Source organism: Lepisma saccharinum, chromosome 4 (genome assembly GCF_977018435.1).
Source record: "Lepisma saccharinum chromosome 4, izLepSacc3.1, whole genome shotgun sequence".
Lineage (NCBI taxonomy): Eukaryota > Metazoa > Arthropoda > Insecta > Zygentoma > Lepismatidae > Lepisma > Lepisma saccharinum.
In genome coordinates, this window is record NC_139232.1 from 102,746,200 (window position 1) to 102,890,378 (window position 144,179).

Consider the following 144,179-nt stretch of genomic DNA (forward strand, 5'->3'; position numbering starts at 1 on the left):
TTAAGTGCCCTTTTAGCGTGCCTTGTTACCAAAGCTACGCGAAATTTCCTAAAAACATGCCAAAAACGAGTGGATGCACGAGGCCGTTACAGTTAACGTGCTTATTTTTAATGTAATTGTGACTATGATTCTGAGAACTTGAAGTCATTTCGAAGTTAGCGGCTTCCATAGCATGCACGCGATGAGAGTTGGTGTCCGGGCAGCTGCCAAGTGTGCCCCCATCAGGCGCAAAGGGGGAAAGAAAGAACCTGTACAAGATGATGGTGATAACATCCCAAATATGTACGCTGACAATAATGTTAATGTTTTTATTTTGTTATTGACAAAAGTATAATAATATTTACATTTAGATATCATGCAACAGACTTTGACGACACTATATCTGCCTTTGGTTCCATGTTTGACTCATGACACACAATATTGCTATTCGATGAGAGTATCAAATTTGAGTCGTACAACATAGTTAGATCCTGTTCATGTTTAAGGTCATGATTAATAAAAAGAGGTAGTGTTGACAATAACTGGTCATAATGCAATGCAGTTCAATAAATATCTTCACGTAGTCATGTTGGCAACACTCATTAACAACATATCTTACATACTGAGATCGCAATTATGCTGAGTGCTTGCGGAGAATTTTCTTTTAGTTATTTTTATCACATTTGATCTAATGGCATATCTTAGAAGCATGACTAATGTTAGCAGTGCAGTAGCCATTGACAGAAGTGCCATCAGGGGTGACAAATAGGCAGCCAAGAAGACCAGGCACGCAAACTGAAGTGGAAGTTGATGTACAGTCTGTAATGAAAATAGAGAAATGATTGGTTACTTACTGTTCTTCTGTGTACAATAATAATTTTTCTATCTCATATCCTTACAGGAGGAGGTTAGGCAAGTGTGATTTGGTGGACTTGGCAGCAATACAATGAAGCTCCTGCATGCTAAGAATGATTATTTATACATTCAGAGAGGTTAGGATTGTTTATTGCCTTGGTAGAGTAGGAAGCACATGTATGTATTACCAAACAAATTGCTCATCGCCATATTATTTTCTATTTGTTTTGTTTTATGGAATACGATCATTCGGAATTGAAAAAAAAAACACCAAACAATGTGCTGGAAACTTCTACGCAAGCATATCAATCCATTCCTTAAAACCATGTAGAATTCAAGAGTAAATTGAATGAAAATAGTTGTGAACATTTTGCCAAGAATACTTGTGCATCCCATTGTACCAGTATTTGCACACTTTTTTCCATGCTTAGAAAATGCTTTGGATAGTAGCGCCTTACAAATGTAGTCACTTGCACTTACAGCATCATTTATCATAAGAGAGTCTCCCTGGCAGCAAAGTGGTAACGCAGTAGCCTTGTAATCAAACGGTACCAGGTTTGATACCCAATAAAGGCACATAGTGGTTCAGATTCCACTTTAAACTGTAGGTCCACTCCCAATTAGCCTTTCTGTGGATAAGGTAAGCTTAAAACCAAACTCAGCAACAGCATTGGTGATAAAATAATATCTGTGACTAAAACACGTAAAATTAGTTTCTCCAAACTTCAAATTTATTTCTACTCTAAAGCCATTCCTCATCCTCCTGTACAACTTGTAAAAATCATTACACAATTGGATCTTTGATCCAAAAACAAATGTTATTCAATCCTAATTATCGTAACTCTTTTGCAGATTGTTCCTGTATTCACATTCAAGATAGACTTAGTGCTGAACAAACAGACTTGATAACCCTTGACAAAGGCACTTAGTCATTACAAGTGCCTCTGTCTCTCTAATAAAACTGTACTTGTAGTCACGTTTGCTCCTGGTCACCTCCTACGGTAGTGTCAAATACCATTATTGTACATGTTCCATGATGCACTTAAGGTAAAGTTCCTCATGCTTATAGCACCGTGCCATCAAGGCACATTTAGGGGATGTGGGGGTAGGGCCCCACACATTTCGATCTCAATCATTTTGGGTGTGATGTGATCTGCACCATGCTCCAGCCACATTTATCCCCCAGGCAACCATTGATTTGAGGTTGGGTGAGCCCCAGAGCCACTTTATTTGTGGAGAAGACTGGAAAAATTACGACCTTAGATCACCCACCGTGGGAATTAACCCTGGGTTTTCCACGTGGCAGTCAGATGCCCTATCAACTAGACCACTGCGGCTCTGTACTTAATGACTTATGTAAAGTTTTATTGTGTTCTCTGTTTTGAAGTGAGACTTTAAAATGTAGCTTAGCAGAGGCAAATGTCACCTATCTCAAAAGTGTTCTAACCAAATTCACCAAGTTATGTGAAAACAGTGTATGGTATGGCTTATTTCTAATACTGACTAGAGATGGACGATATCGAAAATTTGATATGATATATCATCAAGAAAATATCGTCACAGACGATACGATATTATTTCTGTATTGTGATATTGGCGATATATCGTCTCCACGATATATATTGCTAAAATGTCATGATGATATGTGCCAAATATTGTGATGCTATATTACCTACATGATATATATCGCCAAAATATTGTGATGAAATATCGCCAAATATCATGATGATAGATCCCCTACACAAATATACATTGCCAAAAAATCATAACATTATTTCGCCGAACACTAATACTGACCTCCTCTGCCCAGGCAACAGGCAAAACAGTATCCTCTTTAAATATTTTCATGTGCCTTATTCCTTTTGATTTTTTCACATCGATATTTATTTGAAGTCTTGCTGCTCCACTCAGAGGTAAACCAAATTTCTGAAGAAAAAAGAGAACATAGGAAAAAAAATATCAGTTAATCAACTTCACACATAACCTGCTGTTTGCTGCGATAAAACAATTGAAGAATTCGAAGTGCATGTAGATCAAGTGCTACAGCGCACAAAGGTTTCATTGTGAAACCAATAAGCATAAGGTACATGGTTTGAGCTGTGTAAAATGAAATATTTCTTGCAACAAAATGCACTTGGTTACATGAAAAAGTACATTGCTGAATTTTTGTTATTATTTTGCAGAAATCATTGTTGTAACTTTCACATTATTTTTTCTCCAAATCAAGCTGTACTCAGCAATACAATTATTGATTGATTGATTGAGTTGGTGTTTTAAGTCCACTTTATGCACAGTATGGCTAATCGGGACTGGACCTACAGTTTAAAGTGGATCCGAACCACTATGTGCCTCCTCCGGGTATCAAACCCTTGATTAGAAGGCAACGATGCTGCCACGGCCCCACTGGGGAGGCCAGCAATAAAATGATAAAGAAAGATAATTCACTATGATGTCAAGGGTCCCAGGTTCGAATCCCCGGCTGCACATGGCATGTCACTGCTTCGTATCATCACTCATATTCACGATTATCCAAAAGTGGTAGAGGAACGAACTAAACCAAATCAATCAGTCAAACTGAATGGTTATCACGCTTGACTTTGTTATTTTTGGTTCGATTCCACACAAGTTCCAGAAGTTTGGTGGTTTCACAGCATCATGAGGATAATTGGCTAGCTATTTTGAAGTCTTGGAGAACTGGGAAGGAGTAGCAATTTTCACTGTAATTTTTACTGTATACGAATATATATATATATTGGGGAAATTGACAGAATACACTGGAAATCATGTAAGAAACCAAATTGCAACTTACTATGCACAAAACAACATACAATGGATCTGTTATTTTACATTCCCCGATTTAACATTTTCTCACATTATTCAATCCTGACGGTCCCAACATTGCAAAAATTTTTAAAAATTTCCTCGATATTATATTTTCCTGCATTTTTAGTTTTTCCAGCTTCATCCCATGGAAAATGTAAAATCGAGGATACACTTTATTTAGCATGTAATTTTATCCGGTCATAATTTCTTTCTTTCTTCTTTTCTTCTTTCATGTTTTTTGTGTTATCATGAATGTGAATGCCTGTTGTATCTTGTTTATGTATAATATATTTGTCATAGGGTCATTCGATGTCAAATTAACCGATAAAAAATATTTTTGAACCTTTAGGATTCAGATTTTTAAAATTTTTTATTTATACATTGTAGCTATGAAGAGGACAAAAACTGCCAAATTTCAGATCGGCTCTTAGTTTTTGAGTTAACTTTCAAAAAATAACTTTTAAAAAAGCAAAAATTCCAAAATTTGACGACATTTTGAAATCTTTAAACAGCTGTAGATCAAAAGCTATTTGTCCTAGAGAGCTTAAATTGGTGTCATTCTCATCTGCTTTTAATGAGCTTTAATTTGAGTGTCTCAGAAACAATTTTTATTTTTTTTGGAAAAAAATATGTGTTTTGAAGACATGAATTGACTTAGTGTGCAAAATTTCATAATGGGACGTCAATGGGTTCTTATTGAAATTATTTTTTTGCTATTGTAAAATGTATGACATTTGCTAAATTTGTTGACTTCCATGTTAAAACCATAACTATAAGCTGAGTGCTTGATATTGGAGTCTTCATACTAGTTCATTTTATAATTTTTGGACAACAAATTACATGAATATACCTAAAATTTATCACTTTTAATATCAAGTAAGCAAATTGAAAAATGTGCATGGGAAGCCATTAAATAACAGGAATTTTATTCTAAACTTCATGGAGATTTATGCACAATGAAAATTTGTGTTTCAGCACTCAAAAAGGTTCCTTAGCAACATGCCATAAAGGTGTTGTGACTAGGGATGGCCAAACGGATCCGGATCCAAAAGTTACGGATCTGGATCCGGATCCGAAAATTCCGGATCCGGATCCGGATCTGAAAGTTTCGGATCTGGATCCGGATCCGAGAGTTCCGGATCCGAAAGTTCCGGATCTGGATCCGGATCCGAAAGTTCCGGATCTGGATCCGGATCCGAAAGTTCCGGATCTGGATCCGGATCCGAGAGTTCCGGATCCGCGGATCCGGATCCGGGTCTGAAAGTTTCGGATCCGGATCCAAAAATTTCGGATCCGGGTCCGAAAGTTTCGGATCTGGATCCGGATCCGAAAATCCGGATCCGGATCCTAGAGTTTCGTATCTCAATCCCATTATAATATTACCACACCTTAGTCCTACAAGAATTTTTTTCAAGTGTTGTTCCTAAAATACTTTGCTACGCATCGGCTAACACACTCGTGCACAAATGTCCGAAGTGATTTTGTAAATGCCATTGAAACGAATATGTATTCATTCGAATGTATTGGAAATGAAAACACACATAAATGTGAGACATTCCATTCCAGGATGAAACCTTTAACACATATAACAAGATAGAAATGTTATACAAAAATTATACAATTGTTCTACAGTTACAGTTCTACAAATTAAAATTAAACATTATAATATATGCAGTGTTAAATAATTACAAAATGTAAGACTAACAAGGGAGGTTATCTAAGTATCCCCCTCCGATTTCCATGAAACTTGGCAGGTGTATAGTGGGGCCCAAAGGAAGAATTACGTGTTTTTTTGTTTCAGCTAAGAAACGGTTTTAGGGGGCAAAAGCCTTTCAAATGTCAAGATGAGGACAAATTGAAGTGAGGATCTGACCCCTGTGTCCCTCCCATTTCCATAAAACTTGGCAGGTGTATAGTGGGGCCCAATGAAAGAAATAAGTGGTTTTTTTTTGTTTCAGCTAAAAAACGGTTTTAGGGGGCAAAACCCCCTCAAATGTCAAGATGAGGACAAATTGAAGTGAGGATCTGACCCCTGTGTCCCTCCCATTTCCATAAAACTTGGCAGGTGTATAGTGGGGCCCAATGAAAGAAATAAGTGTTTTTTTTTGTTTCAGCTAAAAAACGGTTTTAGGGGGCAAAACCCCCTCAAATGTCAAGATGAGGACAAATTGAAGTGAGGATCTGACCCCTGTGTCCCTCCCATTTCCATAAAACTTGGCAGGTGTATAGTGGGGCCCAATGAAAGAAATAAGTGTTTTTTTTTGTTTCAGCTAAAAAACGGTTTTAGGGGGCAAAACCCCCTCAAATGTCAAGATGAGGACAAATTGAAGTGAGGATCGGACCCCTGTGTCCCCCTCCGATTTCCATGATACTTGGTAGGTGTGTGTATAAACGGGCCCAAATGAAGAAATAAGTGTTCTTTTTTGTTTCGGCTAAAAAACGATTTTAGGGGGCAACCCCCCCTCAAATGTCAATATGAGGACACATTTAAGTGGGCATTTGATTTGTGTGTCCCCCTCCGATTTCCATGAAACTTGGCAGGTGTATAGTGGGGCCCAAAGGAAGAAATACATGTTTTTTTTTGTTTCAGCTAAAAAACGGTTTTACAGTGCGAAACCCACTGAATTGTCAAGATGAGGACAAATTGAAGTGGGGATCTGACCCCTATGTCCTCCTCAGATTTCCATGAAACTTGGCAGGTGTGTGTATAAACGGGCCCAAATGAAGAAATACGTGTTTTTTTGTTTCGGAAAAAAATTTGTTCTAGGGGGCAACCTCCTCTCAAATGTCAAGATGAGGACAAATTGAAGTAAGGATCTGACCGCTGTGTTCCCCTCCGATTTCCATGAAACGTGGCAGGTGTATAGAGGGGCCCGAAGGAAGAATTACGTGTTTTTTTGTTTGAGCTAAAAACTGTTTCAGGGGGCAAAATCCCCTCAAATGTCAAGATGAGGACAAATTGAAGTAAGGATCTGACCCCTGTGTTCCCCTCCGATTTTCATGAAACTTCGCAGGTGTATAGAGGGGCCCAAAGGAAGAAATACGTGTTTTTTTGTTTCGGATAAAATACTGTTTTAGGGGGCAAAACCCGCCTCAAATGTCAAGATTAGGACAAATTGCCGTGGGAATCATCTGACCCCTGTGTCCCCCTCCGATTCCCATGAAATTTGACAGGTGTATAGAGAGGCCGTATGCCCCCTGTTTCTTCCTATGCCATATTTACGTGGTTTCGGGGACAGATCTCTACTTCAATTTCTCCTCATCTTGACATTTGAGGGGGGGGGGCCTCTATACACCTGCCAAGTTTCATGGAAATCGGAGGGGGAGACTTAGACCTCCCTAGTAAGTAAGTGTATTAATTAACTACAAATCGCGCACGCGAGCACACACACTATATATATATATTTGTATGTATATTATATATATATGTATATTAGCAGGTAACAATATGTTATAAGCACGTTCTTACTTTCCAAAGAAGCGCATGTGGGATGGCAAAACGGATCCGGATCCGAAAATTCCGGATCCGAATCCGAAAGTACCTGATCCGGATCTGAAAGTACCGGATCCGAAAATTTTGGATCCGGATCCGAAAATTCTGGATCCGGATCCGAAAGTTCTGAATCCGGATCCGAAAGTTCTGGATCCGGATCCGAATCTGAAAATTCCGGATCCGCGGATCCGGATCCGAAAGTTCTGGATCCGGATCCGGATCTGAAAATTCCGGATCTGAAAATTCCGGATCCGCAAGTTCTGGATCCGGATCTGAAAATTCCGGATCCGCAGATCCGGATCTGAAAAATTTTAGGATCCGGATCCCGGAACCAACCGGATCCGGATTTCGGATCCGCCAGGATCCGGATCTGGCCACCCCTAGTTGTGACGATCGAGCAGTACGTGCCTGCCAGTAGCACGTACAACATTGCCGCTACACTGTTGACTTGCACCGTAGAAGAGCAATGAAGTATTAGTTTTTTGAGGGCAGAGGGAGTGAAACCTTCTGAAATCTACAGCAGAATGGAGGTTCAGTACGGAGCAATTTGTTTAAGTAAGAGGAAAGCATACTAAATTAATAGATTTGCTGATCGATCTTCTGTTTCAGTGACTCAGTTGGCACGCAAACTGGCATCCCACTCTGATGTTCATCACTGACATTTCGTGTTCTGTCTAAATCTTAAACAGTTGTCTCCGTACTGAACCTCCATTCTGCTGTAGATATCAGAAGGTTTCACTCCCCCTGACCTCAAAAAAACGAATAACACTTTGATGCTCTTCTACGGTGCAAGTTAACAGTGTAGCAGCCATGTTGTACGAGCTACTGCACAGGCATATATTAAGAATGTGAAAAAGAAGGCAAAATAAATAGCCTATGGAAACAGCTGGAAAAGAATGGCTATGAGAAGCAGGATAGACTGGACATAAACAGAAGGAGGAAGAAAACGGGCAGGGAAGAATTGGAAGAGAAAGAAAAAGAAGAAGAGAAAGAAAAAGAGAGAAGGTTTGGAATAAGGAGTATGGGGAAGATAACAGAAAAGATATGCAAAGTGCTTAGGAAAGCGGGAATTAAAACTTACAGGAAGGGAGGGAGAAGCATCTTAGGAATAGCGAGGAATGCTAACAAGAAAAAGGAAAACAGAGAAGAGGAAGAGGAAGGGATTATCTACGAAGTGAAATGTAAAGAATGTCAGAGTGTGTACATAGGAGAAACGAAAAAAAAGGCTGAAAGACAGGTTGAAACAACATAGGGATGATGTACGACTTAAGAGAGAGAGAAATGCAATATTTAAACACACGAGAGAAACAGGACATGACATAGAGTGGGATGAGGCTAAGCAGATAGGAAGGGAGAAGAGAATGCTAGTGAGAAAATGGAAGGAAGCCAAGGAAATAGAGAAGAAAGGTGAAGAAGACACAATGAACTGGAATGGGGGACTGAAGTTAAACAAAGAATGGAAGAAGATGTTAGAAAGAGTGGAAAGGACAAGAGAGAAAGAGGAGAGGAGAAGGAAGAAAAATGAAGGGAAAAGAGCGTGAGATTAAAAGTCCAACCACATTCTATATGGAAGTAATTATGTTTAGCCTTTTAGGTGAAAGTAAAGTTGGCAAGTGAAAGTCACCTGCTAGAAAGTTCCAAACAACTTTCTAAATAGTCTGGAGAGAGTAATGTTTGTGTGTATATATAATGCCCTGTTTTTATATCTTGTTACTTTTGTACTTGATACAGAGTCTGAAGAAGACCTTGCTAGAAGGTTGAAACGTTACGTTTAGTTTATGTTTTTAATAAAATAAATTACTGCCTTGGTCAGCATATTTAGTTTTTCATAATCATGGAAACAAGGCTTAATGGTGTTATAAAGGCATATATTGCTCGATCGTCATGACACCTTTATGGCATGTTGCTAAGAAACATTTTTGAGTGCTGAAACACAAATTTTCATTGTGCATAAATCTCCATGTTGTTCAATGACTTCCCCTCGTACATTTTTCAATTTGCTTACTTGATATTAAAAGTGATAAAATTTTAGGTATTTCCATGTTATTTGTTGTCCAAAAATTATAAAATGAACTAATATGAAGACTCCAATATCAAGCACTCAGCTTATGGTTATGGTTTTAAGATGGAAGTCAACAAATTTCATACACATTACAATAGAAAAATAATAAGTTCCATAGGAACCCATTGCCGTCCCATTATGAAATTTTGCACACTAAGTCAATTGATGTCTTCAAAACATATATTTTTTTCCAAAAAATTAAAAATTGTTTTTTTGAGATTTTCAAAAAGAACTTTTTTTTTAAAGTGTTTTGAAAATTACAAAATTCACAGTCACCTTGCATTTAAAATTAAAGCTCATTAAAAGCAGAAGAGAATGACACAAATTTCAGCTCTCTAGGTCAAATAATTTTTGATCTACAGCTGTTTAAAGATTTCAAAATGTCGTCAAATTTTGGGATTTTTGCTTTTTTGAAAGTCAATAACTCAGAAGCTGAGCCGCAAAAATCTGAAATTCGGTAGGTTTTGTCAACATTACTGGTACTACCACTGCACCAGAAATTATTTATTTCTGAGATGTCGAGGTTCAGACCCCGGTTGATTTGACATGGAGTGATCCCATATAATAAACTTTTTTTTTACATACATTTTAATTTGTTTCTATCATGCTTTAGTGTTTATTCCCAAATCTTTTTGTGCAGTGATAGGTTAAACTAGCATCAAATGCCTAATAAATAGTATTCAAAGTAGTATGTAGTAAACACCAGCCTCTGTGGTGATGTGGTAAGCACAGTGCTCTACAATGCCTGGGGTTCTGGGTTTGGATTCTGGCCTGGACATGGGTGTTCTTTGTGTTGTTTCATCATATTGTCACTCATTCTTATCTTCGAGATTAGCCAAAAGTAGCAGAAATGCAAAGGAAACCAAAAATCAATCAGTATGTAGTAATTGAACCCAGCTTGTCAGACCATTGTGGTCTCAGGTTCAGTGTACCATTGAGTGATGCAAAGAACATATTTTTTGTATTTCATACTGCGAGTATGTTCAGAACATGCACTTGCGTCTCTCATAAACATTAATCATTTGCCTTCGATATAAACTAAAATAATGGTGCACAAATAACATGTAAATTTGTTCAAATATTATATTACAAGCTAGAATTTTGATATTTTTGTGCTTGACCGTTCCTGGCTCGGTGACCAAACGTGTTGAGTGGCCAACTTTCAATGTTGAGACTGAAGTTTCTAGGTAAAAGTCCTGATCTGGGCATGGATATTTTCCATGAATTTCCCTTCATCAATTTCATCTGAGTATCGCTCATCCTCATTGTCATTATTAGCCAAAATTGGCATAAAAACGACACAAATACCAAAGTTAAGATATAATACACGTACTTGACTGAATAGGTAGAATGTTTTCTGTTCTACAAACAGCCCAGATTTTTAGAAAAACATTAAAATTTGTATTTTTTCATAGTGGAGACTTTGATACTCCAAAATACCTATTTTTTTTCCTTCTGGTGCTCTGTGGTTTCTACTACATAATCGCTTTTTTAATCAAATTGTATCATCTTATCTTAAAAGATATCTATGGTGTAATTCCACTTACTGGCAGAATATCAACATATGATCCATGCTCTTCTTTTACAGCTGGTGAAATTCCATCCACCATGTTGAGTAGTTGTGGATCTCCAAGGTAGAAGTGAGGATATGAAATGAGGAAGGGTCCTCCTGGTTTGAAGAAGAAGAGAAAATCCTTTCAAGGTATTGTAGATAATGCTAATAATGCTAGACTTACGGGATTTTCATTTTCTGTTAAGGAAACTTATCAAGTTTCAGTAGATCTCCACATGTAAGCCTTTAGTGGCCCGACAAATATCAAGATGGTACACTATCGATGGCCAAGTGTTTTGCAAGTGTGGCTTAACAGTTTAACAAGCATCTATTATTTTCTGTTGTAGTTTTTTGTGTCACTTTTTTTTTACATGTATGTTGGATACCCTACAAGAGATGCTATCGGAGATTGAAATCCGTCAAACGAAAAACAGCATTAAATTTTCTGTCACACTGTGAAAGGTGCAAGTTTGGCCCATATGTTTAATCACATGCTGCATGCTCACCGTATGTTTCTTTATGAGTAATGGCAAAGTTGGAGATACCTTGAATTAATCTAGTTCAGCATATATTTTCAGTTCTTATTTCTAGTATTGTAGTATTTGTTTCCGACATAGATTGGAGGCTTTTGGTAATTGGTATAACAGTTTTGGAGGGATGCTTTGAATAGTGATTCTCAAGATTATAATTGAAAGTAATTAATGCATTTGTGGAAAATTTTATGCACCAGTTTATTAAGATAAGCATACGGTTACTTCTTGTCAGAATCAGAAATGCAATGAATAGCAATTACTTACAATACATTGTAAATGTATCAAATATACATAATACGTACAAGTAGAATACTTAGGTAATTTGGGGAAAACTGCTCAAAACCTGAAGTGTTCTTGTTGGAAATGGACACTGAGAACATATTCTACTTATTGTCTAAATTGGTGATATTTGATTTTTGATATTCCATACAAATACTTATTTTCCTGTAGTTTACGGTTATTACAAACATAAGAAAACAGTTTTTCGTTGTGACGTTTCAGGAGAACACACGCTCCCTTCATCAGACATTTATTTTCATTTTGACTAAAGATACAGTTATAACAACGGTTAGCAATTTTTTAAACAAAATAATCCGTTATATAATGGATGTTGTCAATGTTACATTGTTGTAATATAGCAACTTAACTGTGAAAAGAAGCAGTCTGTTTTATTTTTATTTCAGATAAAAGAAATTTTGATCACATTATTTTTTATTTAAAATTATGAATCCTAAATAGCATCAGGTAATTCAAAGTCATCATTGTTTTCACAAAGTCTCTTGATGTTTTCTGTTACATTAAATTTTAAAGATAGTGGCTTACTCCATTTGTGAAAAATAAAACTCCATACTGGATCTATGTTACCATTTTCATTATTTAATTTATTCCAGTGTTGTTCTGCAATGAATGAAGCTTCCCAGACATTCAACTCTATGTTTCCCGTCAATCTTTTTAAAACCCTTCTGTTTTTAATCAAATGCTTTTCTTTGATGATGTGAGCTGAAAAACCCGTTCTTGGGTTTACATTTATAATGTCCAAATTGTGTTCATGCCATCTTATTGCCATTTTCCTTGCTGTTTGTCCTACATAATCCTTTGAACATGAACAACTTTTTTTATATATTCCTGTGGTTTCCACATCTGGTAGAGAGTTTCTCATTTTGAATTCATTTAATGAATTCAAAATTTTAATTCAATTAATTTAATTTTCAGCATCGAAGAAAAGCATTTGATTAAAAAGAGAAGGGTTTTAAAAAGATTGACGGAAAACATAGAGTTCAATGTCTGGGAAGCTTCGTTAATTGCAGAACAACACTGGAATAAATTAAATAATGAAAATGGTAACATAGATCCAGTATGGAGTTTTCTATTTCACAAATGGAGTAAGCCACCATCTTTAAAAATTTAATGTAACAGAAAACATCAAGAGACTTTGTGAAAACAATGATAACTTTGAATTACCTGATGATATTTAGGATTCATAATTTTAAATAAAAAATAATGTGATCAATTTTTTTTATCTGAAATAGAAATAAGACAGACTGCTTCTTTTCACAGTTAAGTTGCTATGTTACAACAATGTAACAATGACAACATCCATTATATAACGGATTATTTTTGTTTAAAAAATTGCTAACTGTATCTTTAGTCAAAATGAAAATAAATGTCTGATGAAAGGAGCGTGTGTTCTCCTGAATGGTCACAAGGAAAAACTGTTTTCTTATGCTTGTTATAACCGTAAACTACAGGAAAATAATTCTACAATGCAAGCAATGCGTACATCCAAGAAAAACTATTAATACAAATACTTGTTTCTATATTTAATTTATTCATTTATTTTACAAGAGAGTGCAATAAATTCGTCATTTGAACAGTATTTAAGATTTAACACTAATTTATTAAATAGAGCATTAAAAGTGGTCAGTGAAATTTGTTTTAAAATGCCTGGAAACTTGAAAAATCTTCGGTAATGTGTTTTGGTATAATGTTAGGAGCCTCATTTTTTTAAAATTATTTTTTTCTTTTTATGTTCAAATTGTGAAATGATAATTTAAACTGCCTTTCTCATGTTTATCGTCATTGATATACTGCTTCTTCTTTTGTCATTTTTATATCTAATTTCTATTTTTACCCCTCAAAAACCAACATACTTCCACTGGCCGTTTGTTATTCATTGTTGTTCCACCTTAATGCATTTCACTTAAGAGGTTCAATTATTGTAACTGTTGGATACCAGATCAACAATTTTTAATACAATATATAAATCCCTAATTTTATAATCTGATCATATTAGCAAAGGTACATTCTTTTCATATCCTAATGCTTCAGAGAATAGAATGATTTTCAGAATTGTCAGTTTTGGATACTTACCGTAAACACATTCACTTATGTCCAATACGCCGTAAAGCGGACAAGAATCAGGAGTCTCACATGCATGATCTTCAGGTGACGTCACTAAATTTTTGAAAACATATCGATATGCAGGAATTCCGTGCGAATAAACATCCTCAGAGTATTGAAGCCTGACCATCCTACATACTTCTGTCCTGAAGATGTCAAACTCTGTGTCTCTTGTCAAATATATAGGGTAAAGGCCAATGTCGTAACCATAAACTTCCTTTGTGTCACTTTCGAAGGTCTTGTTGTTTATTCTGATTATTCTACCTCGTTCACCTTTAGTCCCTGTGCCTGTGAATATTGTCATCGTGTCTGGATATGTAATGTTCACCTGAAAAAAAAAGATAAACACAGGACGTTTACAAATTTTACGACTTTGAAAAAAGCATGGGTAGAAATGTTTTTGTTACCTAAATGCTGCTTGCATATTTAGCTTTTTAAGGAATATTTTATAACAATAATCTCCAAGAAATAATAAAAATAATGATTGTGCTGGAGGACATAGTGGTTTGGATCCCACTTTAAACTGTAGGTCCAGTCCTGAGTAGCCTTACTGTGCATAAAGTGGGCTTTATTTAAAACAACAACTCAATCAGTCAGTCAGTGATAGTTGTGCTGTTGTCATCTTATTAGATTTGCATCAGACAAACGCTTTGTGCTATTCTTCACATCAGCTAATTTAGTTGAAACTTGATGATCTTAGAGTGCTAACAATGTTTTAAACTAAATTGATTAAATTTCTTAGATGAAATGAACAGAAGTGTATTTTCCTATGCTGAGAAATGCAGTCTAGCTCTCTATTGTGCCACTCTTGGCTAATTGTGACAATGAGGATGAGTGATGATTACATGAAGTTTATATGAATGGGACACTAACAAAGAACTTCCTTATCTGGGAAGATACTGAAACCTGGCAACTTCAGGGGTAAAATAATTTGTTTATTGATGTGACAATTAATGGTACAAAATATTAATTTCCTGTACAAGAATCAATATCCAGATACCATTACATGTTTCATGTATGTTTTGTGATAGCTCTCTACAGATAAGAAAATGTTTTAGTGGAAATGTTTTGTAATTTTCTCATATATATACTTACCCGTGAAACTAGACCAAAGTTTTCCATTGGAACTTTTACTTCTCGTGGCATTATTCTCTTAAATATATTAAACAGTGTGTTGTCATGTGCAGAGAGAAGATCTTTTGCCGATATGCCTTCAAATGGCTTCCATTTAAATGTGGTCATCAGTGTCGAAAATCCCATCTTAACCATAAAAGAAGAATGCTCCAAGAATGAGGCTGCTGTCTGCAAAGAAATAAATGGGATATGTTCTGTCCATGAATGTGAAACTACCCCAAATGGCCATCACCACCCCAAACTTATACAATCACACTGACCCTCCCACCCCTGCCCTCATGCAGACCTGGTGCGAAACTACCACTCTTCGCCTTAAAACAGACTGACTTTGACCTACCTTACTAGTGAATGCCATTTACCTTCTATGAAGTTCATGTGACTATATTACCTATGTAGTATCTACGTTCTGGGACTTCTATCTATTTTTATGGTTACTGCAAACAACTTTGTATTGTTGCATTTCAAGAGGATACATGATCTTTTGTTCAGATATTTAGTTGTCTGAAAAAGGAAGCATTCAGTCGTCTGAAATATAATGATATAAACTGCCCGTATGTTTGCAGTAACAGGAACTTAGTAGAAAGAAGAATGGCTTTCTTACACTCCAAAACTTTTGTTGTTGAAATACTTAAAAGTCTACATTTGGTTTCAACCTTACATAAAAGTCTATTCATACTATGGGAATGAGAGACGTGGTAATAGATAATTAAGGTACTCATGTTTTCCGCGGCTGTTTTACATTATTTTCTATTAATTTCGGTAGCCACTGCCACCATCCTCATTGGAATTTGTTGTGTTGTTGCTTGCCGCGTTTCTGTTGTTTTTTCCTAAATTGCCGCTAGGTGTGCTGCTGTCGCCTGTATGTCTGTGTATATGTCGTCTGCTGTTCACCAGTGTTAATTGCTGCAGTAACGGAAGCCAGGCGTGGTGTGCCTGACCAGTATCCATGTTCAGTTCATGGTTGTAGTGCATGGTGGCGTGTGTTTCTTTAATTTTTGTGTCTATCAGAGTGTGTGCTTTGTATTTGACATGTACTTTCTCAATTTTATGGTTATGGAATTTGATATGTTTGGCAAGTCCGGTGGTGGGTTGGGTAGTTTTTGAATTTGATAGGTGCTGTTGAATTATCTCACTGATAAGCCTGATGGATCTGCCGATGTAATGAGCGTTGCACTCGCATTCAGCATCATAGACGCCTGGATTGTTGAGGGAGGAGAGGAAGTACCGTTTATGTTTGTTTAGTTGGTCAGCTATTTTGGAGGTTGGTTTGTGTGCTATTTAGATGTAGGGGCGGAGGACTTTGATAAGGCCTTTGGATGTGGTAGGATGGTAGGAAAAGGCAAACCACTTGGTTTTGTTCCTGGGATCTGGTTGCGATGGCAGAGCAGGTTGTGTTGATGGTGCAGGTTGTCTGGCTTGGATTTCAGCATTGCTGCACCATGTGGAGAGTTGACATTCAGTATATCCATGATTTACTGCCAGTTCCGTGATGGTTGCTATCTCGTCCCTCAGGTATTCTTCTTTGAAACAGTAGGAGAAGGCTCTTCGGAAGAAGTTTAGCCATACGTTGTCCTTTTGCTTGGGTGGATGGTTGGATAGTGCATGGATATAATGGTTGCCTGCATCTGATTTTCTGAAAACTGTGGTTGTGAATTTGTTTCCCCCGCGGCTGATGGTGAAGTCCATGAAATTGATTTGCCCTGCTTTTCATGTTCTATGGTGAATTTTAGTCTGGGGTGGATGATATCTAGTTTTTCCAACAACAGGTTGATCTCTTCTGGTTTTTTGGATATGACTATGGTGTCATCATCGTGTAAGCAAGCAGGGTGGATACTCACCGGGAATTCTGCGTGAATTATTGGCTCCAGGAATTCTGCTTGATTTTTTTTCTGTAGATGTGAAAAATTGAAACTTTTACTAATCCAAATCCCATTGAATTTACATTTATTAATGCCCTGAGTCAAGTTTTTACAGTTTTGCTTTTATTTTTATCGAAGAAGGAAAAGAAAAGAAAGTTGCGAGAAAACAGATTTCTCTCAATCCGTTTGCTTTGTTAGTGTTTTGCAGAACAATCTATCTGACATTGCTAGATACGATATCTTGAAGTTGATTAGTTAACTTTGAAATTCTTATACAATTAACAATTTCATGTTAACATTTTGTAACATTTGTGATTAGTGTTTGCAGATGTGTTCCTAGTCTGAATATGCGAAATGGCAAATGTAAACTGCACACCTTAAATTAAATACATATATACTGTTCAATTGAATTGAATTATAATTTTTGGATGGATTTGAATTGCACAGACCTTTTGTATTGTTAATATATTTACGTGGGGGTGGGGGGGGGGTAAGAGGCGGTAATTCTTAAGGTTGAAATAGAGAGAACATCTGCTTGTATACTCTTGAATTTTTGGAAAGTTGACCTTGAAAACCAGGAATTATACTTGAATATTATGATGGTCTTAGAGTGGCCACCATGGTAGGGCATTTTGGTGAGCTCGGACTGTTCAATGGTGGGCTGGTGCCCACTTGTGTTCCCTGGTGAAGACACTGCTAATATTAACTGGGAACTTACCAGCAGAGCAAGATTAGGAACTGTCAGTGTGTCATTCAGTTTCCCCACAGACAAATCAGGGATGAATTTGTAGATCCTTTTTTCTCTGAACGTGACAGCGTCATCATCTTGGCCATAATGGAGATCAACCTTCTTCAAAGTGCCACTGAAATAGCATGGAATAAAGTTGATTCATCAACTATGATTTATATATATATATATATATATATATATATATATATATATATATATATATATATATATATATATATATATATATATATATATATATATATAGAGAGAGAGAGAGAGAGAGAGAGAGAGAGAGAGACAGACAGACAGACAGACAGACAGACAGACAGACAGACAGACAGACAGACAGACAGACAGACAGACAGACAGACAGACAGACAGACAGACAGACAGACAGACAGACAGACAGACAGACAGACAGACAGACAGACAGACAGACAGACAGACAGACAGACAGACAGACAGACAGACAGACAGACAGACAGACAGACAGACAGACAGACAGACAGACAGACAGACAGACAGACAGACAGACAGACAGACAGACAGACAGACAGACAGACAGACAGACAGACAGACAGACAGACAGACAGACAGACAGACAGACAGACAGACAGACAGACAGACAGACAGACAGACAGACAGACAGACAGACAGACAGACAGACAGACAGACAGACAGACAGACAGACAGACAGACAGACAGACAGACAGACAGACAGACAGACAGACAGACAGACAGACAGACAGACAGACAGACAGACAGACAGACAGACAGACAGACAGACAGACAGACAGACAGACAGACAGACAGACAGACAGACAGACAGACAGACAGACAGACAGACAGACAGACAGACAGACAGACAGACAGACAGACAGACAGACAGACAGACAGACAGACAGACAGACAGACAGACAGACAGACAGACAGACAGACAGACAGACAGACAGACAGACAGACAGACAGACAGACAGACAGACAGACAGACAGACAGACAGACAGACAGACAGACAGACAGACAGACAGACAGACAGACAGACAGACAGACAGACAGACAGACAGACAGACAGACAGACAGACAGACAGACAGACAGACAGACAGACAGACAGACAGACAGACAGACAGACAGACAGACAGACAGACAGACAGACAGACAGACAGACAGACAGACAGACAGACAGACAGACAGACAGACAGACAGACAGACAGACAGACAGACAGACAGACAGACAGACAGACAGACAGACAGACAGACAGACAGACAGACAGACAGACAGACAGACAGACAGACAGACAGACAGACAGACAGACAGACAGACAGACAGACAGATAGATAGATAGATAGATAGATAGATAGATAGATAGATAGATGCAGAAGGAGACAGTAAACACTTACCACATTAAATGAAAAAGTTTGATATTTCGTGACCTAGGCCACATTTTCAACGGAGAAGAAAGAAGTTCTCAGAATGATGAAGAATAGGAGCACAGAATACTAACTGTAGCGTTGGTACAATGTTGCCAGAGAAAGACGATAGGAAACAAATATAAGGTACTTTCATCAGTGTTTACTCCATAGGGTGGGTGGTTTCGGGGAAGAAAGGAAAAGGTTATTGGTTGGCTAGGTTAAGTCCGGAGGGGTAGGGGGTATAGTGGCGTGCATGCCTGATATATAGGCCCTTTCCCATCTCTCATGTGTCTAAAGTGGTGGTGGGGGGGATAAAAGATGGATTATGGCAAGACGAAACAGATGTTGAAGGTGATATTATGGCTGTTGGTGTGGATGGCAACTGTGAAATCAGGGTTTTGGATGGAGGAAGGGTGATTATTGATCCTTTGATTCAAGGGGGTGGAGGTTTCGCCTAGGTAGAAGTTGCCTCAGATTTGCAGATGAGGGTGTAAATCAGGTTGGATGAGTGGCAGTTTCCCTTGGGGTGAAGGGTGAACTCACCTGCAGCTGTGGGGATCAGGAGGGTGGGGGAGGTGATGAGTAAGGGGCAGGTCTTTCTCCTGGGTTCTTTGCACCTGTGAGCTGGGGGGGAGTGGTGTGGAAGGGGTGGAAGTATGGAAGAGGACCCTAGGTTTATCTTAGGGATGTGCCGAAGCCGATTACAGATGTATGAAAATCAGCCGAAATTGATGCATTGGTATCGGAATCGGCAAAAATCCAGTATTTAAACCAGTACAGATTATACTAGAGTTTTTACCTTCTAATAAGTTTTATATTTTAGTTTTGTAAGATTTATTGAAAATTTGGTTATGATTCATCATTATTGTAGAGTTTTTGTAATAAAATTATTGCAAACTCATTCAGAGGATCAACCTAACCTGATCCAGGATCTGCTGTTGTATTGTTAATTCAAAAATGAGTATTCAAACCTGAAGCAAGTGCTGAGAAAGTACTTGGGCATACCTGCTGCATCAGTATTCAGTGATTGAGTGTTCAGTGTTGCTGAACAGATTTGCGATAAGAGAAGAAGTAGGTTACTTCCTGAAGCGCTTCCAAATCTCGTGTTTCTAAAGTTGAATCTGGCAGAACAGGAATTCATTTAGTAGGTTACTTCCTGAAGCACTTCCAAATCTCGTGTTTCTGAAGTTGAATCTGGCAGAACAGTAATTCATTTTGCATTTCAAAGAACTGCTTGTGTACTAATGTTTAATCTCTTGAGAATCCATGTTCTTCTTAAAGGTTCACATAACATTTTGTAGATGCAAATGTATATTCGCATCTCTTGAGAATATATATGTATATACATATGATATGCAATAGAAATGTACATAGCAAATTTATTTTTGTCATGCTGAAAACAACATCCCATTTCTGTTTAATAATCTTATGTGTCGGAATTGGTTAAATATCGGCATCTGTATCGGTTCCAAAAATTATCGGTGAGTACATCGACATCGGTAAATTTTCAACTTCGTCACATCCCTAGTTTATCCCAAAAGATGTCCCTGGTGTCACTGTGCAGGATGGGGAGGAGGTAATGGAGGGTATGTCTGATTTTCGTGATGTGGGGGTGGTATTGGGTGATCAGAGCAGGGTGATTGGTTTTGGGTTGTTTGGTTGGGTTGTGGGAGGTGGCTCTTGTGATCTATTTGTTGATGAGGGTGGAGGGGTAGCCACTGTTAATTAGGGCTTGGTGCAGGCCTAGGTTGTAGTTTTGGCGGGATTTGGGGGATGAGTTGAGGCGTTGGCCTCTGAGAGCTAGGGAAAAAGGGATGGCTTTTTTGGTGTGGTAGGGGTGTGAGTTGGAGTAGTGGAGATACTGGAGGTGGTTGGTTGGTTTGATGTGTATGGAAGATTCCAAGTGGTCTCCCGCAATGTGGATGTCCACATCTAAGAAGGTCACGTGGTCTTTGGAGTGGAAACAGGTGAATTTGAGGATAGTGAAGTTGTTCAATTGGTTTAGGAATGTAGTGAGGGAGTGTTCGCCATGTGTCCAGACGAGGAAAATGTCATCTATAAATCTTAGCCAGAGGAGTGGTTTCAGTTGTTGGGAGTCGAGGAATTCCTGTTCCAGCCTGCCCATGAACAGGTTGGCATAAGAGGGGGCCATGCGGGTACCCATAGCTGTGCCGCATATCTGCAGGCAATGTTGGTCAACATAGCAGAAATTGTTGCAGGTAAGTACAAGGTTGGCTAGTTGTATCAGAAAGTGGGTGCTGAGATTGTGGGGTTTGGGTCAGCTGTTAAGGAAGAATTCCTTGGCACGGAGACCATGGGCATGGGGAATATTGGTGTAGAGGGAGGTGACATCAACTGTAGTGACGATGGTGTTTGGTGTTAGAGGTGGTAAGTTGTGGATGATGTCAAGGAAGTGGGTGGTGTCACGGAGGTAGGAGGGCAGGGCTTAGACGAGGGGTTGGAGGCGAGAGTCTAGAAAGGCTGATATGCGTTCAGTGGGTGAATTGTAGCTGGACACAATGGGTCTCCTGGGGTTCCACTCCAAAGACCACGTGACCTTCCTAGATGTGGACATCCACATTGGGGGAGACCACTTGGAAACTTCCATACACATCAAACCAACAAACCACCTCCAGTATCTCCACTACTCCAACTCACACCCCTACCACACCAAAAAAGCCATCCCCTTTTCCCTTGCTCTCAGAGGCCACAAAGCCATCCCCTTTTCCCTTGCTCTCAGAGGCCACTGCCTCAACTCACACCCCTCATCCTGTCAAAACTAGAACCTAGGCCTGCACCAAGCCCTAACTAACAGTGGCTACCCCTCCACCATCATCAATAAACAGATCACAAGAGCCACCTCCCACAACCCAAAACCAATCCTCCTGCTCGGATCACCCAATACCACCCCCACATCACGAAAATCAGACATACCTTCACTCCTTCCTCCCCATCCTGCACAGTGACCTTGACACCAGGGACATCTTTTGGGATAAACCTATGGTCCTCTTCCATCGCCCCCCCCCAACCTCAAGAACATCTTGGTCCAAAACACTTCCACCCCTTTCACACCACTCCCCCCCCCCAGCTCACAGGTGCAACAAACCCAGGTGCAAGACCTGCCCCATACTCATCACCTCCCCCACCCTCCTGATCCCCACAGCTGCAGGTGAGTTCACCCCTCACCCCAAGGGCAACTGCCACTCATCCAACCTGATTTACACCCTCATCTGCCAAATCTGGGGCAACTTCTACCTGGGCAAAACCTCCACCCCCTTGAATCAAAGGATCAATAATCAATTTCTTTCTTCTCCTTTGAAAATGTGGCCTAGGTGACTTTTTCCTTTAATGTGGTAAGTGTTTACAGTGAGTCATATAGAATAAAGAAAAATGAATATAAAAAACTAATAAGATATGAAAAATACAAACACCTCAAAGATAATATCAGAAATAATAGTAATACATGAAAGGCAATTTGGAATATCATAAATGAGCAAAGAGACAAAAAACCCAATAAGCGTAATGAAAATAACATATTATTTGAAAATGAAGTAGAAATAACTAACCCTAAACACATTGCGGATACATTCAATAAGTATTTCTCAAACTCCTATGTAAACTGTCCCATTGACCCCACAAGTGCCCAAACAACTAAAATTGAATCAAATACTGTACTGAACTCCATTTATTTAGATGAAATAACCTTAAATGAATTAGAAACTACGATAAAAAATTTAATTAATAAGAAATCAGCAGGTCCAGATGGTTGGTCAAATCATCTAATTAAAAAATGTTCTCAATATATTACATTACCACTACAGTATGCTATAAATGCCTCTATCAATGGTGGAATTTTCCCAAAAGTACTGAAGAAAAGTATAATTAAACCAATACTCAAAAAAGGAACGGAGACAGAAATAAAAAACTATAGACCAATAACGATCACATCATCTTTCTCAAAACTGTTAGAGAAAATCATTTGTAACAAAATTTACGAATTCTGTGCCAAATATAACATAATTAGTCCACTACAACATGGTTTCCAAAAGGGTAAATCGACAAGTACAGCTACTTCTCAATTTATTGAGATAATTATAGATGCATTAGAAGATAATGAGATACCCTGTGCTATTTTCCTGGATCTGTCCAAAGCCTTTGACTGCTTAGACCACTCTATGCTCAAGCAAACAATATACAATCTTGGCATTAGAGGAAATACATACAAACTGATAAAATCTTTTCTCACGGATAGACCACAGTACACCCAGATACTACATACTGAAAACTCCGTGGTTCACAAAATTATATCTGACACTGAATATGCAAAAACAGGAGTCCCTCAAGGCTCTATACTAGGCCCGTTACTGTTCATACTATATACCAACGACTTACCCGCTCCAGACAATACAAATATTTTAACATACGCAGATGACACAACCATAACATGCAGTGCAAATACACAAGAACAATTAGAAAGGCAAACCTACATATCAGTAAATATAATAACTCAGCACTTACATTCATATAACTTGAATGTAAACTATCAAAAAACAATGTATATGGCTTTCAATCCTGGAAATAAACCCAATTTTGATAATATAAACTTACAAATAGATTGTAATCAAATCAATTATGAAAATCCAGTTACATTTTTAGGTTTAGTTATTGATGACAAATTAAGATGGACATATCATATTGACCATGTATGCAAAAAAGTAGGGAAAAACTTATATCTCCTAAAACTCCAGTAGTGCAGGTGGCCCGGTTCACCAACCGAAAATGGCGCTCGGTGGCGCTCGCAGTGTTGCTAACTCCTCACTTGAAAAAATCACCAAGGTTTTTGTTTTTGGGTCTAACCTAACCTCAAACAAGGAGTTGGCAACGCTTGAGGCTTTCTCGCAGTGTTGCCAACTCACCCCAAGAATATTTCACCATGTGATATTTTACAAGCGAAGCTAACCTACAAATGGGAGTTGGCAACACTGATTAGTGGAGGTAGCCGGGTTCACCAGCATCAATTGGCGATCAGTGTTGCCAACTCACCTCAAGAATATTTCACCATGTGATATTTTACAGGCGAAGCTAACCTACGAATAAGAGTTAGCAATACTGATTAGTGTAATCAGCTTAGTTGAGCGCCATCAATTGGCGATCAGTGTTGCCAGCTCACCCCAAGAATATTTCACCATATGATATTTTACAAGCAAAGATAACCTACGAATGGGAGTTGGCAACACTGACTAGTGGAGGTGCACGGGTTGAGTGCCATCAATTGCGGTTCAGTGTTGCCAGCTCACCCCAAGAATATTTCACCATGTGATATTTTACAAGCGAAGCTAACCTACAAATGGGAGTTGGCAACACTGGCAACATCAATTGCGGTTTAGTGTTGCCAACTCACCTCAAGAATATTTCACCATGTGATATTTTACAGGCGAAGCTAACCTACAAATAGAAGTTGACAACACTGGTAACATCAATTGCGATTCAATGTTGCCAACTCACCTGAAGAATATTTCACCATGTGATATTTTACAGGCGAAGCTAACCTACAAATAGAAGTTGACAACACTGGTAACATCAATTGCGGTTCAATGTTGCCAACTTACCTGAAGAATATTTCATCATGTGATATTTTACAGGCGAAGCTAACCTACGAATGGGCAACACTGACTAATAGAAGTGGCCGGGGTTGCGTCCGAATCAGCAGCAGATGTCACCTAGAGCGCTGTTCCATCCGGGACTCAGCCAATCTCTGTTGTCTGAATTTGCGGTAGACGTGGAGTCGGAGGGAAGAGCAGAGAGGCGCGACAGATGCACGCTTGAACTCGCTGTGACGCTGCGCTTGGCAGCCATATTCTAACTTTCACTTTGTACAGACAACATTTACTGATTAGAGGATGTAGAACTCAGTTATATTTTAATATTTTATCGATAATGAATGCAGAAAACGTAAATGATGAAATAGCATGTTATATTTTTTAATGTGAGTAGTTAGGTGGAAATCATTGTCATGTTTGTTTGCGCCCCAGAGTGCGGTGGGTGAAGTTCGGGCTGACACCTGGCGGGAAAAGTGACAGGCGTACTACAAGGGGACATGCAGATTCGGACGACTTGGACGCGACTTCGAGTGCACGCGAGAGCAACGGGGGAGAACGGGATGGAGCGCTTGCCAATCCGGACACGGCTTTTGTAAACCTCTCTCGGGAACGATGTGCCACACACGCGCGCGCGCGCCTATCGGTAGATTACGTTTCGCGTATTTATTCGTTGTGCTGGCACAGCGTGATGAGTAAATAATGCATTTTCTTATTTCTGAAGTACGAATGCACTTTATCGTAATCTTCCAAGTCCCGGGGACACTAATGTTTGTATATCGTGACCTTTGTAAACCTCTCTCGGGAACGATGTGCCACACGCACGCGCGTGCGTGCTTTTTTTTTATTTCTGTATTATGGCGCAAACACATCTAGAAAAACTACAATTTTGTTCCCTCTCCTCTCTGCGTGTGCTATCAATGTTGACACAATAACGCAAATTCAACAATACGTAGGCTTTGGGACGACGGAAGTTACACAACGGCAAGCCTCGTCAGTACACCTACCCCCAACATCCGGAGCGTGCAGGTACATAATAGCGAGCTGCTTGTGCGTTAGCGTGGCTTCGCCGGATGCAATACACACGATGCTTAGGTTACAACAGGTTGTTAATATTAGCTTTGGGAGGTTAATATTAGATTGGTAGAAAAATATATTAGTGGGCAATAAAATCTGAAGAAGATTTGTGTCTAGCAAAAATAAGCTAAATAGAATTACACATGCATACAATATTTTTTTTTTCTATCTACAATCATATTTTTCTTATATATTTTTTTAATTTTTTTATAGGGTTGATTAAAGCACATATTTGAGGAAGACAACACTCTACCACCAACAGATCACATATAAATAAACATACCCCAAAAAAAAATGCGCTCCATGAAAAGTTGCCCTGTGTGCAAAACAACCATATCAAGCAAAAATTTTGCAAGACATTGTCGCACCTGCGTGCCAGGCAAGCATTTGGCTGCCACCGAATTGTGTTCCGGATGCAATAAACACATTACAATTGCGTATGCCAAGAAGCATAAGCTTATTTGTCTAAGCGAAAATACATCTGGGGCCCAGCCTTCGACCTCCACCAAGAGGAAGGCAGAAGCAGCCTCCATCAATGCACCACTCGCCAAACGCGTCAAGCCTGCGATAAAAGCAGACCGGTCTGCTTTCAGAGGAATATTAGGAGATTACGTCCGATTGTCGGATGACTCTTGCGATGTTCGTAGCTTTTTAGAGGAGAAGCGAGCAGAGATAGTTTCTATTCTTAGTAATGCACTGGCTACGCACTCCACCAAATTCTACGCATCGCTACGTTGCCAGTACAAGAAGCCGTCTGATGAAATTTACAGCTTCTGCCACAACACCAAGGCGAAGACGCTGCATCTGGCGGATGTCGACAACCTCGAGGTTATTTACAACAAGTTTGTCGAGGAGCTGGTGGCAAAGCAAGAAGAACATCAAGCCAAGGGCTCGGGGGGTTCGCTGTGTGGCAAGCCTCACGAACTACGCGTCAAACTTTGCAAGTTTGCGCCTCTCTCCGCCTCCAGCTATGTTCGCTTACCAGAAGCGATTGTGGAAAAGAAGGCCGTCCTGAACATTCAGAACAGTGACGCCAAGTGTTTTCTCTGGTCGGTGCTTGCAGCATTGCACCCTGTCCACTGGAAAAACCATCCACACCGAGTTAACCACTACCTACCCTACGAGCCAGAGCTGGAAGATGCGATGGCTGGGATCGACTACCCGGTGGCGCTTTCGGACATTCGCAAGTTCGAGACCCGTACACACAACCCTCGGTTGGCTATCAATGTTTATGGCCTCACCGGCAAAGATGTGGTGTACCCCATTCGGGTGAGCGACGTAGACGACGACGGTGCGCAGGAAATTCACCTTCTGCTCATCAAGGATGAAACTCGCTATCACTACACCCTCATCCGTTCCCTCTCTAGACTTGTTTCAAGCCAACGGAGCAGTGATAGTCACCACGTTGAGGTGTGTCGCAGGTGCTTGTCAATGTTCGACGGACAGGATCAACGCAGTTACCAACATGTTCGAGGTCACAACATCGCTGCCGAGAAGCTCGCTCGCCACAAACTTTATTGCAATGCCAACGAACCGGGGGTGGCAGTTTTGCCCAAACCTGGCACCGTGGAGCATTTCCACATGCACAGTGCCATGGTAGAGCACCCTGCTATCATCATCGCGGATTTCGAGGCCTTCCTCAAACCCCTGTCCACTTGCGATCCCGATCCCGAAGTTTCCTCCACCACCCCTTACCAACTTCACGAGGCATCCAGTTTCGCATACGTTGTGGTGCGACGAGACCAACACATCATCGCCGAGCCCTACGTGTACTGTGGTTCCAACGCAGCCAAACACTTCCTCGAGAGGATGGTTGTCGAGGCCATCGAGATAGAAAAGGTACTGTTGGCCCCCAAGTCTATGCTCCCACTGTCCCCCGACGATCAACGTAGACACGACGAGGCCATCGCTTGCCCTGTCTGCGTTAAGGAGTACACCGCCAACAACCGTAAAGTCCATCACCACGATCACTTTAACGGTAGGTACGTAGGTCCTTGGTGCAACGGATGTAACCTTAAGGCCCGGGACCCGCGCTTCATCCCAGTGTTTTTTCACAATGGCTCGGGATACGACTTTCACCACCTGATCAAGCATCTTGGGTACGACAACGAGGGAATCAACGTCCTGGCCCAGAACGAGGAGCGTTACATCAGTGTGAGCAAACAAGTGTCGATCCCAGAATCCGGCTCTACCGTCGAGCTTCGCTTCCTCGACTCCCTGAGGTTCCTCCCGGCCAGCCTCGATGCCCTGACGAAAAAGCTGAGCAACAAACAAATGCGCATCACCTCTGCGAATTTTCCAAACTTGGACCCCGGTCTTTTCACGCGTAAGGGGGTCTACCCCTACGAATACATCACAGACCGTACCAAGTTTGCGGAGACGTCGCTACCTCCCCAGGCGAAGTTCTACAGTCAGCTACGAGGCTCAAACATCACCGACGAAGAATATCACCACGCCCAGTCTATGTGGTGCGAGCTGGGTTGTCGAACTCTCGGAGACTACCACGACGCCTACCTCAAACTTGATGTGACGCTCCTCGCCGACGTGTTCCAGATGTTCCGGGCGACCGCAATGAAGATCTACCACCTGGATCCCGCCTACTTCTATAGTCTCCCGGGACTGGCATGGTCAGCCATGTTTCTGGTGACGAAAATCGAGTTGGAGCTTCTTTCGGACGTGGACATGATGCTGTTTGTGGAACATGCCGTGCGGGGTGGAATGGTCCAGGTGTCGCAACGGCACGCGCGCGCCAACAACCATCACATGGCTACTGGCTACGACTCCACCCAACCGTCGAGCTACATCATGCACACGGACGTGAATAACTTGTACGGGCACTCTATGATGCAGCCACTCCCCTTTAGAGGGTTCGAGTGGGCTGATCCCTCCAACTTCGATGTTGAAGGTTTCGACGATTCGAAACATGGGTTCTTCGCCGAGGTGGACCTTGAGTTCTCCGAGAAGCTACAGGATTTGTTCTGCGATCTTCCCCCTGCACCCGAGTTCAAGTGTCCACCCGATTCCAACCAGAAGAAGCTCGTCATGGATTTCGAACCCAAGAAAAATTACATTCTGCACTACCAGAATCTCCGGTGGTTGATGCAGCGAGGGGTCGCGGTCCACGCAGTTCACCACATCCTCAAGTTCGAGCATTCTCCGTGGTTGCGCCCATATATCGAAGTCAACACCAAACACCGCACCGCAGCCACGTCCGAGTTTGATAAGGATTTTTTCAAACTCATGAATAATGCGGTGTTTGGCAAAACCATGGAGAATGTACGGAATCGCGTGGACATAAAATTGGTGACGAGGAAAGAGCAATGTCGCCAGCTTGTCGCAAGTCCATTGTTCAAGTCTCGAACAATCTACAACGAGCAGCTGGCTCTGATTCACATGAAGCAAGGTGAGGTGAGGCTCACCAAGCCCATCTACGTCGGAGCCACTGTTCTGGATCTGAGCAAGCTCCACATGTTCGAGACGTACTACGATATATTACGTCCACACTACGGCCACAACATCTCGCTTCTCTACACGGACACGGACAGCTTGGTGTACCACGTTCGCACAGCCGACGCATACGGGGATATAGCCACAGTTCCATTTTTGGTTAACCTCTTCGACACCTCGGGCTATCCCCAGCCGAACCAGTACGGCATCCTGGCCCGCAACAAAAAAGAGCCTGGCAAACTCAAAGATGAGAAGGACGGAGACGTGATTCTCGAGTTTGCAGGTCTTCGCGCCAAGGCCTATACCATCAAAGCCGAGGGCAGCGTTACCAAAAAGGCCAAGGGTGTCGGCAGACAGGTGGTTCGGGAGCATCTCACATTCGAGGACTTCGTGGATTGCCTCAAAACCAGGTCGTCGGTTCTAAGAGCAGAACAGCGCATCCAGAGCGTCGACCATGTGTTGACCACCAACAAAGTGAGGAAGATTGCCCTGGATCCCAACGACGACAAGAGGTGCGTTCTCCAATGTGGAATCCACACACTGCCGTGGGGGCACTATCGCTTAGCAGAAAGCAAAACCTGCAACATATGCCCATCTTCAACAGAAGATTCATAAAAACAAAACAAAAAAAAAGAAAACAAAAAAAAAAAACAACACTGACTGTTATTACAAAAAAACTTTGACCGTATTTTAAATAACTAGCATAATATGAATCTTTTTGGTTTCCGAAAACAAACCAACATGGAGACTGTACACCGCGCGACGACAGATCATGAATTTCTACCTTCCATGTTAACTAAACTCAACGGTCTACTGATTGTTCACCTTAACAGCATTTGGACGAAATTGGATGACGATGTGGGCAAGATGTTTTACGTCTTCAACAACAATTTACATTTTTACAAAATTCCGATCGATGGAAAACTTCAAATCACCGTGAATCCTGAAAACGTAGGCGAAATCAAAATATCTACCGGCAAGAACATTTTTCGAATCAAGCACGACAAGATGCTTTCTAACATTACGTACGATGTTTCTACAGGAGATTGTTTATACGTGGAACTCCTAGGAGATTACGACAAACTCATTCCTCTCTTCGTAGAATTACGAATCGTCTATCCTATTATAAATAACCGTTAACCAAAATGCCTAACGATATTTTCGGCAACACTAAGCGTGTAGACCACGCAGAAGAGATTCTCATGTTGGACGTCCGAATTAAAAAGTTGAGGAGCGATTTAATCGCTTTGCAGGAGACCTTAAACAAAAGTTTAGAGTCGGAGATCGCTACGCTCCAAACGCAATGTCTCGACCCTATTCTGAAAATCGATTCCGAACTGAAAACGCTCATAAAAAATTATGTCGACGTACCTTCTTACGACAACGTTCAAAATATACAGTTGAGCGTGGATAAGCTTCAAAATGATTTGGCCAAATTGCAGCAATTTCAATCGAAAAATGAAGATTTGGAAAAATTGAAACTCGAAATCGAAGAACGAGCTTCGGCAATCGAAAAGAATTTCTCTGAACTTCAAACCGTCGTGAAGGATATTGATGTAGAACGCTTGCATGTTGTTGTTTCCAAATTACAAGAAGAATTCGCTGGCACGTTGGAAGAAATTAAATCCAAGTTACAGACTTTGGAAGATACTATGACGAACCTACCATCGTCAGACGAACTGCAGGTCATCAGCAAAAGCGTCGCGAACATAAAAATTCAATTGGAGGCTTATAAAGATTTCGAACACATTCAAACCACCATCGCTACGCTTCAGGCGTCTCTGGAGTTGATCAACGAAGAAATTAAAAATATTCACGCTGAAGCCAGTGCGTTGACGAGCATACAAGACACGTTGAGCACGGTTCAGCAGAAGATCGAATATTTAGAAACTTTGAACGTCGAAACAAATCTTGCTCATTTTCATCACGTACTGGACAACATACAGGGTGACTTGGAATCGTTACGGACAAGCGTACCTTCGAGCGAAGATTTGGAAAAATTGAAATCGGCGGTGACGGCACTATCCGATTCGAGCGACATCAAAAGTTCATTGAGCGATCTCGAGAGTAGGGTGGCCAATCTCCCCACCTCAAAAGAATTGCACGCTTTGAAAAGGAACATATCACGTATGCTAAAACGACTAGAAACAGAAACGGCGAACGTGGAACAGATTCGAGACGAACTTGCTTCGCTGGTGTCGACGCTGCCCACTTCGCAGAGCGTCGCCGACCTTCACACGCAGTTTACCGAAATGCGAAGCATCGTGAACGATCTTACCGAGAAGAGCTCGAAATTGAATCAAGTCGAGAACCTTCAGAACATCGTCGTCAACATCAGAGATCAAGTTGGAGTGCTGGAATCCACGCAGGAATCGACGCTGGCCTCTTTCGGTGCCAAGTTGCAAGAACTCAACGAAAGCTACAAGCAGTTGAACGTGGAAGTGAAAATCAAACCGTCATTTTCTACAGTAACGGATACCATAGTCGAATATTTGTTGCCCGTACAAAATACACTGGGACAGCTTCACAGCAACCTCGTTAGCGTCGATACTAAATTCGCTAAACTGCATTCTCTGCAAGCCATCGAAATCAACAGCGTACCCAATCAACAGAGAATCTCCACGTTCGTCGAAGGTAACAAACTGTACATGTTGCATCCTTATCATCCGTACTACAAGTTTCTCCTCGATGGCACGATTCAGATAAATGAATTTTCATACTGGTCTCACGGCAGAAAAGCTAGCGTTCCCACCATGACCTTGATATCGAATCGTGGTGTCCAGAAAGCAGGAAATATTCCTCTGGCACGTTGGAACGAAACGCGCAACGTATATGAAATACACGAAGACGAAGATCTTACCGTTTTTGACGTGAGTGCCGGCGATAAGTTGATCATTCAAAACACGAGCGAAGTGCCACCCTCTTTGAATCCCATCACGCTGGTGCTTCTCTTCAAACGTAATCTCTAAAAAAATGTCTAGGCAAGCCATCGTCCAAGAATTGCATAAACCTGCACGCCGCAACTACGAACGTTTGGCGGTGGTAACCAAGGGCATCGATGACCTCTGGCAAAGTGACCTCGTGGAGATGAGCAGCGGTAATCTAAAAAACGTACATAAATTGAACAAGGGCAACAAGTACCTCCTCACAGTCATAGACACATTTTCGAAATTCGCATGGGCTCTACCTTTGAAGGCGAAAACGGGGATGTGCGTCACGGAAGCATTCAAGACAATTTTTCGCGAAAGCGGTGGCAGACGACCACGGTTTTTGCAAACAGACAACGGTAAAGAATTTTACAATGCCGTATTCCAAAAGTTTATTCAAAAACATGACATTCGACATTATTCGACTTTCAGTCACATCAAAGCCAGCATCGTGGAAAGATTTAATCGAACCTTGAAAACACACATGTGGAAACAATTCACGCTTCGGGGAAATTACAAATGGGTCGACATTCTGCCGGAACTCGTTAACGACTATAATCACACGGTACACGGAACGATAGGCATGAAGCCAGCTGACGTTACCAAGTCCGACGAGCAGCGATTAATTTCCAGCGTTTACTGTCCAAAGTACACACCCACGACAAAAAAACCTAAATACAAAATTGGAGACGAGGTGAGGGTCAGTAAATTGAAGCAAACGTTCGACAGGGGTTTCACACGAAACTGGAGCACGGAACTTTTTACCGTGGTTCGAGTTCTACCCGGAAACCGTCACACGTATATAATAAAGGACAGTGGCGGTGAAATTTTATTGGGGCGCTTCTACGAGGAGGAACTCTCTAAAACTAAATACCCCGACACGTACCTTATCGAAAAAGTTTTGCGTAAGAGAGGCGACAAAATTTTGGTGAAATGGCTGGGACTTCCAGACACGAGTTGGATCGATTCAAACGAAGTGATTCTATGAGTGCGTGGAATGTCGTGAAACGTCTACCTGATTCGGAAAATCGAAAGAAGAAAAGGAACGGCGAGTTGCTTCCCGACAGCATCCGCTGTCTGATCGTAGGTCCTTCGGGGTGTGGAAAAACGACACTGCTCGTGGACAATTTTCTCCTCGCACCGAATTGGTTAGATTGGAAGAACAGGCACCTCTACGTATTTTCGAAAAGTCTCGAACAAGCGAAATACAAGCAACTGATGAAACTGTACGATGGTCTGGACATTGCAACGTTCGCTTCGGAAATAAAGCCACTCGACGATTGTCGTGAAAATTCAGTCGTTGTGTTCGACGATGTCATCCTGGAAAATCAAAATGAAATTCGCAATTTTTTCACGCAAGGTCGTCACAAAGGAATAGATTGCTTCTTCCTAGCTCAAACGTTTTCCAAAATTCCAAAACAGTTAGTACGCGACAACGCTAATTTCATATGTTTGTTTCGTCAAGATCACACCAACCTCAAGCACGCGTACGATGACTACGTAGGCGGAGACATGAACTACAATCAATTTTCGGAACGCTGCTGCTCCCACTGTTGGAACAGTGACGATTTCGGATTCGCAACGATCGACATGACAAGAAAACCCAACGACGGAAAATACAGAAACAAAATCAACGACTTTCTAAACGTTGCAACGTTGTGAGAAACGACGTGTATAAATAACGTTATGACGAAACGAAAAATCGAAGACGAAAATCTCAAGCTCCGCGATTACCTCGCGAAACGCTTCAAAGGTTGGAAATCCGAGAATCGCGGATTCTACGAAGAGAAGAAACGTCAAGATCAACCTGTGATCGACGCCATCAGCGATCTAGGTAAAGAAATTAAAGGCGTCACGGAACAAAATAAAAATTTGATCAACGAACTCGTACCACTTGCAGCTAAAAGTTACGCCGTACCCACGCCTATTTCGAGCATTCCTTCGACGCCGTTCGAACTGAAGGACGTACCGGCACGACGTCAAGCCATAGGTAGCACGTCGTCGTCTTTGGATAAGATCGAGTTGGGACCTTTGGCACGAGACTACCTGAGCACGGGGAAATTTGACAAGGATGAAGTGTTCGGATTGTATCCGAGCATGGAGAGCAACGAGGGCGGCGGTGTGGTTTGGAAGATTGGAAAATCGAAGGTGACCTTCGAAGGCAACGACATTAAAGTTAATTTAGGCGAGAAGAATAGTTGGAACAGGTATCCGGGTACGGTGGGACTGTGGGAACTCGTTGCCAAAAAGCAGCCGAAAGATTACACTGACGAAGATTACCAGAGTTACAAAGAAATTTTGATCATGACGGATGCCTTGTACCAGAACAACGACGCCTCGCAGAATAGGGTGAAATCGAGCAGCGGCGAGAAGTACAGAAATCTCATCAAGCCGATATGGAACCAGGTCAAAACAGGCAGCGGCGTCAAACTCTACAACACCCTACCCAAAGAGTTCGTTTGGGTGGACGACGTGCGCAAGCTCATAGACCGATTGTTGGTTATTGCAGGAGAGGAGAATGCAGGCAATCGTAATTTCTACAACGAGAAGGTAGGAATTGTGGACTTGATCAGCGCCAAACTTTCCAACTTCATCGTGAACGACGACAAGGGCATAGGTTACCTCATTAAAATTATCAACACGCTGCCTCCGAGATTCTGGAACGTGGCCGAAGGAAAGGGACTCGTGAACGACATCATCAACAAGTTACCTTTCGAGATGCATTTACCCGGCTACCAGTACTGCGGACCGGGTACCAAACTGGAGAAAAGATTGGAGAGAGGAGACAAGGGTGTAAATCCGTTGGACGCCGCATGCAAAGATCACGACATTGCCTACAACACCACTCGCACCGATCTGAATGCACGTCACGAAGCAGACAGAAAGTTAGAGCACGCAGCTTTCGAAAGATTCGTTAGTAGAGACGCATCGCTGGGAGAAAGAGTTGTGGCACTGGGCACCACCATAGCCATGAACACAAAACAAAAACTTGGGTGGGGTATATAAATAACATACAGTAAAAAAAAACATCATGTCTTGCATAACCGATTTGCCACACGAACTACTGTGTAAAATATTCAAACATGCAGTAAACAGAGATTGTGAGGATATAAGAAAATTTTTGATCATAGCGAGATCAACGCCGGAATTTCGCATCCCTTGTGAAATGGCTGTCAAGGATTATCTTCGGGAAATTAGCGGCATGAGGTGCGACGATCTCGACACTCTTTTTTCGGCCGCAGGGGAAAAATTAAACAATAGGTTAGATGAACTGCATGAGGCGAGGCAGGGGAGAAGACGATTCACAGATGATTGGCATAAGTCGAAACAAGAGACGGAAGATATCATCACGCACATCATTGCGTTTTCCGAAGCACGAACTTTCTTCCTCTAACGCACACACACAAAAAAAATCTTCGATACAAATCGTGAAAAAAATATATATATATAAATAACACACATCGTGAAAAAAAATCTTCGGTATATATAAATAACACACATCGTGAAAAAAAAAAAACTAAATTTCTCTAACACACACACTGAAAATTTCTCTTCGATATGACAACTGAAAAAATGAGTGACCTCCAAGCATTAAAACAAATGCTAAATTTGTCAGTAGAGTATGTAAAAATTCGGGAATTGGAAGTGGACAAACCTTACACGATAACTTCCGGTTCAATTGTTTCTACCCAGTATGGTCCCAAGGCGCGTCTGTTGCTCAACGCACAATACAGTCTATTTTTACCAGATCGATACGCTGACATGTTATCCAACGAGAAGCTAGCTATTTTAATCGAGAACAAAACTCGAATCGTGTACAAGGGTACAAAAGAACTTCTTGGTAAGAAAACAAAGCACGTAATAGAATTTGTGTAACGACTCTGCGTGGAGTATATCCTTGAAAAAAAATTACACGAAACAAAAAAATCTCAGAACATTTATATATAAATAACATACCAAAAAAATTACACAAAAAAATCTCAAAACATATATATAAATAACATACCGTAAAGATTGCATATAGAGCATCAACATGAAGCCCAAGGGTGTCGTGTACCAGATACCATACTCCAATCTGAAAAATCTAGGTGCCCTCGATGGGTTACTTACCAAGAAACAACGCGAGAAGAAACGTTCTTGCTTGACGAAAGGACACGGAATGAAATTACTTCTCAGCACACCTCAATTGAGACGCTTGCAGCGTTCGCGGAAACAGCAAAAAATCGGAGGTTTCATATTCAGCATCCCAGCCATCCTGGCAGCATTGGGGGCCGTTGGAAGTTTGGCCGGCGGTAGCGCCGCCATCGCGAAAACCGTCATCGACTCGAAGAAGAACAAGGCAGAATTGGAAGAACAAAAACGTCACAACCTGGCTATGGAGAAAAAGGGGAAAGGTATAACCAAAAAACAAAAAAGTAACCTCGATGCTTTGAAAAAATATAAAAAAAAGAAGAAGCCCTGTCCAACTTCGATATTGAATCTCTGATCGAACTGTTGGGAATAAAAAACTTCAGGGGTGTTTTCATGTCTGATTCTCTACCCTCTGCTGTGAAGAAAAAAGAGTATGGCGTGGTCAACCTGGACAGTTACAAAAATCCTGGTACACATTGGATATGCTACCTCAAAATTGACGATAACAATGCATTTGTTTTCGATTCGTTCGGTGGCACACCACCTGCCAGGTTGGTGAAGTATCTCAGTGTTGCCAACCTCTACTACAATGACAAACGCATTCAGGGTTTCACCGATGTTAACTGTGGCCACCTATGCCTTTCCGTTCTCGCATACATGTCTAAAATAAATAACCCGTCGGTGGAACATTTTCAGAAAGCATTGTGGAAGCTGAAACACGATGGGCGTGTTCCATCTCACGAGCGAATCTTCGATCCTGAAACTCACGCTGCACGACGACATCGTCTATCCTAAATCCGTAGCTCTGCGCGCATTCTACAGCATGTACCTCATACCTAACGTCACGCAGCACAACAACAAAATTAGCGTCGGAAGCGAACACATCGTCGTCACGCCAGGCCAATACAATCTTTCCACTTTGCAAGCTCAATTACCCAAAGGCACGTACCTTTCTCAAAATTCGGTCACGCACAGAGTGGAAATCGTGTCGGCGACGGAAACCATAAACCTGGGCACCATAGGAGAACTTTTAGGTTTCGAGAACAACACAAAACTCGAAGCTGGCATCAAGCACACGGCAGTCAATATTCCTAAATTTCTAGCCATCGAAACTCTGAACGTTCACTGCAACGTGGCGGAAGGCATGATCACTAAATCTTCGGACGGATTACTGGGAAGTCACAAGCAGACGGGAATCATAGCCACGTTCAAACCAAGTTCCGAATTCATGGAACCGATCATCTACACACCCTCTTCGCCGATCTATTTTCCAGTATGTCGCAACCGCATAGACGACATAGAGTTGGTAGTGACGAACGAGAAAGGAGAGGTGGTGGATTTTGCAGGTGCCACTACGACGGCCATCGTGGAGATCATCGTATAATAAATAACCATACATAGTAAAAATGGAGCAAATCGAAAGTTACGAATTGCAATCTTTCCCTCCCAACCGTCGCACGTTCGCCAATCTCAACGAAGCGAACAGGGAGATCGAATACGACGTGGACGTAGGCGACGGGTTTGTTCATCCTCACAGAGCGGACCTCTATCTTCAATTCGACGTGGTGAAGAAGGAAAGCGGAGACGCGTTTCCCGCAACAGCAAATTTGATACTCGTGGACAACTTCGTGCCTCACCTGTTCTCGCAGGTGGAGGTGAGGAAACACAACACCGTCATAGACAGAATAGATTATCCAGGTATCACGTCGACGGCAGTGGGAACATTGAAATTATCCAAAACGGATGCGGCATACTACCAGGCGGGAGGATTCGAAGCAGGGACCAAAATATCAACAAAAAGTCACACGGTACTCTTTCCCATGCGTCTGCTACCGGGATTCTTCTCGGACTACAAAGAAATCATGTGGAAGGGGGGATTGCGCGTCACGTTTCGAAGAGCAGCCAACGACAACGACGCGCTGATGCGATACACCAACTTGAACGCCGACAGCACGCCGATAGCCAACACATTACCCGAAGCAGCCAAGTGCGTCATCCGGAGCATGGAGTTGAGAATGCCGATCGTGGAATACGAAACAAACTATGCCCTCAAGTACAAAGCGGAGATCTTGAAGAGTCCGCAGGTGCCGATTCACTTTCACGGTTACCAGTGCGTGCAGAAGTTGGCGTCGGGAAGTCACATGGAATTCGACGTGACGACACAGTTCAACAACATACAGTTCGACATGCCAGATTTCGTCGTAGTGTTCTTTCAGACCGGGCGCGATAACAACCAGGAAAAAGATTCCAGCAAGTTCGACGACTGCAAGATCAAAAACATTTATCTCAAAAATGGACGCAACGAAGTGTTCCCGCGCGAGAATTACAACCTCGACATGACCAAAGACGATTACCTCAAACTTTACGAAGCTTACACGGCTTACAAGCGCGTGACCGAGGGAAACGTGGACATGTACTACACGCCCAGCGAATTCAAAATCCGCAGGCCGATGTTCGTCATCAATACCACGAAGAGGAAGCAGGTGGTGGTCAACGATCGCACCAACATCAAAATCGTCTGCGAGTTCCACGAAGCCTTGCCCGATGACACCGTGTGCAGCGTCATCCTGATTGCAGAGAAGTCTTTCGCGTACGACGTGAAGAACGAGAGGGTCACAGAGCAGTTTTAACAGGTTTAACATCTTTTTCTTGCACAATCAGTTACAATAAAAATTTTGTGCTAGCACAATAATAATACGAATTTCTCTAGTTCAGATCAGTTACAATGTCAATTTCACCAATTATCAGTTACAATATCTTTTTTTCATCAGTTTTTTTTGCACTATAGCACGAGACAATCAGAATTTGCACAAAATTTTGTTGTTTTTACATGAGAAAATTAACAATAAAATTTTTTTATCGTTACAGATGCTGTCGAACATCAAGCACACACACACACTAGAAAAAAAAAGCATGCAACTTTAGTTTTTATAACACACACATTCTCCATCTTCATCAAAAATATTATAATAAACATATCTCACAATAAAACTCTATATCCAAAAATATTACAACATCAAATAACACTAGAGTCGTTAGTACATGTTGCATGCATTACGGAGGTCCTCTGTAGAGTTTCATGGAAGTTTGAGAGAAAAAAAAACACATGAAAACTCTACAGAGGTGTGGTTATCCATAACCACAGCCGTTAGAACCTTTTTGGGTTGAGCACCACGCACCCTAGCGAGGTTAGAGGCTAGGAATCCTAAAAAAATAAAAAAAAATTATTTGTTTGTTTGCTTGAGTCACAATACAAAAATAATAAGAGGCGCCAGCACGCGCGTGCGTGTGGCACATCGTTCCCGAGAGAGGTTTACAAAGGTCACGATATACAAACATTAGTGTCCCCGGGACTTGGAAGATTACGATAAAGTGCATTCGTACTTCAGAAATAAGAAAATGCATTATTTACTCATCACGCTGTGCCAGCACAACGAATAAATACGCGAAACGTAATCTACCGATAGGCGCGCGCGCGCGTGTGTGGCACATCGTTCCCGAGAGAGGTTTACAAAAGCCGTGTCCGGATTGGCAAGCGCTCCATCCCGTTCTCCCCCGTTGCTCTCGCGTGCACTCGAAGTCGCGTCCAAGTCGTCCGAATCTGCATGTCCCCTTGTAGTACGCCTGTCACTTTTCCCGCCAGGTGTCAGCCCGAACTTCACCCACCGCACTCTGGGGCGCAAACAAACATGACAATGATTTCCACCTAACTACTCACATTAAAAAATATAACATGCTATTTCATCATTTACGTTTTCTGCATTCATTATCGATAAAATATTAAAATATAACTGAGTTCTACATCCTCTAATCAGTAAATGTTGTCTGTACAAAGTGAAAGTTAGAATATGGCTGCCAAGCGCAGCGTCACAGCGAGTTCAAGCGTGCATCTGTCGCGCCTCTCTGCTCTTCCCTCCGACTCCACGTCTACCGCAAATTCAGACAACAGAGATTGGCTGAGTCCCGGATGGAACAGCGCTCTAGGTGACATCTGCTGCTGATTCGGACGCAACCCCGGCCACTTCTATTAGTCAGTGTTGCCCATTCGTAGGTTAGCTTCGCCTGTAAAATATCACATGATGAAATATTCTTCAGGTAAGTTGGCAACATTGAACCGCAATTGATGTTACCAGTGTTGTCAACTTCTATTTGTAGGTTAGCTTCGCCTGTAAAATATCACATGGTGAAATATTCTTCAGGTGAGTTGGCAACATTGAATCGCAATTGATGTTACCAGTGTTGTCAACTTCTATTTGTAGGTTAGCTTCGCCTGTAAAATATCACATGGTGAAATATTCTTGAGGTGAGTTGGCAACACTAAACCGCAATTGATGTTGCCAGTGTTGCCAACTCCCATTTGTAGGTTAGCTTCGCTTGTAAAATATCACATGGTGAAATATTCTTGGGGTGAGCTGGCAACACTGAACCGCAATTGATGGCACTCAACCCGTGCACCTCCACTAGTCAGTGTTGCCAACTCCCATTCGTAGGTTATCTTTGCTTGTAAAATATCATATGGTGAAATATTCTTGGGGTGAGCTGGCAACACTGATCGCCAATTGATGGCGCTCAACTAAGCTGATTACACTAATCAGTATTGCTAACTCTTATTCGTAGGTTAGCTTCGCCTGTAAAATATCACATGGTGAAATATTCTTGAGGTGAGTTGGCAACACTGATCGCCAATTGATGCTGGTGAACCCGGCTACCTCCACTAATCAGTGTTGCCAACTCCCATTTGTAGGTTAGCTTCGCTTGTAAAATATCACATGGTGAAATATTCTTGGGGTGAGTTGGCAACACTGCGAGAAAGCCTCAAGCGTTGCCAACTCCTTGTTTGAGGTTAGGTTAGACCCAAAAACAAAAACCTTGGTGATTTTTTCAAGTGAGGAGTTAGCAACACTGCGAGCGCCACCGAGCGCCATTTTCGGTTGGTGAACCGGGCCACCTGCACTACTAACTCCTAACACAATATAATGTGTCTGAAATAAACACAAATCTATACTATGGAGTTGTATATCCATACCTAGAATATTGCATAATAGCATGGGGAGGAGCTGCGCAGGAATACACTCAAAGATTGCTTACTCTACAGAAAAGAGCAATAAGGTATATGTTCAAAATACCAATTAGAAACTCATGTAGAGAATTATTTAGAGAAAATAAAATTATGACCATATATTCGCTATATATTTACAAAGTAATTGAATATGTACTAAAACACCGTAAATTAGATAAGAATTCGACCGTCCATCAGCACAACACACGTCAAAAAGAGAACTTCCATATGCAACCACACAGACTTGTTCTCTCAGACAAATCACCTCATGTTGCAGGAATAAAATACCATAACAAACTTCCCACATACATCAAAGAAATTACAGAAACTCACAAGATAATGAAATCAATTAAACAGTATTTAACAGATATACCTCTATATAATCTCAATGAATTTCAGTAGTTAAACTGGATTAGTAAATTGAAGCATTTAAATTCTTTTAATATTGTATGTGTCCTATATTTGGATTATCTGTTTTACAAGTTTAGTATGTAACACTTATAACTGTTTATGTTTAAGCCATATGATTTATTTGTATTTTTGTGTTTGCATTTTGTTCTTTATATTGTAATCTTACTGCATTTGTAATATTTAGTATTGTATGACGTTTTCCACACCCATGGATATGGGTCTACGGAAATAAAGATTTTATTATTATTATTATTATTATTATTATTATTATTATTATTATTATTATTATTATTATTATTATATACACAGGGTGGCTCAAAAAGTCAATTAACACCCTCGGTACAAGACCACTGCAGCGTGCAATGTGGAAATTGGTGATGACCAATCGTTGCCAGGCCAAGGGGGAACCACATTGACACCACCCGCATGTTTGGCATCCATCTTGATGTCTGCCATCTTGAATTCAACTTCAGAATTTTAAATGGGAAGGGGGTGATATGATATTTCAAATCAGTTTAGAATTTCACAAGAAATGCAATGGTGAAGGTTTTTTTGATGTCTCTAACCAGTAAAAGGTTATGACTGAATTCTTGTACCAATTTGCTCCTTTTCGAGGTGTTAGAAAAATGCCTTAAAATTTGTTTAGCGCATTGGTAACGCATCGAGATCAAAGTGACGTGTAAGGAGAAAAGTTCGTTTGCCATTGCACAAGATTTTAATCGGATACATCCATGAAGAGCTGCACATTATGAATGGTTGTCGCGAACAATTATCAGTGTGACGCTTCCATTAAATGGAAAGTCCTTCACAGTGACAAGGCTAATGTTTATGTTGATAAGGAAGTTCATAAACAGAATATTCAATGCTTTTTATCTGATAACCCATTTTCGACAGATCAAAGCTGAATGGTTAGCGCTGGTAAGTTAATGGTGTGGCGTGCTGTGTGGAACACGATTGGTTAGTCAATTTTCCATCAACGGAACCTTAAATGCTTAGGGCTACTTGGCTTTGTTAAATATCATCCTTGCTTATGGAAGAAGGTAATTTTTACAGAGTTTTTTTCAATAGAGAGGAACACCAGAACACTATGGGAACGTTGTGAAGCAGTTTCTGTCCAAAGTTAGTTATTGACAAGGGTCGCATATTCTGTTTATGAAATTCTTTATGAACATAAACATAACACTGTGAAGGACTTTTAATTCAATGGAACCGTCACACTGTAAATTGTTCGCGACAACCATTCATAATGCGCAGCTCTTCATGGATGTATCCTATTAAAATCGTGTGTAATGACATGTAAACTTCTCTCCCTAGACATCACTTTGATCTCGATGCTTTACCAATGCGCTAAACAAATTTTAAGGCATTTTTCTAACACCTTGAAAAGGAGCAAATTGGTACAAGAATTCAGTCATAATTTTTTACTGGTTAAAGATACGTCGAAAAAACCTTCCCCATTGCATTTCTCGTGAAATTTTAGCCTGATTTGATATATCATATCACCCCCTTCCCATTTAAAATTCTGAAGTTGAATTCAAGATGGCTGACATCAAGGTGGCCGCCGACCATGCGGGTGGCGTCAATGTGGTTCCCCCTTGGCCTATTTAAAGATTGGTCATCACCATTTTCATGTTGCGCACTGCAGTGGCCTTGTAACAGGGGTGTTAAGTGACTTTTTGAGCCACCCTGTGTGTGTATATATATATTATAACTAATTCAAGCAGTATTTTCAATGTGACATATCTCAAAGCAGTACAGTTGAACCTGAGTTACACACATATGTCAAGGTGAAGAGATAATAATATGTATAACTTAGAATTACTTACAAATGAGATTTAGATACCATATCATATTATTATTAAAAGAGTGGAATTGTATCTATTTTCAAGAACAAGATACAGGCAATACAGGTTGTTTCTATCATAAAGTGGTAAAGTAAGGATAAAAGTTTGATTCTTAAATACATTACATTTGACACTTTATTACTGAACACTTTGATACTGGAATACTACAGTAAACACTAGTTTTACTACCCAATTTTAAAAGATTGTGTAAAATAGCATTCCGTTTACTAGTGACTGTGAAAAGTGTGGTATAAGCTATGCCACAATCTGCAGCTATTTCAGTTTTAGTTTTATGTGGATTAGCATCAACTTCCTGTACAAATTTTACTTTCTGGTCAAGCGTGTAACATTTCCTCTTTCTGTTGTCCATGGCCGACCAGTAGCAACTGAAAACTGTCACTTCTGTGCAACTTGGGCACGTACAAATCAATTGTATTTGATGAAAATTGGTACGTATAACACCGAATTATGTATAAATGCATTGCATACAAATAAGGTTTAATTTATAAGTTTTTAAGTTATATTTTGCTGCGGCGTACAGTCATTTATTTATAAAAAATAATTACACAGATCTGAGTTACGTATAAAGCAGTCTCAACTGTATATATATATATTTCAGGATCGTTAATACAATCCTTGATGTGCAAGGTAATTGAAACTTATAATTATACAATTTTAGTTGTTTCAAGACAATCTTACATTGACTATTGTTAAGTTTGGGTTCTTCAGATTCTTCGATAATCCAGAGTATAGAGTAAAGAATACGACTAGAGTTTAGACACAAGCTAAAGTGTATAATTCATGAACAATATAACACAATTTGTATAAAGAACTTAAATTATGGTATAGACGCTAGACGTCTTGTCACGAAGGACGTTATAGATTTTGCGGCATACATATTGGAAAACTAGATAACAGAAAACTGACATTAAAAAGCACATAATAATAAGATCTGGCGGACACTGATGATGCAGATCAGTTCTGGCATAGATGATCAGTCGGTACACTATACTCTCCCCCCTTTGGCAGAAGAGACTTCTGTTCCACGATGTTTGCTCGTAGCAGTCAGGTAGTCGTCTTGGTCTCTGGGATCTTCTAATCGGCTGATTCTCGTTTGTCGCATTTGGAGGCTCTACTTGATCTTCAGCAGCAGGTACTGGGAGATAGTCTTCCTCTCTAACTAGGACCGGGTTGTTGCCGCGTGATAGACTTTGATTTTGGACACCAACCTTAGCATCATATCTCTTAATATTAACATTTCATAATTCACGAACTGACATGAAAGCCCACAATTGTTATTTTCCCCCTATTTCTATTCCCTTATTTGCCTGTACTTTTATACTTACTTGCAAGTGATGCAGATACACCTGATAGATGCAGCATTTGTAGTTCTTGCACGAAGCCCATTGCTTATACTTTGCCATGAAATGTAAGTAGTAGCATGAACTGAATTGGCATTAAATTCTAGTGTTCTAAGTAGAGCAGTGATTGATTTTAACACTGGATGAGAGTTATGCATTTAGGGAATCAAACTTATGCAACTTGAAGCATTTGCAATGTTGCCACTTTAGTGCCAAATGCCCTGTTCCTAAGTATATTGTTGTATTCGCATCATGATGATGTTCACTGTATGACCCAGCACAGTTCTGTCAAGCTGCCTAATTTTGAATCCTCTCTGAGGATAACAGTTCACCTGAATCTTTTGGGTCCTTTCTAAGGATAATAGTTCACCTGAAGCCAAGCAGGTTAGAATAAGGAAAGACGGACAGATTATGAAGAAATTCTCGTGAATTAATGACAAAGCGCTGCAGTATATGACCCTGAATATGCTCACACCCTTCTCGGAAAATTGAGAGTGCTACTTAAATAGAGCAAGAAGTGTTATAGAATTCAGGGGAGGTGAGGGAGCCACTATGGAGTAGTTGGTTAGTGCACCTGATTTGTAGTAAAATCACAGGTCTCTCATAGGTTCGAGCCCCATCACCAGCAAAAAGTTCACCTGAAGATGAGAGAAGAAGTGCTTTCTTGAAAAGTAGTGTTGCAATAGGTATAAGTAGTATATGCACTAATTGTTTGTTATAACTAGGGAACGGATTTTAAGGTTCAGCACCTTTCCAAAAATATTGCTGTTTTCATACCCATTGTTTGAGATATGTATTTTAGGACATGAAACCTTAGCACATTTATCCCATTTTTACCCCCTCCTGACATTAGCACATTACCCCCTCCTTGATGCTCCAGCACCGTTTCCCTGCCCTTTCTTTCATGTTTTGTTAAAAAATTGGACAGAAAAATAAATTATTTTCACTCTTCTTAAGCAGCTACATAAAACCCTATAGTCTCATTTTGTAGAGGAAAACGAGAGCTATAATATATAATATAATATAAATTATATATGGCTAATTACCAATTATGCTATTTGTTACAGTGTTGAATAAAGAATGTTGATATAACTGGTCAGAGGCGGCGATTGGGTTCCAAAACTAGAGGAGGGGGGGGGGGGCAAGGACAGTTTACTTTCCCGTGGTAGATAGGGTTTAGAATAGTGCGGGGCCAAGAAGTAAGGAGAGGCAACTGTCCCCCCTCGCCCCCCTAATCGCCGCCACTGTAACTGATTTAGACCTGAATAAATTCATTTTATTAGAAGCTTTTTTTGCATCTTTTTGAAAACATTTTCAGAACCGTTTTTTCCCCTTTGACTACCATAATTTTGCACCTTAAAATCCATTCCCTAGTTATAAGTTTTTATATTTCCCATTATATTATATTGTAACACTACTTTGTAATCAACTCACCTGTAAACGTAAGGACCGACTTCTTTGACTTGAAGCTTCTCACTGCCGTTTTTAAAAGCTTCAACATTCGTGTAGTTGTAGATGTAAACTGAGAGAGTTGGATGGATTGGTGCGTCTTTCCACCAGTCAAAGAACAATGATCCGTTTCTCAGCACAAGCAACTTAAGGAGGAAAAAAAATCTCCCTTAATACAGGTGCAAATAATACATATAATGAGACATTCACATGTTCAGTTCTTATATGGAAGTGAATCATTCCTTAAAAAAAAGTGTCAGTGTGCTTTGGTGTAAGTGTGTGTGTATTAGTTTAGTTTTCATTCCTTCATTTTTATCAGTGAAATAATTTATTGTGTACACAACTCTTTGTACAGTCTACACTTTACAATTATGTTAAACACTACATAAAGCCAGCCAGCCTCCATGGCAGAGTGGTGGTAGCACAGTGTGATGCCAATTCTTCCGGCCTGGGCATGGGTGTTTGTGAGTGTCCCTTCATGTATCATCACTAATCCTCTTCTTCACAATTAGCCAAAAGTGGCAAAAAAGCAAAGCAAAATACAATATTTTACTGCATAATCGTAGCAGATTTTATGCCAAATTTTTCTGCAAAAATTTAGGGTGAGACCATTAAAAAAAAATGTGTCAGTATTACCGGTACTTAAAAATCATTACTAAACTGTCTTTGGTGCAAGATTAGAATGCATGTAATTCTCGTGAATATGCGTTCAAATTGACACACATCATTTCTTCGTGATAGTTTAGTGACCATTTTTCCATCTGAAAAAAGATAACACATTATTATTGCCTTGTGCTTTATAGTCTAAATATTAAACTTGAGAAAATTTACTACAGTGTTGCGAAGTACGGACTTACAAAATTTTGATGCACAGATGCGACAATTACGACAATTACGCAATAAAAGGTTATAATCTAATTTTTGGACTGAAAACTGAAAAAAATAAAAAAACAGGGTGTGACGATTATGCAGTGAAATACAGTAAACGAAGTCAATCAAACCACATAAAGCCTGTGTATAAAGAACCACAGAAGAGTAAAGTAATTATGATTTATGTAGTTATTTTTGACTATCATAACCTGTAGATTCCAGATTACTAAATATTTTGAACCATATGAAACTATCAGTGAGTAAGTCTTTGACTAGTTACTCTGAATGATTTTTAAGTTACAATTTATAATACACTTTATGATAGTGTGTGAGTATGTGTGCACATATAAAGTATATCTAACCTCCCTTCACATTCACAAAATCTGCCATTTGTGGAGGTGATGTGATCAGCATCATGTTTCAGCTGCCTTTGCATGTTGATGTAATGTACAAGGTAACAGTTAATGAGTAATGATATGTGCAGGGGTCTTTTGATGAATTTCTCTAGTCAAGTTTATTAATTTCTAAGAAGAACTATCACAAATATCGAAAAGCTCAAAATAAAATAACCAATTTTCAGTTTTGAGACTTTTTTTCTGCTCATGATTGTAGTTTTATGTGCAACTTTACCTCATTAATAATGCGATCCACGATATTTGTTGAGAAGAAAACAATGGTGCCAACCATGCTGAAGAGGAACACGGTTACCAGTACAAACAAATCTGAAATAAAAAACAGGAAATAAACACATAATTGGATACATGAGGCTGCCAAACCTTCTCCTAAGAATAATTCAGATCCAAATATCTACTTTAATTAGTTATTTAAATTAGCTCTCCCATCCCCTTTGAGATTGAGTTTAGTGAGCAGTAAAAGGTGCTAATATACTCAAGATACAGAATAGTCAGCCTGATTTCTTGCAACAAAGTCTTGAACCTAAATCCCATCACTACAAAACATGTGGTCTGTCCTTGTGTGTAAAGGATCATCCACTTCAAACCTCAGTCTGGTAGTCAGAGCGCAACACCACAAGCAACATATTGCTGTTTTTGTTACTTCCGTTAGTGATGCGTAGGGTTACCAGATGTCTGGTTTTACCTGGACATGTCCTACATTTTAGCCTTATGTCCGGCATCCGGGAGGAATTTGAAAAGTATCATAAATGTTCAACATTTTAAGCGTCACATAATATTAATTAAGAAAATACATGTTTCAGTCGAACAAAGAGAAATCATGCAAGTTACAAGCCTATGGACTGCGCTACTAAACAGGTTTATACAAGGTGTTTCCCATTCTTATTCAATATCAATGGCTACAGAGAGCAAAGTTATTCAGCATGTCTACCAGTCAAGAAAAACTAAATATATCAACAAGAAGGTCAAGAAGTCAATAAAAAGTGAAGAAATTATACTTGTGGTCAAGAATATTTGCTTCACAATGACTGATTGGTTGATTTAGTTTATTTTACTTCACTTTTCTGCCTCTGCGGCTAATCGGGAAGATGAGAAGATGGATGAATGGACAATCACGAGCCCCTTATAAAATTATACTAGCTGTGAGTCCAGATGCCAGAGCCTCGCTAGTTTACCAAATGCACTCCAGGAATCATTAATAGATAAAGCAGGTCTAATTCTCTTGTTAAATACAGCATCAGTTTTCATTTTAACTTGCCTTTTGGTAGGGTTTTCCCATTAAATAAATATTTATTTTCTTATTTGCTAATTTCCCACTTTAAGTAGGGAATGAATAAATTAAGATTAAGAAAAATGGGGGAGAATGGTCAAGTAAAAGTCCTGAATACGCCAAGAATTTCGGATTTGTTATTTTGATAAGACACCCTGTTATTGAACTAATAACTACCCAAGATGAAACTTCTGGAGCCATTTCAAAGTATGGTAACTGCTGAATATTTGTTTGTCATTACAGGTCATAATGCAAATGTTGAGACACTACTTTCATTACCATCAGTACAATGGTCTCGCGAGAGAAATATTTTTTTCAGAAAGTACTGGACCCTATTATTTGAAAGAGTTTCACTGTCCGGTCTGTCATACATAAATTTTGAGAAAAATTGGATCTGAGAAGTACCAGTTAAGGCATGTAGTAAGAGGTTTAGTTTAGTATGATTAAAGTTTGGAAATTTTGCAATTAACAATTCATAAGAAATAATTATTTAAAAACTGAAAAGTGTCAATTTTAAATTGCTTTCTAATGTGTTCTATATAAATATGTATTATTTATTGCGAATGTTTTCTGTCCTACATTTTGACTTGTCCTACATTTTTGGACATCATGTCCTACTTTTCCCTCATAGTGATCTAGTAACACTAGTGACGTGTAGTTTCACTTTCAATGCTTGTGTTAGTAACGCTTTACCAAAATTACATGGGCAATTGCAATGAAATCTCATTTTTGTGTCAGCATCTGAAGTGGAAAGGGTTAGCTGAGGAATGTTTGGTCAAGCCTTGGGGTTAGCTGGGTGCAGGGGCATGCTTCTATGGTTTGACATACTGAGAATGAGACAGTTTGTGGGGAGGGGATTCTTTGTGAAAATTTTGCTGACTGGTAATTGTAATGGTCTTACCTTGATAAATTCAGAACTGGCTTATTTACTGTATATGCCAGGATGATACACTGTTTGTTCCATTGTTTTAAACATGTGCATGTAAAGTTACACTGAAAGAGAAAAAACGTGCACTGCCAAAACTGCTGTAGAGAGTCGCATGAAATTAGTCCAGGGGCATTTGTAATTCCATGGGTTTTTGATTGAAGAGAATATATGACTACCGGTAATATGTTGCTAGTGTGGTACACAATAACATACTACCAGGTGTTTTGCTCGCAAATGTGGCAGAAAGCCTGTGTGACGTCATAAATCCAAGATGGCTACCGCTTCATGCACTAACTAAGAAAATCCATCATAACTCCTTTAATACTGGTTTTGAAAAAAATGTTACATATACATGTTTTATTCAGAATTGAAAAAGGAACAAAATTGATTCTTACACTTTTTTTCATATCTTGCACTGTTATGGAGATATATGTAGTGAAACTATTTCGTGCCCTTTTCTGCAAGGATTCTATGCATATTTTAACTTTACGTGACATTCTGGCATATAAAGGGGGGAAATTACTGCCTGTGATATTTCGTTGATGCCTACTATTGTGGCGTATTGCCTGTGTGACATCAACATCCAAGCTGGCTGCCTCTGCAGACATTAACAAACAAAAACGACCCTATCTCCTTTACTCCCTTAGGAGTAATTCTGACCATTTGTAAGTGTGTTGGGTTTTTACACGAAGGGAAGACATGTGTATGGAGGATGCTTTCATTTGGAGGCATGCAATCATGTATTACTACAGGTGTTTTGCTGGATAATGTTTCAGAGACCATACATGACTTCCCAAATCCAAGATGACCGCCTTGGAGGTTCTGCACATGATATACTGTCCATAACCTGATTTAGAGTTCATTTATCAGATTTTTCGAGATTCATTTTCTGTTAATAAATAACAAGTCAAAAATATTAATTATTATTATTATCATTATCATTACTATAATTATTACAGTAAAGGGGTAATAACATCGCCTGTGAATTTCACATTGAGAAATATCATGTCTTCAATATAGTCACTTTATTCAAATTCCTCGTCACTCTGATCTGAGTGTATGTCCTGTAAGTCATTGTTTTCACACTTTTCTTCATCTGCACTACAAAGAGACAGTTCAGTACGTCACAGGGACTGATCCCTACATATGCACGAACATTTTTTATGCAACCACATGTCAACTGTAGCCTAAACTTCTCTTCTGTAGTTCTAGGTAGTGTGGATATGACAAAAATGATATTTTTGTCATCCTCATTTTCTTATTTTTCCATTCAACAGCTTATTGGGCTGGGTAGATTTGGATGTTCCTTTTCTGCTTTTATTTCACTCGAATACTTGGAAGTAACTTCTCCTAGTGAAAGGTGTGAGGGTCACTTTGGCGGCAGTGTTCACACTATCTATTAATTGTATCCCAGTTTGTGTTTGTTCTTGCAAAGAAGGCAAAAAGAGTGGTTGTTGAACGCATTTGATGGCGCAGAAGATGATGATGTGCTTGAAACTCTTGCAAATCTTGGTTCTCCTGGATTCGATGAACAAGATGGGACAATGAATTGCTTTATTTTACTTCTCGTTTCTGGTACTTTTGGCCAATTTCAAAGATGAAAATGAATTATAAGATGAAATAGATGAAAGGCCAATCACTAACACATATGGGCAGCACACAACTCAAGTCCCATGGGTCCAGATGCCAGGGCATTGGTTGATTGATCGAGTTGGTGTTTTATTTAAGTCCGCTTTATGCACAGTCAGGCTAATTGGGACTGGACCTACAATTTAAAGTAGGATCTGAACCGCTATATGTGCCTCCACCGGGAAACGAACTTGGGACCCCTTGATCACAAGGTGACGATACCATTGTGCCATCGGGGAGGCCATAGACGTCAGAGCAATGTTAGTCTGCAAAATGCAGTCGAGGGTGTACTTAGTAGACGTGAGGTTTATATTAGGGTGTCTCTTACACCCCGAATATTATGACAGGATTTTTAAGATGACAGGGATCTGTTGGTGAAAAGGGATGTAAAAGGTTTACATCTTGCTCCAACTAAAGTTCCCCTCACACTTTTTATCAAGAGGGGTTATTTTCAAGTATTGGAGTCAAATAAAAGCAGAAAAGGATCAACCAAATCTACCCATCTCAATAGGCTGTTGATGGGAAGAGAGAAAATGAGGATGACAAGAAGATCATTCCTGTCATATTGACACTGCCTAGAGCTCCAGAGAATGTTGAATGAGGAAGTCACAGAGGCGACGTCATTACTCCTTTACCATAATACGGTAGTGTCCAAAAAGAAGAAAAATGGAAGGGGGAGACGTGCACGATCACGATAAATAATCATCAAGGAGTGTAACTCACCTTACGCGCATAGGCAACAGTATTGCTAGTGTCAAATAGGCCCGTGATGGAAAGGTAAACTAAACACAACTTATCAGAACAAGAGTGCCTCATTCTGTATCGAATGCTCATTGTGATCGGAGGACAATCTCTTGGTAAAGTGTTCAATGTACAGTAAGAACATGGCACAAAGACGTCAGCGAAGAATAATCTAACGTCTGGAAGCAGGTCAAACGCAGACTGAAGTCACGGCAGCGTTGACTGTGCTACAGTCATTTCCAGGCTTTGGCGACGGTTCGAAGAGACAGTAGGGCAGAACAAGATTGTCAACAAGTGGCAACACAACAACAGGGCCGATATCTGGCTTCAACTGCACGACGAAACCAGACTATGCCTGCAAGACAACTGTCCTCAATGATTGCAGCCATCTCAGGGGTCAGAGTTTCTCTCGCCAAACTGTGTACCGGAGACTCAGGACAGCTGGTCTCTATGTGTGTCCTGCTTGATCCATTGCACAGAAGGGCCCGCTTGCAATGGAATCAGCATCATCAAAACTGAACCCTGAACGAACGGAGGAACGTGCTCTTTCACAGATCAGTTCAGATTCATTTTGCAAAATGATTCCCATCGCACATTCATCTGGAGAGATCCTCGATCACGATTGAATCCAAGGAATCCCGTGGAAAGGGACCAGTTTGGTCGAGATGCAATACTGGTATGGGTACTGGTACGTCATACTCAGTGGACGTACAGAGCTGCATGTCTCTGCTGGAGGTACTCTTACTGCCCAGAGGCACAGAAATGAGGTACTCCAAAAACATGTGCGACTTTTCAGAGACGCAGTCGGCTCAGACTTCAACTTCAACGATGAAAAGATGATAATAAATGTTGGCATAGAACCAAATTGGTGGATGACTTTCTTGAAGGTGAATAAATCCACCACATGGACTGGCCACCAAGGTCCCTGTAGTGTCTTAAGGAGACGAAAGAGCTTGCAATCCTCCACCAAAGACATTTCCATAGCTCCACACTCCTCTTAGTGGGAAATGGAACCAGCTGCCTGTAGAAATCTTGAACCACCTTGTATATAGCATACTACGTTGCTGCAAGGGGTTATGTAGCTGTTAGGGGTAACTTCACTCCATACAAGATTTTTTCGTCAAGAAAGTCTCTTCTATTTTCTTATTTTTTGCATGTGTGTCTTTACACTAAAAAACAATTGTTAATTTCATGCATTCTGCTCTATTGTATACCATATAACGTTTTGATTAATTTTCACTGTTTTATGCTTTTTTTTTACTTTATTAATAAAACATTTTCTCATATCTTAGTTATGCTTAACTTTTGGACACTACTGTAGTTATAAAAATTATAACATTTTTCACTTTTTAATTAATAACAGAAAATGTCCCTGGAAAAATCTGATAATCGAGCTCTAAATCAGGATATCATGTGTAGAACCTCCACAGTGGCCATCTTGGATTTCGGACGTCATTTATGGTTTCTGACACATTGTAATACATTATTGCATGCCTCCAAATGAAAACATCCTCTATACACATGTCTTCCCTTCGTGTAAAAATCTTCAGTTTATTACGAAACCCATTTATGTTTCCCATTAAATCTGAGGGGCGAGTTCATTCCGCATAGCGAAGGGGTGGGGTGGAAACTGGAATGCATGGTGTGAAGAGAACGTTACGTCACTTTAGATTCTTCTGATGATCATTATTGACTGCAAAATCAATTCTACCTGTGATATTGTCTTTCTTCACAGAGCTTCCGTTCCTTCAGTAAAAATAGAACTTATTTTAATAAAAATACATAAAATTAATGTATTTTGCAAACTGGCTTCGCGGGCCGCTAAAAAAGGCATCGCGGGCCGCCAGTTGGAAACCTCTGATGTAGACAGTTCAACGATCTCGAGTGCAGACGGCCTTGGCGGGCCCATATTTTCGACAAGATTTCTCCAAACGGAACTTGAAACCGGACTTTACAACTCGGACTCCCGCCACTGGGTGGTCCGTTGTCTACTGGCAGATCTAGTGACGGGTTCAAGCCGTTCATTTGTGTGAGTGTACTCATGAGCGCTCGCTCACTGAGAAGAGTCGTTCAAAACAGTCGTCAAGCTTATTTTTCTCGAAACATGTTAGGAAGGGGGCGGGGGGGGGGGGGGTAGGAGGTGTTGAAGCAGATGATTGAATTTAAATAAACGAACACAACGGAACGTATCAGCCTGTCCTTCAAGATTAATAAATTGTATTGCATTTCTGTGTGTGTATCTATGTATGTGTCTGATTCTGGCGATGTGCGATGTGCTTCACTGTTTAAAAACACAATGAAGCACATCGCCAGAAACTCACGGCGACAAGTTTCCGGTAATTCAAACTATGGAGTTAATGGAGGAAAGCATAGTGGAGCCCCGCTCACCGCCAGAGGTTCCCAAGAACAAACACGGTTTGATCTTGGGTCTCTTGTTTCAAGTGGAAGGCTCTGTGATTGGTCCACTCAAGGTCACTTCACCTCACTAATTTTTTCAAGGTTGTTAGCATAATATATAGCTTCTGATATCCAGGTTCCCCATCTGGTCAAGACTGGTTGCGGAGGTAAACTAAGCTCAGATGCAACTTCCTTACATTTTCGGGTTCGAGAGGGAGATTTCAGAAATATCTTCTTTGTGTTCGAAATCAACCTGTCCACTTCAGCAGTCAATCATGCACAAGGAAATGTTAACCGAAAGGCAATATCCTAACTCAGCATGAAATACATTTTTCTCACACTTTTATCCTTCAGCAATGTTGAAACATGCGTGAGTTCAATATTACTTAAATAAGGCGAAAATTATTCACATAATAAACGGAAGAAAAATAATGCCAACAACGTCTTTTGGGAGAAAAATAATTTATATACACATTTTTTTTTAAAAAAATGGTCAAATTTCATTGAAAAAGGCAAAAAAAGGCATTATAATTAAAAATAGGCAGTGGGGTCCCAAATAGGCAAAATGAAAAGGCTTCTAAAACATTCGAACCAACATAAGAAACGTATATCCGGAAAATTTTTATCAATATATGCAGTAGATAAAAAGAGGCATTTTACCAAACTTCCGGGCTCTAGTTATAAGTTCCAAGAGTTTGTTTCTTTCTGCCAGCAAACTGAGCTTCAGCTTGAAGTTTATTATCGGTGAAAACAATGCAGGAAAGCTAACGCTATTGTGTAAAAGCCAGGCAGACCCTATCTTATGAAAACGTTGTCACAGGGAAAAGACGAAAGATTAGGATGTGTTTCCCACTCTATATCTGTCGTGTCCCTTGGCGGACAATAATTAGACTTATATGATAATAATCCCCGATTCTTTAGCCTGAAGACAGTATTTTCAGAATGTAGTTACGTTAACGTAAAATGAAGTTATGCCCGCGGAAAACAAAACCTGTATATAAATATTTTTGCTTATCATTTTCACGTTGTATATATTTTTTTCTTCTTTTTTGGCATATCGCATACCCCGCCGTTGCGGGGAGAGAGGGGAGTTGAAAGAAGCCATACTCCCTGGTTAAAGTAAATACTGAGTATAACATTTAAAATTCTATTGCATAATTATTAATCACAAAAGGGTAATAATAATAGTTTTTACATGTAACTAATTACGTTTCTCATTGATACTTAGTTAATTTGTATTTTATTGTGATGTAATATTGGTGTTAAGATAAAAGTTTGTAAATCCATCACGGCACCGAGAAATCCTATATAAGCAGCGGAGCTCGGTGGCTCGTGGTCTTTTGTATTCGAACATTTGATAAATGCGGAACTCGTATAACCGTCTTTCCTTTCAACGCTCGAACTTCTGCTTTTACATCCACTTCGCTCTTAGAAATTAGTTCATTCTGGGATTACCTTAGGGCAGTTACTTAGCTCTTCTGGTCAGAATGTGTAAATTCTCTCTGTTCTATGCTCCTGTTCATGAGATACAATTGAGAGAGTTGTGATTGTCTTGAGATATGCCGGAATTATGGATCGGCCGGTAGACTGTTGGTTGTCAACGTTTGTAATCCTGGTCAGGGTACCCTTTTCTTATTCTGTGGTCACGGAAGAATCTTCTGTTCTCTGGTCAGAGGCTGGAGGATTGTCGACTGCTTGTGTGATCTTGGTCAAGATCTATAAGTAGATTGAGAACATTTGACCCAGAATTACGACGGACCTTTCATCGAGAACTGAAGCAGCCGGATTAACCCGAACCTTGAGCCGAGGAGATTCAAGCCCCGAAGAGTTACTGAGCGTGAAGCCGAGGCTCAATAGACCCATCAACCAAGTAACAATTCAGGGCGGACCTTACAATGGAAAGATGATTTTGTCAAAACAATCGTTCTGCGCTGTGAATGAGGGTCAGGAGTTAGAGTAGGCGGGGTAAACTTAGGACAGAAAATTGACTAAGCCGATTTTTTCCTCTGAACCTTTAAATATAAATAAAGTAATTAAATTTCAATGTACAACATTTCTTATTTCGGCATTATCTCGTTGAGACAGGAAAATGAGGTGAATTGTAAAATTGAAATAATCCCAAGAATTTCTTTGTTCTTTTCTTACCCAGTATTATCAGATCAAATGAAGGTTGTTGAAGGAGACTAATAACAACGTAGGAGTGTTACTCAACACGTTTTGGCGTATTATTCCCATCAAATTTTGGTTTGGCCTTTCTTGACAACCACTAATACATAGCGAGTTAAAAGAAGAACGCTTTACCATGAAGGTCAATGTAATGAGTTTTCCTCCAAAACTTTTCTCACTCAAGAGTATTCTCATGAGGTGAAGATGTTAGTTAGTGCACATTATATTTCAAATGATGCAATACTAACACGCAATCAAGTTAAAGACCGTATGTGAAATCCTGGAGGGCCAGGAGGGATTTCCCCCTCACTAATAATCTTGTCCTCAAAAATCTGCCCCACCAAATATATTCGGGGGGGGGGAGTTTTTGTTATAACAACAACAAAATACTTTATATTATACTTTACTGAGGATAATATCGAAAACACACACACATGCTTTCTCTCTCTCGCTCTCTCTTTTTTTCCCAGACATAATTAACAAATCTCCACCAACATCTATGCACAATGAAAGTTGTTACGTACAATAACGTCTCACGGAAAATTTCTTTATGTACATACACCTTTTTTTACACCTCTACCCTTCGCGTTATTTGTATCTTTTCGTTACATTCCATTAACAACCTCGCCAGGTTGCTTTTTGCCCCTTCACAGAGAAATGCACTTATCAGGACTTCACTCAACGAGCGCACTATTTACCACGAATTTTGTGCCAATGTCAACGGCGGTAAAAATGTAGGAGAACCCATGGGAAGTTGGTAACCGGCCTATAATATCAATAGAGAGCATCTCATGAGGATCCTTGGGTGAAATGTGAAGCTTCTCTCTCAGAATCCCTATCTTATCCATTTTTGTCTTGGTACACATCTCACAATCCATAACATATAGAGTAACATCAGCGGATAGTTTGGGCCAAAAATATCTATATTTTATTCTAGCTTTGGTTTTTGTAATGCCAAAGTGTCCTAGGTTATCGTGATTTTCCCTAAGTATCTGGGGAACAAATATTGCCGGCACACAAAGCTTCAAAATAATGGATTCACCCTGAACTTTTCTGAACAATAAACCTCCATGTACACAATAATTCTTCCTGGTTCGACCTTGAGTGATGGTGTCAGTCTCTTCTGGAGCTTCCAAGATCTTCAAGATGCTTTGACAAGACAAGTCCTCTTTCAATCCACTTTTCCAGTTTCTCAGTCTCTTACCGTTCCTGCCAAATATAATTCTCCTTAAAAAGTGTCTTCGGAATCTCTCCTTCTGGTGAATCGGACACAGGATACTGGGAAAGAGTGTCAGCTATCTCATTATCCTTTCCCCTGACGTAAATAATCTGGAATTGGTAAGTCTGTAGTTTCAAAGCCCATCTATACTAAGGTGCAAGCTATCTTGACAGTGACGTCAGCTGGGACCGCACTACAGGTTGATGCGAAACCATTGTATCACTCCGCGCAAAGCATGAAAGATTCTCTCCGTCACAGTTGTGTCTCAGAGTCCGCAGAGAAAGCACACAGGAGGAAGGGAACGTTTTTGTGTACAGCTGATCGAGGGTTGGGTCGGGTGGGAGGTAGCCAGGACTGCTTGACTTCTGACACCCTTTCAATGTTGCCAAACTTACATGGACGAAAGGTCAATTGAGTTCGAGTGCGTCTGTTGTGTATGTTGTTTATACCGAAATGAAGGGCAAAACCGTACATAGTTGAGAGCCGAGAGGTGATTTCGAATGTTGTTAAATTTTTTGACAACGAAGCGAGAGAAGGATGTTACACGTTTTCGGTAAATGAAACTACAAAACGTGCGGCGGCTGCAGTTCAAATGTCGGACACTTTCATTAAGAAAATTAGAAAGGAAGGAAATTCAGGGGGGAAATTTACGACACCAGGTAAGCACAGGTCTGCTGAAAAGCGTAGAATTGTTGTAGACGACTTTGACAAGTGTTTGATTAGAAGAACTTTTGGTAATTTTTATACGGTTGAACATGAAGTGCCAACAGTAAAAAAAGTGCTTTCGAAATTAAAGAAAGAAATTAATTTTCGGGGTAGTCGTGAAACTCTTCGCAACATTATTTGCAATGACTTAGGATTATATAGTATTATATATTAGTTATATCAGCTAATCAAAACCAACAAAAAGCCCCCGCAATATCGGGTCGACACTCTTGCAGCAGAAAACGGCCACACCGTACTTCGTCTTCCACCTTATCATTGCGATCTAAACCCTATTGAGTATGTTTGGGGTATCATAAAGGGTCGTATTGCATCACAAAATGTGGATCGTAATTTGGGCAGAGTACTGGAAGTTGCAAGAGAAGAATTTCAGAACTTTCCCAAAGAAGAATGGAAAAGGTCTTGCGAAAAGTAAAGGCGAAACAAGTTAGCGCCTCTGGCCTGGTACCCCAATCGCCGCCACTGTCTCTGAGGATATAATTATAATTAATAATTAAATTGAAGATAAAATCTGTTTCTTAGATGGTAATATTTACTATCGCATAGTAAGAATCACAACCATGACAATAGATTTTATTATAATTAATTATTTAAATCGGGAATCGTCACGAACGCTATCCATTCTTCTTCAACCACTGACCGCGCCACACTGAACGTCGCGTTTTGCGGCAGGTCAGCCAGAATTTCATCTGTCAGAGAACAGCTGTGAGGCATCGTGGCAACAGCGTGCCATTTGAGGGCAGAGGAAGAGAAGGATTTCCCCCAGATTCTGGTCTGCTGCCGTTCACCGCGACAGAAACAAGTGGGGGTTCGCATATTTTCCGTTTTTTCTTCTTCTTTGCCTGAAGTATATATAATTTTAACTTTGACTTGTAACGAAATAATCGTGCCGCATACTCTACATTTCAACAAGATTTTAAGTATCTAATATTTTTAACACATTTATATGCTCTGTATACGCTGTAACGTGTTTTCATTCAGGAACTATATTTTTGTGCTCAAGCCTCGCGAACTTTCCGTTCAAAGGCGCGTTGCCATCTCGTATTCATTATCCGATTCCGTTCATTTGCTTGTATTTATACATCGTGCTCGTTTTAATTGCTCTTTATTTTACATGATTCCATTCTAAAAGAAACCTCGCATTGCGACATGTTGACTTCCTTCCCTTGCATTTCAAACTATCAGTGGCGTAGCGTTATAGTACGCCCATACGCCCGGCGTTCCCAGATTTAATGTTTAAAAAATGCGTAAATGCTGTAAATATAAAGTAAATCTTGACTAATTTCATATATGTCTGACCTTCATGGCATTATAATAGCTATTTCTCGCGATCCGCTTGCAACGTTCCACTAACAACACTCGTTCTAGCATTTTTTTCCAATGCCTTTCCAATGCCTTTCTGGAGGGAAAGCTTGGATCTCTAAAGCACGCGCCCAAATGCTCTCTCTTACGCCAGCGTATGGAGCAGAGGCTACGTGATTGGTTCACGTGACCCTTCCTGCCTTCTGAATCAGACGACAGCGGTAGAATTCCTACCCGGTTCTTCGCGCTCGTGCCACTCGTGCTATGTGTTGCTACAATACGCAATATTGACTGACGTAACTTTACCAAACTGAAATATGGCACTTCTTAATGGCCACTGCATTGTATAATTTATCGCACGAACAGCGATGTGCATTAAAAACTAAAAGATCAACACAGTTTTTGTCAAATAAGTTGCTGAAGTCCTCGTGGTAGAAGTTCAGCCTGTGGCTGCTCTACTACTTAATAAAAAATAAAAAATAGTTTTGCGGGTTATTATTTTGTCGTTATTATGTAACTGCTTAATATTGTGTCAATGGAAATGTTTAGCATTCATTTGAAAACTCTTAACGTAGAATGGTCTCTGGACAAAATTATTTTAAAATGTTTATCAACATTCTCAAGACGTAATAAACAGTGGTCTGAATTACTAATCGGCACTGTTACGTTAGTAGAGTGTACGATAGTTGGATCATCCGCCCACTTCCGTGTCAGAGTGTTTTGTACAGCGCCCCAAGACAACAGAGGCCCCTGATTCGAATCCCGGGGTGAGCATGAGTGTTCTTTGTGAGTGTCCCTTCATCAATATCATCATCACTCATATTCATATTCGCGATTAACGAAAAGTGGTAGAAAAGCGAAATAAAATAAACCAAATCAATCATTAGTTGGATCATTCACAACAATGACGTCTACTGTTGTCCAGAGGCTTGTGATTCAGGTAGGTTTTATAATGATTTGTGTCATGCCGAAAGGTATAAAACACCAGCGTTCAAAACATTTGTTGCATAGTGAGTCATCTAATTTTCTAGCTAAAAACTGCATGGATGATGATGCTTTATTGCAAACCCAGCTGACTTCAGGCAAAAAAACAACACCTGTGGCGACTAATTCCATAAGTAAATTATTAATCAAAAAAGGGCTGACCTTTCCTTCGGACTTGGCGTTCCCACCCGAAATGTCCATGCTACGCCACTGCAAACTATTGAAATTCTTACCCTTGTTTGTCTTTTTTCTTAGTGCAGACAGTGAAAGTATCAACGATGGAAGTTTGCAATGCTGGTACTTAGTCACTGTCAAGATAGGTTGCACCAGAGTTTAGTTAACCTGCTATTAAGATCCTGAGAGTTTTTCAACCAGACGAGTCCCTTGTGGTCTGAGTATATCTTATTTAAAGGACTGGCCTTTTAGATAAACTGAAAATTTTTCCACTCCAAAAATGATACTCAGACACTCCAGTTCACGGATGGAATAGTGTCTCTCATTGTTCCTCAGTTTTCGACTTGCGTATTGGATAACATTTACAGTTCTCTCTCCACGTTCTTGTTCTTGGAACAATATGCAGCCTAACCCTTTAGCAGACAAAGGCTTAAATTAAAATCTGGCTGAGACAATGCACCAGTAGTAACTAACGTAATCTTAATTTTCTGGAACGCCTGTTCTTCCTCTTCACCCCAGCTCCACTTAACATCCTTCCTTAGGAGGTGACTTAATGGCTCTACGTCCTGTGCTAATCCAGGGTAAAATTTTCTTCTCCAATTAGCAAGACCTAAGACCTTTCGGAGATCCTTCCTACAGGTAGGTCGAGGAAATCTCAAAATGGCTTCATTACCAGCGGGATCAGGCCTTAGTTCCTTTCCGGATACTATATGCCCTAGAAGGCGAATCTCTTTTTTGACAAATTCACATTTTCTTAATTTAATGGTCATTCCACATTCTCTCAATCGTTTTATGACCAAGTTTAAATGCTGTAAATGCAGTAGAAGCGTCTTGGAGTGAACAAGTAAATCATCCAGATCCACGGTCAGATACCCCTCACTTTCTGGACCAAAATATATGTGCATGACTGAGGCAAAGGTTTTACCGCATTCGAAAGTCCAAAAGACATCCAAGTAAATTCACATAAGCGGCCTCGATAAGGAAAAGCGGTGTATTTTCTATGATCATGGCGTATTTTTACCTGAAGATAATCGGACGCAAGACAACCAAGCTGAAAAAGTACCTCGATCCTCGGAAACGTTGCAAAGACTCATGGATGGGTTAGACGTAACTTCTTGGAACTATGATTTTGTTGTTGAGTTGGCATAATATGTCCTAAGAGCCTCAGGTCATACGGCAATGTACATGTACCTTAGGAGAGTTGAGCTAGTTTTTGATGAGGCCAAACTAAAGAGTTTATTCGTGTGCGTCCAGCTTACAAGACACAAAGCAAATAAGATTGATTGATTGATTGAGTTGTGTTTGAAGTCTACTTTATGCGCAGAAAGGTTATTCGGGACTGGACCTACAGTTTAAAGTGGGATCCGAACCACTATGTGCCTTCACCGGGTATAAAACCCGGGACGTATTGATTGCAAGGCGATGACGATGCCACTGCGCCATCAGGAAGAATGAGACGCGGAGTGTTAAGCGTAATCAGCTTCGAAACCTCGTTAAGGGACCGTATTCGTTCCATTCTGATTAGATGTAATGTTGCACAGACATACAAATATAATTAATGACAATTTATATAGCGAGAGCCGCGGTATTTCAGTCTTTAGAGCGTCTGAATACCATGCGAGAGACCCGGGTTGGATCCCCTGTTCAAGCGGCTCCGGTGCCCACTCACCATCGTATGAAATGGGTACCTGAAGGAAACTCGTGGGGGGGGGGAGGAGGGTAAAGCTGTCAGGGACGTGGTGCTGATCACATCAGCCCCCATCTTCGGTCGTGATCAAGAAAGTGTGCGACCTTAACTCCACACCCCCTATACGCCTTCATGGCTTTACTTCACTTTACTTTTGACAGTTATGTAGCGAATAATAGTTAGTTAATGGGGCCTCCCCATTGGCGCAGTGGTAGCGTCGTCGCCTTGTAATCAAGGGGTCCCGGATTCGATGCTCGGTGGAGGCAGATGGTGGTTAGGATCCAACTTTAAACTGCAGGTCCAGTCCCGATTAGCCTCACTGGGCATAAAGTGGACTTAAAACACCAACTCAATCAATCAATCATTCCATAATGTAATCATTAAATGTAGGGAAGCAAATTACCTATCAAGCATTTTCTATTTTTTTTGTTTGTCTACTCGTGGGAGCGGAACTCTAAGCCTGCGTGTTTAACTTGTAACGGTCGGATTGACCATTACTGGTTTTGGTAATATGTTAATTAATTGCTGGCCAGCTACAAGGTGTAGGGGTAAGTAATATGTTTCCATGAGTGTACTTTTATGTTATTATTGCATAAGTGTATATGCTTATTGGTTGTGCTTTGCTGGATGTTAGATTTCCCTGTTTTTACCTCCCCGGTTGGGAGAGCTATCTGTCTTTCAAAAGACCGTTGGCAGTGGAATTTTCCAACGCTACGGGGTCCACGTCCACGGACGTTTACCAGGGGTATAAAAAAAGGCCAGTGGGCTTTAGCGAAAGAAACAGTGTTTCCCCATTGATCGACGAAAGAGGAACGTCTCCTCAAGTTTAGTTCACTTATGGTGGCTAGACTGGATATAATACTGTAGCATCTGGTTATGCCAGCCCCTGCTGCTGTCCCAAGTCCCCTTTTAGAAAAAAGGTTTGAAAATGTGGATATTTGCGTATTGAATAATTGATGCCCAAAAGAAGGAGTGAAGGCGTAAGAAAACGCATTAGTAATGAACGGAATATCATTTAAGCTGAGGATAGGCCCGCAGAGGTAGTTATGCTAACTCTGTGGTAAAGGAAGTGCCGATAGTTATGCCATAGGTGCGCAATTATATTGATATAGAGATTTGGTAATTTGGTCTATGCAAGACACGCATGGAAACGCTATGTAAAATATGTATATATATATAACTACGTATAATAAACCAATATATCCTACGAGAATGTTATGATTTCAAGAACTACGGTACTGTCCATTTAACAACTTGTATATTCACTTTCTGTACATGTGTAAACGAACCAGGGACATAAAAATATAAATTCTATGTGAAACCCCCCTTTCGTAATTCCGGCGCGAATATAATCTGCTCGCTTGGCAGTCAGGGTGAGATGAAAGGAGAGATTGAGGGATTAAGGCAGAAAGCAATCCAGAGGGCAGGATAGAAACGAGGGATAGGGGGGCCGAACCTTTCACAAACTCAACTCCTGCAACTTCGAGATGCATTTTCTAATGTTATTTTCTACATTGATTATTTTATGTGGCTTTTCTTTCTTCTGGGGCAACTGCGGTGATGAGGATGAAAGATGACCTGAATAAATAGCGATAAGGTAACTGCGCCTGACAAGGGTCCAAACCTGGGTCCTCTGATTTTGTAGCGCGTTGTGCTAATTTGACGGGAGCAGATTTCAGGTGGCTTACGCGTGGACAGCACGTTGAGTCCCTTTTGGTTTCGAGGCCAGAATTCGCTAACATATCGATTGCAAGTAGCTCCCCAATTGTCCTCGCGATATTGTGGCAGCACAGAAATGTTTGAGCTCCCACCAAAGATCGAACCTGGGACCTCTAGCACGAGAGACGAGAGCGCAATCATTTGAGTGCGTGGGAGCTCTCCTATATTCAGTACCAAGAAATCGTCAGTGCTGGACACGCAAAGACTATTTCTACGAAAGTATAGAATTTCTTATCCAACGCCATCACTCCTCAAATGCATAACCAACTGCTGCAAGAGACTCGGTCCTCTCCTAAACCTTAAGCCCCTATCACACGGAATTGGATATCTAGTAGGAATGTCCTAGTTGGCGCTGAACTGACTTTCTAGGTAGAAATCATGGTCGCCTGGCTAACTGCTTGACTGGTTTGGAGGAATAGGACATGTTCTAATTGCTACTAGCTTTCGTCGACTGGATTGTGTGGGACATCCAATCAGAGCCAAGTTTCGCCATGTGAAGATAATCTGTGAGTTTGCAAAGGAGCAATTTTTGTCTGTGGTTTCCGAGTGCTGGCTGTTTACGTAGTTCCTCCAGTTTCTCGATAAAAAAAGTAGAGAGATGACGTGCAGTGCATTCGTGTTCAGTTCATTAATATTTAGGTATTTATGCAAAGCGATGAGATGTGTACGATACAAATATGATTAGCTGAAAATGAAAATCCTTATCATTACAAGTGTATCAATAAATGTTTGACTTTTTTTGTGAATGATTCCTGCGAATCTCGTGTATGAATAATTCAAACCCGAGTTAAAAAGCTTGACCGGTACGCATTGATTACCAATTATTTTTTTCCGAGCCAATCTCTAGTTCATACTTTTCCTTTTTAAATAAAAGCACAAAGCAGTAATACTCCTACAACATTCTTCAAATTGCTCGTCCACGTCCACCTTTAAGCCGGCTTTATACTTAAGCATAAATCCTACGTAAATGCTTCCGAAAATCTTATAACAGATAGTACTTTACAGTTTTACACCAAAGCATTCCAATCAGGGATCATTTCGGTTAGCTGTTCCAATTACAATGTATAATAGATACAGCACGAAAGGAACGTCGAGTTACTCCGTCTATGGTGAGTGCACGGTGTTTACAATTGAAAAAGCTAAAATATTCTTCCATACGTGTACAGTAAACGTTGTAAAGTATGTATGTTATCAGCGCCATTCTTCTCTACCTAAAACCATTTAATACGAAGAAATATTCCTCTCGGTTGAATAGTTATCGTATTTTAAAAGTGTGAAGTGATACGTTGTTTACATCTCACGCGGCCGCCATTATGGGAACAAAATACTATGGACAAGTACGGTGTAACAAGTATCGTATGAGGCGAAAACTAGGAAATGGGTAGGCAGTCCAGCGTCAACTAGAGCATTCCTACCGAATTTCCAGTTCCGTGTGATTCAGGCTTTAGTGGCAAACACGGTGTAGTTGGAAAAATAGTTGTCAGATTCGATTCTGGTACCATTAATGTTATATTTCACATTAGATGACTATGTAGATTATTCAGCGAAAATTGCAGGCTCTTCCAGGACTCGAACCCTGGGGTCTGGCATACCGTGCCATTGGTCTACCACTTTTTTTAAGGCACACTCCTACACGGTAGTATCTCCCTTTTTTCACTCTTTTCTCAATTTTTCCGTTTCTCGTTTCTTCTCAATTTTTCAGTTTCTCTCATTTGGACAGACATAAATATACGTATATGAATAGATTCTCTCGGGCTATCGACCAGGTGAGTTGTGGAAAATATCCCAAACTTTCGAGAGCTAACGTCACTCTCATATTCAGGGTAGAAGGTCCACAAATGTTCAGTATGAAGGAAACAATCATTTCTGTGAGATAATTCGATGTTTCGAGGTTGCCCAGTTGCTGTGTTATTGCATTTCGTGCACTGTGCCTCCACCAGATATCGAACCCAGGACTCGTTGATTACAAGGCGACGACGTTGCCACTACACCATCAGGGAGGCTGTCACTGAGCTACCGAACCGGACTGGCTTCTGATTTTTGGCTGGCGCTGTTTTGCCTGTGTAGAATCGTGTGAATTGACATCTCTACGCTGGGAGGAACCTGGCAACGTCGACGTCTACAGTGTTTTAAAGGCCAAAGGCAACAAATCCCATTGCGGTAGCACTTGCAGAAACGATTCTACACAGGTAAAATATCGCCAGCGAAATATCTAGCTAAGCCAGGCCAGCTCGGTAGCTCAGTGGTGTGGTAAACCAATGGCACGGTATGGCAGAGAGCAGGGTTCGAGTCGTGGTCGAGCTTGCATTTCTCGCTGAATAATCTGCTAATACGTAGTACGTCTGTGCGGGCCTAATTTAATGAACTGGATGACTAGCTTGAACTCATTATGATGACTTTTCGCTTTGCGCGATTATCATGCCCCTCTTTTATATCTAAACCTAGTCAGCTGATGCAAAATCAAAGAATATCCTCTATTTTTCAATATTTTTTAGAAACATTGACAAATATAAGGACTAATGACATATTTCTCTTTGCCGCTCAAGTGTGATATAACAGAAAAAATACATGGATATCCGAGTTTATATCCGTCTCAAATATTTTTTTGTAAAATCGGGTAACATTTTGTCGTAATTTCTACAAAACAAAATAGAATGTAGTGTTACCCTCACCTACACCAAGGTGCCACACACACACACACACACACACTTATTACTTATATATATACATATATATAATATACATACATATATATATATATATATATATGTATGTATGTGTGTGTGGTGGCCCCCCAAACTAGCTTACCTAGCTACGTCCCTGATTATACTTGAATTTTATCATGGTCCTAGTAGGGATGGCCAAAAAAATCCGGAATCCGGATTCCGGACAATTTGATGTCCGGATTCGGATTCCATCCGATAACAGTATTCTCCGTTTTTACTATCCGGACTCCGGATTTTTAAAAATCCGGATTTGGCCATCTCTAGTCCTAGAGTGGCGACCATGATAAAGACTATTTTAATATCTAGAAAAAACCTCAACGTTATATTTCCAGAGTTACGATGTGTATCATATGCTTACAGAAATAAAATTCAGACACCCTCATGCTAACAACTAACACCTACTTGTTCTTGTTACTCTTGAAGTTCCCTTCAAGGATTTGGTGCTTACAGCAGCATAGCTCACTTCCCCAAAAGATCTTTCCTTGACCATCTTGCTACCTGCCTCACTGCCGGGTTGTTGAAATCCAACTAAGGCATTTCGGCAAACTAATTTTCTCGGCTTAAGGTAAACGACCTCGAATCTTGGGTTCACGAGCGGAGTTTTGTTTTCTTATTCGGGTTTTTCTCACACTCCAATTAAAGGAGTATCTTGAGTAAGAGAAGCTAATAACGTCATCGCATCATCAGAAAAACATAATTATCTAAAACCCTTCCTCACTTTTAAAGATCCCAGCCAACGATTGTGTATTATGTAAATTTCTTTTGTTGTAACCATGGCTCCGTTCATAGGTTAGAGTCAGCCTTAAGGAAGTTACCCTTCAAACATTGTTTGGTATGATTTATTTTACTTTGCTATTCTTCCATTTTTTACTAATCGTGAGGATGAGTGATGATATGATGAAATTGATGAAGGGACACTCACACAGAACATACATGCCCAGGCTGGGATTGGAACCCATTACGCATGGCGTCATTGCTCTCTGTTCTAACCGAAGACCGTATTCTTCACATTTGCTCTGCTCCAAAACTATCTCAGAGTCAAATATAACTCAGTGCAGCATGGTTACTTTTATTAGTTAACTACAAACTAATTTTACAACTATTCCTTACTTTCTTCTGGATCATATAGGCCTACAACCAGGCCCGGGACTAACCTCATCACCCCCCCCCTCCTTTCTCTATTCAGTCTATGCTTACAGGGGCAATCCACAAGTAAACAGAAGCAAATCGAATGGCACAATCGACGATTCTGGAACTTAGGCACGGCAACTTCCGGTTCGGTGTAAATATTACCGTAGATGGGCAATCCAAGCGCATACTCGTGGCTTTTTTTCTCTCTCTTTGTTTGCCAGATAAGCGTATCGCATGAAAATACTTAATGGCGAGGAGAGGAAGAGGTGCCCTGACGAAGTAGGGAGTTTTCCAGATCCATTGAATGATCAATTAAGAAGAAATACGAGATTATTCGAGAATGATATTCGATTACTGCCTGCTGTTACATTTGACCATATTTATGCATATTTAATAGGAACTTACCGGTGTCTACATACGACAGGCTCTTACAGCATATACATCTTTGGGTACCTATAATTATGTTTCAGATCAGGACTGGAAATTTTGGTTAGGGGAAAACGATTTCTACAGAATATTTCCTATCAAGTGATTGTGATTTGAATTTGTGGAGTAAAAGCTGCTAATTGCAAGAAATTTCAGACGATCATAGCGCAGAAAGCATCGAGAATAACCATTTTTAAACACTATCATTGGAATTTCTAAACTTTTCGGGTTTCCGAAGTGTGTCATCATTTTCCGTAGTCGGGATCGGGACGAAAGTTTTTTCCCCCTCCCCCGGTACCAGTACCTGCTTTTCGAAATTGTTAGTGATTAGTTGCAGAGTCTACTGTTGTTTGTCGGCTTTCAAATTTCACGCAATGCAGCTTGAAACCAATAATTTGAGCGCCCTAGATCTGGGGGAAATTAATGGATATATATGAAAAATTATTTAGCCCTGATGACATTTTACATCCTACTACCACACACCTTTTCGTTTCTTTCTTACATCACGGAATGTTAACTCCGTTTAGCTACATATTGTGGACGTACGAACCGAAAGTTGTCGTGCTAGAACTATGGCGTTAGCTCAAAGACATTTCCTTTCGGGCATCCCCGCTGGCGCAGTGGTAGCGTCGTTTTCTTGTGATCAATGGGTCCCGGGTCGATACGCGGCCGAGGTACATAGTTGTTCGGATCCCACTTTAAACTGTAGGTCCAGTCCCGATTAGCCTTACTGTGCGTAAAGTGGACTTAAAACACTAACTCAAACAAACAAACTTTCGGTGGTTTGCCCTTATACGTTTTGCATATTTACAGCGCTTCAGATCCCACTTTAAACTGTAGGTCCAGTCCCGATTAGTCCATCTGTGAATAAAGTGGGCTTAAAGCAACAATTCAAACAATAAAAAAAACGTATAACTTTGACCAGGTTTCCGTGACGGAGTGGTTAGCACAGTGATCTATGTCGCCTGAGGTTCCGGGTTTGAATCCTGGCCTAGATTCTTTGTGAGTGGCCCTTCATCAGTTTTATCGCTCCTCTTCGCAACAGCCGCAAATGACGGACGACCTCTTGGTTGATTCTCTCTACCACATTACGGCTGGGATGATAGGCTGTAGTTTAGACATGAGTAATGCCTTTCCTTTTCATATACTCGCTCCAGGTTGGCGTAGTGAACTGGGTCCCTCGGTCTGAGAGGATGAATTTTACTCGAGGGTAGAGAGCAAAATACGTCTTCTCCAATATGTTCACGATCTCCTGAGCTGTAGCTCTCCTAAGAGGGTAGGCCGAAACGAATTTTGTGCCAATGTCAACGGCGGTAAAAATGTAGGAGAACCCATGGGAAGTTGGTACCTGGCCTAAAATATCAATAGACAACATCTCATGTGTATCCTTGGGTGAAATGTGAAACTTCTCTCTCAGAATTCCTATCTTATTCATTTTTGTCTTGGCACACATCTCACAATCCATAACATACAGAGTAACATCAGCGGATAGTTTGGGCCAAAAATATCTATATTTTATTCTAGCTTTGGTTTTTGTAATGCCAAAGTGTCGTAGGTTATCGTGATTTTCCCTACGTATCTGGATTAACAAATATTGCCGGCACACAAAGCTTCCAAATAATGGATTCACTCTGAATTCTTCTGAACAATAAACCTCCATGTACACAATAATTCTTCCTGGTTCGACCTTGAGTGATGGTGTCAGTCTCTTCTGGAGCTTCCAAGATCTTCAAAATGCTTTGACAAAACAAGTCCTCTTTCTGGGCTTCAATCTATTCTCCAGTTCCTCAGTCTCTTCCCGTTCCTGCCAAATATAGTTCACCTTAAAAAGTGTCTTCGGAATCTCTCCTTCTGATGAATCGTACACAGGATACCGGGAAAGAGTGTCAGCTATCTCATTATCCTTTCCCCTGACGTAAATAATCAGGAATTGGTAAGTCTGTAGTTTCAAAGCCCATCTAGTTAACTTGCTATTAAGATCCTGATAGTTTTTCAACCAGACGAATCCCTTGTGGTCTGAGTATATCTTACACTAATGACTGGCCTTTTAGATAAACTGAAAATTTTTCCACTCCAAAAATTATACTCAGACACTCCAGTTCACGGATGGAATAGTGTCTCTCATTGTTCCTCAGTTTTCGACTTGCGTATTGGATAACATTTACAGTTCTCTCTCCACATTCTTGTTCTTGGAACAATATGCAGCCTAACACTTAGGAGACAAAAGCTTAAATTAAAATCTGGCTGAGACAGTGCACCAGTAGTAACTAACGTAATCTTAATTTTCTGGAACGCCTGTTCTTCCTCTTCACCCCAGCTCCACTTAACATCCTTCCTTAGGAGGTGACTTAAGGGCTCTACGTCCTGTGCTAATCCAGGGTAAAATTTTCTTCTCCAATTAGCAAGACGTAAGAACTTTCGGAGATCCTTCCTACAGGTAGGTCGAGGATCTCAAAATGGCTTCATTACCAGCGGGATCAGGTCTTACTTCCTTTCCTGATACTATATGCCCTAAAAAGCGAATCTCTTTTTTGACAAATTCACATTTTCTTAATTTAATGGTCATTCCACATTCTCTCAATCGTTTTATGAGCAAGTGTAAATGCTGTAAATGCTCTAGAAGCGTCTTGGAGTGAACAAGTAAATCATCCAGATCCACGGTCAGATACTCCTCACTTTCTGGACCAAAATATATGTGCATGACTGAGACAAAGGTTTTACCGCATTCGAAAGTCCAAAAGACATCCGAGTAAATTCACATAAGCGGCCTCGATAAGGAAAAGCGGTGTATTTTCTATGATCATGGCGTATTTTACCTGAAGATAATCGGACGCGAGACAACCAAGCCGAAAAAGTACCTCGATCCTCGGAAACGTTGCAAAGACTCGTGGATGGGTTCGACGTAACTTCTTGGAACTATGATTTTGTTGAGTTGGCATAATATGTCCTAAGAGCCTGAGGTCACATATCAATGTACATGCACCTTAGGAGAGTTGAGCTAGTTTTTGATGAGGCCAAACTAAAGAGTTTATTCGTGTGCGTCCAGCTTACAAGACACAAAGCAAATATGATTGATTGATTGATTGAGTTGTGTTTGAAGTCCACTTTGTGCGCAGAAAGGCTAATCGGGACTGGACCTACAGTTTAAAGAGGGATCCGAACCACTATGTACCTTCACCGGGTATAAAACCCGGGACCCCTTGATTACAAGGCGATGACGATGGCACTGCGCCACCAGGAAGCCCCAAATATCAAATGAGACGCGGAGTGTTAAGCGTAATCAGCTTCGAAACCTCGTTAAGCGACCGTATTCGTTCCATCATGCATTTCATCAGTGCATCACCATCGCGATTAACCCAGTGGGTACAATAGGATGTAAAATAACCCAAATAGAAGGAAAGAGAGAAGTGTAGACATGAAATGACAAGCTCATCGCGATATTACAGAAGCTTACCTCGTTCTTTGCATTATCTCCAAATTTCTAGACGAGTCTGAAACTTGTCTCGGTACCATTCCTATCTGCTGTGATTATATTTAATATATTATAAATGTAATATTAAATAATGCATGCACTGTTGAGGATGTAACCGTTGATAGCGCTTTTTATTATCTTTAGCTCCTCCCTCGAAATTTTCCTTGATCAACCACTGGGTTGCGTGTGATAGAAGGTGCAAGATAGACGTTTGAGGGGGGGGGGGGGGTTGCCGCTAACACACGCGCTGTAATGAAGGATAATTCACCCCTCACTAAAGGAAAAAAACGAGGCATGTAGTAAGAGTTTTACATAGTTTCCATGCCCTAAAAATGTTAGGTTTCAAAATTCCGCCTGTTGTTCTGACTTCCTGTGAGTTTTCTCCATTTCCAGCAGCTAATGCAGCAGCTGCAGCTGCTTATATGTAATGTTGCACAGACATACAAATATAATTAATGACAGTTTATATAGCGAGAGCCGCGGTATTTCAGTCGTTAGAGCGTCTGAATACCACCCGAGAGACCCGGGTTCGATCCGCTGTTCAAGCGACTCCGTCGCCCACTCACCATCGTATGAAATGGGTACCTGAAGGAAACTCGTGGGGGGGGAGGAGGGTAAAGCAGTCAGGGACGTGATGCTGATCACATCACCCCCCATCTTCGGTCATGATCAAGAAAGTGTGCGACCTTAACTCCACACCCCCTATACGCTTTCATGGCGTGGTGCAAAGCACAGGGCAGCAGTTCACTTTACTTTTGACAGCTATGTAGCGAATAATAGTTAGTTAATGGGGCCTCCCCGATGGCGCAGTGGTAGCGTCGTCGCCTTGTAATCAAGGGGTCCCGGATTCGATGCCCGGTGAAGGGAGATGGTGGTTAGGTTCCAACTTTAAACTGCAGGTCCAGTCCCGATTAGCCTTACTGTGCATAAAGTAGACTTAAAACACCAATTCAATCTATCACTCATTCCAAAATGTAATCATTAGATGTAGGGAAGCGAATTACCTATCAAGCATTTTCTAATTTTTTTTTTGTTTGTCTAGTCGTGGGAGCGGAAATCTAAACATGCGTGTTTAACTCAACTCCTGCAACTTCGAGATGCATTTTGTAATTTTCTTTTCTACATTGATTATTTTATGTCGCTTTTCTTTCTTCTAGGGCAACTGCGGTGATGAGGATGAAAGATGACCTGAATAAATAGCGATAAGGTAACCGCGCCTGACAAGGGTCCAAACCTGGGTCCTCTGATTTTGTAGCGCGTTGTGCTAATTTGACGGTAGCAGATTTCAGGTGGTTTACGCGTGGACAGCACGTTGAGTCCCTTTTGGGTTCGAGGCCAGAATTCGCTACCATATCGATTGCAAGTAGCTCCCCAATTGTCCTCGCGATATTGTGGCAGCACAGAAATGTTTGAGCTCCCACCAAAGATCGAACCTGGGACCTCTAGCACGAGAGACGAGAGCGCAATCATTTGAGTGCGTGGGAGCTCTCCTATATTCAGTACCAAGAAATCGTCAGTGCTGGACACGCAAAGACTATTTCTACGAAAGTATAGAATTTCTTATCCAACGCCATCACTCCTCAAATGCATAATCAACTGCTGCAAGAGACTCGGCCCTCTCCTAAGCCTTAAGCCCCTATCACACGGAATTGGATTTTGTTGTAGGAATGTCCTAGTTGGCGCTGAACTGACTTTCTAGGTAGAAATCATGATCGCCTGGCTAACTGCTTGACTGGTTTGGAGGAATAGGACATGTTCTAATTGCTACTAGCTTTCGTCGACTGGATTGTGTGGGACATCCAATCAGAGCCAAGTTTCGCCATGTGAAGATAATCTGTGAGTTTGCAAAGGAGCAATTTTTGTCTGTGGTTTCCGAGTGCTGACTGTTTACGTAGTTCCTCCAGTTTCTCGATAAAAAAAAGTAGAGAGATGACGTGCAGTGCATTCGTGTTCAGTTCACTAATATTTAGGTATTTATGCAAAGCGATGAGATGTGTACGTTACAAATATGATTAGCTGAAAATGAAAATCCTTATCATTACAAGTGTTTCAATAAATGTTTGACTTTTTTTGTGAATGATTCCTGCGAATCTCGTGTATGAATAATTCAAACCCGAATTAAAAAGCTTGTTCGGTACGCATTGATTACCAAATTTTTTTTTCGAGGCAATCTCTAGTTCATACTTTTCCTTTTTAAATAAAAGCACAAAGCAGTAATACTCCTACAACATTCTTCAAATTGCTCGTCCACGTCCATCTTTAAGCCGGCTTTATACTTAAGCATAAATCCTACGTAAATGCTTCCGAAAATCTTATAACAGATAGTACTTTACAGTTTTACACCAAAGCATTCCAATAATGGATCATTTCGGTTAGCTGTTCCAATTACAATGTATAATAGATACAGCACGAAAGGAACGTCGAGTTACACCGTCTATGGTGAGTGCGCGTGTTTACAATTGAAAAAGCTAAAATATTCTTCCATATGTGTACAGTAAACGTTGTAAAGTATGTATTTTATCAGCGCCATTCTTCTCTACCTAAAACCATTTAATACGAAGCAATATTCCTTTCTGTTGGATAGGTATCGTATTTTAAAAGTGTGAAGTGATACATTGTTTACATCTCACGCGGCCGCCATTATGGGAACAAAATACTATCGACAAGTACGGTGTAACAAGTATCGTGTGAGGCGAAAACTAGGAAATGGGTAGTCAGTCCAGCGTCAACTAGAGCATTCCTACCGAAATTTCAGTTCCGTGAAGTTCAGGCTTTAGTGGCTAACACGGTTAACTTCGAAAAAGGGTTGTCAGATTCGATTCTGGTACCATTAATGTTATATTCCACATTAGATGACTATACAAAAAGAAACTTTGTGAGAGCTGTTTTCCGGGTAAGAGGTGATATAAGATATTTCAAGTACGCTGATCACAAATATGTTATTGGTTTTCTTCCATCACGTCAGAAATTTTCACAAAATAGAAATTAAATTTCAGCCGAGAGCGGTATTTACATACGAAAATCAAGTTACAGACATTAGGGAAATATTACACAATTAATGTAAATTTCACATCAATTAGTCATAAAAAGTATACGAAATGTATAATTTGAATTAGATATTTACCTCATTTCTTCTTTTTCCCTATTTGGAAGCTTCAAAGATTGGATTTTCTCTTGTGAACGGTGTTTGTTTCCTCACGTAGCAACGTCCAACAGTAATCCGCCATCATTGTTGTACTCCATCTTCCCTGGTATCGGTGCACAATGTCGCTAATATCTTGATGGAAACGCTCTCCATGTTACTCACTGACTTCACCTGAGTTAGGAGGAAATCTGTCCAAATGTGAGAACAGGAAATGAATTTTAAGGCTCATGTTGCATCCTAAATTTTTGAACTTGAGCAGCATATGAGACACGATGCTCTTGTAATTTTCATGTCTGTTATTACCCAAGAAATGTTCACATACACTTCTGAAAGCTGTCCAGCTTCCTTTTCCATGTTGTCCATGCGTTCTTCGAAATTGGAATCTTCAAATAACTTTCGTATTTGAGGTCTTATGAAAATTCCCTCTTTCAACTTAGCATGTGAGATACTTGGAAATTTTTGTGTGAGGTATTTGAAATACTCCATTCTTATCGAGAGACTTAACAAATTGCTTCATGAGACGTAATTTTATATGTAATGGAATAGTATCCTTGCAGGGTCAACTAGGCTGGCTTCGTGTCTTAGAGGCCATTCTTTTTGTGTCCAGTGTTTCTCTCTATCTCTACTGTCCCATTCGCAAATATAACATGGATATTTTGTGTATCCTAGCTGATGTCCCATGAATAAACAAATAACTTTTAGGTCACCACACAAAACCCAATTCTGTTCTCCGTAATTTATCTTCTGCAAGAGCAGTGACATATTTTGGTAATTCTCCTTGAGGTGTACGGAATATGCTAATGGCACAGAAAGGTATTGGTTTCCATTGTAGTAGGACAGCCTTTAAACTTAACTTGTTTGAATCTATGAATAACCTCAAATCCTGTGCAGAATAGCCATTCCCTGTAAGTCACATCATGAGTTTGATCACATCATTACAATACACCTAATCTTCTTCCACAGAAAAGTATTGAATAAATTCCTGCTCCCGATGACTAAATAATGTTGAAGATGTCCCTGCAGCAAGCAAATTTTTCTCTTTCAATCTCGATCCTAAGAGTTCAGCAGCTTGCTTTGATAAATTCAAGTCTCTCACCAAATCATTAAGTTCTGGTTGCGTAAAGAGCTGGGGCTCGTTTCCCTCCTGAACGCGGTAATCATCATCTTGTGTGTCGCTCACGGAATCAGAATCCGAACCTAGCTGTAAACCACTTGGTGGATCAGGTACCGGGACATCAGGACCGTAAGGTACAGGTCGTATTGCCGATCGCACATTAGGATACTGTTTTTTTTTTGTTTTTTTTTTGTTCTTTACATTAAAACCTTTCACTTGACAACAACAAAAGTAACAATCATTGCTGTGATTAGTTGCCTCCCACCATACAATACGGACACCAAAAGCCATAGCTTGCTTCTTACCTATTGTCCAGTCAGTTCCTTAAATCTTCTACACAAACTCGGCACACTGTGTGGGGCGCAAATGATTTATCTTGATCCCCTAGGTTAATCCCGAAATAAGCATGATATGCTGCCTTAACAAATGACGTACTTTTTTGCCTTTGCTTCAACACCACGTAACTTCCACAGATGTAGCAAAAATTATCGGGATTGTTTTTGCACTTCCTACGTTCCATTTTCCTGCATGTGCACTCAATCAACCGCGCAACAACAAGAGATGACAACTAATGTCACATGTTTCATTTGCAATATATATATATATATATATATATATATATATATATATATTTCATAAATATCTGTGAAAAACTAATATGTCAATATTGAAATATAGGCATTTTTTAATGTAAATATCAAATTTCTGAAATTCGAGTTTTGTGCAAAAACTGTACGTGATGGAGCAAACCGAACATCATTTTCGATGTTTCCACATCGAAATCATTAAGAAAATGTCAACATTTCCCAAACAGCACAATCACTGTAGAGCAGTGTTATTCAGCGAAAATTGCAGGCTCGACCAGGACTCGAACCCAGGGATCTGGCATACAGTGCCATTGGTCTACCACTTTTTTTTAAGGTACACTCCTACACGGTAGTATCTCCCTTTTTTCACTCTTTTCTCAATTTTTCCGTTTCTCGTTTCTTCTCAATTTTTCAGTTTTTCTCATTTGGACAAACATAAATATACGTACATGAATAGATTCTCTCGGGCTTTCGACCAGGGGAGTTGTGGAAAATATCTCAAGCTTTCGAGAGCTAAGGTCACTCTCATCTTCAGGGTAGAAGGTCCACAAATGTTCAGTATGAAGGAAACAATCATTTCTGTGAGATAATTCGATGTTTCGTGGTTGCCCAGTTGCTGTGTTATTGCATTTCGTGCACTGTGCCTCCACCAGATATCGAACCCAGGACTCGTTGATTAAAAGGCGACGACGTTTCCACTACACCATCGGGGAGGCTGTCACTGAGCTACCGAACCGGCCTGGCTTCTGATTTTTGGCTGGCGTTGTTTTGCCTATGTAAAATCGTGTGAATTGACATCTCTACGCTGGGAGGAACCTGGCAACGTCGACGTCTACAGTGTTTTAAAGGCCAGAGGCCAGATCCCATTGCGGTAGCACTTATAGAGACGATTCTACACAGGTAAAACAGCGCCAGCGAAAAATCAAGCGAAGCCAGGCCGGCTCGCTAGCTCAGTGGTGTGGTAAACCAATGGCATGGTATGGCAGAGAGCAGGGTTCGAGTCCTGGTCGAGTTTGCATTTCTCGCTGAATAATCTGCTAATACGTAGTACATCTGTACGGGCCTAATTTAATGAACTGGATGTCTAGCTTGAACTCATTATGATGACTTTTCGCTTTGCGCGATTATCATGCCCCTCTTTTATATCTAAACCGAGTCAGCAGATGCAACATCCAAGAATGTTCTCTATTTTTCAATATTTTTTAGAAACATTGACAAACATAAGGACTAATGACATATTTCTCTTTGCCGCTCAAGTCTGATATAACAGAAAAAAATACATGGATATCTTAAGACATTCTTGAATTTCTTATGTTACTGTAGACGGTTATTAAGTTATGAGTTCATTCCGCATTTAGATTTCCAAATAATGGTTGTGGATTTTCCGAGTTTATATCCTTCTCAAATGTTCTTGTAAAATTGGGTTAAATTTTGCCATAATTTCTACAAAACAAAAAAAGAATGTAGTGTTACCAATACCTACATCAAGGGGGCAGTATGCGTCGTACTTCCAGGAAAGAAAAAAGCACTGTCTGTGTGTGTGTGGGGGGGGGGGTCACACACACACACACACACACATGTACATACATATTATATATATATATATATATGTGTGTGTGTGTGTGTGTGTGTGTGTATGTATGTGGGTGTTTTGCCCCCCCCCCCAAACTGACTAACCTAGCTACGTCCCTGATTATACTTGAATTTTGTTATGGTCCTAGTAGGGATGGCCAAAAAAAAGTCCGGAATCTGGATTCCGGAAATTTGATGTCCGGATTCGAATTCCATCCGATATCCGGATTCTCCGTCTTTACTATCCGAACTTCGGATTTTTTGAAATCCGGATTTGGCCATCTCTTGTCCTAGAGTGGCCACCATGATAAAGACTATTTCAATATCTAGAAAAACCTCCACGTTATATTTCCAGAGTTTCGATGTGTATCTTATGCTTACAGGAAGAAAAATCAGACACGCTCATGCTAACAACTAACACCTACTTGTTCTTGTTACTCTTGAAGTTCCCTTCAAGGATTTGGTGCTTACAGCAGCATAGCTCACTTCCCCAAAAGATCTTTCCTTGACCATCTTGCTACCTGCCTCACTGCCGGGTTGTTGAAATCCAACTAAGGCATTTCGGCAAACTTATTTTCTCGGGTACAAGGTAAACCACCTTGAATCTTAGATTCTCGAGGGGAGTTTTGTTTTCTTATTAGAGGTTTTTCTCACACTCCAATTAAAGGAGTATTTTGAGTGAGAGAAGCTTTTGACGTCATCGCATTCTTCAGAAAAAAAAAAAAAACATAATTATTTAAAACCTTTCCACACTTTTAAAGATCCCAGCCAACGATAGTGTATTATGTAAATTTCTTTTGTTGTAACCATGGTTTCGTTCATAGTTTAGAGTCAGCCTTAAGGAAGTTACCCTTAAACCATTGTTTGATATGATTTATTTTACTTCGCTATTCTTCCATTTTTTACTAATCGTGAGGATGAGTGATGATATGATGAAATTGATGAAGGGACACTCACAAAGAACACACATGCCGAGGCTGGGATTCGAACCCATTACGCATGGCGTCATTGCGCTCTGTTCTAAGCGAAGACCGTATTCTTCACAGTTGCTCTGCTCCAAAACTAACTAAGGGTCAAATATAACTCAGCATGGTTACTTTTATTAGTTAACTACAAACTACTTTTAGAACTATTCCTTACTTTCTTCCGGATCATATAGGACTTCAACCAGCCCGGGACTAACCTCATCACCCCCACCCCCTCCCCCTCCTTTCTCTATTCAGTCCATGCTTACAGGGGCTATCCACAAGTAAACAAAAGCAAATCGAATGCCACAATCGATGATTGTGGAACTTAAGCACGGCAACTTCCGGTTCGGTGTAAATATTACCGTAGATGGGCAATCCAAGCGCATACTCGTGGCTTTTTTTTCTCTCTTTTTGTTTGCCAGATAAGCGTATCGCATGAAAATACTGAATGGCGAGAGGAAGAGCTGCCCTGACGAAGTAGGGAGTTTTCCAGATCTATTGAATGATCAATTAAGAAGAAATACGAGATTATTCCAGAATGATATTCGATTACTGCCTGCTGTTACATTTGGCCATATTTATGCATATTTAATTGAAACTTCCCGGTATCTACGCAAGACAGGCTCTTACAGCATATAAATCTTTGCCTATAATTATGTTTCAGATCAGGATTGGAAATTTTGGTTAGGGGGAAACGAATTCTACAGAATATTTCCTTTCAAGTGATTGTGTTTTGAATTTGTGGAATAAAAGCTGCTAATTTCAAGAAATTTCAGACGGTCGTAGCGCCGAAAGCATCGAGAATAACCAATTTTATACACTATCATTGGAATTTCTAAACTTTTCGGGTTTCCGAAATGTGACATAATTTTCCGTAGTCGGGATCGGGATGACAGTTTTTTTTCCCCTGGTACCAGTACCGGCTTTTCGAGATTGTTAGTAATTAGTTGCAGAGTCTACTGTTGTTTGTCGGCTTTCAAATTTCACACATGGCAGCTTGATACCAATAATTTGAGCGCCCTAGATCTGGGGGAAATTAATGGATATCTGTGAAAGATTATTTAGCCCTGATGACATTTCACATCCTACTACCACACACCTTTTCGTTTCTTTCTTACATCACGGAATGTTAACTCCGTTTAGCTACATATTGTGGGCCTACGAACCGAAAGTTGTCGTGCTAGAACTATGGCGTTAGCTCAAAGACACTTCCTTTTGGGGCCTCCCCGATGGCGCAGTGGTAGCGTCGTTTTCTTGTAATGAAGGGGTCCCGGGTCGATACCCGGTGGAGGCACATGGTTGTTCGGATCCCACTTTAAACTGTAGGTCCAGTCCCGATTATTCCATCTGTGCGTAAAGTGGGTTTAAAGCAACAATTCCAACAAAAAAAACCGTATAACTTGGACCAGATTTCCGTGACGTTGTTGTTAACACAGTGATCTATGTCGCCTGGGGTTTCGGGTTTGAATCCCGGCCTGGATTCTTTGTGAGTGGCCCTTCATCAGTTTCATCGCTCCTCTTCGTCGCGATCAGTGACTGAAAAGCGACGTTAAATAACAAGAATGTAAAAAAATAAACCTTTTAAGTCAAATAATGTTAGTTTGTTAACATATATGGTACTTATATTTTTACAACGTTTTAAATATATTTTCTATTTTGTTGCTCTTTTCACTTTTTTTCCTGGTTGGAGGCCTTTCTGCAGGTGAATCTCCCTCCTTACCTTGTGAAGATTTCCGGGTCGGTAACTTGCCCAATCTCATTGCAAGGTTCAGGTAGATCGTATGTAGAAATTGATTCGTATGTAACTTACCTTGAACCTAAGATGTATTGAATCATGAATAACACACGCAGCAATACAGTGTATAACTTATCGTACACAACACAAATATATATTTTAAATTATCTGTCCATAACCGTGGGTCTTCTCGTTTATCTAATTCTGTCAAAGAGGCCGCCTGTTGCTCTTTCCACCTCGTAGGGTTCCTAGCCTCCCGAACTTTCTGGTTGATTGACTGATTTGCTTTGTTTTACTTCGCTTTGTTGCCACTTTTGACTAGTATCGAAGATGATGACAAGTAGGGTCCGGATAGTTATGGATCTACAATACATAAAATATGCACTAAAAAGGGTGGAAAATATGAAAATATATATGTATTTTAGAAAAGCACCTTACCTTTTTTAAATGTTTTATTTCAGTTACCGAAAGAAACTTGTAGACACATGCAAACAGCTATTTGTTCCGTTTTCAGCTCATACGATTTAGCATGTAATAAATGTAAAAGCTGCCGTTCTGAATTCATCTTGTTTACACTGTTGTTTACAAATGAAATAAAAATGCCATTCCTTACAGATCATGATTGTACTTGAGTACATGATATCTCAAATTTTCAACCTTGAAACTACTTCTGTTTTCGGCAAGAATATGTTTATGCGCGAAAAAAAACTCGTTCTACCTCACAAGAGACATTTTTATAATATTTTAAGGCAACAGCATCTGACTATCCACTGCATTGTTGTCGTTTATCTCAAAAGGAGCAGTTGTTGCGTTCCCGCAAGGACGACGAAAGAAGTCTTACCTCCCTGTTTTGTTGAAGGAACGGGCTATGGTAAGATAAAGTGGAGAATAAACAGCAGTGACAGAAGGAAATAGAAATTTATTTTATTAAGAAGACAAAACGCCCAACACAATTTTAGTATGCAAGAGGTTTATATATGTGATTCATACATGCAGTGGCGTAGCAACATATCGCGAGGCCCTGGGCGAGATTTGAAATCTCAATTTGAATCGATAGAGAATCTTCAAAGATACGTCAGCAAATTATCACATTTAAACATTAATAGTAATAATAAATTACTGACGAAAAATATATTTAATAATATGCCACAGAGAAATTTACATTTTGCTCTATTCTTGTATCACACTAATGGAATTTTTGGCCCCGGTATCCCTTTCTACACTCTCGATTTCAGGCACATTACAAATATTTTCGTGAAAATATTTAGTTCCTCATAACAATGTTTGCAAATAGCGCGGAAACCTAGTTTTTTTTTTTAAAAAAAAATTAAAATTCCTTGCGTAACGTCAAAAATGTTTTTCAGAGCTTCTATGATGGCGGATGATGGATTCTTGTCAGGCGCAAGTCTGAAGATTTCGGATCATGGATTCAGGTCACAGGCGCACGTCTGATTTTTTTCTTTTTCTTCTTATGATTGACTTGTGTAATTTGCGATTGCGATATGTTATTTGTGTGATATATTGGCGGATTGGACATTTCAGACGTTGGATTTCATTTATGCGACTTCAGAAATTAGAATTAATTATTTATTTTTGGCAAGTGCAGGTCGTAAAGGGGAGGGTTGAATTTTCTAAATGACTTGTGGGATGGGATAATTTGCAACTTTTTATTTTTATGATGGGAGGGGAGTGAAGGGTGGTATTCTGTGGAAAAGGACAAGGACTTTCAACGGAGGAGATACTTCATTTTTGGACTTACAAATTTAACTTCGACCCGCAATTCAGTGCCTACCCTTGGTAAAAAGAGGTAAGTTACCTTCTTAGGTTTAATTTTAGCCTTCATTTTTGGTATCTTCATGTGTCAATGCGGAAAACAGTGAGAAATTGTATTGGGGGCAGGTGACTCCGGTCAATTTCTAACATGCCTTTAAAAGGGACTCTATAGATAAATGCGGGGCCGCGGTAGCGGTAGGTGACGGTAAGTCAATTACCACAGGGGCGGAGCCCGGAATCGGTGGGAAATTTGGACTCATCAATTTCAAACTACAATATCTGAAGTTCAAATGGCTGTACATTCGTAAATACTTGTTTCCGCGCTCCATATTTTTGTTCTTCATAATTAGCATCACATAATCTTCATAAGAAAAAAAAAAACCTCCGAAATCGAGTGTATAGAATGGGATACCGGACCCGAATTTTTAACCAAAGTAGTATGGTTTTTAAAGATATTCTTCAGGCACTAAGACATAAATCAAACTATCCTTAATATGCCACACTTTTTCTTTTAGAAATGCAAATTACCAATGTTTAAATATAACTTAGCTATATACTATTTGTGTTTCTTGATTTCAAAAATTTGTAGGATGTAAATATCACAAACCATGGCATAAGAAGAAAATATCGAAGGACACACATACATTTTTTGGGTAAATGTTTCACATGAGAAATACGACAATAATTTTTACTTTTTTTCTGGGGCTCCCTTAGGCTTAGGGCCCCGCTTGCCTCTATGTTACACCTCTGATTTGACGTATTCATTCAAATTATAACTTTAAACTAGAATTTAAAGCCAGATAAAAACAGAATGTTTTAATTTTTTTGCCCCCCAAAATTAGCCTTTTTCCTCACTTCTATGTATTACATTTTTCGTATGAACCCGATGGGACGCGAAGCCCCTTCATGCGCAAGGCCCCGGGCGGTCGCCCACACCTTGCTACGCCACTGCATACGAGTACATGTATTTGCATATTCAATATGCATTTATCAATAAACGTTGCATATTCAATGTGCAAAATGTATAACTATCCGTTAATGATATGATGAAATTAATGAAGTGACACTCACCCCTGCCTGGGTCTCCTGACGTCATAGCGTCCTGTGCTAACTAGGGATGGCCAGATCCGGAATTTTCAGATCCGGATCCAGAACTTTCGGATCCGTTTGGCCATCCCACATGAGCGCTTCTTTGGAAAGTAAGAATGTGTTTATAACATATTGTTACCTGTTTATATACATAATATATATGTGTATATATAATATACATATATATAATATAGTGTGTGTGTGCGCGCGTGTACGCGATTTGTAGTTAATACACTTACAAGGGAGGTTATCTAAGTGTCCCCCTCCGATTTCCATGAAACTTAGCAGGTGTATAGGGTGGCCCAAAGGAAGAAGTACATGTTTTTTTGTGTTTCAGCTAAAAAACTGTTTTGGGGGTCAAAACCCGCCTCAAATGTCAAGATGAGGAGAAATTGAAGTGGGGATCTTACCCCGAAACCACGTAAATATGACATTGGAAGAAACAGGGGGCATAGGGTACCTGCCAAATTTCATGGAAATCGGAGGGTGACACAGGGGTAAGATCCCTACGTCAATTTGTCCTCATCTTGACATTTGAGGCGGGTTTTGCCCCCTAAAACAGTTTTTTAGCCGAAGCAAGAAAAACACACATTTCTTCCTTTGGGCTACTCTATACACCTGCCAAGTTTCTTAAAAATCGGAGGGTGACACAGGGGTTAAATGCCCACGTCAATTTGTCCTCATTTTGACATTTGAAAGGGGTTTGCCCCATAAAACAGTCTTTTTTATCTGAAACAAAAAAACACATATTTCTTCCTTTGGGCCCCTCTATACACCTTGCAAGTTTCATGGAAATCGGAGGGGGACACAGGGGTGAGATTCCCACTTCAATTTGTCCTTATCTTGACATTTGAGGGGGAGGGGGTTGCCCCCTAGAAAAGTTTTTTGGCCGAAAGAAAAAAACACATATTTCTTCCTTTGGGCCCCTCTATACACTGCCAAGTTTCATGGAAATCGGAGGGGGACACTTAGATAACCTCCCTTGTTAATCTTACACTTTGTAATTATATAACACTGCATATATTATAATGTTTTATTTTAATTTATAAAACTTTAACTGTTGAACAATTGTATAATTTTTATATAACATTTCTATCTTGTTAAATGTGTTAAAGGTTTCATTCTGGAATGGAATGTATAACATTTATGTCTGTTTCCATTTCCAATACATTCGAATGAATACATATTCGTTTCAGTGGCATTTACAAAATCACCTCTGACATTTTATTTTAAACAAGTAAGATTATTTTTGTGCACGAGTGTGTTAGCCAATGCGTAGCAAGGTATTTTAGGAACAACACTTGAAAAAAAATCTTCTAGGACTAACTAATGAAAAACTTTGTAATCGAAGAACATAATACATAGAAACTTTCGGACCCGGATCTGTTTGGCCATCCCTAGTTTATATACGTATAGTAACTGTAAATCTTGGAGAGATGTATAATTAAAGGAAGGAACTAAATACCAAAACTTCCAAGTATGTACATAAAGAATTTATTTTCTTGGTCAATAGGGGTGGTGGTAAAACATACCACTAGATCATGGTTTCTCAATATATGGTATGCAGTACTGGTACCCATACTATGTGTTCAGAAATAAATACTCGGTTGATGATGGTGTTGAGAGCGAAAATTAAAATATTAAATTAATTAAGACCAAATCGTATAATTTCACATGCCATTGCCACTTAAAGTTCTTGGAGAGACTCCGGATCCGTTTGGCCATCCCTAGTGCTAACCATTCTCCACGGAGGTCGGCTGGCTCTAACTTTCTGGTAGGACCCATCGAAGAGGCACTATTGTACAGGGTGTCCCACGAACGGCGCAACTGGGAATTAAGAGTGACGTTACTTTGTAACCGAAACCTGTAGATAAATAAGTCATACACCATAATGTTAGCCCTGACCAAGTAGATATTTTTAAACATAGAAACAACAAACGGGGTGCAGTGTTGTTCATGCAGTGTTGCCAAATGTAAGTGAAAGTGTAAATTTATTTTTCCACAAAGCATGGGAAATTGCATGTCAAACATTCGTACGGAAATTTGGACGTCAATTTCCACCTTGGGTAGGTGGACTATTTCGCCATCTATAGTTCAGAGAAGAAAACCGATCGTTTTCGCGTGTAGCCAATCCTGAAATGCCTCGTAAAGGCGTACCGGTCCAAATGGGTGTTTTTTTTTGAAAAAATGAGGTACAGTGGCAACACTGTTGATGTTTGAAGGCAACAAAAGGTGTGTTTAGTGATGGTCTATGACATGGAAATACTGGAAACAGGAAAAAAAGAAAATGAAAATTATGGTGAAAAAAGTAACCATGCAATGCGCGTAACAGGCAGTGTAGCTTTTTCAAAAGATGTTGAAAATGACAACCATTTTCCCTGAGGCATTCATCAACACGTTTTATCATGTTGGAAACAACTTTATGCAAGGTTGATTGGTTTATATCGTTAATGTGTCACGGTATCTAGTGACATGTGAAACGCATTTCGATATAAATTATTTTTTGTTTATTGATTCATTTTATGCACAAACATGAAAGTGTGAGGTTTGATTTTATTTTGTGGATAAACTTGTATCCGAGCCAGACGTCGGGAGTTGGGAGACGGGTTTTTCTTGAGTGACAGCGGAACTGTCATTTCGGCTTAGAACATGACATATTTGTACCAACACGGAGAAATGGAAAGATTATTTTCGTCGAGACCGGGCTTGAAATCGCAGCGGGCGGGCGAACCCCTTTGTCACGGATGACCAGGAGAATCAGCTGGAGCCCAAGCCTGCAACGATCGAAGACGCGTCGGTGACCGCGTTTCAAGACAATGGAGCAGAAATCGAAGCCAAGCCACCTGAGCGTACTTTACAACGGACGAATTTGAATCTCTTATAAGAACAAGCGTACTAGGATTCCAGACACAGTTTTTACACGGATTTCATAGAGAAAGCATCTCCGCGCTACACTCTCGCATGATTATTGTTTTGTGTCCGTGGACTTCGTTTTCGTACGTACCGTGAGCGAATTGCAGATAGAGAATTACCAGTGTGCGCCTTATTTTGGTGAAGATTACGCGGTGATTTGTTTTTGCCAAGAGTGGACTACCTAATAATGGAGGGCTAAAGGAGATAGAGAAGGGAGGCCGTCGTCACCATCCGGTGAAGCCAGCACCGAAGACGACATCCAAGCCGAACACTGTCCAAAGCCCGAATGACGTTTCCAGATCGACGTTCCAACTGAAGCCCGTTACCAGAGAGAGAGAGAGAGAGAGAGAGAGAGGACGACTCCAGAACGACGCTCTGTCGAAGCCCGTTACCAGAGAGAGATGATTGCAGATCGACGTCCAATTGATGCCCGACACTAGAGAGATTCCGGACCGGCGCGTGACCACGTACACCCGACGCTAGTGACAAGAGGAACGCCCGAAGTACTGAGGAGGTGCAAGTACACCATAGCGTCGCAATTATTCTTCGTCGCGATTGACCTCGGAGAACAAATTTGCCACAAAGGAACCGTGTGCAAGTTCTGCGTCCAGGAGAGATGAATGACCACGCAATGTAGCAGAGTCCGGTACAGTATTCTTCAGAGGGTCTATGTCCATGTAAACGTGCATTGTTAGTATCAACACCGTACTGTTAACGCCGAAGTCTCACTTATTTCCAAAGTGACTCAGGAAACCCCAAACCTAACTTCCGTGTCTGATAATTTTTGGTATTGTTGTAAAAAGGGTTATTTCATGTTCAGATGTTCTAATTTAATTGTCTGCATTCAGGGTTAGAAGCTCCATTTCATTACTTTAATATTTAGTGTAAATTGTCAAAGTGTGCTCCATTTTTTGTGTAACCGACCGCCCCATAGCGCCATTTAATTTGTCAATACTTGACTGATGAGTCCTTTTTAATTGTGGAAAGCGTAGTCTTTTTATATTGCAAGGTCGTACGCATGAAGTAGTATTATTTGTTGCATAGTGGTTTTTGATGTAATTTTTGCTCGCGCCGACGATTGATTTGTGTATTCCGGCAGCTGGAGCCAATTAAGTTTTTGCATCACCATGTAATTGTGTAGTTGTTCTCATTGGACGAGAGAGGCTTATGTGTATTACCCCCGTCCGAGAAACTTGTTAAATGTCGTGCTTACGACTGGATGCATACGTTCATTCGAACGAAAGATTTAACCACGCCGACTCAATTGTCTTAGTTAACCGCTTTCCGAGGGCTGGCACTTAAGTTAATTTAAAAGAGCACAGGAGCTGGCAGACAAATGCCCTAAATTCACATAAAGGTTTAAAAACTTAAAAGGAATGATATGTTAACGAGATCCATGAATATTTTTTTGTTGTTACAATATATATTCACTTTTTACCGTTCGTCAGTGTTGTTATTTGACGTTTCTCAGGTATCAGATATTATGCTATTAGTGTTTTCTGATTGTTCGAATCTACATATCAAAGTTAAACAAACGGTGTAACATTTCAAGGTATTTATCTCCGCCTCGCAATAGTATGACAATAAACGACCGTCTCAGTACGGAACTTGAAAACCTGGACCGTGAGAGCCACGACCGGTTTCCCGTACACATAACGACGTTTGGCCCCGTGCCGGGGTATGATTGACATGTCATTTCGGGGACCGAGAGTGCACTCGTTACAAATGGCTGTGCAAATGTTTATTTTTAGATCATCAAGTGTTCTTAGGTTATTAATGTAAAATGTTTGTTCCAAATAACCCCACAGAAAAAAATCTGGAGACGTCAGGTCCTAGGAGTGACTGGGCCATAAGTTTTTACTTATAATGTGATCGCCAAAAAACTCTGCCAACATGTCTAAAGTTTCATTAGACGTGTGACATGTTGCGGAGTCTTGTTGAATCCAACAATCACGTTCATCACGTTCCAACAGAGAAATAAACTGTGTGATAAGGTCACGATAAACTATTCCGTCAACTGTTGTGTTGAAAAAGAATGGACCGATTATTTTTCTCCGCGAAATCGCGCACCACACAGCGATCTTTTGTGGATGAAGTGATTGTTCATGTAACAAATAGGGATTGTTACTTGACCAGTGTCGAGAATTTTGACTGTTGACATATCCTTTTAAGTGGAACCATGCTTCATCCGTGAAAAAAACCTTATCCAAAATATTCACACCATTGTCTCTAATAAAATTTGTAAACCACTGGCAGTATCTTACACGTGCACCTTGGTCTGCTTCCTTCAGTTCTTGCACAGCCTGTACCTTATATGCACGTAGGAGCAATTGTTTTAACGCTCGGTGAGTTGTTGTTTTTGATACACCTGACTGTGCAGCAAGTTTACGAACAGATTTCCTGGGAGATTGTGATATTCTCTGCTCCACATCCTGCAGTACACCTTGTGTCAAAACTGGTGGTTGTCTGTGGTAGGGTTTGTCATTAACTGAACCTGTTTCACGAAATCTGGAAACAAGTCGATATATCGTCGAATTTTCTGGAACACTGTTATTCGAATATTTCTCGCGAAACACAGTTTTTACACTATCGTACGATTTTGAACAAAAATAATGTTCCACATTGAACACCCTCTCTTCCAAAGAGTACTTCATTTCACAGAACAAATCTAATCTTCCCCTACGAACAATGCGAAATGCACGGCTCAAACAGTTCTGAGTACACAACTAATTGATTCTTTTGTTCTCGTTCGGTGGGCGCTCTTATCGCATTGCATGGTTGCCAGGAGTAGGTAAGTAACACTTTTTTCACCATAATTTTAATTTTCTTTTTTTCCTGTTTCCAGTATTTCCATGTCATAGACCATCACTAAACACACCTTTTGTTGCCTTCAAACATCAACAGTGTTGCCACTGTACCTCATTTTTTCAAAAAAAAACACCCATTTGGACCGGTACGCCTTTACGAGGCATTTCAGGATTGGCTATACGCGAAAACGATCGGTTTTCTTCTCTGAACTATAGATGGCGAAATAGTCCACCTACCCAAGGTGGAAATTGACGTTCAAATTTCCGTACGAATGTTTGACATGCAATTTTCCATGCTTTGTGGAAAAATAAATTTACACTTTCACTTCCATTTGGCAACACTGCATGAACAACACTGCACCCCGTTTGTTGTTTCTATGTTTAAAAATATCTACTTGGACAGGGCTAACATTTGGTGTATGACTTATGTATGTACAGGTTTCGGTTACAAAGTAACGTCACTCTTAATTCCCAGTTGCGCCGTTCGTGGGACACCCTGTAGAATAAGTTTTTAGAATCAGGGAACGGCCATGGTTAATAGAGTTTTATAGCATATTTCACCACATGTTTGTTGCAGATTTTAAACCAAATTTGTTTTGCAAAAAAAAAAAAGTGGGGTGTGACTATTCTGTTCAGTGGCGTGGCGTGGATTTTTAAAAGCGTTACCGGTTATCAGTAGGATATTTAAGGGAGACTTGGGCGCCTCCCCACCTCATGCCCCCCCCCCCCCCAATGTCTTCCAAGTAGTTCATATAATATTAATCTGGTACGTATGCAATTCAATACTAGATTTTGGTAAAGTTATTAATCAGGAAAAAAATGTTGACATAAGGACTAGTGAAATCGCAAACATTGGTTGTTGACACAATAATACGTAATTTGATACTTAAAGAAACATCGAAGGCTACTTATAGAGCAGATCAATCCGACTTTGAAAATAGTTATATGATACTGGGATCCCGGGTTCGAAACCTAGCTTGGGCATGGGCGTTTGTGATGTCTATTCCTCAATTTAATCATATCATCACTCATCCCCATCTTCGCAAATTAGCCAAAAGTCGCACAAGCGAAGCAAAATCAATCAAATCAAATCAAAAAAACTTCTATGATGCTGTCATAAAGAGAAGTTTTTGATTTGAATTTGAATTTTTGGGTGCGTCATGGTCATGATCCATGTTATCCACATTTGAATTCGACACGTTTTTTTTCACCCGAAAATAGAGTACATGGCCAACAAAAGAGTTTCGACAACTGCACACATCCACATAACCACAGATAGTCGTTATACCACGAAACATTGAAATGTCGGTCATATCCAGCAGACGACTTGGTTTTTAAATCGTTCAAAATAGGCTTTGGCCTCCCTTTCGCCACAATTTCGATTTTTTCTGCAAAATAACGAACCGAAAGATTGCTTCAAAATATCTTCTATCGCACGATTACACACACTGTCCAGATAGGATGAACCCGCCACCTCGGAACTCGGAGCAAGCTTCATTAATTAATTGACAATGCCCGAAAACAACATAAAGACGAAAGACACCAGTCACAAAACTCCCACTGCACAGTCCCTCCCACAAACCGTTGTTTACTTTTGTAACACGTGAAGCACCCTCCTTGCCCCCTCCCCTCTCAGCATCGGCCCTTCCCCAATATTTCCTTCGGAACCTGCAAGGAGTCCAGTTCTACTAATGTTGCCATCTTAGTTCTTTTGAAACCAGATTTGCCCAAATCGCGAAACTTTTCGTTTCAAGTAAGACGTATGTAGAGTAGATGTAGTCTTCATCTGTTTCCTAACTACTCCCACTCCCATGTTTCGCTAAATTTACTGAAATCTCATTTCTGACACCACTACTATTTCGTATATTTTACGTCCTTTGCTACCTTTAAGGCTTTCGCTTTATAGGATAATCGTGACGATGAGGATGCATGGTGAATTATTGAAATAAAATTATTATTATTTTGTGTATGTAATTATTAATTTTTATAATTATGTAAGTAAAATGATAACAACGAACATTGAAATAACCATTTCTTGCTGAGGATTCGAACCTGCGACATCTGACACTTCAGAGCGTGCTAAGATAACAATCGGGAAATTATGCTTGTAAGTATTGTTTTCACCCAAAAACAGTTCTACCACCTCAAAAACATTGCTTCAATCCGAAATTATTTCATTCCTGCGACTACGTATGTCAATCTCAATCAGTATTATCAACAATTATCACAAATTCCTGTAACCGAAATAATATTATATGTGTGAAATATAGAATTTTAGGTTGACATTTTTAGGAGGACAGCGGACCCCTTGACCATACCCATCCCTCTCCTCTCCTCGCCCATGATGTCGAAGAAGGACAAAGAGGACTTTCATAATCGCTGATATTTAGTGTAAATACAAAATATCACTTGGTAGTTTGCTTTTCCCCCAGTGTGATTTAATTTTTTAAAATTTTGATTTGGCGATTTAAGTCCACTTCATGAACAGTAATGCTAATCGGGACAGTTTAAAGTTGGATACGAACCACTTGTGCCTCCACCGGGTATCGAACCCGGAATCCCTTGATTATAAGGCGGCGACGCTACCACTGCGCCCGGAATCCCTTGATTATAAGGCGGCGACGCTACCACTGCGCCATCATCCCCAGTGTGACTGGACACCTTCAGAGTAAGATAGACCCGATTAGGCGACTTAGCTCTTTTCTGTCAAACGAATATGGCAGCACTGGTATGTTTCCGGTAAGGATCACCGGCAACTGCGCCGGCTAAACAGGCATGCCAAAAACTCGCCTCCTCCTCCCGCGGTCAGTCTTTGCCGCAACGCGAAGTCTTCCTTGCGTGGGCTCAGGGCCCTTTCCTCATGTTGCCTGTGGAGGGTACCGGATCAGTCCTCCTCTTCGCTTTTGCTGGTGTCAAAAAAAATGTCAGTCTGCAATGTTTACTTTACGACAATATTACCAGTTTATGTACGTAATAATATTTTAAGACGGGTTCTTCAATTCTTTATATTTTGGTGTTACCTGCGGTAACAGCGGCTACCTGCACGCCACGCCTCTGATTCTGTGAAGCTTTTTTTTTTCTCAGCGGGTCAGTATTACCGGTAATTGAAAATAATTTATTAGTAGATAATCTGTCTTTGGTGCAAGATCAGGATCCACAGAATACTCTTGAATATATGTTAAAAGCAAATAGTCCAAATTGATGCACAACATTTCTTCGTGTCAGTTTAGCGAACATTTTCCCTGTCAGAAACAATAAATGGTGCCAGGTGTCGGGTCAGTCCATTTAAGACAATTGCCAACAGATAGGGTTAGGGATTGTATCGACTTGGTTCAGATGACAGATGACATTAGAAATATATTTTTTAGTCGATTTGCCACTAGATTAATGCTGGCAATAAGTGATTGACATGACTTCTAATATGTTTTAAATGTATCCTCTCAGATTGTGTTATTTCATTAATTTTTAAAACTACACAACTAAATAATTCAACTATAGGAAATAGGTCCAATTAAAATATTTTTCATTGTTGTCAAAGTAAATGGCCAATATTTATACTGTGTACTTTGATAGATAGTTGCTGAATTTAAATTAAACATTAGCATCACACTTACCAATAACACCATTCAAACTGATTTTATCTACATGACTAAACCAAATTGTTTTTTTTTTAAAATTGTTTTTTCTTATGTCTAAATTTAACTACTCATCTTATGAATTGCATTCCTGTTTCATTCATTCACAGCACAGAATGTAAAAAATCATTAATTTATCAACACTATTGATATTTCTGATTGTATTGTGTGATTTATGAACTTCATTGAGACAGACTTACCAAATCAATCCTAGACCCACAATATCTTATTTTTTTGGCAGTGCAAATTGCTTGAAATTTCAGTTACTCCCCTTCCCCCAGTGAAAATATAAGGAATTAAAATGTTACATTACACAAACTTTGTAACAATGTAATTAAATTACAACTTAAATTTAATGTATTATTTTATACTTGTTGTGTAAACTTGATGCATATTGTCCTCTTCATTTAGATATATATTACAGTAGCAGTTCCTAAACATGTATCACTGTATCACACTTCTCTACAAATAGCATTTTCCTATATTTATTTACAAATTATAAACTTTTAATAAGTTTTATGTACAAAATAAAATTTTTATATACAGGGTGAACCATATTGATGGACATTTTAACTTCAGTCAGCAGGAATATGTTAACACTTGCAAATGCAGTGTATTTGGAAGCCTGAGCTTGGAAGTTATTATTATTTCAATTTTCATTTATTGTTCCAGTGAATTATGTTGCTGTGGACTCAGGTTGAAATTGCTTATGTGAAGCATTCCTCACTAGTGGAAGATTCATCATTACAGCACAGATGAGATTCCGGAAATATTTCGAGAAGTGTTCAACATCATCTAGGAAGGTAATCCTGTGTGCCGTTAAAAACTTTTGTGAGACAGGTAATGCCAACAAGAAACCTTCACCTGGACAACCTCGAACGTCCCATAGTGCAGAGATCCATGACTTCCTCCCTGTTGAATGCAAACTAAGACTCATTCAAGCATTAATATAGCTACCCATTCTTTGACTATTGTGATAATGCTTACGGCCCTCAACTCTCGCAAAACCTCAGTGTAAAAATACAAATGGTGCAATATGCCTGCATCAGATACATTATTTTACTACAAAGATCCGATCATATTCTTCCGATTTCAAATAACAATCAGGTTCTAACTATGGCAAACAGAAGGAAAATGCACTATCTCTGTTTCGTCCGCGGTATATTAGCAGAAGGTAAATTGCAGTATCTGTTCGAAAAAATGCATTCTCGTAGGGATATCCATGAATATGCTACCCGCAAGCGGAACAATTTCGATTTACCCCATCATTCTATCACAGTCTACAATTCATCTTTCTCCTTTTCGGCTCCCAAAGCATGGAATGCATTGCCTGCAAACATTGCATGCATAAAGAACCCCGTAAATTTGAGAGGTAAAGTAAAATATATACTGTTCATGGAACAATGGCAGAGTCGCGCCACATATTGAAGGTATCAAGTCACTACATGAAATTGTATTTTTATTATTATGTATTACTTTTGTCTCTTATTATTACTTATTATTCTGTCTTTATTATTACTTATTATTTTGTCTTTTGTATTTGTAGTTAATCATTTTGTGTATTCATTTAATTTTGTGTATCTCTTACAAGTATATATGTATTATTTTACTTGTAGCTCACTGATCCATATGCAGTTTAATATATATGTAACATTACATTGACAAGGGTTAGGTGGCAGAGCAGCCTATAGACTGAACCTCGCCCACTTAATAAAGAAATATATTATTATTATTATTATCATTGATCGTGTGGTGAATACAATTAACAAAGTCTCAGTATGTCTACTCGCAGATTGGCTGAACGAGTGCCATACCAGTGTTTGCAAAATTTTCAAAAAGGTCTTGGAAACTTCATTCTTACAAGCTGCAGGTTGGCAACAATTGCACGTGACAGATAAGGTTCACTCACAGAGTGACGTTCTTTAATTTGTTTGTGAATAGCGACTGACTTTTTCGAACACTTGATCATTTCAGATGAAGCTCTTTTTCACTTAAATGGTCATGTCAATAAACAAAACTGCAGATTATGCATAAGACACAACCTGCAACTTGTACATCAACAACCCTTGTACAGTGACAAAAGTCACAGTATGGTGTCCAATGACCGATGCTTGTGTGATTGGTTTTAATTTTTTAGGATGGAAATGGTGCAATCATAACAGTCAAGGCTGAGCCCTAAAACGACATTGGTTTATTTAGTTTATTTTACTTAGATTTTTCTACCACTTTTGACTAATTGCGAAGATGGGGGGGGGGGGTGAGTGATGACATGATGAAATTGTTGAATGGATACTAACAAACACCCATGCCCAGACTAGGATTCGAACCTGGAACCCCTAGCACCGCAGCGTGATGTGCTAACCACTCTGCAATGGGGGCCGGCCTTAAAATGACATGTTTCATCACATTTTTCATTCTCGAAATGACACTGCTTTCTCTTGCACAAATGTAGATGCAACAAGATGGTGCCACTGGTCGTACAGGATCAGTAAAAGTGAGAGCCCTTCAACATTTCCCTGGGTGCCTCATTTCCAGATTCGTCGATATCAATTGGCCATCCAGCAGGAATGCTGGAACAAGGGGTTGCCCTCTAGTCCCCCCCCCCCCCCAGTAGTCAAATTTATTTCATTTTGCAACAAAATATTATTTGTGTGATGAAATTTCCATAAATGTATTGTGGACTTCCGGTTCTTATTTCCTCAGATTTATAATTTGAATTTAGAAAACTTTTGCACAAAAAAAGGTGGGAAATTTTGCAAAATTCTCTTCTGAAATGGGAACCAACAATGTGGAATCTGTCATGTAGTAGAGTGTTTATAGTGTGCAGCATGCCTCTGCGTTTACTCTGTTTCTGCATTTCTTCTTTCGAACACACTTCAAATTTAGAAAAACACATGGAATATCATGATTAAAACTTTAAAAAATACAGTATCCTCTTGTGATGGCCATCCATCCAATAAAACCTCATTGGCCAACAAGGTGGTATGCTTGTGTCACCGAATCTTTAGAACAATACAGCAAGGATTTGTTTTCTCTGGTCTTGAACTCGGAGATGAATTCAGGGAATGACGTGGGTGGGGGGATCGATCCCTTCTGGAAATTAAAAATTCCCCCCGAAAATTTCAAAAACCTGGTAGATAATAGCTAAGATATTTGGTAACCATGTTGAATTTTGCTTCTCTTCATTCTCTTCAATTTAATGTAGAGTGTACCTTTTCTGACTTTTTCGTAATAATAACCACTCATTCAGTCCTTTTTAAACTAGAGGTCAAAATAATGATCAAATTTAAATTTTCGTCTGTTTTGATAACAGTACTATTATATATATATATAAAAAATAAAATTCCATTTCATTGAGAATCGACAATGGACACATATAGAATGGCAGAGGTGGTGCAATGTAACCTTGGTCTATTGTTGCAGTTATTTTAACAGTTAGTCTGTTAGTTTGTCTAAACAACTAATATTAATTTCTTTCTTTTCAGAAAAGATTGCATATTGTCTATTGAAAGAAATGCTAGTGATGTTGAATCTTCAGTTACTCTTCCTCATTTTTTGAGCGAAGAGTGTAGTATTTCTTATCTATTCTTAAATTCATCTTGAACAAAGTACTGAACGCAAGATGAAGTACCTGGAAAAATGGGATTGTAAGTACAATTGATTGTACTTTGACCTCGATCAGGGTGGAGCATTTTGAAATTGTGTGAAATGCATTAAAAATAATATTGTTGAAGCTCTACAAAAAAATAGTCTGTGTGTTCATTTCTGTATTAAATCTAGCAATGCTACTGGAAGCATGGGAAAACTCAGGGTGATGACTAAGTTATGAAATGGGATGGGGCATGCTTGTGCAAAGGTGTCATTGATGATGTCATCCTCACATGTGCCGTATAAAAGCCTTGGCCTGTTCGTTTGCTGTAAGTGTAAGTTATTGCATGCTATTATATTTTATTGATTCTCATAATCACATTCTTAAAGTGATAGTTAATACCTAATTACAATTAATTTAATTGCATATAAGACGTAGGGGTAAATTTTGAAATATTAGTATTATTTATTTATTTATTTAATAGAAGATTCCAAATACAGCGTTAGCCATTTTACATTGGAACTATTTTATAGAACATAAGGACAAAAAAAATAATAACATAATACAACAAAAAAAAATAACAGAAAAATTACATGTGGTTAAAAGACTTACATACGTACATTTTGATGCATTATATTTCTTCTTGTAAAGTTTGATATCATTTAGGAGAAAAGTGTCAGAATTCAACTCTGTTTGTACTTATGAAGAAAGAGGGCAACTGAACGGTTTCTGGGCTATGGAAATGTTTCACAAAGGAAAACAGTTCTTGGCTTGCAAATTGCTATTGATGTTTTCAGTCCATTGGAAATTGTCAACCAGAGTCTGCAAGGTGAGCAGAAAAGCATTGCAAGTGCACTTCCAGTTACTGAAGCTGTTCAGATGTTTCAAGTAAAAATATAATATGACAATTTTAAGCACATCATTCATGCAGCCGAGAAAGGAGTTGCTGAATGTGATCTTGAGCCAATGTCCACCAAAGCAATATACAGGTAGTGCCGAGTATTGTCGGGATTGATGGTTGAGGGAGAACCCTTCTCAGATAAGAACTTGCCAACACTGCAGGACCGCAATGACATCTTCCGTCACACACAGCAAGTAGCGCCAGCGGAACTTCAACCGTGTTCACTCTGTCGTCACTCGGCCAGCCCTGATGATGATTTCAAGATGGAATCGAAAGCTTGGGAAAACTTCTAAAGTTTGTGTTGATTTTAACAAGTATGTTGCCAGCATGTGAAGTGAGAAGTTTTTTACTGTTATATTTCACTACCCCTTGAAAGAAAATCGATGTTACTTGATGAAAAGTGTAACAATTGAAATATTAGCAAATAGAATTAGTCATCGACATGTTTTACCCTAAGTACAGTGCATCAAATAATGTAGTGTCGAAAACGGACGGTTCTGGCCTCTCTGGCAGGTTCCACTCAGAAATGATACCGCTAGTGGCGCTGGTGTCTGTACATGTGCATGGCATTCGTCTGCTATAATGGAAGTAAATGGAGTTTTTGCTGCAACGTCTGATTCTTTTCCTTGTAACATTTCTTTGTATGAGAAAATTGTTATGATATTTGGTACAGTAGTCGCGAAAATATTAAAGAACTTTCTGAACCGTCGATCATGCCCTGCCCTTGAGTTTTTTATTAACAGTACGGAAGAAAACATAGGTATGGATTGTTATTCGTAACTCGTAATATGACAATTGCCGCGAGAATTAATATTGTGTATGCATTATCCTGAAAGGTTCATTAATATTGTCATTGTCACAAACATTATTTTTATGGAAATTCACACAGACAATACTCGTTTATTTTTCCAAGATCTGATTTACATCCACTCGCATGTTGTCTAACTTCCCGCCCAAAATCTCGCAAGCTTAAATTATGACACTTTTCGTTTCCCGCTTACTGGATAAATGTAAACAACGCATTGGTTGAGTTATATTTTCACCATGTCTCGAAGATATGATCGCCACTGTTTTGTGCCTGGTTGTTCTAGTGGATATCGTTCAAGTAAAGAAAAGAGTATTTGTATATTTAGTGTTCCCAAACAAAAAGATAAATTTTATTAGCATACAAAAATAAACTTATGTCCACAATCCAACGTTCGACGTCCAGCCTCACATTGCGATGTTGCTGCTCGTGTTGCGTTGCACATAAAACGTATTTATGTTACTTTTCTGTGTAAATTAATGCCATTTCGTGACTGCAAGTCACTCTACAAATATAACTGTTTCCATCAATTCACTTACCGCCTTTCAAGACAAACAAATCTACACCATATATATTCCAAAAACTAACTAAACCGCATTACTTTCATAACAAAATTAGCACCTGTACGGATCACACTGCCATCTATGTTGTCATAGTCTTGGGAACCAGTTTCTTGGGTCGTTTTCCACACTACTTTATTCAAGGCGCTGTACCCTAAGTCAGGATAATCGCTCTGTATGGTATTTATTCATATTGGATTGAATACCTTATTTCATGTTTTCTTTTAGCTGGAGCTTCCAATAAAATTCTCTCTGCCTAGTCTTTATGAATTTCATTATCCCAGGAAGGATATAACTTTCTCCATTAACCCATCTCCATCTTTATGCATGGCTATTTGAAGTTTATCATCAGTTTCCTGTTGAATTTTACATTGTTTGTATTATTATTGTCCTTACGTAAAACAACTACAGTTTGAGATGTAGAGAGACCAGTGTAGTTGCTTTCGACGCTACCAGCTTCTTGTCAAGCTTAATGTAGTTTCAGTGCTTTGCGTCACTTCAAGTAAAATGACTAAAATGCATCTTAACTCTGTGGCATTGTCGCAGATACATAAGGATAACCTGCATGCTATCGACACTACAGAGATCAAGAAAGGTTTCATGACCAGTGTGAAAGCAGAAGAAACACTTCTAGAAAAGTTGAGTAGAAGTTGTAAATATGCATATTCTGTTTTGAAATGTGTCACTGTTTTATTTAATCAGAATTAGTATTTTTTTTTATTGATACATGTAAACATGTGTTTTCTACTTGATACTGTATTGCTGTGGCTGGAAGTTGCACCATTATATATTTATATGATGCATAACCAACGTTCGAAAAAATTACCAGTGCATGGTTATAGATCGGTTGGTTCATTGAACTCTCCAGCCTAACTATTGCCTATTTTTCAGGGAGGAAAAGATTCTGAAAGTCCTTGCCTTGACTCATTCTCACCCAACAGGTCGGTAGGTGCCAGGGCTTGCCCAGCGTTGATACCTTCCTTGTGATGAGGCCTGCTAGAAAAAAGGCTCTCAAAGTCAAATCTTTGAAAAAATTCACACACACACATGCATGTGTGAAGAATAGTGGGAATAAGTATTATAAACAGAATGTGTTGTAAAATTATCAATCAAAAGTTACATATAAAGTATTATGTTGTATAATTATAAAATAAAAAATATAGTGAATTTTTGGTCCATTCAATAAAGTTCAGTGATCCCTGATGTTTGTGTTTTCAGAGCTAGTTAATTGCAATTACCATTTTTTTCAAAGGTCATCTCAAGTGTGTTTATTCTTAGGTCCCTACTCTTGAACAAAAAATTGCCCCTGCAAATGGGAACAAATTTGTACTTATGCTTTGTTTAGCTCGTCCCCCCCCCCCCCCATCACCAGTATTGGAAGAAATCTGCACCTATGCCATCCAGGTCACCAGATCGAGCCTCGCTGTACTACTACTCGATGGGTTACCTGAAGAAAGTGGTGTACTTGGGTACACCACGAGGCCCCAAACAATTGCGGAACTCGAGAAATATCCAGAGTGAAATTGAGGCCTTTCCAGCCGATTTACTGCACCGCAGTCTGAAGAGTATAACGACGAAAGTCCAAGACTGTTCTCTTTGAGGTGGTGCCCATCTTCAGGTTGTTATATTCAAACAAAGAACAATGCCGGGAACTCCTGTATCTTGATAATATATTACATGTAGTGCTTAATACATTTGCGTTCCATTCCTAGAAATGTGTCCCATCAATATGGTTTTTACCTGTATATCTTCTATTTTGTGGTAAAAATTAAAACATTATATTTGTGGGATCTAAAACTAAATGTATGATTGAATACTGTGTCAGATATGTATTAAACATTATAAATGGTATTGATTTTCGTGTGTAAAAAACAATTTTGTGCATGTCCAGTGCATAACTGTAATGGATGTAATGTTCTGTATGTGGACAGCCGGATCCTGTAGCCGAGTGGTGAGCACATTGTGCTGCGATGCCAAGGGTCCTGGGTTCGAATCCCGCTCGGGCTTGGTTGTTTGTGAATGTCCATTCATCAATTTCATCACTCATCCCCATCTTCGCAAATTAGCCAAGAGGCACAAAACGCGAAGTAAAATAAACTAAATCAATCAATCAAATCAATCCATGGTCCGAGTTCCGATTATGTATAAAGCTAATTTTAAAAAATGCACCTGTGGGACATATGTATAACATGGAGACATTTCAGAATGTTTTTGAGCATGGCTAATACCATGATTGAGACACCCTTAGCAGTGCTGGGTCTATGGTGACCACTACATGGCTTATCAACAGTCACATTTGCACAAAATCTAGCTGTTAAATATGTTACTGCACTGGGGGATAATTGCCAGTCTATCTTTGTGACACTGCACTGGTTGAAATTTGCAGCGATTGCATGTTGACTGTATTTTCTGCACACATGAATGACTTCATTGTGTTCCTCTTTCGTCGGCGACCTGTAACGAAGAAATTCCAAATTTTAAAACTTTGCTTGGTTAGCTGGTAATCAAATGAACATAGGCAACACTTCATTGCAGCTCTGAATTTCTCCAGCCCAGTCCAATTTAAATTATTGGACCTGGATCCAATTTGGCAGACTTCTATCATCATTGTGTGCATCACAACTGGCCATCAGTAAGTAGTAGTAGAAACTACGCCTTTCTTCCAGACTTCTGACTTGCTCTGCATACAGGAAAGATACTAATATATATAGTGTATCAATGATAATTTAAGACTGTAGTGGTGGCTCTCCTGCCTTTGCAGGCTCCCTGCAGACCTAAATAAGGTGCTCCACGTAAACCTACTTTCATAACTTTTCTCTGTAGTTTCCAGTAACCCTGGCCTACCTCCAAAATGCCACTTATCTTCGTTGTGCATAATGATGTACTGGCATTAAAGTTAATGTGAAAAGATGAAATGACAGTGTCGCAATATGCAGATATTAAACACCCGAACAAGAACAATTTGTAGGTAAGGATATTTACCATAGACTATGGAAATGAAAATTGGGAGCTCTAACCTTGGGTTGGATGACAACTGTGTTACAAAACCATGAACAAAGTAGTAATAAGCTTTTGTGATTAGTCACCAGCTGACATGAAGGTCATGAAGTGACTTTTGGGTAATGACAAAAATGAGGATAAGTAATGAAATTTATGAAGGAACGCTTCCAAAGAACACCCATGCCAGGTTTTAAACATGGGATTTCTAACGTACCACACTGTGCTAACTACTACTACATAGAAATCTGCAGTGACGTATTAAATTTCATCAAATTACATTGTATTACTTCATGGAAGCGGCCCTGGCGCCCACCCAGCGTCGAATGACATGGGTACCTGGGGGAATCCCTGGGGCAGCACATATCCAGAAATTCTTTTCGGGGGGGGGGTGGAGGGGCTAAATATAATTTTTTTACAGTGTTATAGATAGAACCTCGCAAGGTTTAAGGTCGATGCGGGCGATTCAGTTCCAAAACGGTGGGGGGAGGGGGCAAGAAAAGTTTACTTTCTCTTGGTAGACAAAGAAGGTTAACATTAAAAAGCCATAGTTTGGGGCTTTTTTTTTCCAGGCAGTATGCAATGATATGCCTTGTGATTGATTTTGTTTATTTTACTTCTCTTTTCTGCAACTTTTTCTAATCGCAAAGATGAAGTTGAGTGATTATCATATGATGAAAGGGACACTAACAAGGAATGCCCATGCCCAGACCGGCATTCGAATCCTGGACTCGGGCGTCGGAGCCCTCTGTACTATAATGTGGGCACAACGATATGCCATACCGGCATCATTTTAAAACTACCATCTATATCTATAATTATAGATGGCAGTTAAAAAAAACTCCATTACGTTGGGGGGGGGGGGGGGGAGCTCAAACACGCATCCAATGGACATTAATCTCTCACATACAGCTCCTATTTTATGCAGCAGCGGTAATAAATCATATAAATTACTTTGAATGTTTTGTCACTCGAATACTTTTGTTCTCGTTCTTTGTCTTTCAGATGTGCGTATTTTAAGACTGTTATTGCTTTTTTTTTCTGTTACCTACCGAAATCTTTCTACCACACATGTAGACACTCGAGGAAAGGAAATATATGTCTCTCCAAGAACTTTAAGTGGCAATGGCATGTGAAATTATACGATTTGGTCTTAATTGATTTCATATTTTAATTTTCGCTCTCAACGCCATCATCAACCGAGTATTTACTTTCTGAACACATAGTACGAGTACCAGTACTGAATACCATATTTTGAGGAACCATGATCTAGTGGTAGGTTTTACCACCACCCCTACTGACCAAGAAAATACATTCTTTATGTACATAATTGGAAGTTTTGGTATTTAGTTCCTTCCTTTAATTATACATCTCTCCAAGATTTAAAGTTACTATACGTATATAAACTAGAGATGGCCAAACTGATCCGGATCCGAAAAATCCGGATCCAAAAGTTACGGATCTGGATCCTGATCCGAGAGTTTCGTATCTCAATCCCATTATAATATTACCACACCTTAAAAGGTAGTATGATCTTCGATTACAAAGAAATTTTTCATTAGTTAGTCCTTCAAGATTTATGTTCAAGTGTTGTTTCTAAAATACTTTGCTACGCATCGGCTAACACACTCGTGCACAAAAATAATCTTACTTGTTTAACATAAAATGTTAGAGGTGATTTTGTAAATGCAATTGAAACAAATATGTTTTCATTCGAATGTATTGGAAATGGAAACACACATAAATGCGAGACATTCCATTCCAGGATGAAACCTTTAACACATTTAACAAGATAGAAATGTTATACAAAAAATATACAATTGCAGTTTTACAAATGAAAATAAAACATTATAATATATGCAGTGTTATATAATTACAAAGTGTAAGACTAACAAGGGAGGTTATCTAAGTGTCCCCCTCCGATTTCCATGAAACTTGGCAGGTGTATAGAGGGGTCCAAAAGAAGAAATACGTGTTTTTGTGTTTCAGCTAAAAAAAACTGTTTTAGGGGGGCAAACCCCTCTCAAATGTCAAGATGAGTAATTGAAGTGGGGATCTGACCCCAAAACCACGTAAATATGACATAGGAAGAAACCGGGGGCATAGGCCCCCTCTATACACCTGCCAAATTTCATGGAAATCAGAGGGGGACACAGGGGTCAGATCCCCACATCAATTTCTCCTCATCTTGACATTTGAGGCGGGTTTTGCCCCCTAAAACAGATTTTAACCGAAGAAAACAAACATGTATTTCTTCCTTTGGGCCCCTCTATACACCTTGCAAGTTTCGTGGAAATCGGAGGGGGACACAGGGGGTCAGATCCTTACTTCAATTTGTCCTCATCTTGACATTTGAGGGGTATTGCCCCCTAAAACCGTTTATTAGCTGAAACACAAAGACACGTATTTCTTCCTTTGGGCCCCTCGAAGATCATAATACCTTTTAAGGTGTGGTAACATTATAAAGGGATTGAGATACGAACTCTCGGATCGTTCCGGATCCGGAATTACAAAGAAATTTTTCATTAGTTAGTCCTTCAAGATTTATTTTCAAGTGTTGTTCCTAAAATACCTTGCTACGCATCGGCTAACACACTCGTGCACAAAAATAATCTTACTTGTTTAACATAAAATGTCAGAGGTGATTTTGTAAATGCCATTGAAACGAATATGTATTCATTCGAATGTATTGGAAATGGAAACAGACATAAATGTGAGCCATTCCATTCCAAAATGAAACCTTTAACACATTTAACAAGATAGAAAAGTTATATAAAAATTATACAATTATTCTACAGTTACAGTTTTAAAAATTAAAATAAAACATTATAATATATGCAGTGTTATATAATTACAAAGTGTAAGACTAACAAGGGAGGTTATCTAAGTGTCCCCCTGCGATTTCCATGAAATTTGGCAGGTGTATAGAGGGGCCCTATGCCCCTATTTCTTCCTATGCCATATTTACGTGGTTTTTGGGGTCAGATCCCCACTTCAATTTATCCTCATCTTGACATTTGAGGGGGGGGGGGTTGCCCCCTAAAACAGTTATTTAGCTGGAACACAAAAAGACGTACTTCTTCCTTTGGGCCCCTCCATACACCTGCCACATTTCATGGAAATCGGAGGGGGACACAGGGGTCAGATCCCCGCGTCAATTTGTTTTCATCTTGACATTTGAGGGGGTTTTGCCCCCTAAAACACAATAATACATATTTCTTCCTTTGGGCCCTCTATACACTTGCCAAGTTTCATGGAAATCGGAGGGGACACAGGGGTCAATTCCCACTTCAATTTTCCTCATCTTAACATTTGAAGGGGGGGGGGTGCCCCCTATAACATTTTTTAGCCGAAACAACAAAAACACGTATTTCTTCCTTTGGGCCCCTCTATACACGTGCCAAGTTTCGAAATCTGACTTGGAAACTTAAGTAACCTCCCTTGTAAGTGTATTAATTACAAATCGCGCGCGCGCGCGCGCACACACACACTATATATATATATATATATATATATATATATATATATATATATATATATATATACACATACATATATATATATAGCAGGTAACACATTCTTACTTTCCAAAGAAGCGCTCATGTGGGATGGCAAAACGGATCTGGATCCGAAAAATTTTAGGATTCATCCTTTCTTCTATTCCCAAAGGCTCCAAGTGAGCTGCACTATCTTGGAAAAATAATTATATCACCCTTACAAATTATTCAATCTTTTACAACAATGATAACCAAGTAATAAGGATCCCAGAAAAAAATTTCAATATATCACACTTATATTTTAGTAGACAATTAAATTAATAAAATAGTATTGTTATCTGATTTTTTGGGACCGAAAACTTGGTTTACTAAAATTTCAATTATCATCGAGAGGGAAAGGTGCAACACCAACACAAGCATTTTTATAATGAACTTATAAGATCTAACTTACCCAGAGATTAAAATTGATGGCTTTTTCATTCCTTCTGAAAATATGACAACTTATTTCTGAAAATTTTTAAAAACGGCTACCGGATTTTATATTTTTAAAATTAACTTAAAATCTAAGATTCTAATTCAAAATATCATTGAAGCAAATGTTTAGAGCATAAAATTTTAAATAATGTTTTCCTGGATGCACAAAATACTGGGCACGGGAGAGGGGGAGGGGTGCCTCCTTCCCGGGAAAATTAAGGTCAACCAAAAAGTACGTATTGCACACACATTCAGACCTCTCGGATGGCGCAATGGTAGCGTCGTTGCCTTCTAATCAAGGGGTCCCTGGTTCGATACCCCGTTGCTGGAACATAGTTGTTCGGATCCCACTTTAAGCTGTAGGTCCAGTCCCGATTAGCCTTACTGTGAAAAAGTGGACTTAAGACACCAAATCAATTCACACACACATCCTTTTTTTCAGTCACAGTCGTTTGTGTATATTATTAAAAGGGTATTGCAGGGACGTGATAACTTCATATGTACAGAGTGTTTCTTTCAGGAGGCGACGCTGTTGTGGAGGAATATGCCTCATTTACACCCCTCTCCCCTACCAAAATAAAAGTCCTGCTGATGTCCATGAATGTTTTGTTCTTATTAATTATTAGATTGAAAGCATGCCCTTATAATTTCTTATATTCGTTTGTTTACATTTATTAGGAAAAAGGCACATTTTAAAAAGTAGTTGATATTCTAACTTTTAATACACGGAATGAAATTAATGAGGAATATACTTTGCATTAAGTTGTATATTAAATCGCGATGATGCGATGAGATCTTGACAAGAAAAGTCAAGGCGCTACCTAAACGTTTGCTTTTGTGCGCCTCAGTTAACATTTTTGGTACCCATCGTGAGCACAATTTCGATAGTTTAAGCGTTCGGTAACAATTTCGTAGATAACACTTCTTGAAACTTAAGGGAACTCCTCTGATAACGAAGAAATCGTGAAGCGCCTGTTCTCTTTCACTTTTCGTCAACTTTCTGCACCAAATCGACAGTGATCACTGAGGGTCGCCCACTCCGTTCCTCGTCATGAATATTCTTTCGGCCATCTTTGAAAGCTCTTACCCATTTGCGTACCATTCCATCACTCATAATGTTTTGTCCGTACACTTCACAAATCTGACGGTGAATTTCAACTGCTTTCACGCCTTTAGCACTAAGAAAACGAATAACAGCGCGTATTTCACAGTCGGCGGAGGCATTTTAAATACGCAAAAGCAAATGTATACACGATCGATTGTTGCCGCAATGGCGTCTGTGGCCTGCGAACAGATGTAGGTATAGATCGACCACAAGGGAAAAAAAACCTTGGGACGGGAAGTCCCCGCACAACTTTCCCTTCTTCCCTCCACCTCTGGCCATAAGGAAGCATGGTCCACTCTCCCCCTCCCCTACTCGCGGGGGTACGGTGCACAGGACTCGCGGGTCTGGGCAGGTTGTTTTGCTCGTGGTTCCACTATACACAGTGCGCATGCACGGGATAACGACCGCAGCGCTGCAGCGGCGGAATTTCAAAACGGTACTTACTTTAAAAATACGCCTCGTATAAGTAATTCTAAAGGTATGCTTTCAATCAATAATCATGGACATACGCAGACTTTCTCTTTTTGGTGGAGGGGGTGTAAACGAGGAATATTCCCCATAATAGTGCCGCACCCTGAAAGAAACACTCCGTTGATATGAAGCAGTGATTGGAAGCAACTAGTTACAAGTAACAGTTACTTTACGACACTTAAATTGGAAACTTGAATATTTGTGGCGTGGGAGAATAGCTACATTTAGCAACTTTTAAAGATTTTCGTGGAATCACCTAAGCCAAAATTTCAAGGCTGGCTGAAAGCACAGACGCCAACTATCTCCTCGTTTCCTTGTTAAAAGAGCAGGGGAGAGGGAGAGCGCATATAATCCTTCCCAGGACCAGCATCTGTGCCCGGGTCTCTTGTCTTGACAAAGATTTCTAGATATCAACGTTCCTCATACTGAGAATGAAATCTGCTTGAGAAAGTCGCCTAGGGGGTAACAAACAGGTCCACTCGGTTGATAGCTGCAGAAGAACGAGTCCTTTTATTTGATCTGCGATAGTAATAGAGAATGCAAGTACTTTGTTGCTGATTTTCTACAGTAAATGGCTACTGCTCGCAAACCAAAATCCGCGAATAAACATATTCCCCCATAATAGTGCCGCACCTGCAGGCATGTTGTCAACATGGATCTTAAATAGTTCTTTTTATTATTTCGATTTCCTTTTTGAAGTTATATTGTTCGTCTACACGCACTGTATGCTTGCTCATAGACTGAAGGGGTGTGTCGCTTGTCGCTTCGATAGCGAAGAGACAGGCAACAAGCGAAGCGACACGGAAGTTTCAAGCCGAAACGACAAGCGACACCAATCAATCTGCATGCACTCGCCACGAGACAAACTGGGGCAAGACGGTATTCAGTCCGAGCATATCACACGTCAGTTCGAAAGGTTTCATGTATTATTAAGGGTTCGTTTCCAGTGACACGTATTGCTTGTCGTCTGTGAAGGGACAAACGATAAGAAAGCATTCATGGCGTATTCCAATAGACCGAGCGACACGTAAACGATAAGCGACACCTGTAGCTTTTCGTGTCGCCTCAGTTCGAAAGACTGTGTTTATTTCTGAAGATTGCTTTCCAAAAGATACATGTTACATGTCGTTTTGGTCTGAAAGTTCAATAAATGAGTGTTTTTCTTCATTACTGCTATTGAATTCTTATAAGAACTTCTATGCACTATGAAAATGGATTGTTTTCTTTAAATTCTAATCTTTCCGCTGGGAAGCAACAAAAAATATATTTTTAAATGTGTGTAGTGCAAACCTATCCAGAACTGCAATACTTAGTACAATACACAAAAGAAAGGATTTCCTGAAATCTTCATAAAATGTTTCTCGGGCGTTAGAAACAGGAACTTTTTAAAAAATAAGCAAATAATATATATTTTTAAAGAAGCAAAGCCCTCAATTTTCTTTATACAGTTTACAATATTTTCTTGAACTGCCCATTCCCTAGCACAATAATTTTCACAAAAACTGAATCTGTATTGTATGAATTGCATTTGTATTTGGAGTTTTAACTCAACATACAATTAATAACCTTGAATAAATTGAAAAATGGGAAATAATGATGGGTTACTTCCCATTATTAAAGAGTATTAAAAAAGGTTAGATATTCGTTCATTACTCTTTGTACGTCATCCTTTTTTAGACGTAATAAACGCTGGTCTGGGTTTCCAAGGAAACTACGTTTTTCCAAGTAAATAAATATTTGCAAATGTTTAATGTTTTTTTTGTTTGTAATTCTTCTAGAGTTTCTAGACAGGACGAGACTCTTCACGAGCCGTCTTGTATTGTCTCGTATCTCATCGCAACAATGAGACGTGACAGGCATTCAGTTTCATTTCGAATTTCAAAAAGCCTGTCCCGTATCGTGTCTCATTTCGTGAGCAACACTATAGATCATGTATATATTTTATTTATCGCAATTGCAAAGTTAATCCGTCAGTGGCAGCCATGGCCTTGTGCAGCTCAGTTTCATAAATTCAGGATAAAATTATCCTTTTCCGAGGATTAGTTGTGTCGAAATGTACAAAAAATGTTGTTAAGAAAATGTGTTTGTCTCGTCCTCTATACGCTGTTAAAGTTTGTGCATTGACGTGCTGTGTATGTTTCTTATGCTACACATTTAGACTTGAGGCGAGACCGAAATTTGCCCCTCGAGATCGAGATTGGTGCTTGCAACTAGAGCCGAGATAGACTATGCTAAGTCTTGTCTCATCTCGATAACAGCTTATAAGATTCCTAATTCAAATTACAAATTTACAATGAGTTCGTAGTATACTGAAGAAAATTATTATGACATGTTATTTATTGTTGTTATGGCGAATTCAAAATGTGGTTTTCGTATTTGAAACTCAATCCCCCTTCCACAAAAAAATAATTGATAATTTGTCCCCACCCTACAGGAATACTTTCCGCCTCTAATGAATAATATATATGAAGACTTATACAATTAAGACTTATTAAAACTTTCGAGCCAGCCAGAAGCATAAATAAAATGCATGTAAGTTTTCACATATTAGTTTATTCCAATTAATGATTTTTAAAACAAGTAACTCATTTACTTTTTAACTGTAACTTTTAAAAAAATAGTAACTTTCCGAACACTGATATCAATTTATCATATGTCCCTGCGATATCAATTTAATAATAAACACAAACGACTGTGACAAATATAATATTATATGCGAAATATATATTTTAGGTTGACCTTCATTTTCCAAGGAAGGGGACACGCCTTCTGCGAATTATTTAAAATTTTATACTCTAAAAAATTGCTTCAATGATATTTTGAAGCTAAAATCTTAGTTTTAAATTAATTTGAATAATATATACTCCGGTAAACATTTTTAAAAATTTTCAGAAATAAGTTGTCAAATTTTCAGAAGGAATGAAAGAGTTATCAATTTTATTTCTGGGCAAGTTAGATCATATAAGTTCATTATGAAAATACTTATGTTGGTGTTGCACCTTTCCCTCTCAAATTTTAGTAAACCATGTTTTCGATCCAAAGAAAAAGAGAAAATACTATTTTATTAATTCATTAGTGTACTAAAATATAAATGTGAACTGTTGAAATATAATTTTCTGGAATCCCTATTGTTTGCTTAACATTGTTGTAAAGTTTAAAAAAGATTGAATAATTTTTAAGAGGGATAGGATTATTTCTCCAAGACAGCGCAGTTCATACTTGGAGGCTATGTGAACGGAAAAAAGGGTGAATCACTGAAAGTTCGAGGGACTATAAATATGAAATCAGGCAAGTAAGAGACAAAAAAAATGTCGTTTCTCACCACCATGAAAGGATTAAATGTGTCAAATTTCATCAAACTTTGAGATCATGGGTAGCATGGTCTGGTTGAATTGACATGAAATGAGCCATAAACCTTTCAAATTTACTCAGAAGGGACAGAGATTTCTAAGCACTAAAGCAGATTTAAAACACGGATTTCAAAAGATGAAACAAATTTGAAGGAAAAAAATAAAACTAAGACGTATGTTTTTTCAACATTGAATATTTTTGTTTCAAAATCATGAGTAGAAATTAGTTGGTACCTGTGTGTGGTTTTACTTTACATATGGATTCAAATATCTCCGAATATTACTACCCTTATAAGGTCTTTATCCATTAAGGGCTTTAAACGTACTGGATTGTTCGTTCTATGTCTAAATAAAGCTCTTCTAGTCAAGTGAAAATATCTGCCGGAAAATAAAGTACCAGCAGTCTTCCCTTCCCACGGATGCTTTCGTATGAACGATCCAGCGCATTCTTCACGGTTCCATAGGCAGGCACACTGTCTACCAGCAGGGTGGAATGTGCAGGTAATTCTTAGAATTAGGCTTCAATTTCATTAATGCCTTAATGCCTCAGAAATAGACATTTGACGCTCATAGAAATTTGTATGAGATCATCACGAATAAATCGTAATATCTCTTTTTGCGCTTCAATTCCATTCGATGCCAGGTCAAATAGTATTCAATGTAAGTTACAACAGGAACAAAATACTATAGAAAAATTGATATATTATATTGGGTGAAGGAAATTTATAATTATTCTTGAAAACAAAAATAAATTAAATTTAATCCTATCTCCTCGTGTCTCGATCTGGTCCTGCCATAACCCTAACCCTCCATCGCCCTCCATCACCCTCCACTTGCCCTCACCCTCAATCACCCTCCACTTGCCTTCATCCTCCGAGACTGTAGTCGCCCTCACCCTCCGAGATCGCTCTCATTGTCACCCTCCACCGCCCTCGCCCTCCACCACCCTCACCCTCCGACATCGGAGTCGTCCTCGCCCTCACCCTACACAGCCCTCACCTTCACAAGTCCTCCGAAGGGTGAGGGTGAGTTCTGCCCTCAATAAGGTCGCATTCCGGAGGGTGAATACCTCTGCCTGACCCATGGCTGTGGTGAAAAATCAGGGGAGCTCAAAGTCCACGGTACAAACAGAGAAAAATTCACAAATAAACATTTGCAATGCATAAGGCCATGTCTCAAGTGCATGCCTGTTTTCTAAAGTATGTCCACCAGTGGCGGCGATTGGGTTCCAAAACTGGGGGTTGGGGGTTGGAGGGGGCAAGGACAGTTTACTTTCCTCTGGTAGGTAAGGTTTAGCATGGTGCGGAGGCAAAAGTGGCAAGAAGTGTGTGGGGGAGGCACGAATGAATGGATGATTTGTTTTATTTACTTCGCGTTTCTGCCGCTTTTGACTAATCATGAAGATGAGGATGAAAGGATAATCATAAACACATATGGACGACACAATTCCTACCAGTGGCGTAGCAAGGGTGTGGGCGACCGGCCGGGGCCTCGCGTCCCATGGTATTGACACGAAAATGTAATAAATAGAAGAGACAGAAAAATATGGAAAAGGCCATAAAATTACATTCTGTTTAATCTGGATTTAAATTCTAGTTAAACATTATATACGTCAAATCAGGGGCGTAACATACAGGCCCTAAGCCTAAGGAGGGCCGAAAGAAGTAAAAATTATTGTCGCATTTCTCATGTGAAACATTTACGCAAGAATTCATGATAACGTGCTTGACATTTTTACCCATTTATTATTTTGTTCATTAAAAAGCACTTTGTCTTGTGTTTTCTTCTTTCTCTTAACCTTGCACTCTTGATTTTAATATATTAACAATAAAAGACCTCCAACTGCCACGAATGCTTGCGATGTTTTCAACCCAAGGAGGACATGGATAATATTTAGCAGTTCTTCCTTCCTACCTACAGCTTTAGATTTCAGCTTCCGGAAAACAGAGAAATAAATACATTTTTAGGGTGAATGAAATTATGAAATATAATTTTCGCAAGTAATTCATTATTATTATTATTATTATATGAAAATTTGGTGACGTATACCTGAGGATTTTGTATCGATTCACATTGAGCTTTCACATTTAAAGAACGGATTTGGGGGGGGGGGAGGCTCGCATTCTAATCTCGCCCAGGGTTTCGCGATATGTTGCTACGCCACTGATTCCGACAGAGGATCATACAGAGCCTTGTTACTCTGCAAAAATGTAGTACACAACATTATTATTATTTTAATGCTGAACCGTACAGGTTACACCATTTTAACCATTGCCGGCGTTGTTTATGACGTGTTCCAGTTAATACGTGAGTAAAAGTAAATATAACCCCTTTTGTTCACAAAACCAGTAATTTGTGGAGAATAAGCTGAGGAAGTAGGAAAAACGTATAGGGTTTAGAACAGGATTCACACATTCCCTGGGGAAGACTATAATTGCCAGCATGTGCGACATCTAGAGCCAATTATAAATGCTAATAACTTTGCAATGACGTCAAAGGCGTGGAACATTCCCAAAGAGGATCTAATTATGATGTCGATTCAAATTCAACATTTTCATTTCTTAAAAAGGACTCAAAACACGCCAACCCGCGTGGCGGAGTGGTTAGAACATCGCGGTACAACGCCAGGGGGCCCGGGGTCGAATCCCGGCCTGGGCGTGGATGTTTGTGAGTGTCCATTCATCAATTTCGTCATGTCATCACTCATCCCCATCTTCGCAAATTAACCAAAAGTGGCACAAAAAGCGAAGTAAAATAAAGAAAAATCAATAAATATATCAAAACACTTCCAATTTAGCAGTGGCGTATTAACGGTTTTATTTCGAGGCAAATTTAAAATAATAATATACAGTGGTCCCCTCTATAATCCGGCTCCTACTCGCGTGAAAGGGAAAACAAGCCATTGCATGTCCTTGGCATGAGGCAAACACTTGGCTCAGTATAGCGATCTGTACACGTCATTGTTGCACACACAACACAACCCCACGTGCACCCACGTGCACTACTTTTTGTCTCAGTGTTAATTACGTGTATTCCTGTGAGTGAAAAATAGCAAACTTAAAACAATACGTCACAACGCTGTCATAGATTCCTTCACTTCTTCCATTACATGGGCAGAAGAAAATGGTGTGATATCTTCGTGTTAAAACGACTTCAACAAAAATTGTTAAAAGCAGGGTGCGAAATCCACCAACAATCTTTGCCTCAAAAATCCCTCGACCAAAAATTTCCGGGGGGGGGGGAGAGTTTTTGTTATAACAAACAAAAGATAAGCAATTACTTTTAATTTCAAATATACTTTACTAAGAATAATATCCAAAAGACACACACATTAGTGTAGTTGTTAGTATTGAATGCATTCTCTCTCAAGAGATCATTAACAAATCTACATGAATACGCACAGTAAAAGTAAAACAAGAATACAAAAAAATAATAACTATGAAATCTAATTGATTTATATTAACATAAACACAAACTAAAGAAAAACTTAAACAAAATAAAACCACTTGAACTATTTCATAATTTATTAACATCTTTAACCAGTTAGTAAAGAAATTAGTTAGCTGCTTTGCAATATCTTATACGAGGTACATATAAAAGTAACAAATTAATTTCCTTTATGTAATTAATAATAATAATAATATATTTTTAATTGAGTAATATATTTGTACTTTTAATAACATTACAAATATGTATATCGTATAATTTACACATATGTTTATGGTGGAGGGGGGTTGTACATGAAGAACTTTCTCGCCCCCACCAGTTTTCAATGATTTCGCACCCTGGTTAAAAGTGTCATTCCAGGCCGTGTCCGGATTGGCAAGCGCTCCGTCCCGTTCTCTCCCGTTGCTCTCGCATGCCGTCGAAGTCACGTCCAAGTCGTCTGAATCTACATGTCCCCTTGCAGTACGGTTGTCACTTTTCCCGCCAGGTGTCAGCCCGAACTTCATCCACCGCGCTCTGGGGCGCAGGCGCACCGCACGGAAGCAGAAGGCAGACGCCAAACAAACATTACAATGATTTCCACCTATTTACTACTCATATTAAAAATGTAACATGCTATTTCATCATTTACAATTTTTCTACATTCAGTATTATCGATAAAATGTTAAAGATCACTGAGTTTTACATCGTCTAATCAGTAAATGTTTTCTGTACAAAGTGAAAGTTAGAATATGGCTGCCAAGCGCATGGTCACAGCAAGTTCAAGCGTGCATCTGTCGCGCCTCTCTGCTCTCCCCTCCGACTCCACGTCTGCCGCGAATTCGGACAATGGAGGTTGGCTTAGTCCCCGGATGGAACGGTGCTCTAGGTGACATCTGCTGCCGATTCGAACGCGGCCCAAGTCGTCCGAATCTACATGTCCCCTTGCAGTACGTTTGTCACTTTTATCGCCAGGTGTCAGCCCGAACGTCACCCACCGCGTTCTGGGGCGCAGGCGCACCGTACGGAAGCAGAAGACAGACGCCGCCAAACAAACATCACAATGATTTCCACCTATTTACTACTCATATTAAAAACGTAACATGCTATTTCATCATTTACAATTTTTCTATATTCAGTGTTATCGATAAAATGTTAAAGTATCACTGAGTTTTACATTGTCTATTAAGTAAATGTTGTCTGTACAAAGTGAAAGTTGGAATATGGCTGCCAAGCGCAGGGCCACAGCGAGTTCAAGCGTGCATCTGTCGCGCCTCTCAGCTCTCCCCTCCGACTCCACGTCTGCCGCCAATTCGGACAACGGAGGTTGGCTGAGTCCCAGGATTGAACGGTGCTCTAGGTGATATCTGCTGCCGATTCGGACGCGGCCTCAAGCAAAGAAACAAAAGAAAATTGACACTTTTTTTTAGACCTGTTCCCTCAAAGGAATAATACAAATACACTGTACTACAGTGCAGATATGAGTTTTTCTTTATTTTTGTTATAACGTAAACCTAACGCAGGCCTAGTTAAGGTTATGGTATAATTTAACAATACAGGGAATTTATCCAATTTGTTTGAAATTTGGGATACTTACTAATTTGGGCCTCGTAATCACGAATCTGCACTTAAAATTTGGCGCTTATTTGGGGGCAGGTGATTCCGGCCAATTTCTAACATGCCTTTAACAGGGACTATAGAGAAAGCCGAGGAGCCGGAGCGGAGGCGGGGCCGCGTTAGCGGTTGGGGGCGGTAGGTCAATTACCCCAGGGGCGGAGCCAGGAATCGGTGGGAAATTTGGAAATCGAGGGTGTAGAAATAAGAACTTAATTTAGATTATTTTGCTATTTCCACGTGTGAGCGCCATATTTTAACTGCAGATTCGTGTTTAAGGGGCCAAAATTAGTGAGTATGCCGAATTTCAAACAAAATGGAAAAATTCCCGGTATTGTAAAATCGCTCCAAGGTTATGTAAACTACAGGAAAGTGCAATATGTATATTCTTTCGTATTTTTTTTTTACAACACTAACTTCCATTTTAATATGTACATACCTACATATTTTGTGCAATAATCATTGGTTTTGCTATTAAAATGTGTTTTTTTAATGGACCTCCACTAGTCCGGCGTTTTCGTTAATCCGGCAGTCCTCTGGTCTGATATCTGCCGGATTACTGAGGGATTACAAATATAAAATATATTTTACATACGGGATAAACTTACAGCAGATAACATGAAAGGACTGGTTTTATGTTTTGAAGCAGAGGTCAATTAAAGGGCTGGACCTAAAGTTTAAAGTGAGACCCGAACCACTGTGCCTCCACCGGAGGTCGAACCCGGGGCCCTTTGATTACTAGCAGACAGAGAAGGGGAGTAACGTAACACAAATAACACGTTACTTTTTCAGTACTTGCGTAACGCGTTATCAAATTTACAACAGTAATTGTGACGTACTTTATTACTTGGTGTTACCTTGATCAGTTCAGAACTGGAGGATTCATTTTCCAGGGCGACACATGCTTTGTTGTGTTGTTTAAAACTTGCGCATTGACAAAACACAACAGAGAATAGGCCTGATACTCGGGTAAACAGTTAAATGACCTTGCATGACAAAGTACGTAACCAGGGCCGGATTAAGACGAAATTGGGCCTGATGCTTGAAATCTTCGGTGAACAATAAACACAACGTCGTTATAGTTACGTCACAGCGCAAAGAATAATAGTAGGTGTACAATAAGTAACGCGTCCGAAATTGGGGCTCCAAATTTCATTCTAAGATTTATTTTCATATTAATATAGCAAAAGAAAACTGTACAGCTTTCGGAAAATTCTCGTCTGTTTTCATTTGGGCCCAATACTGCAGCATCAATAGCACCCACCTTAATCCGGCCCTGACCGTAACACATTACTTTTGGGAACAAAGCGACGGTAATAGCAACGCATTACTTTTTCTTTATAGTAACTTGCCCAAATCTGAGTGGGATCCGAACCACTGTGCAATGTGCCTCCACCTGACAACGAACCTGGGAACTCTAGATCAGGGGTCGACAAACATTTTTTGTAAAGGGCCAAACATTAAATATTTTACGCTCTGCGGGTCAAGAGGCAAACTGGAGAATTTTTTTTTTAGGTAGGTCTACTTATAATAATAATAATAAAAAGTTCACACAAATGTAATCAAAATACTCAGTAGACTACAATTATTGTTTGAAACACAGCTTTACTACTGAGATGAATGAAATTGCTTTATTGAGACAACATTTCACCAAATTGAGGGTCAAAGTTAGTACTCCCTATCATTAAAATTGATTGCAAATGTTCATCTGTTAATGCTGACCTGTATTGAGATTTTACATATTTCATCTTTGAAAATGTGTTTTCGTCTCTTGAAATTTGCCTTTTTGCATGTTATCACACTGCAGATTAATCACTTCCAATTGAAGGTTAGGTGGAACTTCCTCAATTGTACATTGAAATGGATTTTGAAATATGGAAATGTCTTCTGCACATGCATCAAGATCCGAAAAACGTTGCTGGATATGTTGTTTGAGCTCAGAAAATATATCGCCTGCAAATTTGTGGAATGGAGATTTTTGACAGCATGGGAAATGCACGAAGCTGCTTGACATGATTTGTGACTCAATCAAAGCAAGGGCCTCCCCGATGGCGCAGTGGTAGCGTCGTTGCCTTGTAATCAAAGGGCCCGAGTTCGATACCCGGTGGAGGCACATACTGGTTCGGATCCCACTTTAAACAGTAGGTCCAGTTCTAATTAGCCTTAATGTGCATAAAGTGGACTTAAAATACCAAATCAATCCAATCCAAATCAGTCAAAGCAAGTTGTCGTCTAAATGACTTTACCGCAGTAAAATTACTGGTTTGTGAACAAAAAGGATTATATTTCCTTTGACTCACGTATTAACTGGAACACGTCATAAACAACGCCGGCAATGATTAAAATGTTGTAATGTACGGTTCAGCATTAAAATAATAATAATGTTGTGTAAGGAGTGACCCTGACCCTTTCCAAAGCCATCGAAATGTCAACCTCACTGGACTACATTTTTGCAGAGTAACAAGGCTCTGAATGATCCTTTTGTCGGAATCAGTGGCGTAGCAACATATCGCGATACTCTAGGCGGGATTAGAATGCGAGCCCCCCCCCCATCCGTTCTTTAAATTTGAAAGCTCAATGTGAATCGATACAAAATCTCTATATACCTGCCAAATTTCATGGAAATCGAAGCGGGACACAGGGGTCAGATCCCCACGTCAATTTGTCTTCATCTTGGGGCAGGTTTTGCCCCCTAAAACAGTTATTTAGCCAAAACAAACAAACACGTATTTCTTCCTTAAGGCCCCTATATACACATGCCAAGTTTCATGAAAATCGGAGGGGGACACAGGGGTCAAATGCCCACTTAAATTTGTCCTCATTTTGACATTTGCGAGGGTTTGCCCCCTAAAACAGTTTTTTAACCGAAACAAAAAAAAACACGTATTTCTTCTTTGGATCCCTTTATACACCTGCCAAGTTTCATGGAAATCGGAGGGGGACACTTAGACAACCTCCCTTGTTAGTCTTACACTTTGTAATTATATAACACTGCATATATTATAATGTTTTATTTTAATTTGTAAAACTGTAACTGTAGAACAATTGTATAATTTTTGTATATCATTTCTATCTTGTTAAATGTGTTAAAGGTTTCATCCTGGAATAGAATGTCTCACATTTATGTGTGTTTCCATTTCCAATACATTCGAATGAATACATATTCGTTTCAATGGCATTTACAAAATCACCTCTGAAATTTTATGTTAAACAAGTAAGATTATTCTTGTGCACAAGTGTGTTAGCCAATGCGTAGCAAAGTATTTTATGAACAACACTTGAAAATAAATCTTTAAGGCCTAACTAATGAAAAAATTCTTTGTAATCGAAGATTATATACCTTTTAAGGTGTGGTAATATTATAATGGGATTGAGATACGAAACTCTCGGATCCGGATCCAGATCCGTAACTTTTGGATCCGGATTCGTTTGGCCATACCTAGTTTATATATGTATAGTAATTGTAAATCTTGGAGAGATGTATAATTAAAGGAAGGAACTAAATACCAAAACTTCCAAGTATGTACATAAAGAATGTATTTTCTTGGTCAATAGGGGTGGTGGTAAAACCTACCACTAGATTATGGTTTCTCAAAATATGGTATGTAGTACTGGTACCCGTACTGTGTGTTCAGAAAGTAAATACTCGGTTGATGATGTCGTTGAGAGCGAAAATTAAAATATGAAATCAATTAAGACCAAATAGTGTAATTTCACATGCCATTGCCACTTAAAGTTCTTGGAGAGACATATATTTCCTTTCCTCGAGTGTCTACATTTGTGCTAGAAAGATTTCCGTAGGTAAACAGAAAATAAAAGAAATAACAGTCTTAAAATATGCACATCTGAAAGACAAAGAACGAGAATAAAAGTATTCGAATGACAAAACATTCAAAGTAATTTATATGATTTATTACCGCTGCCGCCTAAAGTAGGAGCTGTATGTGCGAGATTAATGTTACGGATTGGATACGTGTTTGAGCTCCCCCCACGTAATGGAGTTTATATTTAACTGCCATCTATAATTACATATATAGATTGCAGTTTTAAAATGATGCGGGTATGGCATATCGTTGTGACCACCTTTTAGTACAGCGGGCTCCGACGCCCGAGTCCAGGATTCGAATGCCGGTCTGGGCATCGGTATTAGTTGTTAGTGTCCCTTTCATCATATGATCATCACTCGAGAAGTAAAATAAACAAAATCAATCAAAAAGCATATCATTGCATACTGTCAGAAAAAAAAGCCCCACACTATGGCTTTGTAATGCTAACCTTTGTCTACCAAGATAAAGTAAACTTTTCTTGCCCCCTCCCCCCACCGTTTTGGAACTGAATCGCCCGCATCGACCTTAAACCTTGTGAGGTTCTGTCTATACCACTGCAAAAAAAATATATATTTAGCCCACCCCCCGAAAATAATTTCTGGATATGTGCCTGCTCTAGTGTTTCCCATGACATTCGACACTGGGTGGGCGCCGGGGCCGCTTCCAATATGAAGTAATACAATGTAATTTGATGAAATTTAATACGTCACTGCAGATTTCTATGTAGTAGTAGTTAGCACAGTGTGGTACGTTAGAAATCCCATGTTCGAAACCTGGCATGGGTGTTCTTTGGAAGTGTTCCTTCATAAATTTCATTACTTACCCTCATTCTTGTCATTAGCCAAAAGTCACTTCATGACTTTCATGTCAGCTGTTGACTAATCACAAAAGCTTATTACTTTATTCATGGTTTTGTAACACAGTTGTCATCCAACCCAAGGTTACACCTCCCCATTTTCATTTCCATAGTCTATGGTAAATATCCTTACCTACAAATTGTTCTTGTTCGGGTGTTTAATATCTGCATATTGCAACACTGTCATTTCATCTTTTCACATTAACTTTAATGCCAGTACATCATTATGCACAACGAAGTTAAGTGCCATTTTGGAGGTAGGCCAGGGTTACTGGAAACTACACAGAAAAGTTATGAAAGTAGGTTTACGTGGAGCACCTTATTTGGTTCTGCAGGGAGCCAGCAAAGGCAGGAGAGCCACCACTACAGTCTTAAATTATCATTGCTACACTATATATATTAGTATCTTTCCTGTATGCAGAGCAAGTCAGAAGTCTGGAAGAAAGGTATAGTTTCTACTACTACTTACTGATGGCCAGTTGTGATGCACACATTGATGATAGAAGTCGCCATATTGGATCCAGGTCAAATAATTAAAATTTGACTGGGCTGGAGAAATTCAGAGCTGTAATGAAGTGTTGCCTATGTTAATTTGTTTACAGTTAACAAAGCAAAGTTTTAAAATTTGGAATTTCTTCGTTTCAGGTCGCCGACGAAGAGGAACACAATGAAGTCATTCATATGTGCAGAAAATACAGTTAACATGCAATCGCTGCAAATTTCAACCAGTGCAGTGTCACAAAGATAGACTGGCAATTATCCCCCAGTGCAGTAACATATTTAACAGCCAGATTTTGTGCAAATGGGACTGTTGATAAGCCATGTAGTGGTCACCATAGAATACTGCTAAGGGTGTCTCAATGATGGTATTAGCCATGCTCAAAAACATTCTGAAATGTCTCTGTGTTATACATACGTCCCACAAGTGCATTTTTTAAAATTAACATTATAGATAATCGGAACTCGGACCATGGATTGATTTGATTGATTGATTTAGTTTATTTTACTTCGCGTTTTGTGCCTCTTGGCTAATTTGCGAAGATGGGGATGAGTGATGAAATTGATGAATGGACATACACAAACAACCAAGCCCGAGCTGGATTCGAACCCAGGACCCTTGGCATCGCAGCACAATATGCTCACCACTCGGCTACAGGGTCCGGCTGTCCACATACAGAACATTACATCCATTACAGTTTTGCACTGGACATGCACAAAATTGATTTTTACACACTAAAATCAATACCATTTATAATGTTTAATACATATCTGACACAGTATTCAATCATACATTTAGTTTTAGATCCCACAAATATAATGTTTTAATTTTTACCACAAAATAGAAGATATACAAGTAAAAACCATACTGATGGGACACATTTCTAGTAATGGAACACAAATGTATTAAGCACTACATGTAATATATTATCAAGATACAGGAGTTCCCGGCATTGTTCTTTGTTTGAATATAACAACCTGAAGATGGGCACCACCTCAAAGAGAAGAGTCTTGGACTTTCGTCGTTATACTCTTCAGACTGCGGTGCAGTAAATCGGCTGGAAAGGCCTCAATTTCACTCTGGATATTTCTCGAGTTCCGCAATTGTTTGGGGCCTCGTGGTGTACCCAAGTACACCACTTTCTTCAGGTAACCCATCGAGTAGTAGTACAGTGAGGCTCGATCTGGTGACCTGGATGGCATAGGTGCAGATTTCTTCCAATACTGGTGATGGGGGGGAGCTAAACAAAGCATAAGTACAAATTTGTTCCCATTTGCAGGGGCAATTTTTTGTTCAAGAGTAGGGACCTAAGAATAAACACACTTGAGATGACCTTTTTAAAAAATTGTTATTGCAATTAACTAGCTCTGAAAACACAAACATCAGGGATCACTGAACTTTATTGAATGGACCAAAAATTCACTATATTTTTTTATTTTATAATTATACAACATAATACTTTATATGTAACTTTTGATTGATAATTTCACAACACATTCTGTTTATAATACTTATTCCCACTATTCTTCACACATGCATATGTGTGTGTGAATGTTTTCAAAGATTTTACTTTGAGACCCTTTTTTCTAGCAGGCCTCATCTCCAGGAAGTTAACAACTCGGGGCAAGCCCTGGCACCTACTGACCTGTTGGGTGAGAATGAGTCAAGGCAAGGACTTTAAGAATCTTCTCCTCCCTCAAAAATAGGCAATAGTTAGGCTGGAGAGTTCAATGAACCAACCGATCTATAACCATGCACTGGTAATTTTTTCGAACGTTGGTTATGCATCATATAAATATATAATGCTGCAACTTCCAGCCACAGCAATACAGTATCAAGTAGAAAACACATGTTTACATGTATAAATAAGAAAAAAACTAAATCTGATTAAATAAAACAGTGACACATTTCAATACAGAATATGCATATTTACAACTTCTACTCAACTTTTCTGGAAGTGGTTCTTCTTCTTTCACACTGGTCATGAAACCTTTCTTGATCTCTGTAGTGTCGATAGCATGCAGTTTATCCTTATGTATCTGCGACAATGCCACAGAGTTAAGATGCATTTAGTCATTTTACTTGAGGTGATGCAAAGCACTGAAACTACATTAAGCTTGACAAGAAGCTGGTACCGTCGAAAGCAACTACACTGGTCTCTCTACATCTCAAACTGTAGTTGTTTTACGTAAGGACAATAATAATACAAACAACGTAAAATTCAACAGGAAACTAATGATAAACTTCAAATAGCCATGCATAAAGATGGAGATGGTTTAATGGAGAAAGTTATGTTTTTCCTGGCATAATGAAATTCATAAAGACTAGGCAGAGAGAATTTTATTGGAAGTTCCAGCTAAAAGAAAACATGAAATAAGGTATTCAATCTAATATGAATAAATACCATACAGAGGGATTATCCTGACTTAGGGTACAGCACCTTGAATAATGTAGTGTGGAAAACGAAACTGGTTTCACGAGACGATGACAACATAGATGGCAGTGTGACAGGTGCTAACTTTGTTATGAAAGTAATGCGGTTTAGTTCGTTTTTGGAATATATTGTGTAGATTTGTTTGTCTTGAAAGGCGGTAGTGAATTTATGGAAACAGTTATATTTGTAGAGTGATTTGCAGTCACGAAATGGCATTAATTTACACAGAAAAGTAACATAAATACGTTTTATGTGCAACGCAACACGAGCAGCAACATCGCAATGTGAGGCTGGATGTCGAACGTTGGATTGTGGACATAAGTTTATTTTTGTATGCTAATAAAATTTATCTTTTTGTTTGGGAACACTAAATATACAAATACTCTTTTCTTTACTTGAACGATATCCACTAGAACAACCAGGCACAAAACAGTGGCGATCATATCTTCGAGACATGGTGAAAATATAACTCAACCAATGCGTTGTTTACATTTTTCCAGTAAGCGGGAAACGAAAAGTGTCATATTTCACGCTTGCGAGATTTTGGGCGGGAAGTTAGACAACATGTGCGTGGATGTAAAGCAGATCTTTGAAAAATAAACGAGTATTGTCTGTGTGAATTTCCATAAAAATAATGTTTGTGACAATGACAATATTAATGAACCTTTCAAAATAATGCATACACAATATTAATTCTCGCGGCAATTGTCATATTACGAGTTACGAATAACAATCCATACCTATGTTTTCTTCCGTACTGTTAATAAAAAACTCAAGGGCAGGGCATGATCGACGGTTCAGAAAGTTCTTTAATATTTTCGCGACTACTGTACCAAATATCATAACAATTTTCTCATACAAAGAAATGTTACAAGGAAAAGAATCAGACGTTGCAGCAAAAACTCGATTTACTTCCATTATAGCAGACGAATGCCATGCACATGTACAGACACCAGCGCCACTAGCGGTATCATTTCTGAGTGGAACCTGCCAGAGAGGCCAGAACCGTCAGTTTTAGACACTACATTATTCAGTGCACTGTACTTATGGTAAAACATGTCGATGACTAATTCTATTTGCTAATATTTCAATTGTTACACTTTTCATCAAGTAACATCGATTTTCTTTCAAGGGGTAGTGAAATATGACAGTAAAAAACTTCTCACTTCACATGCTGGCAACATACTTGTTAAAATCAACACAAACTTTAGAAGTTTTCCCAAGCTTTCGATTCCATCTTGAAATCATCATCAGGGCTGGCCGAGTGACGACAGAGTGAACACGGTTGAAGTTCCGCTGGCGCTACTTGCTGTGTGTGACGGAAGATGTCATTGCGGTCCTGCAGTGTTGGCAAGTTCTTATCTGAGAAGGGTTCTCCCTCAACCATCAATCCCGACAATACTCGGCACTACCTGTATATTGCTTTGGTGGACATTGGCTCAAGATCACATTCAGCAACTCCTTTCTCGGCTGCATGAATGATGTGCTTAAAATTGTCATATTATATTTTTACTTGAAACATCTGAACAGCTTCAGTAACTGGAAGTGCACTTGCAATGCTTTTCTGCTCACCTTGCAGACTCTGGTTGACAATTTCCAATGGACTGAAAACATCAATAGCAATTTGCAAGCCAAGAACTGTTTTCCTTTGTGAAACATTTCCATAGCCCAGAAACCGTTCAGTTGCCCTCTTTCTTCATAAGTACAAACAGAGTTGAATTCTGACACTTTCCTCCTAAATGATATCAAACTTTACAAGAAGAAATATAATGCATCAAAATGTACGTATGTAAGTCTTTTAACCACATGTAATTTTTCTGTTATTTTTTTTTGTTGTATTATGTTATTATTTTTTTTGTCCTTATGTTCTATAAAATAGTTCCAATGTAAAATGGCTAACGCTGTATTTGGAATCTTCTATTAAATAAATAAATAAATAATACTAATATTTCAAAATTTACCCCTACGTCTTATATGCAATTAAATTAATTGTAATTAGGTATTAACTATCACTTTAAGAATGTGATTATGAGAATCAATAAAATATAATAGCATGCAATAACTTACATTTACAGCAAACGGACAGGCCAAGGCTTTTATACGGCACATGTGAGGATGACATCATCAATGACACCTTTGCACAAGCATGCCCCATCCCATTTCATAACTTAGTCATCACCCTGAGTTTTCCCATGCTTCCAGTAGCATTGCTAGATTTAATACAGAAATGAACACACAGCCTATTTTTTTGTAGAGCTTCAAGATTATTTTTTTTAATGCATTTCACACAATTTCAAAATGCTCCACCCTGATCGAGGTCAAAGTATAATCAATTGTACTTACAATCCCATTTTTCCAGGTACTTCATCTTGCGTTCAGTACTTTGTTCAAGATGACTTTAAGAATAGATAAGAAATACTACACTCTTCGCTCAAAAAATGAGGAAGAGTAACTGAAGATTCAACATCACTAGCATTTCTTTCAATAGACAATATGCAATCTTTTCTGAAAAGAAAGAAATTAATATTAGTTGTTTAGACAAACTAACAGACTAAAATAACTGCAACAATAGAACAAGGCTACATTGCACCACCTCTGCCATTCTATATGTGTCCATTATTCTCAATGAAATGGAATTTTATATATATATATATAAATAGTACTGTTATCAAAACAGACGAGAATGTAAATTTGATCACTATTTTGACCTCTAGTTTAAAAAGGACTGAATGAGTGGTTATTATTACGAAAAAGTCAGAAAAGGTACACTCAACATTAAAGTGAAGTGAATGAAGAGAAACAAAATTCAACATGGTTGCAAAATATCTTAGCTATTATCTACCAGGTTTTCTAAATTTTCGGGGGGAATTTTTAATTTCCAGAAGGGATCGACCCCCCCCCCCCCCAACGTCATTCCCTGAATTCATCACCGAGTTCAAGACCAGAGAAAACAAATCCTTGCTGTATTGTTCTAAAGATTCGGTGACACAAGCATACCACCTTGTTGGCCAATGAGGTTTTATTGGATGGATGGCCATCACAAGAGGATACTGTATTTTTTAAAGTTTTAATCATGATATACCATGTGTTTTTTTCTAAATTTGAAGTGTGTTCGAAAGAAGAAATGCAGAAACAGAGTAAACGCAGAGGCATGCTGCACACTATAAACACTCTACTACATGACAGATTCCACATTGTTGGTGCCCATTTCAGAAGAGAATTTTGCAAAATTTCCCACCTTTTTTTGTGCAAAAGTTTTCTAAATTCAAATTATAAATCTGAGGAAATAAGAACCGGAAGTCCACAATACATTTATGGAAATTTCATCACACAAATAATATTTTGTTGCAAAATGAAATAAATTTGACTACTGGGGGGACGGGGTGCACTAGACGGCAACCCCTTGTTCTAGCATTCCTGCTGGATGGCCAATTGATATCGCCGAATCTGGAAATGAGGCACCCAGGAAAATGTCGAAGGGCTTTCACTGATCCTGTACGACCAGTGGCACCATCTTGTTGCATCTACATTTGTGCAAGAGAAAGCAGTCTCATTTCGAGAATGAAAAATGTGATGTAACATGTCATTTTAAGGCTCGGCGGGACCTTTGGCATGCAAATGGGCGATTTTTTTCAAATTTTCCTCTCCATTCGAAAAACTTCTTGGATATTTCAAAATATGAAACATTACATCAGCTTAGAATTCCTTCTAGAGCATTGACGTGAAATTTCGTGTAGCTTTCTTTCACTGTTGTCTAGATATTATCAATAGTTTTGTGATTACATAAGTCTATTAAACTCTTGATATTATCTAGACAACAATGAAAGAAAACCACATGAAAATTCACGTCAATGCTCTAGAAGGAATTCTAAGCTGATGTAATGTTTCATATTTTGAAGTATCCAAGAAGTTTTTGGAATGGAGAGGAAAATTTGAAAAAAAAATTCACCCATTTGCATGCCAAAGGTCCAGCCGAGCCTTAAGGCCGGCCCCCATTGCGGAGTGGTTAGCACATCACGCTGCGGTGCTAGGGGTTCCAGGTTCGAATCCTAGCCTCGGCATGGATGTTTCTTAGTATCCATTCAACAATTTCATCATGTCATCACTCACACCCATCTTCGCAATTAGTCAAATGTACAAGTTGCAGGTTGTGTCTTATGCATAATCTGCATTTTTTATTATTGACATTACCATTTAAGTGAAAAAGAGCTTCATCTCAAATGATCAAGTGTTCGAAAAAGTCAGTCGCTATTCACAAACAAATTGCAGAACGTCACTCTGTGAGTGAACCTTATCTGTCACGTGCAATTGTTGCACAACCTGCAGCTTGTAAGGATGAAGTTCCAAGTCTTTTTTGAAAAGTTTGCAAACACTGGTATGGCACTCGTTCAGCCAATCTGCAAGTAGACATACTGAGACATGCTCAATTGTATTCGCCACACAATCAATGATAATAATAATAATAAATTTCTTTATTAAGTGGGCGAGGTTCAGCCTATAGGCTGCTCTGCCACCTAACCCTTGTCAATGTAATGTTACATATACGTATATTAAACTGCATATGGAGCAGTGAGCTACAAGTAAAATAATACATATATACTTGTAAGAGATGCACAAAATTAAATGAATACACAAAATGATTAACTACAAATACAAAAGACAAAATAATAAGTAATAATAAGAGACAAAAGTAATACATAATAATAAAAATACAATTTCATGTAGTGACTTGATTGATACCTTCAATATGTGGTGCGACTCTACCATTGTTCCATTAACAGTATATCTTCTACTTTACCTGTGAAATTTACAGGGTTCTTTATTCATGCAATGTTTGCAGGCAATGCATTCCATGCTTTGGGAGCCGAAAAGGAGAAAGATGATTTGTAGACTGTGGTAGAATGATGGGGTAAATCGAAATTGTTCCACTTGCGGGTAGCATATTCATGGATATCCCCACGAGAATGCATTTTTTCGAACAAATACTGCAGTTTACCTTCTGCTAATATACCGCGGACGAAACAGAGATAGTGCATTTTCATTCTGTTTGCCATAGTTAGAACCTGATTGTTATTTGAAATCGGCAGAATATGATCGGATCTTTTTACTTGAAAAATGTATCTGATGCAGGCATATTCAACCATTTGCATTTTTGCACTGAGGGTTTGCGAGAGTTGAGGGCCGTAAGCATTATCACAATAGTCAAAGAATGGGTATATTAATGCTTGGATGAGTCTTAGTTTGCATTCAACAGGGAGGAAGTCATGGATCCCTGCACTGTGGGACGTTCGAGGTTGTCCACGTGAAGGTTTCTTGTTGTCATTACCTGTCTCACAGAAGTTTTTAACGGCACACAGGATTACCTTCCTAGATGATGTTGAACACTTGTCGAAATGTTTTCGGAATTTCATCTGTGCTGTAATGATGGATCTTCCACTAGTGAGGAATGCTTCACATAAGCAATTTCAACCTGAGTCCACAGCAACACAATTCACTGGAACAATAAATGAAAAGTGAATTAATAATAACTTCCAAGCTCAGGCTTCCAAATACAGTGCATTTGCAAGTGTTAACATATTCCTGCTGACTGAAGTTAAAATGTCCATCAATATGGTTCACCCTGTATATATAAATTTTATTTTGTATATAAAACTTATTAAAAGTTTATAATTTGTAAATAAATATAGGAAAATGGTATTTGTTGAGAAGTGTGATACAGTGACACATGTTTAGGAACTGCTACTGAAATATATATCTAAATGAAGAGGACAATATGCATCAAGTTTACACAACAAGTATAAAAGAATACATTAAATTTAAGTTGTAATTTAATTACATTGTTACAAAGTTCGTGTAATGTAACATTTTAATTCCTTATATTTTCACTGGAGGAAGGGGAGTAATTGAAATTTCAAGCAATTTGAACTGCCAAAAAAATAAGATATTGTGGGTCTAGGATTGATTTGGTAAGTCTGTCTCAATGAAGTTCATAAATCACACAATACAATCAGAAATATCAATATTGTAAAAAAAAAAAAGGTAAAGTGTTCCCCTGTGCATAGCACCACGCCATGAAGGCGTATAGGGGGTGTGGGGGTAACGCCCCACACTTTCTTGATCCGGTCGTGAGTGGGGGTGATGTGATCAGCATCACGCCCCTGACCGCCTTTACCCCCCCAGGGTTTCCCCCAGGTACCCATGTTATTCGACGCTGGGTAGGCGCCGGGGCCGCTTCCACCGTTAGAAAAGTTCCCGGATTTGAACCGGCCGGGGATCGAACCCGGGACCTTGAGCATGGTAGTCAGACGCGTTACCGACTTTTTTTTTTTTTTTTTAACAAAATTTTATTTTATCAGCATATATACAAAATATGTCTGTTTTCTTACATAAATTCTGTTAAAGTATTGTATAGAATTTTTAACATAGTAAGTATTATAGTAAGAGTCCCATTTTGGCTATCTGATACAATATTTTTGGCGTAAACATGCATTTGTACCTGTAATATAAATATACATTTCTTCATATATTTAATACCTGTTTACACTTTCACACCACAAGTACATAATTATTGTTTTCTAAACAACACTGAGGTAGTTTCCAAAATACTCATACATTTTTGGATATTGTAACATTTTCCATCTAGTTCTTTTTAAATACTGTGTGAACAAAATGCTATTGCTCTCATACTTTTTACAAAATACATAATATATTGTATTAGCTATTAACCAAATTACTGCATTGTTTTTCTTTTCTGGAAAATATTTGAAATCTGGTCTTGTACACATCGACGGTTGAAAGTATTGGGGTGATGTTCGACATATTTGTCCTAGATATGTCGTTAGGCATTTCCAAATTTCCTGTACTCCATTACATGTTACTATTCTATGCTCAATGGTGTCTATCTCTCCACATATGTTGCATTTATCAGTTGTTAGTCTATTGATATTATGTAAGCGTTCATTAGTTGGTATAATATCATGTATTACATTGTACCAAACACTATACACTGATGTATCCAGAAATTTCTTATTTAAATTTTTCCAAATATTTTGCCATCTGTTATTGGGAAAATGTTTTTCAATGCGGTGAGTTGGTATCTGCAACTGTTTGTGAAACAGTGTATACAAGTATTGAGAGAGTTTTACATCTTCACCTTTTGGCGGAAGCACCACATAACTGAATTCTTGCATCAAACTTCGGAGATATAACGGTCCTTTTTTCAATCTCCGTAGATCTGGCGGATTTTGGGGTGGAAATTCCTCCGTCCATAACTGTATCCATAATGATGTAATGGAATCTTCGATGCCATAGAGCGTATAGGATCTTGCCAGGAATAGGGATTTGCATTTGATCTCAATATTTGTGAGCTCCAATCCTCCTTTTAGTTTCATTTGCCATAGATTGGATAGTGGTATTCGAAAAAAATGGCCATACCACATAAACCAACCAATTGCTGAATTCATTATTCTGAGGTATTTTTGATTGATTGGGATCACTTGGGCCGTATAGTTTAATTTACTAAACATATATGTTTGCAAAAACCACACTCGTTGTATCATGTTCAACTGTCTGCTTCGCATTTTATAACATTGTATGCGAATGTCTCTCGCTATCTTTTTCCAATTGGATTCTAACATTTGTTCCTCGTCCCTGTGAAAAATTATTCCTAATATTTTAATTTCCTGTACATATGGGATCCCTATATCTGGATATTTTTGATCCCATGTGCCAAAGGGTAGCGCCTTTGATTTTTCCATATTTATTTTGGCCCCACTAGCACGGCAGTATATATGTATCGCTGCCATCATTTTTTCCATTTGCTCGTTTGTGGTGATACAAGCGGATAAATCATCTGCAAAAGCAAACACTTGGTTTTCCTTAAAGGCGTGTATCGCGTCGGGGGTAGTTTTCCTGATATATTGCAGCAAAGGATCCAGGGTTAAAGCAAACAAGAGCATACTTAGTGGACATCCTTGCCGAATTGATCTTGTTATATTTATTGGGGACGACAGGAATCCATTGACCATTATCCGAGATGTTGCCTGTTGATAGAAACCTTTCAAAATATTAATAAATTTATCACTGAATCTATATGCCTTTAGCACCTCAAACAGGTAGTCATGCGACACTAAATCAAACGCTTTTTTGAAATCAAAAGCAAGCACACATGCATCAAGTTTCTGCACCAGATAATAGGATATCAGATCGCGAATCCCTCCAACTGCACTGAATATGTTATGCTTTTTGCCAATGCATGTTTGTTTCTCGCTGAGTATCCGTGGTAAAATTAACTTTAACCTATTTGCTAAGATCTTTGCCATTATTTTATAGTCACAATTTAGTAATGTTATTGGTCTGTAGTCGTCTACTTGTTTTGCATGTGTTTTTTTCGGTATCAATATGATGATGCCTTCATTTTGTAAAACTTTTCCATTTTTAAAGGCATCTTGTATGATTTTGATTAGTTCATATTTTATAATCTCAAAAAACTGCAAATAAAACTTGTAACCAATACCATCTTTTCCTGGTGCTCCTTTAAGATTGCATGTTTGTAACGCTTCATATACTTCTTCTATTGTTACTTCAGTATCTAAAAGTTGTCTATCCTCTTCTTGCAAACCATTAGTTAAAGAATTCAGTATTGTCTCTCTTGCTTCTGATTCCCCCTCCCCGGTTTGATAAAGCTCCCCATAATAGTCATAAAATGTTTGCATGATTCCTGGCTGACTCGCATGCGATTCTCCACCTGAATCCACAAGATTGTTTATCATGAGTGTTTTTTGTTGTTTTTGCATCTGTACATAGTGATACATCGAAGTTCTTTCATCTTGAATTAAATTCTTGGAATTGGTTCTTATTGTTATGCCTTCCATTTGTTGCCTCTGGAGTGTTAAGATTTTGGCTTTATACTGCTGTATGGCTTGGTAATTTTTGGTGACATCTCTCCCTTGACATGCCTCGTGTAAACACTGGTAATAAAAGTTGATCAATCCATTTCTGTCTTTTGCATTTTCTTTTCCATACCAGCAGAAAAATGTTTTTAATTTTGGTTTTACATATCGAACCCACCAGTCATTATGATTCCTGTAATACTTTTGTTGTTTACACCAGTCGGCCCATTTTTGTGCAAATATTTCATTGATATGTGGAAGCTCTAATAACTGTATATTTAGCTTCCAATATGAAGGACCCCTGACTAGTTTTGTTTCTTCCAGGTTAATTGCCATTTTTACTGCCATATGATCAGTAAAGGGCGCTGGCAATGCTTCTATGGATGTTATATTTTTTATTTGATCTGTATTTGTATATAACCTATCGATTCTCGATCCAGATTTATTATTAAAATATGTAAATATTATATCCTGTCTCTTCTGTAACCAAATATCTTTCAAATGCAATTCTTCAATTAATGTTGCAAGGGCTGGACTCTTTTGATAAGCTCCTAAACAATCGCTGGGATTTAATACCTGATTAAAATCACCCCCAAATATTATTTTAGATTCATTTAACGGTAGCAAATATAAAATGTCCTGATTATAAAATTGTTCACGTACCTGTCTATTTTGATTGCCTGATGGGGCATAAATATTCACAAAAGTATAGTTCTTACTTTGAAAGCTAATGCCTCTCCCATCTACTAACTTTTTTACATTAGTAATGGTTAGGCCGTTTCTAACAAGTGTTGCTGTCCCACGGCCATTGATACCAGTATTAACTATCGCTTCGTAACCATATATTGGTGGAAAGTCACACATACAAACTTCCTGCAAAAACAATACGTCTATGGAGTGTACCCGTACAAATTCTTCTAACATTTTACATTTTACAGGCGAAAAGATTCCATTAATATTAATAGTACATATTCTAGTGGTATATACCATTAATAAATGAATAATATAGCACACAGTTAATAGTACTTTCCGATCGTCCCTCATAACGTTGAAAAAAAAATGCAAACAACAAATGAAATATCAAATTAAATTTCCCTTTTTAGGGTTTACTTCTTCTGTTCATTACTCTATTCATACCTCCTACCTCTCTCACTGATCTCCTCTTCGCTACTGTGTTCTCGCTACCTTTCGAAGTATTTTTCGTCCGTTTTTTTGCACCCACCTGCTGAGATTTTTTCCACTTTGACACTGAAGTGACACTTTCGTCACTTTCTTCTTCTGTATTCAATTCACTTTCCAGCTCACAGTCTTTTGATGGTCCCTTGTCCTCCTCTTTTGGGACGTTGTCCTTTGCAGCTGGGATGGGAGGAAGATCAACTGAGTTTCCTTCGTCCTGCATCTGGTCATCCTGCATTTCTTCACTTCCTTTTTCCTCTTGTTTGTCTAGGTGGGAAGTTCCCGGTTGTTTTGTGTCCATCGGTAATATTTTCTGGTTGTGTTCTTCCTTTGTGGTCTCCGTATTTACCGGTGGGAACATTTCCACCGGGCGGGTGTCACTTGGCACATTCTTTATCCCCTTATCTTTCATTTGTTCTTTTATCACATTTTGTAGACCTTCCGACCTGTTTTGATTATTATCTGGTTGGAACTGATTTGTCACGTTCGAGGAACTCCCCCTTTCCACTACTATATCACTATAATTTCTCTCTCGGTTTTTATTCACACGAAGCGTTGTTATCTGACGACTATCACATTGCCAGCTATCGTGTCCTTCTTTTCCACACACCCTGCACGTTCTCGGCTGTCCGTCGTATATCACATGGCATTGATGAGATTTTACTGTAATGAACGACGGAATCGGTTTTTTCAGTTCCATTTTTACTATTCTCACCCCTTTGTAAACTTGATATTTAAAGTTTTCAGACCACGTTTCTTTATCTATACATTCCACCTTCCCAAATTACGTCATTTTTTCTTTCACACAGTCATCATCTAGTTCTAGTGGTAAGTTAAACACTCTTACCGCTTTTCTTTCCCTCCCCGCATCACTCAAAAGCACTTTTACAGTTTCACCATTATCATAACAAAAGTTTGTTTCCGGACCACATTTCTCTAATATTCGCGTCATTATAACTTCTCTGATACATTTTACGAAAACACATCGAAAATGCGTAGGTATTTGTATTCCCAAGATCTCATCTACGTGGAGTTGAAATTGTCCATGAATAAAGTCATGAATTTCTCGCGCCGACGGCCTCGGTGCCCCGAACGGAAAACGTATCTGGATGGTATTTTGTCTAATAATATTCATCTTTTTACTATTCTAAAGTACTTTTCCAATTCTACTTACTCGCCAGCCAACTGCACCAAACGCCACAAGCAACACGCACACGGCACTCCCGCTCGTTGTTTCCTGAAGGCAACTTTTCACTGACCTTCACGGAGCAACTAGTTTCCGCGTCCGCTCTCTCTGAAGGCTTCCACGGAACCATCAAACTGAGCCACCGCGGCCTCTAATATTGTTGATAAATTAATGATTTTTTACATTCTGTGCTGTGAATGAATGAAACAGGAATGCAATTCATAAGATGAGTAGTTAAATTTAGACATAAGAAAAAACAATTTAAAAAAAAAACAATTTGGTTTAGTCATGTGGATAAAATCAGTTTGAATGGTGTTATTGGTAAGTGTGATGCTAATGTTTAATTTAAATTCAGCAACTATCTATCAAAGTACACAGTATAAATATTGGCCATTTACTTTGACAAAAATATTTTAATGGGACCTATTTCCTATAGTTGAATTATTTAGTTGTGTAGTTTTAAAAATTAATGAAATAACACAATCTGAGAGGATACATTTAAAACATATCAGAAGTCATGTCAATCACTTATTGCCAGCATTAATCTAGTGGCAAATCGACTAAAAAATATATTTCTAATGTCATCTGTCATCTGAACCAAGTCGATACAATCCCTAACCCTATCTGTTGGCAATTGTCTTAAATGGACTGACCCGACACCTGGCACCATTTATTGTTTCTGACAGGGAAAATGTTCGCTAAACTACCACGAAGAAATGTTGTGCATCAATTTGGACTATTTGCTTTTAACATATATTCAAGAGTATTCTGTGGATCCTGATCTTGCACCAAAGACAGATTATCTACTAATAAATTATTTTCAATTACCGGTAATACTGACACGCTGAGAAAAAAAAAAGCTTCACAGAATCAGAATCGTGGCGTGCATGTAACCGCTGTTACCGCAGGTAACACCAAAATATAAAGAATTGAAGAACCTGTCTTAAAATATTATTACGTACATAAACTGGTAATATTGTCGTAAAGTAAACATTGCAGACTGACATTTATTCTGACACCGGCAAAAGCGAAGAGGAGGACTGATCCGGTACCCTCCACAGGCAACATGAGGAAAGGGCCCTGAGCCCACGCAAGGAAGACTTCGCGTTGCGGCAAAGACTGACCGCGGGAGGAGGAGGCGGGTTTTTGGCATGCCTGTTTAGCCGGCGCAGTTGCCGGTGATCCTTACCGGAAACATACCAGTGTTGCCATATTCAATTGACAGAAAAGAGCTAAGACGCCTAATCGGGTCTATCTTACTCTGAAGGTGTCCAGTCACACTGGGGATGATGGCGCAGTGGTAGCGTCGCCGCCCTATAATCAAGGGATTCCGGGCGCAGTGGTAGCGTCCGGGTTCGATACCCGGTGGAGGCACAAGTGGTTCGGATCCAACTTTAAACTGTCCCGATTAGCATTACTGTTCATGAAGTGGACTTAAATCGCCAAATCAAAATTTAAAAAAATTAAATCACACTTGGGGAAAAGCTAACTACCAAGTGATATTTTGTATTTACACTAAATATCAGCGATTATGAAAGTCCTCTTTGTCCTTCTTCGACATCATGGGCGAGAAGGAGAGGAGAGGGATGGGTATGGTCAAGGGGTCCGCTGTCCTTCTAAAAATGTCAACCTAAAATTCTATATTTCACACATATAATATTATTTCGGTTACAGGAATTTGTGATAATTGTTGATAATACTGATTGAGATTGACATACGAGTCATTCCATGCCAAATCAACACAGATATGTGTAATTTTTAACCTAACCATCTCCGATTTTCATGAATTTTGGGGAGTTGAAACTATGCATAGAACTTAGTAACTATGAAAATTTTTAGTCTCGTGCGTCTTGTAATTGTTAAATTATTCAAGGTCAAAGTTTGCTGAAATTGCCTTTTTTGAGCCCGCTTAGCTATACTAAATGTGCTGTAACTCCGCCCCTATGTCGCCTAGGAAGCTCAAATAAAGCTTATTGTACAGGGAATTGAAGAAGCTTTCCAGTGATATATAACAAGCCTACCTTTGGATAAAAATATAATTTTGTCACGTGACCTTGACTTTTGACCTTGAATATCTCAAAACATGTCCACCAAAAATCGTGAAAAAAATATATTTGGTCCCTCATACCATACTCTAAAACATACCAAAAAATCATTCTGGGACTGCAATGGGATCAGAAGATACAAAATAATATGTGTAACTATGTGACTGATAAAAGCCCCATTACATGAACTATGAAGAGTCAAATGTCCTTTAACACCCCCTACTAAATGTGAAGAAGTTATCCTGGGTATAATTGGTCATAAAAGAAATAGGTTAGGCACAGGGAGATCCCTAGCCATGTGTGTCAAGCGCAGGTCCGGCATATTGTTGACCGCCATATTGAATTCAACGCAAAAAAATCAAAGGAAAGGGGGTTATGTGATATATCAAATGAGGCTAGAATTTCACGAGAAATGAAGTGACGAAGGATTTTCCAACATATATTTAACCAGCAAAAATTTATTACTGCATGCTTGTAACCATTTTCTCCTTTTCGAGGTGTTAAAAACATAGCATTGGAATGCTCCTAACGTGTTAGGAACTCATCGATCACGCTGACATCTTGGGAGAGAAATAAGTATACGCACCATTGCATATGATTTTAATCAACTACATTCACCAAATAGTTGAATAGTGAAGAATATTGGGAAAAGTATCTCAAACAATTACGTGACACTTCCTTTGGAATGAAAAATTCTTCAGTGACGAGGCAAATTTTTATGTTCACGGTGAAGTTAATAAAAATAATATGCAATACCTGTGATTTGCTCAGTCGAATGGTTGTTGCTGGTAAGCTAATTATGTGGTATAATGTATGGCGAACGGAAATGGTTGGTCCGTATTCAACAACGGAACCTTAAATGGTGAGGGCTTCTTGGATTTGTTAAGTGAACAGGTTTTTTCACCCGTGCTTACGGGATATTGCACTTTTCGAGAGTTTTGAAACAGGACAGAGTGTGACCACACTATGTAGACATTTTCGCAATTTCTTCATGGTAATTTTCTAGGTAGATTGATGGGCACACGGGGATCTATTAAAAGGCCTGCACATTCCCCAGATCTAACATCTTAGGAGGACTTTTACCTTCAGAAACATTTGATGAGAATGGTGTATGCACTAAAAGTCCCTGATATTGACCATCTGAGAGAAGGCATAGTTGCTGCTTGCGATGTTGTTGCACATGCTACATTACCAAATGTTCTATGCGAGTGTGAGAGACGTCAACGAGTGTGCTCACAGGAACATTGACAACATTATAATGTGCATATATCGTAAGTGAAAGATATGTGTATAACTTTTTTCTGGCGTAAGATACGTTGGAAAATCCTTCGTCACTTCATTTCTCGTGAAATTCTAGCCTCATTTGATATATCACATAACCCCCTTTCCTTTGAAATTTTTGCGTTGAATTCAATATGGCGGCCAACAATATGCCGGACCTGCGCTTGACACACATGGCTAGGGATCTCCCTGTGCCTAACCTATTTCTTTTATGACCAATTATACCCAGGATAACTTCTTCACATTTTGTAGGGAGTGTTAAGGGACATTTGACTCTTCATAGTTCATGTAATGGGGCTTTTATCAGTCACATAGTTACACATATTATTTTGTATCTTCTGATCCCATTTCAGTCCCAGAATGATTTTTTGGTATGTTTTAGAGTATGGTATGAGGGACCAAATATATTTTTTTCACGATTTTTGGTGATGACATGTTTTGAGATATTCAAGGTCAAAAGTCAAGGTCACGTGACAAAATTATATTTTTATCCAAAGGTAGACTTGTTATATATCACTGGAAAGCTTTTTCAATTCCCTGTACAATAAGCTTTATTTGAGCTTCCTAGGCAAAATAGGGGCGGAGTTACAGCAGATTTAGTATAGCTAAGCGGGCTCAAAAAGGGCAATTTATGCTAACTTTGACCTTGAATAATTTAACAATTACAAGACGCACGAAACTAAAAATTGTTATGCTTACTAAGTTCCATGCATAGTTTCAATTTCCCAAATTTCATGAAAATCGGAGATGGTCAGGTCAAAGGCTGTGTTGATTTCGCATGGAATGACTCATACGTAGTCGCAGGAATGAAATAATTTCGGATTGAAGCAATGTTTTTGAGGTGGTAGAACTGTTTTTGGGTGAAAACAAACTTACAAGCATAATTTCCCGATTGTTATCTTAGCACGCTCTGAAGTGTCAGGTGTCGCAGGTTCGAATCCTCAGCAAGAAATGGTTATTTCAATGTTCGTTGTTATCATTTTACTTACATAATTATAAAAATAAATAATTACATACACAAAATAATAATAATTTTATTTCAATAATTCACCATGCATCCTCATCGTCACGATTATCCTATAAAGCGAAAGCCTTAAAGGTAGCAAAGGACGTAAAATATACGAAATAGTAGTGGTGTCAGAAATGAGATTTCAGTGGATTTAGCGAAATATGGGAGTGGAAGTAGTTAGGAAACAAATGAAGACTACATCTACTCTGCATACGTCTTATTTGAAACGAAAAGTCTCGCGATTTGGGCAACTCTGGTTTCAAAAGAACTAAGATGGCAACATTAGTAGAACTGGACTCCTTGCAGGTTCCGAAGGAAATATAGGGGAAGGGCCGATGCTGAGAGGGGAGGGGGCAAGGAGGGTGCTTCACGTGTTACAAAAGTAAACAACGGTTTGTGGGAGGGACTGTGCAGTGGGAGTTTTGTGACTGGTGTCTTTCGTCTTTATGTTGTTTTCGGGGATTGTCAATTAATTAATGAAGCTTGCTCCGAGTTCCGAGGTGGCGGGTTCATCCTATTTGGACAGTGTGTGTAATCGTGCGATAGAAGATATTTTCGGTTCGGAAGCAATCTTTCGGTTCGTTATTTTGCAGAAAAAATCGAAATTGTGGCGAAAGGGAGGCCAAAGCCTATTTTGAACGATTTAAAAACCAAGTCGTCTGCTGGATATGACCGACATTTCAATGTTTCGTGGTATAACGACTATCCGTGGTTATGTGGATGTGTGCAGTTGTCGAAACTCTTTTGTTGGCCATGTACTCTATTTTCGGGTGAAAAAAAAGTGTCGAATTCAGATGTGGATAACATGGACCATGACCATGACGCACCCAAAAATTCAAATTCAAATGAAAAACTTCTCTTTATGACAGCATCATAGAAGTTTTTTGATTTGATTTGATTGGTTTTGCTTCGCTTGTGCCACTTTTGGCTAATTTGCGAAGATGGGGATGAGTGATGATATGATTAAATTGATGAATAGACATCACAAACGCCCATGCCCAAGCTAGGTTTCGAACCCGGGATCCCAGCATCATATAACTATTTTAAAAGTAGGATTGATCTGCTATATAAGTAGCCTTCGATGTTTCTTTAAGTATCAAATTACGTATTATTGTGTCAACAACCAATGTTTGCGATTTCACTTTAGTCCTTATGTCAACATTTTTTTTTCCTGATTAATAACTTTACCAAAATCTAGTATTGAATTGCATACGTACCAGATTAATATTATATGAACTACTTGGAAGACATTGGGGGGGGGGGGTATGAGGTGGGGATGCGCCCAAGTCTCCCTTAAATGTCCTACTGATAACCGGTAACACTTTTAAAAATCCACGCCACGTCACTGAACAGAATAGTCACACCCCACTTTTTTTTTGCAAAACAAATTTGGCTTAAAATCTGCAACAAACATGTGGTGAAATATGGTACAAAACTCTATTAACCATGGCCGTTCCCAGATTCTAAAAATTTATTCTACAGGGTGTCCCACGAACGGCGCAACTGGGAATTAAGAGTGACGTTACTTTGTAACCGAAACCTGTACATACATAAGTCATACACCAAATGTTACCCCTGTCCAAGTAGATATTTTTAAACATAGAAACAACAAACGGGGTGCAGTGTTGTTCATGCAGTGTTGCCAAATGTAAGTGAAAGTGTAAATTTATTTTTCCACAAAGCATGGAAAATTGCATATCAAACATTGGTACGGAAATTTGAACGTCAATTTCCACCTTGGGTAGGTGGACTATTTCGCCATCTATAGTTCAGAGAAGAAAACCGATCGTTTTCGCGTATAGCCAATCCTGAAATGCCTCGTAAAGGCGTACCGGTCCAAATGGGTGTTTTTTAAAAAAATTGAGGTACAGTGGCAACACTGTTGATGTTTGAAGGCAACAAAAGGTGTATTTAGTGATGGTCCATGACATGGAAATACTGGAAACAGGAAAAAAAGAAAATGAAAATTATGGTGAAAAAAGTGTTACTTACCTACTTCTGGCAACCATGCAATGCGATAAGAGCGCCCACCGAACGAGAACAAAAGAATCAGTTAGTTGTGTACTCAGAACTGTTTGAGCCGTGCATTTCGCATTGTTCGTAGGGGAAGATTAGATTTGTTCTGTGAAATGAAGTACTCTTTGGAAGAGAGGGTGTTCATTGTGGAACATTATTTTTGTTCAAAATCGTACACTAGTGTAAAAACTGTGTTTCGCGAGAAATATCCGAATAACAGTGTTCCAGAAAATTCGATGATATATCGACTTGTTTCCAGATTTCGAGAAACAGGATCAGTTAATGACAAACCCTACCACAGACAACCACCAGTTTTGACACAAGGTGTGCTGCAGGAAGTGGAGCAGAGAATATCACAATCTCCCAGGAAATCTGTTCGTAAACTTGCTGCACAGTCAGGTGTATCAAAAACAACAACTCACCAAGCGTTAAAACAATTGCTCCTACGTGCATATAAGGTACAGGCTGTGAAAGAACTGAAGGAAGCAGACAAAGGTGCACGTGTAAGATACTGCCAGTGGTTTAGAAATTTTATTAGAGACAATGGTGTGAATATTTTGGATAAGGTTTTTTTCACGGGTGAAGCATGGTTCCACTTAAATGGATATGTCAACAGTCACAATTCTCGACACTGGTCAAGTAACAATCCCCATTTGTTACATGAACAATCACTTCATCCACAAAAGATCGCTGTGTGGTGCGCGATTTCGCGGAGAAAAATAATCGGTCCATTCTTTTTCAACACAACAGTTGACGGAATAGTTTATCGTGACCTTATCACACAGTTTATTTCTCTGTTGGAACGTGATGAACGTGATAGTTGGTTTCAACAAGACTCCGCAACATGTCAACCGTCTAATGAAACTTTAGACATGTTGGCAGAGTTTTTTGGCGATCACATTATAAGCAAAAACTTATGGCCCAGTCGCTGCCCGGATCTGACGTCTCCAGATTTTTTTCTATGGGGTTATTTGAAACAAACAGTTTACATTAATAACCCAAGAACACTTGATGATCTAAAAATAAACATTTGCACAGCCATTTGTAACGAGTGCACTCTCGGTTCCCGAAAAGACGTGTCAATCATACCCCGGCACGGGGCCAAACGTCGTTATGTGTACGGGAAACCGGTCGTGGCTCTCACAGTCCAGGTTTTCAAGTTCGGTACTGAGACGGTTGTTTATTGTCATACTATTGCCAGGCGGAGATAAATACCTTGAAATGTTACACCGTTTGTTTACCTTTGATATGTAGATTCGAACAATCAGAAGACACTAATAGTATAATATCTGATACCTGAGAAACGTCAAATAACAACACTGACGAACGGTAAAAAGTGAATATATATTGTAACAACAAAAAAATATTGCAATCAACAACTGTTTACAAAGCCTCCTCAAACGCTCACTCATTCACTCTTTCTCTCTTTCACACCTCTGAGGTATTTTTACATGTGAAGTATAGATGTTTGTGCATAAAACGAATCAATAAACAAAAAATAATTTATATCGAACTGCGGATCACAAGTCACTAGATTCCGTGACACATTAACGATATAAACCAATCAACCTTGCATAAAGTTGTTTCCAACATGATGAAATGTGTTGATGAATGCCTCAGGGAAAATGATTGTCATTTTCAACATCTTTTGAAAAAGCTACACTGCCTGTTACGTGCATTGCATGGTTGCCAGGAGTAGGTAAGTAACACTTTTTTCACCATAATTTTCATTTTCTTTTTTTCCTGTTTCCTGTATTTCCATGTCATAGACCATCACTAAACACACCTTTTGTTACCTTCAAACATCAACAGTGTTGCAACTGTACCTCAGTTTTTTTTAAAACACCCATTTGGACCGGTACGCCTTTACGAGGCATTTCAGGATTGGCTATACGCGAAAACGATCGGTTTTCTTCTCTGAACTATAGATGGCGAAATAGTCCACCTACCCAAGGTGGAAATTGACGTCCAAATTTCCGTACCAATGTTTGACATGCAATTTCCCATGCTTTGTGGAAAAAATAAATTTACACTTTCACTTACATTTGGCAACACTGCATGAACAACACTGCACCCCGTTTGTTGTTTCTATGTTTAAAAATATCTACTTGGACAGGGGTAACATTTGGTGTATGACTTATGTATGTACAGGTTTCGGTTACAAAGTAACGCCACTCTTAATTCCCAGTTGCGCCGTTCGTGGGACACCCTGTACAATAGTGCCTCTTCGATGGGTCCTACCAGAAAGTTAGAGCCAGCCGACCTCCGTGGAGAATAGTTAGCACTAGGGATGGCCAAACGGATCCGGAGTCTCTCCAAGAACTTTAAGTAGCAATGGCATGTGAAATTATGCGAGTTGGTCTTAATTAATTTCATATTTTAATTTTCACTCTCAATACCATCATCAACCGAGTATTTACTTTCTGAACACATAGTATGGGTACCAGTACTGCATACCATATATTGAGAAACCATGATCTAGTGGTATGTTTTACCACCACCCCTATTGACCAAGAAAATAAATTCTTTATGTACATACTTGGAAGTTTTGGTATTTAGTTCCTTCCTTTAATTATACATCTCTCCAAGATTTACAGTTACTATACGTATATAAACTAGGGATGGCCAAACGGATCCGGGTCCGAAAGTTTCTATGTATTATGTTCTTCGATTACAAAGAAATTTTTCATTAGTTAGTCCTACAAGATTTTTTTTCAAGT

At 39.3% G+C, this 144,179-nt stretch overlaps 1 protein-coding gene across 1 annotated transcript; it reads right to left on the bottom strand.

The window, feature by feature from the left end:
* Positions 1-310: 310 nt before the first annotated feature.
* On the bottom strand, positions 311-67,573 carry LOC145987039 (scavenger receptor class B member 1-like). The gene is made up of 9 exons (XM_083121498.1): positions 67,486-67,573; positions 47,636-47,727; positions 46,121-46,281; positions 17,409-17,553; positions 14,793-14,999; positions 13,668-14,025; positions 10,760-10,881; positions 2,632-2,760; positions 311-798 (listed from the first exon to the last, which is right to left on the bottom strand). The coding sequence occupies exons 1-9, from the start codon at positions 67,571-67,573 to the stop codon at positions 595-597; spliced, it is 1,506 nt and encodes a 501-aa protein (XP_082977624.1). The 3' UTR covers positions 311-594.
* Positions 67,574-144,179: the final 76,606 nt, after the last annotated feature.

Coding starts and splice junctions, on each gene's coding strand:
- LOC145987039 (XM_083121498.1), bottom strand. CDS start 67,573: ATGGTCAAGGAAAGATCTTTTGGGGAAGTGAGCTATGCTGCTGTAAGC. Junction 17,554..46,120: donor GTCGGTCCTTACGTTTACAG/GTGAGTTGATTA, acceptor ATGCTATTTCAG/TGGCACTTTGAAGAAGGTTG. Junction 2,761..10,759: donor CATATGTTGATATTCTGCCA/GTAAGTGGAATT, acceptor TTTTTTCTTCAG/AAATTTGGTTTACCTCTGAG.